This window comes from Oncorhynchus kisutch, linkage group LG14, assembly GCF_002021735.2.
Source record: "Oncorhynchus kisutch isolate 150728-3 linkage group LG14, Okis_V2, whole genome shotgun sequence".
Lineage (NCBI taxonomy): Eukaryota > Metazoa > Chordata > Actinopteri > Salmoniformes > Salmonidae > Oncorhynchus > Oncorhynchus kisutch.
In genome coordinates this window covers 119,854-242,326 of record NC_034187.2, presented here as the reverse complement: position 1 = coordinate 242,326, position 122,473 = coordinate 119,854, and the positions used below count along the sequence as shown (strand labels likewise).

General features: G+C 44.1%; 3 protein-coding genes across 7 annotated transcripts in view; 2 read left to right on the top strand and 1 right to left on the bottom strand.

The window, feature by feature from the left end:
* The first annotated feature begins 5,602 nt into the window (after positions 1–5,602).
* Positions 5,603–54,122, top strand: nsd2 (nuclear receptor binding SET domain protein 2). Of its 3 annotated transcripts, XM_031787615.1 has the most exons (21): positions 5,656–5,783; positions 9,998–10,646; positions 10,889–11,135; positions 11,230–11,399; positions 14,905–15,285; positions 15,442–15,589; positions 22,279–22,337; positions 22,383–22,532; positions 22,632–22,946; positions 24,564–24,690; positions 24,817–25,005; positions 30,581–30,760; positions 30,875–31,031; positions 31,748–31,950; positions 33,107–33,210; positions 34,009–34,278; positions 37,039–37,155; positions 42,392–42,533; positions 42,811–42,917; positions 44,591–44,792; positions 53,035–54,122. In XM_031787615.1, exons 2-21 carry the CDS (start codon positions 10,017–10,019, stop codon positions 53,196–53,198), a joined length of 4,062 nt encoding a protein of 1,353 aa, XP_031643475.1. In that variant the 5' UTR covers positions 5,656–5,783; positions 9,998–10,016; the 3' UTR covers positions 53,199–54,122. The 3 variants fall into 3 exon arrangements, with proteins under 3 accessions (XP_031643474.1, XP_031643473.1, XP_031643475.1); XM_031787614.1 differs by lacking the exon at positions 5,656–5,783 and adding an exon at positions 5,603–5,649 and having other exon boundaries at positions 22,279–22,532; XM_031787613.1 differs by having other exon boundaries at positions 5,639–5,783; positions 22,279–22,532.
* A 5,364-nt stretch (positions 54,123–59,486) lies between these two features.
* On the bottom strand, positions 59,487–69,195 carry LOC109880779 (protein Jade-1-like; the record flags this gene model as incomplete). Its single annotated transcript, XM_031787578.1, has 7 exons — positions 59,487–60,508; positions 61,251–61,363; positions 61,429–61,596; positions 61,784–61,995; positions 67,122–67,306; positions 68,842–68,999; positions 69,121–69,195. Coding segments are annotated over 7 exons (1,458 nt in total), but the record flags the coding sequence as incomplete, so codon positions are not given.
* A 7,579-nt stretch (positions 69,196–76,774) lies between these two features.
* Positions 76,775–122,473, top strand: part of asmt2 (acetylserotonin O-methyltransferase 2) — a 75,861-nt gene continuing 30,162 nt past the window's right edge. For 2 of the 3 annotated variants that reach the window (XM_031787611.1, XM_031787612.1), the window contains exons 1-5: positions 76,776–77,092; positions 103,308–103,399; positions 103,599–103,773; positions 114,882–115,011; positions 115,252–115,320. In XM_031787611.1, the coding sequence (XP_031643471.1) occupies positions 103,319–103,399; positions 103,599–103,773; positions 114,882–115,011; positions 115,252–115,320 (455 nt within the window). In that variant the 5' untranslated portion in view covers positions 76,776–77,092; positions 103,308–103,318. Of the gene's footprint in view, positions 77,093–103,307; positions 103,400–103,598; positions 103,774–114,881; positions 115,012–115,251; positions 115,321–122,473 lie in introns of all 3 variants that reach the window. The other variant, XM_031787610.1, reaches the window with a different exon arrangement.

The window sequence follows — 122,473 nt, the reverse complement described above, 5'->3', positions numbered from 1 at the left end:
TCACTAAAAGTGGCAGTAATAACGCCTCTCTTGAAAAAGCCAAACTATTTAAAAAACTATCGGCCTATATCGAATCTCCCATTCCTTTCAAATTTTTTGGAAAAAGCTGTTGCACAGCAACTCACTGCCTTCCTGAAGACAAACAATGTATACGAAATGCTTCAGTCTGGTTTTAGACCCCATCATAGCACTGAGACTGCACTTGTGAAGGCAGTAAATGACCTTTTAATGGTGTCAGACCGAGGCTCTGCATCTGTCCTCGTGCTCGTAGACCTTAGTGCTGCTTTTGATAACATCAATCACCACATTCTTTTGGAGAGTTTGGAAACACAAATTGGTCTACACGGACAAGTTCTGGCCTGGTTTAGATCTTATTTGTTGGAAAGATATCAATTTGTCTCTGTGAATGGTTTGTCCTCTGACAAATCAACTGTACATTTTGGTGTTCCTCAAGGTTCGGTTTTAGGACCACTATTGTTTTCACTATATATTTTACCTTTTGGGGATGTCAATCGAAAACATAATGTTAACTTTCACTGCTATGCGGATGACACACAGCTGTACATTTGATTGAAACATAAATATATATAAAGCACTAAATAAACTTCAGTTAGTGCTAAATACGGCTGCTAGAATCCTGACTAGAACCAAAACATTGATCATATTACTCCAGGGCTAGCCTCCCTACACTGGCTTCCTTTTAAGACAAGGGCTGAATTAAAGGTTTTACTGCTAACCTACAAAGCATTACATGGGCTTGCTCCTGCCTATCTTTCCGATTTGGTCCTACCATACATACCTACACGTACACTACGGTCACAAGACGCAGGCCTCCTAATTGTCCCTAGAATTTCTAAGCAAAAAGCTGGAAGCAGGGCTTTCTCCGATAGAGCTCAATTTTTATGGAATGGTCTGCCTACCCATGTGAGAGACCAGACTCGGTCTCAACCTTTAAGTCTTTACTGAAGACTCATCTCTTCAGTAGGTCAAATGATTGAGTGTAGTCTGGCCCAGGAGTGTGAAGGTGAACGGAAAGGCTCTGGAGCAACTAACCGCCCTTGCTGTCTCTGCCTTCCCCTCTCTCCACTGGGATTTTCTGCCTCTAACCCTATTTACAGGGGCTGAGTCACTGGCTTACTGGTGCTCTTCCATGCCGTCCCTAGGATGTGAGCGTCACTTGAGTGGGTTCAGTCGCTGACATTGTCTTCCTGTCTGGGTTGGTGCTCCCCCTTGGGTTGTGCCGTGGCGGAGATCTTTGTGGGCTATACTCGGCCTTGTCTTAGGATGGTAAGTTGGTGGTTGGAGATATCCCTCTAGTGGTGTGGGGGCTGTGCTTCGGCAAAGTGGGTGGGGTTATATCCTGCCTGTTTGGCCCTGTCCGGGGGATCATCGGATGGGGCCACAGTGTCTCCTGACCCCTCCTGTCTCAGCCTCCAGTATTTAAGCTGCAGTAGTTTATGTGTCGGGGGGCTAGGGTCAGTCTGTTATATCTGTAGTATTTCTCCTGTCTTATCCGGTGTCCTGTCTAAATTTAAGTATGCTCTCTCCAATTCTCTCTTTCTCTCTTTCTTTCTTTCTCTCTCTCAGAGGACCTGAACCCTAGGACCATCCCTCAGGACTATCTGGCATGATGACTCTTTGCTGTCCCCAGTCCACCTGGCCGTGCTGATGCTCCAGTTACAACTGTTCTGCCTGCGGCTATGGAACCCTGACCTGTTCACCAGACGTGCTACCTGTCCCAGACCTGCTGTTTTCAACTCTCTAGAGACAGCAGGAGAGTCAGAGATACTCTCAATGATCGGCTATGAAAAGCCAACTGACATTTACTCCTGAGGTGCTGACTTGTTGCACCCTCGACAACCACTGTGATTATTATTATTTGACCATGCTTGTCATTTATGAACATTTGATTATCTTGGCCATGTTCTGTTATAATCTCCACCTGGCACAGCCAGAAGAGGACTGGCCACCCCTCATAGCCTGGTTCCTCTCTAGGTTTCTTCCTAGGTTTTGGCCTTTCTATGGAGTTTTTCCTAGCCACCATGCTTCTACACCTGCATTGCTTGCTGTTTGGGGTTTTAGGCTGGGTTTCTGTACAGCACTTTGAGATATCAGCTGATGTAAGAAGGGCTATATAAATACATTTGATTTTATATTGACATTAGGGAGAGGCATGCGTAGCCGAGTGATTATTGGGTCCAGTGAGTAGCTGGGCGAGCTGGAGACACGGCAATTCAGACAGCTAGCGGGGCGGGGCTAGCAAGCTAGCAGAAGGGCCTTAGAGGGACGCTGCGACGGAAGAAGTCAGTTGTAGCCCCTTCGTGCGGTTACGTTGGCAGACCAGTCGTGATGGATCAGCAGGGCTCCATGTAGTAAAAGGGTCCAGGCCAATTGGCAAAATAGGTATAGTAGCCCCGCAAAATTTGCCTGATGAACCTCTTCCGTTAACAGCTGAAAGAGAGAAGGGTGGGCTGGATGTTGATCCTGCTGCTCTGATTGGATAGAGCAAAGCTGTATTTCTCCATCCACACGCTTCACTTCACAATTCCACTTGATCACTTCTCGCATGTTTCGGTCTGTTCATTTAGATTGCTTCTGCTTCCTGTTAGCTGATACTATGATAAATCAAATGGCGAGGACGTTTGCTAGTATCGCAAGTTATCAATGTGCATAATCTCTAACAAGCGGGGTGAGGGTAGTGAAAATACATGCACCAATGCGCATTCTGACTGAGTGACAGCCAACTTGTCTGCCCCTTGCAATTTGAGGACACAGAAACACACACCCTTGTTGCTCCTTATCTTCAACCTGTTTTCTCTACCAAGGTGCAGGGAGAAAGATCCCGATCACAAGTATCATCCGATCCGACTATCAACTGTCAATTTACCGATATGATTACGAATACGAGTATGGCCAAGTCGCCACACCCCTAGTATTTACAACTGGTCATTACCACCATTGTAAAAGCTGATGTTAGGATCGGCGGGAGAGATGAACAGAGGCGGTAGGAGTGAGTTGGTAATGGTGGTGAGTAGTGAGGACAAAATGGAGGAAATTGAGAACATTTTGGTGAAGCAAAAGCTGTGCTGGAATGCGAACAATATGGGTGTCAGTTCTGATGGTATGGAGCGGGAGGATGAGGGTCAAGGACCGGAATGGTCTGTAGATGAAAGACATAGGAAGAAGAGAGATCATGATACTGAAAGCAGTGGAGCATCTAGTAAAGAAAGCATAAAGAGGGTCAAGGTAGGAAGCAAGAGTAGTGATGTGTTGGAGTGGAAAGCGGTGATGGTGTTTGATGAGACCACAGGTCCTCATTTAGACACTATCAGATGAACGAATGCCGTAGAGAAAGAGCTAGGTGAAGTCAAATTAGCTTGGTTAATTGGAAATGGTAGATTGTTAATTTTTTTGTGTTAGACAGGCTCAGCAAGAGAAGATTCTGAAAATGGAAAATGGGAAGAAGATTAAAAGCCATATCCCTGGTGCTTATGCTAGATAAAGGGGAGTCATCACGGACCTATTTCTCTCCATATCCCCAGATTCCTACCGCAAACTCGGAACATTTTCATCTGGATCTTCGCAACTAGCTAACCACAATCCCGGGTGACCACTCCTGGCTAGCGTTTCCATCCCGGAGCAAGCACCAATTAGCCTGAAGCTAGCCCGGCCAGGGCTCCTATGCTACCACCGAAGCCCACTCCTGGGCTACAATATCTGGACCCCCTCTACTGCCGGTACGGGGTACGGAACCCTGCCGATCCTCTACGACTGGAATACTGACATAATCTGCCCAAGGACTCCAACAGGCGCGACGTCCGCTGAAGGCCCATTCTGCTAACCTGCTAGGCCTACTAGCTACCTAGAGCTACTTGGAACCCTACTAATTCCACGACTGGTCTATCGACATCACCGCACGAAGAGGCAAAAACAGACTTTCCCCCATCGCGACATCCCCCAAAGGCTAACTTGCTAGCCCCGGTCTGCTAACTGTTAGCTTGCCTGCCCCAGTCTGCTAACTATTAGCTTGCCTGCCCAGGTCTGCTAATTGCTAGCTCCTGCTAACTGCTTGCTTGCTAACCCGGTCTGCTAACTGCTAGCTTGCCAGCCCCGGTCTGCTAACTGCTAGTTTGCCAGCCCCGGGCTGCTAACTGCTAGCTTGCCAGCCCCGGCCTACTAACTGTCTGAGTCGCCGTGTCCCCAGCCAGCCCAACCACTCACTGGACCCATATGTTCACCCGGCTTCGCATGCCTCTTTCTAATATCAATATGCCTCATCCATTACTGTCCTGGTTAGTGATTACTGTCTTATTTCACTGTAGAGCCTCTAGCCCTACTCAATATGCCCTAACCAACCATGTTGTCCCACCTCCTTGCAAATCTACGATTCCAGTGTTTAATTACTATATTGTAATTACTTTGCCGCCATGGCCTATTTATTGCCTTACCTCCCTTATCCCTTATCTTACCTCATTTGCACTCACTGTATATAGACTTTTTGTTTTCTTTTGTTCTACTGTATTATTGACTATGTTTTGTTTATTTCATGTGTAACTCTGTGTTGTTGTATGTGTCAAATTGCTTTGCTTTATCTTGGCTACCTGGTTAAATAAAGGTGAAATTAAAATAAAATAAAAATCACTGGTATCCCAAAACCTATGTCTACCGATGATATTAAAGAACATGTGAAGGGAGGAAAAGGCCTAAAGGTTGATCAGTATGAAAGATGGTCAAAGTAGTGAAAGCCTATCAGTGCTGCTGAAGTTAGAGAAGCTTATGCCTGGGAAAGTACAGGTAGGATTCCTTAGTTTCAATGTTAGAGTATGTGTCCCATATGCACTGCAGTGTTTTCATTGCCAAATAATGGGACATGTAGCTGCTCAGTGTAAAGGAATGAAAAGATGATGGTGAAGGTAGGAGCAATGTGAAGGTTAAGTGTTGTAATTGTGGGAGGGAACATAGTGCAAAATTAGTTGGATGCCAGGTGAAGAGAGAGGCTAGAGAGGCTCAGAGATATAGAATTAGTCATGATGTATTTTATGCAGACTCCAGAGGCTGTAAGACAGATTTGTGGAACTACAGTGCGGAATGATGAAGCTCACATGGATGTACCCGTAGTAAGTGGACCTACTGTCGGGCAGGTGCTTCTGATGGTCTTGGAATGGTTTGGAGGCCTGTTCATGAATGTGCGACGTCAAAAGACACTTTGATAATGAATAAAGTTGACTTCATAGCTTTTATTGGTAAGGTTATCAATACGACTCAGGTTGTGGAAAGCAGAAATGCCAGGATAGAAGGGCATTGTGGAGACGGCAAAAGATATTGAGGGTAGTAGATGTTAGGGTTGAAATGGTTGTTGACATGCTGAACAATCCTAAGGCTGGAGTGTTCCTGCATGATATAGATAAAGTTTAATGGGGTTGGGGAGGGGTTTTGGGGGGAGGTTGTGGTTTAAGCTAGAGATTTATTTGGTTTTGGATTTTATTTTCATGGCCGATCATGATTGATCGTACATTCCAACACAGTAGGATGCGGCATGAACATAAACGATTGTTTTGCGGACCGCCATGATATTGTAGAAGAAGAAGCAGCAGCAGCAGCAGCAGCAGAAGAAGAAGAAGCGTTACAGTTGCTCTCAACCAATCGGAAGTGAGTATTTTTCGCGCTGATTGGGACTCGAACTGAGTTTCCCCGCAAAGCTTTAAATTGAACGGAGTCGGCGTTTTCAAGATGATTCAAACTGACTATTTTCCAATTTGATAACTATTCGAGAAATTCAGCAGGTAATTTAACCAATTACTATGCGTATGAGAGGAGAACGCAATTGTGATCATCTTTCAATAAACGTGTCTGTAATTTAGCATGTCATAGGCACGTAGCTAGCTAACGTTAGCTGAATGTCCAGCAGTAATCTCGCTAACTTGAACTCAGAAACTAGCTAGTGTCACTGAGCGCCGGTTAATTCCGATCGTTTTCTGATTCGTTTCACTAGCTATGTGAAGTAACAGAACATTGTCATTCTATATTTGTCATGGTTTAGTTGATTTAGCCAATAGCCAGGGACCCTAACTACATAGCTAGCTACGTTAGCTAGCTGTAACTCACGCCAGTTTTTAGTTGTCGCGTCACTATCTCTACATTTCTAATATTTTACCAGAGTGAGAATGTGGCGTCTGATGTGCTTGGTAATGCCTACTACTACTACTACTACTGCTGTTGAAGTCTGTTAACTAGCTAGGCTTTCTCAAGTTTCCGCGGCTTTTCTCGGTGGATGATGCTGGCAGTTAGCGGTGGCTAATCAGTGAGTTATAACCATCTGGACCTTGCCTCTACTGATCATTAATTATTGGGACATGGCAGTAGCAAGCGAGCCAACCAGAGTGCTTAGACAAATGTGTTTATAACTAACCCTCTCATTGTTCTGTGGCTTAGTGAGAACTTAACACGTTTTCTCGTTGCTAGTTAACGTTAGCTGCTACATTTTCAATCATGTGTGGGCGCCCACTAAGGCGCTTATCAGATCAGTTTGCTTTGGTTGATAAGTTTGGTAGCTAGTCAGCAAGTTGAGTTAAGCTACTCATTTAAACTGTTCTGATTTGAATGTCGATCCATTTTATTGAGTTAACGATGTGGTTTAGCTCTTACTTTATCAGACTGATGTATCGTCTAGCTAGTTGTTTGCTGCGTCGCTGAAGTCGACAGCAGACTAGAATTCTGCCAGCAGCTCACACGATGACGTCACCTTTCGTATGGTAATGCAGAAACCTTCAAAATAAAAGGCCACGTTTCATGACATTATAATATGGATAACTCGTTGAAATCATATTGAATTTTAATCAATGGGCACTTTTATTGTGCCAAAAAGAAAATGCAGTAAGTCATTTGTGAAAACAAACAAAAAATACATGTTTTTAAAAATATAACTTTCGGCCGTGATTGGGACGTTTCATGACATTGTAATTGGTCCAGCGTTGGCCAGTGTAACCGGTGTGAAATGGCTAGTCAGCAGGGTGCGCGCTAATAGCGTTTCAATCTGTGACGTCACCCTTGGGCTGCCGTGGCTAAGGGTGACTGTTGTTTGTGCAGTGGGTCCCTGATTTGAACCCAGAGGGACGGAAGCTATACTGTTACACCGGGGTAGGGCGTTATTGTAAATAAGATTTTGTTCTTAACTGACTTGCCTAGTTCAATAAAGGTTACACACCACACTGACCAAAAAGTTATTTTGTTGGCATTTACACATGTCCCCATTACCAGTAAAACATAATCAAAACCTATTTATTTCACTTGCTGTGGTGTTTCGTTGTTTAGTCTTTCATTCTCAACCAGGATTTCATCATACATGTCAAGCAGTGAAGTTTCAGCTCTGTCTGTCCGTGGCCTCTCATCCTCGGTGCGCACTGTCACTGTGTCCGTTTCCATCTTGTCCAGCCATGTCTGTCCGTGGCCTCTCATCCTCGGTACACACTGTCACTGTGTCCGTTTCCATCTTGTCCAGCCATGTCTGTCCGTGTCCTCTTCCTCGGTACACACTGTCACTGTGTCTGTTTCCATCTTGTCCAGCTGTGTATGTAACATTTCACGTAAAACCTGTTTCTTGTCTGCATCGAAGTAGCAGTCCTTGTACCTAGCATCGAGCATGGTGGCGACACTGTAAAGAGAGAATGCCTGTTAAAGAAGTAGCAGTCCTTGTACCTAGCATCGAGCATGGTGGCGACACGGTAAAGAGAGAATGCCTGTTAAAGAAGTAGCAGTCCTTGTACCTAGCATCGAGCATGGTGGCGACACGGTAAAGAGAGAATGCCACCGAATCGCTTGTTCACCGCCTGTTGGCAGTTTTGTTGAGCAGGTGTGTCAATGCCATGACAGAGGGTATCACGTCTGCTGCAGACACAGTTGATGAATGTTCGAATGGCGTTAGCTAGTGTGTTCATGTGCCATTGAAATGGCATCAGCGGTATGACAACCAGCACATTCATGAGCATGCAATACTACTTTCCTCAGTACGACTTCCTTGACGACCCACTGTGCTGTCAGACTCGGCATGCTCATGGGGCTGTTATCCCTGGTCCAAATGTCTGTTTTGAAGCTAATAGCAGTGATGCTATTACTGTTTAACTCCGGTAGGGCAACATCTGGTACACACACTTTGTAGTGTGTACCAATGCTCGACCAGTCAGCGAAAGCCAACATCACCCACGACAGAACGGTTTATTGTCAAGGGCAATGAATTCCATTATTTTGTCGTTAATGGATTTCGCCTTTGAGTTGTCGCGCTGAAATGTTCTTACTCTTTCAAATGACTGCTGGACTTGTTGACTGCTCGATCCACACAGCAGACATTGGGCTATGTTAGGAAGGCTGTGTTATATAGGTATCAGCTTTGACATCTGTGTTGCACATCGGCGTTAAACTAGACATCGGGCCGATGTCTGCATTTTTAGCTAATATCGGCTGATTCCAATATCCCTAACTGGTATAAATAATACTTATTTGTAATATTGTATGTCAAATTATCCATTCATATTTCCAAACACTTGTACTGCACTAGAGTTTAAAAAAAAGATCTGTATTTACAAAGTTGAATGCCTTTTCAGGAGTGCTCTTAATAAAATGTAAATCCTATTGTGCTGCAGGAAGAAGGCTAATCTAGAACAGCTGTAGTTGTGAATGTTTTCACCTGTTGATCAAGCTTGTTGCCAATTGTTTTGACTTTCTCGGTATTGTCATTCTGGAGTCTTTGTTTGAAAATTCCTATTTCGAGTCGATTAACAATGCCCCCTGGCTTTTCAAAATATTGTGCTACTACACAGTGTATGAACCAAATAAAACAGGTTCATCAACATTTTAATGTCGACAATGTGAAATCTTCTAGACCAGTGGTTCCCAACTTTTTCTGAACCGTGGAACACCTTGATGTGATTTACAATTCTGCGGCACACCTACAATTTCTCAGTGTATTTATTGATAATGACCTCCATCTCTCATGTATTTATTGATAATCATCTATTTTCTCAAAAAAATGTTTTTTATTGCTTATCTTGGGCTCCAAGTGGTGCATTGCCTTAGACCGCTGCATCTCATTGCAAGAGGCGTCACTATAGTACCTGGTTCGAATCCAGGCGGCGTAACAATTGGCCCAGCGTCGTCTGGATTTGGCCAGAGTAGGCCGTCATTGAAAATAAGAATTTGTTCATAACTGTCTTGTCTAGTTAAAAAGGATTTATTTGAAATATTTTCTTAGTTCCTTACCCATGATGGTTCATTTGTGTGTACACCTTTTAAAAGCGAATCTAAAAAATAAATAAAAATGTAGCTCTGGTAAAATGTTTTAGTTTTGAACAGTTTGGGCTACAGAGGAGTGGTTTTCTGTATTGTAAAGGTGCAACCATGGACACGAAGCCACTCTGTTTGTTTCTAGAGCAGAGGCTGTGGTATAGCTAAGCCCAGAGCCATATATTAAGAAATAAATGACTAAACCCTATCAGACTTAGTTGTGCTAACTGTTTTTATAGACAAAAGTAAAATGATACAAATGACTTTGCTGGTGATGCGCACCCCTCAGGTGATACATGTAACAACAGCCTGAGCACACTGGACTGGAACCAACTATACAGATGGAACTATGTGTAACCATTTGAATGTGTTATCTGACCAACTCTAGTGCTCCCAAGTCAACTTTACATGTTTATAAGTGAGGGTTCAAAAAATTAGTCAAGATTAGGAAAAGTTTTGCAGCACACCTGAGAGTTCCTCAAGCTGCACACTGGTTGGAGCCATTGGTATAAATTCAGACACACACCTGTGTGTATTTCCATTTCGCAGAGTAGATGTAAATATTATTTTGATAGTCTAGTTAATAGAACGACAACATTAAGTTTAATTTAATAATTAGACAGATTGAAACTGACTTAGTGGAAGTTTTTATTTAAGGTCCTTGTGCTTTGGACCATAAGGAGTAATTCATTATTTCTCTCCTTCCCCCTCTGTGCTGTAGCTGAGTGAGGTTGGATGGGATGGACAGTAAGGGACGGTCTGGGATGGACAGTACCAGTAAGGGGCGGTCTCTGCCCTCTATGCCAGAGGCCCTCAACCCAGTCAGCATGAATCAGCTGTCTGAACCCCTGGGGGGGAGGATGGGTGGGGGTGATCTGGGGGTGGACCCGGCCCTGCTGATGGACAAGGCAGCTGCCCAGTTGGCCGTGACACTCCAGGACAGTGTTCTAAACAACATGGCTGCCCATGGTCATAACCATAACAACCACAGGCATGAGAGGCTGAAGGACCTGACGTCCCTCATGCTGAACGGCGACCAGGACAAGCTGTGCCACCCTGAGCCCCCCACCCTGAAGGGTGCTGAGGCCCCCCCCTCCCACCCCAGCCCCCAGAGGAAGGCCACCTCCCCCGAGATTAAACTGAAGATCACCAAGATGGTGTCCAAGGGGAAACCGCCACACTTCGAGCCGTGCTGTGGAGAGGGGCCCAACCTGCCTGCGGATACTGAGGGCCTCGTGGCTCTTGCCAGCAAGGAGGGGAGGAGAAAGAGAAGACCCATTAAACTCAAACACAGCTCTGCCTCTAACCCTGTTCCTATGGAGGTGTCTGCTGCCAGTCAGCCAGAGGAGGGCACTGCTGCCCCACAACAGGTGGGGGAGCTCCACTTCTCTAGTTCAATACAATGTTATTCTGTAGTAGACCATAAAAGAGAACATGAACTGTATCTTTATCTGCCTTAACAAACACTTTGGATTATAGAAAGTCTTGTTGCTCTATCAAGATGAACAGTAGATCAACTTCATCTTACACTCCTTGTGAGTCCTTGTTTCTGAGAGTCCTCCTGATTTCCAGCGTTGTTTTGGTTCTGACCGCGTGTTGTGGTTTCTCTCAGATCCAGCAGGCCAGTACTCTGGTGGAGGAGGAGGAGAGTCTGGAGGAGGAGGAGAGTCTGGAGGAGGAGGAGAGCCTGGAGGAGGAGGAGAGCCTGGAGGAGGAGGAGAGCCTGGAGGAGCAGTCTATCCCTGTCCATGCAGGGTTCTCCGTGGGTGATGTGGTGTGGACCAAGGTGCCAGGTTCTCCCTGGTGGCCCTGCATGGTGTCCACTGATCCAGAACTCAACACACACCTCAAACACAAAGGTACTACACACCTCAAACACAATGCAGTGTTGTACTACAGACACACACTGATCTTCCAGGTTCTGATATGGTTTTGCTCCTTTTATCTCCTCAGCAATTAACAGCCGGACAGCTGGAGTCATGTACCACGTCCAGTATTTTGGAGACACCCTGGAGAGAGGCTACATCTTTGAGAAGAACATGGTGTCATTCAGGGGGGAGGAGCAATATGTCGAGCTCTGCCATGGCGACAAACAACCTGCCTCCCGGGTCGTCCACAGGAAGGTCAGATGTGATTTATTTGGATCTCCATTAGTCAACACCAATGGGGACAGCTAGTCTCACTGGGATCTCCATTAGTCAACACCAATGGGGACAGCTAGTCTCACTGGGGTCTCCATTAGTCAACACCAATGGGGACAGCTAGTCTCACTGGGGTCTCCATTAGTCCACACCAATGGGGACAGCTAGACTCACTGGGGTCTCCATTAGTCCACACCAATGGGGACAACTAGACTCACTGGGGTCTCCATTAGTCCACACCAATGGGGACAGCTAGACTCACTGGGGTCTGACACATAACGAAAAATACATGTCAGACAAAAGACTTTACCATTTCCATTTAAAAACAGGACCATGTAGGGTGCGTGTGCATCTATCAGTTCCACATACATGTCTGGTGGGGTCAGTGCTGTGTGTAAGTTGACTATGCAAACAATTAGGTATTTCCAACATAATGTTTCTTATAAAAACAAGAAGTGACGTGGTCAGTATTTCCTCAACTCTTAGCCAAGACAGACTGACATGCATAGTATTAATATCATCCCTCTGATTACAATGAAGAGCAAGACGTGCCGCTCTGTTCTGGGCCAGCTGCAGCTTAACTAGGTCTTTCCTTCAGAACTGGACCACACGACTAGACAATAGTCAAGATGAGATAAAACTAGAGACTGCAGGACTTTGGAGTGTGGTATCAAAAAAAGCAGAGCATCTCTTTATTACGGCCAGACCACTTCCCATATTTACAACCATTGAATCTATATGTTTTGACCATGACAGTTTACAATCTAAGGCAACACCGAGTAATTTAGTCTCCTCAACTTGTTCAACAGCCACAGAATTCATGACCAGATTCAGCTGTGGTCTAGAACTTAGGGAACGATTTCTACCAAATATATTGCTGTTAGTTTTCGATGTTCAGGACCAGTTTATTACTGGCCACCCATTCCAAAACGGACTGCAACTCTTTGTTAAAGGGTTTCAGTGACATTATTAGCTGTTGCTGCTGATGTGTATATGGTTGAATCATCAGCATACATGTACACACATGCTTTGTTTAATGCCAGTGGCAGGTCATCTGTAACAATAGAAAAGAGTAGAGGGCCTTGAGAGCTGCCCTGCGGTACACCACGCATTACATGTTTGACATTAGAGAAGCTTCCATTAAAGAAAACCCTCTTTCTATTAGATAGCTCTGAATCCACGATATGGCAGAGGTTGAAAAGCCATAACACACACACTTTTTCAACAACAGTTTATGGTCAATAATATCAAAGGCTGCAATTAAATCTAACAGTACAGCTCCCGCAATCTTCTTATTATCAATTTCTTTCAACCAATCTTCAGTCATTTGTGTTGGTGCAGTACATATTGACTGACCTTCTCTAGAAGCATGCTGAATGTCTGTTGTTAATCTGTTTACAGAGAAATAGCATTATATTTGATAAAACACTATTTCTTTCCCAACAGTTAGCTAAGAGTTGACAGCAAGCTGATTGGTCTGCTGTTAGAACCAGTAAAGGCTGCTTTACCACGCATGGGTAGCGGAATGACTTTGGCTTCCCTCCACGCCTGAGTGCAATGTTTTCCAAATTCAAATAAATATATATATATATATATATATTTTTTTCCCTTATCTGCGTAAGTATTCAGACCCTTTGCTATGAGACTCGAAATTGAGCTCAGGTGCATCCTGATTCCATTGGTCATCCTTGAGATGTTTCTACAACTTGTTTGGAGTCCACCTGTGGTAAATTCAATTGATTGGATATGATTTGGGAAGGCACACACCTGTCTATATAATGTTCCACAGTTGACAGTGCATGTCCAAGCAAAAACCAAGCCATGAAGGCCTCCCGAGTGGTCCAGGCTCTGTCGCAGCTGGCCTCAACCGGGAGACCCATGGTGCGGCGCACAATTGGCCCAATGTCGTCGTTCGGGTTAGGGGAGGGTTTGGCCGGCAGGGATGTTCTTGTTCCATCGCACGCTAGCGACTCCTGTGGCGGGCCGGGTGCAATGCACGCTGACACGGTCGCCAGGTGTACTGTGTTTCCTCCCACACATTGGTGCGGCTGGCTTCGGGGTTAAGTGGGCATTGTGTTAAGAAGCAGTGCGGCTTGATTGGGTTGTGTTTCGGGGGACGCACGGCTCTCAAACGTCTCGCTCTCTAGTCGTCCGTATGGGAATTGGAGCGATGAGACAAGACTGGAAGACAAGACTGGAACTAACAATTGGATACCACGGAATTGGGGAGAAAAAGGGGTAAACACAGTGAAGAAGTTTGGAACCACCAAGACTTCCTGGAGCTGGCCGCCCGGCCAAACGGAACAATCGGGGGAGAAGGGCCTTGGTCAGGGAGGTGACCAACAACCCGATGGTCTCTGACAGAGATCTAGAGTTCCTCTGTGGAGATGGAAGAACATTCAAAAGGACAACCATCTCTGCAGCCCTCAACCAATCATAATTATTTTAGTGGCCAGACAGAAGTCTCTTCTCAGTAAAAAGCACATGACAGCCTGCTTGGAGTTTGCCAAAAGGCACCTAAAGGACTCAGACCATGAGAAACAAGATTCTCTAGTTTGATGAAACTAAGATTGATTATTTGGCCTGAATGCCAAGCGTCACTTCTGGAGGAAACCTGGCACCATCCTTACGGCGAAGCATGGTGCAGGCAGCATCATGCTGTGGGGATGTTTTTCAGCGGCAGGGACTGGGAGACTAGTCAGGATCGAGGGAAAGATGAACAGAGTAAATTACAGAGAGAACCTGCTCAGGACTTCATAAAAGGATATCAGACCGGGGCGCAGGTTCACCTTCCAACAGGACAACAACCCTACACACACATCCAAGACAATGCAGGCTTGGCTTTGGGACAAGTCTCTGAATGTTCTTGAGTGGCCCAGCCCCTAACCCAGAGCCCGGACTTATGGACAATTCCATCGACCTCATGGCTTGTATTTTGCTCTGACATGCACTGTCAACTGTGGGACCTTTTATATAGACAGGTGTGTGGCTTTCTAAATGTCCCATCCATTGAATTTACCACAGGTGGACTCCAATCAAGTCACAGAAGCATCTCAAGGATGACCAATGGAAACAGGAAGCACCTGAGCTCAATATTGAGTCGCATAGCAAAGGGAATACTTATGTAAATAAGGTATTTCTGTTTTATTTTTAATACATTCGCAAACATTTCTAAAAATCTGTTTTTGCGTTGTCATTTTGTGGTATTGTGTCTAGATTTCTGCCGGAAAACATGTATTTAATCCATGTTAGTATAAGGCTGTAACTAGATGTGGAAAAAGTCAAGGGTCAATTCTTTCTGATGGTAATACATTTGCTTGATAACGAAGTAGAATACTTGATTCTTATGATACAGGTGTTTGGAACATTGCGCTAAAACATTAATTCAAATTATTTAGATATTTTGTCCAGCCCTAACATTAACTATCTTCCACTAGTAATTCTGAGCTCTACTGTCAATCTGAGCTCTACTGTCCTCTATCCCCAGAGTACCACTCTGTCTGTTCCTCGTAAGCTCCATGCCCAGTGGGTGGTGGGCATCACTCAGGCCAAGGAGGCTGCCAGCCTGGCCCTGGAGGAACGCCTGGTCAAGTACACCTTTACCCACGATAGTGGCGGACCACACCTCAACCCCCACGTGCTGGCTAAGCTTTACCCTGCTGAGCCTGGCCAATATCCTGTACCATCCAGTCGGAGCCCCCTGCCCCCCAGCCCTGCCAGCCCCCAGGCAGACAGCAGCACTTCCCTCGGGAAGAAGAGAGGAGGCCCCAGAAAAACCGATGGGAAGCGGAAGCAGACTACTTTTACACAGAAAAAGAAAGCTAACATGGTGGTCTCTCCTAAAGGACCAACACAGATGCCGTTTCAGGTCTGGAATAACTAGCATATACTGCTTCTTACCTCAATGTTTATGGTCTATGTAGTATGTTATTTACAGACCAATGTATTGACAGGTATAAAATTGTGTTTTCTGGTGTTTCTGCTGATCTTTGTTGTCCTAAGTTTTGAAGTAACGTGTTTGTAGGATGGCCTCTCCACCACCTCAGAGACTGAACTACTTGAATCTCAGAGCCAGAAGAGGTCCACACTGAGAACTGAGAGGAAGAGATCCAAAGTGGTTATTGTGACTACAGACATTCCAGAAACCCTGTCACCTGCACCCACAGCGATAGGTAAGTTAGGGTCATATCAACATGTCCTCTGTTTCTCTGTGGTCAGTTTATAGGTATTATTTAGCTTATTGAAACTAGAGTTGTCAGCGAATGTGTGTTTTCTTCCTCTAGCTAAGAAGGTTCCAATACTAAAACACTTCCTATTTTTTGTTGTTCAGGTTTTGTCATTCTTTTTGTTTACATCTGTTTGGTGTGTAATAAATATTTCAGATTGTATTTTTTATTTTTTCCTGTGAAGCACATTGCATTGCATTCCATGTCTGAAATGTGCTGTTTATATAAAAATGGATTTGATTAAAGAACAGCTAAAGGAAGGTGGGCTGTTGTTGATATCACCTCGGTCCATTATTTCCATAGGGCCTCTTGTTGGGTTCTCAACAAACAGAGTAAAAACTCAAACAGATGACTAGGAAAAGCTCAAACCAAGTTGATTCACCCACTGGGTCAAACAGCTTTAAAGACATGTTTACACTTGCACATATCTTTATACCCTCATACTAGGAGGAGTCAACTCCCTGCACATCAAGACAGGCAATACATCTCTGCTAGGCAGGAACTTAATTGGTTCCTCTCACTGGTGTAGTCATGGCCCCGCCTCCTGCTAGAACCTTTGGGTGTGGAAGTATATGTGTGTGTCATAGGACTGTTCCTTCAAACTTCATCTCACCTGACCTCGGGACGAATTCGTCACTCCTCCCTAATCCACAGCTGTCCTACCTTATCAGTGACTGAAACCAGACTGTTGCCTTTGCCTCTCTCAGGAGCTATGAGATTTAACAATAACATGTTTTGGCAAATGGGTCTTCCAAATGGACAATGGCCCCAAGCATACTTCCAAAGTTGTGGCAAAATGGCTTAAGGACAACAAAGTCAAGGTATTGGAGTGGCCATCACAAAGGCCTGATATCAATCTTATAGAAAATGTGTGGGCATAACTGAAAAAGCCTACAAACCTGACTCAGTTACACCAGCTCTGTCATGAGGAATGGGCCACAATTCACCCAACTTATTGTGGAAAGCTTGTGGAATGCTACCCGAAATGTTTAACCCAAGTTAAACAATTTTAATGCTACCAAATACAAATTGAGTTTATGTAAACCTCTGACGCACTGGGAATGTGATGAAAGCTCAAATAAATCATTCTCTCAACTATTATTCTGACATTTCACATTCTTGAAATAAAGTGGTGATCCTAACTGACCTAATACAGGGAATTTTTACTAAGATTAAATGTCAGGAATTGTGAAAAACTGAGTTTAAATGTATTTGGCTAAAGTGTATGTAAACTTCCGACTTCAACTGTATGTATGTATGTATTACATGACAATTACAACAATACTGAGTGAACAATGAACACTTATTTTAACTTAATATAATACATAAAATCAATTTAATCTCAAATAAATAATGAAACATGTTCAATTTGGTTTAAATAATGCAAAAACAAAGTGTTGGAGAAGAAAGTAAAAGTGCAATATGTGCCATGTAAGAAAGCTAACGTTTCAGTTCCTTGCTCAGAACATGAGAACATATGAAAGCTGGTGTTTCCTTTTAACATGAGTCTTCAATATTCCCAGGTAAGAAGTTTTAGGTTGTAGTTATTATAGGACTACAGGCTAGTTAGGTTAACTAACAGAACAAGCTACTTAACTACACATGTATGATGAAATTACTAGGTTAACATGTGAAGGTTGATTGTTTTTTATAAGATAAGTTTAATGCTAGCTAGCAACTTACCTTGGCTTACTGCAGCCACAAGGTCTGTTTGATGCTGCACTCGCGTAACAGGTGGTCAGCCTGCCACGCTGTCTCCTCGTGGATTGCAATGTAATCGGTGTCCAGAAAAGCAGATTACCGATTGATATGAAAACTTGAAATCTACCCTAATTAATCGGCCATGCTGATTAATCAATCGACCTCTACTCTGGTGGCATGTCTTGTGGGGTATGTATGGGTGTCCAAGCTGTGTGCTAGTAATTTAAACAGACATATCGGTACATTCAGCTTGTCAACACTTCTTACAAAAACAAGTAGTGATGATGTCAATATCTCTTCCACTTTGAGCCATGAGAGATTGACATTCACATCATTAATGCTAGCTCCCTGTATACTTTTAAGGGCCAGCTGTGCTGCCCTGTTCTGAGCCAACTGCAATTTTCCTAAGTCCCTCTTTGTGACACCTGACCACACGACTGAACAGTAGTCAAGGTGCGTCAAAACCAGGGCCTGTAGTACCTGCCTTGTTAATAATGCTGTTAAGAAGGTAGAAACTAGGGCCTAGTACCTGCCTTGTTTATAATGCTGTTAAGAAGGTAGAAACTAGGGCCTAGTACCTGCCTTGTTTATAGTGCTGTTAAGAAGGTAGAAACTAGGGCCTAGTACCTGCCTTGTTGATAGTGTTGTTAAGAAGGCAGAGCAGCACTTTATTATGGACAGACTTCTCCCCATCTTAGCTACGATTGTATCAATATGTTTTGACAATGACCGTTTAAATTCCAGGGTTACTTCAAGAAGTTAATTTACCTCAACTTGTTAAATTTCAACATTATTCATTACCGGATGTAGTTGAGGTTTAGGGTTTAGTGAATGATTTGTCCAAAATACAATGCTTTTAGATGTGGAAATCATCAGTTATTTGTGTAAGTGCTGTGCTTGTTGAATGTCCTTCCCGTGTGCTGACATTCTGTTGTCAATTAGTTTACTGTAAAATAGCATTGTATCTGGTCAAACAACCATTTTTTCCAGAAGTTTACTAAGGGTTGGTTACGGGCTGATTGGTCGGCTATTTGAGCCAGTAAAGGGGGCTTTACTATTCTTAGGTAGCGGAATTTTTATTTATTTTATTTAACCAGGTAGGCCAGTTGAGAACAAGTTCTCATTTACAACTGCGACCTGGCCAAGATAAAGCAAAGCAGTGCGACAAAAACAACAGAGTTACACATGGAATAAACAAACGTACAGTCAATAACACAATAGAAGATCTGTATACAGTGTATGCAAATGGAGTAAGGAGGTAAGGCAATAAATAGGCCATAGTGACGAAGTAATTACAATTCAGAAATTAACACTGGAGTGATAGATGAGCAGATGTGGATGTGCAAGAATAAATACTGGTGGGCAAAAGAGCAGAAAAAATCAAACAAATATAGGGATGAGGTGGGTAGTTGGTTGGATGGGCTATTTACAGATGGGCTGTGTACAGCTGCTCTGACGTCTGATGATTGAAGTTAGGGGATTTGGGGATGACCAGTGAAATATACCTGCTGGAGCGCGTGCTACGGGTGGGTGTTGTTATGGTGACCAAGGGGCTGAGAAGTTTTACGAGGGTATGTTTGGCAGCATGAGTGAAGGATGCTTTGTTGCGAAATAGCAAGCCGGTTCTAGATTTAATTTTGGATTGGAGATGCTTAATGTGAGTCTGGAAGGAGAGTTTACAGTCTAACCAGGCGCCTAGGTATTTGTCCACATATTCTAAGTCAGAACCGTCCAGAGTAGTGATGCAAAGACTTATAGATGACCTGGACTTTTTCTTCCCTCCAAGCCTGAGGGCTTAACAAGTTAACAAGTTGAGGTGATACTTTCCAGTAGTCTTAAATTGAAGATGTGGCTATATCGTCCACTATTATCCTCATGATTTTTCCATCCAGATTGTCAGACCCCATTGGCTTGTTAGTATTGTGGCGTAACTTCAATGTTGTTGATCCATCCTCAGTTTTCTCCCTATCACATCCATTCAACTGTAACTCTGAAATCCCTCATCCTTTTCCTTTCTCTCCGGCAACGGTGTTAGGAAGGACGCCTGTATCTTTGTATTGACTGGGTTTGTTGATACACCATCCAAAGTGAAATGAACTCTTCCATTCTCAAAGGGATATTCAATGTCCGCTTAGGTGCCCTTCTTTGTGAACCTTTGGAAAACCACCCAGGTCTTTGTGGTTGAATCTGTGCTTAAAATGTGTAGCTTGACTGAGGGACCTTACAATTATCTGTATGTGTGGGGTACAGAGATGAGGTAGTCATAAAAAAAAAATCATGTTAAACACTATTATTGCACACCGAGTAAGTCCATGCAACTTTTATGTCGCTTGTTAAGCATACGCCGCTAAGGCCCTATCCTGGTCCGCACACGCCGCTAAGGCCCTATCCTGGTCTTTGGCACCGGCTCTATGCACACACACACTTTTACACTCTTGACATACGCTGCTGTGACTTGTTATATTATCTATCCTGATTGCCTGGTCACTTTTACCCCTACCTACATGTACATAAACTCAGAAAAAAAGAAACCACCTCTCACTGTCAACTGCGTTTATTTTCAACAAACTTAACATGTGTAAATATTTGTATGAACATAAGATTCAAGAACTGAGACATAAACTGAACAAGTTCCACAGACATGTGACTAACAGAAATGGGATAATGTGTCCCTGAACAAAGGGGGGTCAAAATCAAAGTAACAGTCAGTATCTGGTGTGGCCACCAGCTGCATTAAGTACTGCAGTGCATCTCCACCTCACGGACTGCACCAGATCTGCCAGTTCTTGCTGTGAGATGTTACCCCACTCTTCCACCAAGGTTCCTGGACATTTCTGGGGGGAATGGCCCTAGCCCTCACCCTCTGATCCAACAGGTCCCAGACGTGCTCAATGGGATTGAGATCTGGGTTCTTCGCTGGCCATGACAGGACACTGATATTACTGTCTTGCAGGAAATCACCCGCAGAACGAGCAGTATGGCTGGTGGCATTGTCATGCTGGAGGGTCATCATGTCAGGATGATCCTGCAGGAAGGATACCACATGAGGGAGGAGGATGTCTTCCCTGTAATGCATAGCGATGAGATTGCCTGCAATGACAACAAGCTCAGTCCGATGATGCTGTGACACAGCTCCCCAGACCATGATGGACTCTCCACCTCCAAATCGATCCCGCTCCAGAGTACAGGCCTCGGTGTAACGCTCATTCCTTCGACGATAAACACGAATCCGACCATCACCCCTGGTGAGACAAAACCACAACTCGTCAGTGAAGAGCACTTTTTGCCAGTCCTGTCTGGTCCAGCGACGGTGGGTTTGTGCCCATAGGCGATGTTGTTGCCGGTGATGTCTGGTGTGGACCTCTGTCCGCAATAGGCTGAGAGTCTGAGCACTAATGGAGGGGTTGTGTGTTCCTGGTGTAACTCAGGCAGTTGTTGTTGCCATCCTGTTGCTGTCCCGCAGATGTGATGTACTGATCGGGGGTAGGTCTTGTTATACGTGGTCTGCCACTGCTAGGACGATCAGCTGTCCATCCTGTCTCCCTGTAGCGCTGTCTTAGGCATCTCACAGTACGGACATTGCAATTTATTGCCCAGGTCACATCTGCAGTCCTCATGCCTCCTTGCAGCATGCCCACGCAGATGGGCAGGGACCCTGGGCCCCTTTCTTTTGGTGTTTTTCCAGAGTCAGTAGAAAGGCCTCTTTAGTGTCCTAAGTTTTCATAACTGACTTTAATTGCCTAAGCTGTTAGTGTCTTAACGATCGTTCCACATGTGCATGTTCATTAATTGTTTATGGTTCATTGAACAAGCATGGAAACAGTGTTTAAACCCTTTACAATGAAGATCTGTGAAGTTTTATTTGGATTTTTACAAATGATCTTTGAAAGACTGGGTCCTGAAAAAGGGACGTTTCTTTTTTAACTGAGTTTATTACCTCTGCTACCTGGTAACCCTGACTATTGACTCTGTACCGGTACTCCTTCTATATAGTCTCATTATTGCTATTTTATTGTTACTATTTCCTTTTTTTATTTAGCTAATTTTCTTACTTTTTACTCTGCTTTGTTGAAAAAGGGCTCGTCAGTAACCATGTCACGGCTTGTCAGTAAAAGCATGTCACGGTAAGGTCTGTGTGACACCATTTGATTTGGAAGTTGATGAAATATGGATTATGACTGAGGTCCTTAATATATCTTCTTAGTCTTTCTTCGACACGCAGTGCTGTAAATATCCTGGAGGGCAGTTAGCGTGCCCACATTGATGCGTTGGGCACCACCCTCTGAAGAGCCATGTGGTTGCTGTACCAGGCAGCGATGCACCATTGAGAGCATTCTGTTGGGCTTTATCTGTAGAAGTTTATGGGTCTTATGGGCCAATAGCTAATTTCTTCAGGAGTTGGGATATGCAAAAAACGTCTTTCCAATTCACGTGTGAAATAAGACATATAAGCACCCATCAAATGATTATTATTATTATTTGTAGTCAACTTCATTCTGAAGAAGTCGGTGGTCGTTAACCATCTTGATTCTATGTTTAGCAGAGATCTGTGTATAAATGTCAAAAAGCATCATTGCTGTTTTCTTTGCTTTAATAAATAATGAGCTTTTTGAAGTGCAACATAAGTAATGCTGGTTTTGGGAAACCCGCTCGGGGAGATTTAACGATGCTCCTACCAAAGTGCTAACGATGAATTTATCCCTAAATCAATTGTGGTTTCATAACCTCCTCCTAGGGGAATGCCGACATGGCCATACTCGTAATCGTATCTGTAAATTGGCAGTTGATAATCGGATGATACTTGTGATTGGGAAGAAGTGTTTTTGCTTAAGTATATGTTCGCACAATACCTCCCTGCAAAAAAATGTAGATGTAGATACTCATTTTGTCCAACTACTTGGCACACCCCTATCATCTCCTGTCTCTGTTTGCAGGTAGGAAGGAACGTCAGAAGCAGCAGCCTGGTCAACAGCCCGGTAAACGAGCTCTAAAGGAGACCGAGGAGAAGGACCAACAGCCCGGTAAACGAGCTTTAAAGGAGACCGAGGAGAAGGACCAACAGCCCGGTAAACGAGCTTTAAAGGAGACCGAGGAGAAGGACCAACAGCCTGGCAGACGAGCTCTAAAGGAGACCGAGGAGAAGGACCAACAACCGAAAAAGAAACCTAGAGTAGGTGACAAACAGAAGGTGAGTTAATAATTAGTGGCACTGTTTATTCCTGGTATGTTGCCTTTAGATGTCCCTGTGAGGATGAGTCTGATATTCCTATCCTAACTCGAACCCCAGGCTGTGGCAGCAGAGTCCTCCGCCCCCACGAAGAAGAGAAACAGAAAGAAAACGGAGACACACGTTAAAGGATTCACTAGGTCTAAATCACCAGAGAAAGAACCAGAGATGATTAAGCCAATCAGGAAGAGGCAGGACTTGGCCATCCAATCAGCAGCTTCCCAGGCCAAGAAGAGGAAGCGAGCAGCAGCCAGTCCTGAGCCAGAGGGCTCTGGCGGTGAGGATCGTCCAGAGTCCCCCAGTGACAGCATAGACCAGGCCAGCGGGGCCAAGAAGGCAAACGGAGGAGGCCCCAAGAAGGAATCTGTCTGTCAGGTGAGACTCTAGAATGTCTCCACTCATCTCCTGCGGCTGAGTTGGGGGGAGTTTCAATGGGACTGGGTTGGGGGGGGGGGTTTCAATGGGACTGGGTTGGGGGGGGGGAGTTTCAATGGGACTGGGTTGGGGGGGGGGTTTCAATGGGGCTGGGTTGGTGGGGAGTTTCAATGGGGCTGGGTTGGTGGGGAGTTTCAATGGGGCTGGGTTGGTGGGGAGTTTCAATGGGGCTGGGTTGGGGGGGGGGGGGGGTTCAATGGGGCTGGGTTGGGGGGGGGGGGTTTCAATGGGGCTGGGTTGGGGGGGGGGGGGGTTTCAATGGGGCTGGGTTGGGGGGGGGGGGGGGGGGTTTCAATGGGGCTGGGGTTGGGGGGGGGGGGGGTTTCAATGGGGCTGGGTTGGGGGGGGGGGGGGGGGGGGTTTTCAATGGGGCTGGGTTGGGGGGGGGACGGGCGGGGGGGGGGGCGGTTTCAAATGGGGCTGGGTGGGGGGGGGTTGGGGTGGGGGGGGGGGTAGGGGGGGGGTTTCAATGGGCTGGGTTGGGGGGGGGGGTTTCAATGGGGGCTGGGTTGGGGGGGGGGGGGGGGTGGTTTCATGGGCATTGGGTTATGGGGGGGGGGGTGGGTTTCAATGGGGGCTGGGTTTGGGGAGGGGGGGGTTCATGGGGCCTGGGTTGGGGGGGGGGAGGGGGGGGTTTTCAATGGGGCTGGGTTGGGGGGGGGGAGTTTCAATGGGGCTGGGTTGGGGGGGGTTTCAATGGGACTGGGTTGGGGGGGGGGAGAGTTTCAATGGGACTGGGTTGGGGGGGGGGGGGAGAGTTTCAATGGGACTGGGTTGGGGGGGGGGGGGAGAGTTTCAATGGGACTGGGTTGGGGGGGGGGGGAGAGTTTCAATGGGACTGGGTTGGGGGGGGGGGGAGAGTTTCAATGGACTGGGTTGGGGGGGGGGGGGGAGAGTTTTCAATGGGACTGGGTTGGGGGGGGGGGGGGAGAGTTTCAATGGGACTGGGTTGGGGGGGGGGAGAGTTTCAATGGGACTGGGTTGGGGGGGGGGAGAGTTTCAATGGGACGGGTTGGGGGGGGGAGAGTTTCAATGGGACTGGGTTGGGGGGGGGGAGAGTTTCAATGGGACTGGGTTGGGGGGGGGAGAGTTTCAATGGGACTGGGGTTGGGGGGGGGGGAGAGTTTCAATGGGACTGGGTTGGGGGGGGGGAGAGTTTCAATGGGACTGGGTTGGGGGGGGGGGGAGAGTTCAATGGACTGGGTTGGGGGGGGGGGGAGAGTTTCAATGGGACTGGTTGGGGGGGGGGGGGGGAGAGTTTCAATGGGACTGGGTTGGGGGGGGGGGGAGAGTTTCAATGGGACTGGGTTGGGGGGGGGGGGGAGAGTTTCAATGGGACTGGTTGGGGGGGGGGGGAGAGTTTCAATGGGACTGGGTGGGGGGGGGGGGAGAGTTTCAATGGGACTGGGTTGGGGGGGGGGGAGAGTTTCAATGGGACTGGGTTGGGGGGGGGGGGGAGTTTCAATGGGACTGGGTTGGGGGGGGGGGGGGAGTTTCAATGGGACTGGGTTGGGGGGGGGAGAGTTTCAATGTGTTGCTGACAGTGTGTGTTTGTAGGTGTGTGAGCAGGCTGGAGAGGACGTGGTGCCATGTGAGGGTCAGTGCTGTGGGTCCTTTCACCTCTCCTGTCTAGGATCCACCCTGAAACCACAGGACAAGCTGCTCTGTCCAGACTGCACCTCAGGTAAGATCAGGGTCATCCTGTCTGTAGCACCTCTGGTAAGAGCTGGGTCATGCTGTCTGTAGCAGCTCAGTGTTCACCCTGACTCAGTCTCTCTCCAGTGTTCACCCTGACTCCGTCTCTCTCCAGGGGTGCACCAGTGTTTCAGCTGTAAGCTGTCGGAGGGGGAGGTGCATCGCTGTAACGTGCTGCACTGTGGGATGTTCTACCATGACGCCTGCGTCCGCAACAATACCCTCACTGTGTTTGACAACAAGGGCTTCCACTGCCCGCTTCACACCTGCATCAGCTGCCACTCCAAACCCAAGGCTACCAAGGGTAAGAGTACCCTATATTTGCCCCCTAAACCCCAACTCCAAACCCTACCCAGGGTGAGGCAGACTGGGACCCTAAACGCTAACCCTTCCCCTGAGTTTATTTCTAAGTAGAAACTGGTTGGTTCAAGCCCTGAATGCTGATTGGCTGACAGCAGTGGTATATCAGACCGTATACCACGGGTATGACAGAACATTTATTTTTACTGCTCTAATGTTGGTTACCAGTTTATAATAGCAATAATAATAGCAATAAGGCACCTCCGTGTTACGTCGTGCATAAGAACAGCCCTTAGCCGTGGTATTTTAGCCATATACCACACCCCTTCGGGCCTTGTTGCTTAAAGATACCACATGAACATTTGACTAGTTGTCTGAGGTTTGTCTCCCGGTGTATTTTAGGTCAGGTGTGTTAATATAATGTTGTATTTTAGGTCAGGTGTGTTAATATAATGTTGTATTATAGGTCAGGTGTGTTAATATAATGGTGTATTATCTGTCAGGTGTGTTAATATAATGGTGTATTATCGGTCAGGTGTGTTAATATAATGTTGTATTATAGGTCAGGTGTGTTAATATAATGGTGTATTATCTGTCAGGTGTGTTAATATAATGGTGTATTATCGGTCAGGTGTGTTAATATAATGGTGTATTGTAGGTCAGGTGTGTTAATGTTGTATTGTAGGTCAGGTGTGTTAATATAATGGTGTATTGTAGGTCAGGTGTGTTAATATAATGGTGTATTATCGGTCAAGTGTGTTAATATAATGGTGTTATAGGTCAGGTGTGTTAAAATCGTGTTGTATTGTAGGTCAGGTGTGGTATTATAGGACAGGTGTGCTAATATAATGTTGTATTGTAGGTCAGGTGTGGTATTATAGGTCTGGTGTGTTAATATAATGGTGTAATATCGGTCAGGTGTGTTAATATAATGGTGTGTTAATATAATGGTGTATTATCGGTCAAGTGTGTTAATATAATGGTGTATTGTAGGTCAGGTGTGGTATTATAGGTCAGGTGTGTTAATATAATGGTGTATTGTAGGTCAGGTGTGTTAATATAATGGTGTATTGTAGGTCAGGTGTGTTAATATAATGTTGCATTGTAGGTCAGGTGTGTTAATATAATGGTGTATTGTAGGTCAGGTGTGGTATTATAGGACAGGTGTGCTAATATAATGTTGTATTGTAGGTCAGGTGTGGTATTATAGGTCTGGTGTGTTAATATAATGGTGTAATATCTGTCAGGTGTGTTAATATAATGGTGTATTATCGGTCAGGTGTGTTAATATAATGGTGTGTTAATATAATGGTGTATTATCGGTCAAGTGTGTTAATATAATGGTGTATTGTAGGTCAGGTGTGGTATTATAGGTCAGGTGTGTTAAAATCGTGTTATATTGTAAGTCAGGTGTGTTAATATAATGGCGTATTATTGGTCAGGTGTGTTAATATAATGGTGTATTGTAGGTCAGGTGTGTTAATATAATGTTGCATTGTAGGTCAGGTGTGTTAATATAATGGTGTATTGTAGGCGAGGTGTGTTAATATAATGGTGTATTGTAGGTCAGGTATGTTAATATAATGGTGTATTGTAGGTCAGGTGTGTTAATATAATGGTGTATTATCGGTCAGGTGTGTTAATATAATGTTGCATTGTAGGTCAGGTGTGGTAATATAATGGTGTATTGTAGGCGAGGTGTGTTAATATAATGGTGTATTGTAGGTCAGGTATGTTAATATAATGGTGTATTGTAGGTCAGGTGTGTTAATATAATGGTGTATTATCGGTCAGGTGTGTTAATATAATGTTGCATTGTAGGTCAGGTGTGGTAATATAATGTATTGTAGGACAGTGTTTTAATATTGCGGTGTATTGTTGGACAGGTGTGTTAATGTCGTGGTGTATTGTTGGACAGGTGTGTTAATGTCGTGGTGTATTGTTGGACAGGTGTGTTAATGTCGTGGTGTATTGTTGGACAGGTGTGTTAATGTCGTGGTGTATTGTTGGACAGGTGTGTTAATATCGTGGTGTATTGTTGGACAGGTGTGTTAATATCGTGGTGTATTGTTGGACAGGTGTGTTAATATCGTGGTGTATTGTTGGACAGGTGTGTTAATATCGTGGTGTATTGTTGGACAGGTGTGTTAATATAATATAATGGTGTATTGTAAGTCAGGTGTGGTATTATAGGTCAGGTGTGTTTATATAATGGTGTATTGTAGGTCAGTTGTGTTAATATAATGGTGCATTGTTGGACAGGTGTGTTAATATATTGTTGTAGTATAGGTCAGGTGTATTAATATAATGGTGTATTATAGGACAGGTGTGTTAATATAATGTTGTATTGTAAGTCAGGTGTGTTAATGTTGTATTGTAAGTCAGGTGTGTTAATATAATGTTGTATTGTAAGTCAGGTGTGTTAATATAATGGTGTATTATCGGTCAGGTGTGTTAATATAATGTTGTATTGTAGGTCAGATGTGTTAATATAATGGTGTATTATCAGACAGGTGTGTTAATATAATGGTGTGTTAATATAATGGTGTATTGTAGGTCAGGTGTGTTAATATAATGGTGTATTGTAGGTCAGATGTGTTAATATAATGGTGTATTATCGGACAGGTGTGTTAATATAATGGTGTATTGTAGGTCAGGTGTGTTAATGTTGTATTGTAGGTCAGGTGTGTTAATATAATGGTGTATTATAGGTCAGGTGTGTTAATATAATGGTGTAATATCTGTCAGGTGTGTTAATATAATCGTGTATTGTAGGTCAGGTGTGGTATTGTAGGTCAGGTGTGTTAATATAATGGTGTATTATTGGTCAGGTGTGTTAATATAATCATGTATTGTAGGTCAGGTGTGTTAATATAATGGTGTATTATCGGTCAGGTGTGGTATTATAGGTCAGTTGTGTTAATATAATGGTGTATTGTAGGTCAGGTGTGGTATTATAGGTCAGGTGTGTAAATATAATGGTGTATTGTAGGTCAGGTGTGGTAATATAATGTATTATAGGTCAGGTGTGTTAATATCGTGGTGTATTGTTGGACAGGTGTGTTAATATCGTGGTGTATTGTTGGACAGGTGTGTTAATATCGTGGTGTATTGTTGGACAGGTGTGTTAATATCGTGGTGTATTGTTGGACAGGTGTGTTAATATCGTGGTGTATTGTTGGACAGGTGTGTTAATATCGTGGTGTATTGTAGGTCAGGTGTGTTAATATAATGGTGTATTATAGGTCAGGTGTGTTAATATAATGGTGTATTGTAAGTCAGGTGTGGTATTATAGGTCAGGTGTGTTAATATAATGGTGTATTGTAGGTCAGGTGTGTTAAAATAATTGTGTATTGTAGGTCAGGTGAGTTAATATAATGGTGTATTGTAGGTCAGGTGTGTTAAAATAATTGTGTATTGTAGGTCAGGTGAGTTAATATAATGGTGTATTATTGGTCAGGTGTGTTAATATAATCGTGTATTGTAGGTCAGGTGTGGTATTATAGGTCAGGTGAGTTAATATAATGGTGTATTGTAGGTCAGGTGTGTTAAAATAATTGTGTATTGTAGGTCAGGTGAGTTAATATAATGTTGCATTATAGGTCAGGTGTGTTCATATTATGGTGTATTGTAGGTCAGGTGTGTTAATATAATGGTGTATTTTGGGTCAGGTGTGTTAATATAATGCTGTATTGTAGGTCAGGTGTGTTAATATAATGGTGTAGTGTAGGTCAGGTGTGTATTATAGGTCAGGTATGTTAAAATAATGGTGTATTGTAGGTCAGGTGTGTTAATATAATGGTGTATTGTAGGTCAGGTGTGTTAATATAATGGTGTATTGTAGGTCAGGTGTGTTAATAAAATGGTGTATTATAGGTCAGGTGTGTTAATATAATGGTGTATTGTAGGTCAGGTGTGGTATTATAGGTCAGGTGTGTTAATATAATGGTGTATTATAGGTCAGGTGTGTTAATATAATGGTGTATTGTAGGTCAGGTGTGGTATTATAGGTCAGGTGTGTTAATATAATGGTGTATTATAGGTCAGGTGTGTTAATATAATGGTGTATTATAGGACAGGTGTGTTAATATAATGGTGTATTATCGGTCAGGTGTGTTAATATAATGGTGTATTGTAGGTCAGGTGTGTTAATGTTGTATTGTAGGTCCGGTGTGTTAATATAATGTTAGGTCAGGTGTGTTAATATAATGGTGTATTATCGGTCAGGTGTGTTGATATATTGGTGTATTATAGGTCAGGTGTGTTAATATAATCATGTATTGTAGGTCAGGTGTGGTATTTTAGGTCAGGTGTGTTAATATAATGGTGTATTGTAGGTCAGGTGTGGTAATATAGGTCAGGTGTGTTTATATAATGGTGTATTGTAGGTCAGGTGTGGTAATATAATGGTCTATTATAGGTCAGTTGTGTTAATATAATGGTGTGTTATAGGTCAGGTGTGTTAATATAATGGTGTATTATCGGACAAGTGTGTTGATATATTGGTGTGTTATAGGTCAGGTGTGTTAATATAATGTTGTGTTGTAAGTCAGGTGTGTTAATATAATGTTGTGTTGTAAGTCAGGTGTGTTAATATAATGGTGTATTATCGGTCAGGTGTGTTAATATAATCATGTATTGTAGGTCAGGTGTGTTAATATAATTGTGTATTGTAGGACATGTGTTTTAATATCGTGGTGTATTGGACAGGTGTGTTAATGTCGTGGTGTATTGTTGGACAGGTGAGTTAATATCGTGGTGTATTGTTGCACAGGTGTGTTAATATAATGGTGTATTATAGGTCAGGTGTGTTAATATAATGGTGTATTATTGGTCAGGTGTGTTAATATAATGGTGTATTATAGGTCAGGTGTGTTAATATAATGGTGTATTATAGGTCAGGTGTGTTAATATAATGTTGTATTGTAGGTCAGGTGTGGTATTATAGGTCAGGTGTGTTAATATAATGGTGTAATATCTGTCAGGTGTGTTAATATAATCGTGTGTTATAGGTCAGGTGTGTTAATATAATCATGTATTGTAGATCAGGTGTGGTATTATAATGGTCTATTATCGGACAAGTGTGTTGATATATTGGTGTATTATAGGTCAAGTGTGTTAAAATAATGGTGTGTTATACGTCAGGTGTGTTAATATAATGGTGTATTACAGGTCAGGTGTGTTAATATAATGGTGTATTATAGGTCAGGTGTGGTATTATAGGTCAGGTGTGTTAATATAATTGTGTATTGTAGGACAGGTGTTTTAATATCGTGGTGTATTATAGGACAGGTGTGTTATCGGTCAGGTGTGTTAATATAATGTTGTATTATCAGTCAGGTGTGTTAATATAACCTTGTATTATCGGTCAGGTGTGTTAAAATAATGGTGTATTGTAGGTCAGGTGTGTTGTAGGTCAGGTGAGTTAATATCATGGTGTATTATAGGTCAGGTGTGTTAATATAATGGTGTATTGTATGTGTTAATATAATGGTGTATTGTAGGTCAGGTGTGTTGTAGGTCAGGTGTGTCGTGGTATATTGTTGGACGGGTGTGTTAATATCGTGGTGTATTGTAGGTAAGCTGATGCGTTGCCTGCGCTGCCCGGTGGCGTACCATACAGGAGAGGTGTGTGTTGCGGCTGGCAGTGAGATGTTGACCCCCACCACCATCATCTGCACCAACCATTTCTCACCCAAGAAGGGCTACAGCCACCACTCGCATGTCAACGTCAGCTGGTGCTTCGTCTGCTCCAAAGGTCAGTATCTACTCCTCTGTAGAACGACAGTAATATTGAAGACTGCTGCTGGAGTCCAAGCAGGAGAACATGTTGCCTTGTGCACTAAGTCAGATACTGTCTGTCGTCCTGTAGGTGGCCAGCTCCTGTGCTGTGAGTCGTGTCCAGCAGCGTTCCATCCAGACTGTCTGAACATCGCCATGCCGGATGGCAGCTGGTTCTGTAACGACTGCCGGGCCGGAAAGAAACCCAAATATAGAGACATCATCTGGGTCAAACTGGGCAACTACAGGTCAGTACAGGGACCATGGCCAACTACGGGTCAGTACAGGGACCATGGCCAACTACGGGTCAGTCTTTCCAGCTTTATGCAAGTCAACAATTCTTAATCTTCTGATATCTCTTTTGTTCGAAGCATGGTTCACATCAGGCAATGCTTCGTGTGAATAGCAAACTCATATTTTGTGAGTTTTTTATATTGCAGGACAGCTCTAACTAACATCTCCAATCTCGTCTCATTGATTCCAGGCTAGCTGGGTCCTGACGCCAATTATCTTTTGAAAAAGTCATTAGCCTAGGGGTTCACAAACTACACTGTGAATGTTTAAAATAAGTATTCAATATAGGCCAGAAAAATACTATTGTTGTGACTTAGAGGAAGATCAGATCACATTTTTTGACCAATTTATGGAGAAATCCAGGTAATTCCAAAGGGTTCTCATACTTTTTCTTGCAACTATATGTAGAACTTGAAGCTGGAGTGCCTGCAACAAAAAAAATATTATTTTCTGGTTGTTAGCATATTTAACTAACAGCCTCCATGGATATTTGCTATTATTTATGCTTATTTGGTTAGCATACTGGTAATAGATTCCCAATGGCCTTTTTTTGCCTTTTTTTTTTTACCATAAATCCTGGAGTGAGAGAAGGACGATATGAACATCTGGATACCACCCAACCCTGTGTGTGTGTGTTAGAACACTGTTTCATTTCCCTTGTTATGTCCAGGTGGTGGCCTGCAGAGATCCAGCACCCCCGGAACATCCCCACCAACATCCAGCACCTTCGCCACAAAATCGGAGAGTTCCCAGTCTTCTTCTTTGGTTCTAAGGACTACTTCTGGACGCACCAGGGTCGAGTTTTCCCCTACATGGAGGGAGACAGGGGCAGCAGGGTCCAGAAGACTGGGATAGGGAAGGTCTTCAAGAACGGTAAACTCACCTATGGAATATTAAGCAGCCCACTGTCCTTTCTTGGACAAAAGAGTCTTCTAAGAACTTAAGTTGCTGACACTAACTCTCTAAGGCTACAATTAGAATAATAATAATCAATTGGAGTTATTTCCAAGAATAACAAGACGAACACAATTGATCAACATTTAATAACACTCATCAAACATAATGAGAATAATCATGAGATAAGATAAGAAGTGAAGACATGCAGATCCTGAACATTAAATGTAATAGTCAGTCTGTGATCAAAGTCTGTTGTAGCTTGTCCTGAGTTGGTGTCCTTATGCTTGTTGCCCTTATCTGTTAGCTCCTTGCTTGAGTTTGAGGCTAAACTCTTAATTTTCTGTAATTTTCTCCTTCTGTCCTTGAAGGTGATCTGTAGTGTACCGTTCAGGTTACACTAGGTCTTTGTCCTTGAAGAAGGTGGTCTCTAGTGTACCGTTCAGGTTACACTAGCTCTTTGTCCTTGAAAGGGGGTCTGTAGTGAACTGTTCAGGTTACACTAGCTCTTTGTCCTTGAAGAAGGTGATCTGTAGTGTACCGTTCAGGTTACACTAGGTCTTTGTCCTTGAAGAAGGTGATCTGTAGTGTACCGTTCAGGTTACACTAGGTCTTTGTCCTTGAAGAAGGTGGTCTCTAGTGTACCGTTCAGGTTACACTAGCTCTTTTAAGGTCTTATGCTTCTGAGATTTTTTTTTTGTGTTTAGTGCATGGACACTTCCGTCCCAATTTCTCTACTCGATTACAGGTACTATTCCCTAAAAGGAACTTTTTCCATAATTGATCAAATTACCATTTCTGGACATTTAAAGGGAAAGATCCAGGCCCTGTAGACGGGTTGCTGGATATGGAGATGCTTATGTTGAGTTGAGAGGTCCAGCAGGATAAGAGGCTAAGATAGTGTGGGGGAGACAGCAGTCCTTTTGCCCCTAGGTGTGAACGGACACTTTTATGACCCTTTGTCTTGGAGAAAAAGGAACTCAGTAGTCCATAACAGTTCAGTGTTTTAGACAGTAAAATAATGCACCTCATATTACATTAAAACGACACGTCGCTGCACTACCGATCATTGTCTTTTGTGCCTGTTTATAGTATCACTAAGACAACTGAAGATAACAGTAGTCTGTCTCTCCAGCGCTTTTGGAGGCAGAGAATCGCTTCAAGGAGATCAAGATGGAACGGGAGGCCAAGGAGACGCAGGAGAACAACAGGAAACCACCTCCGTACAAATACATCAAGGTCTGAACTCTAAACCTAACCCTTTGTAACAACTGTGCTCTTACTTCTATCCTTCAAACTCGGTCCATCTTAGTCCTTCAAACTCGGTCCATCTTAGTCCTTCAAACTCGGTCCATCTTAGTCCTTCAAACTCGGTCCACCTTAGTCCTTTAAAAGCGGGCCACCTTAGTCCTTTAAACGCGGTCCACCTTAGTCCTTTAAACGCGGTCCATCTTAGTCCTTTAAACTCGGTCCATCTTAGTCCTTTAAACTCGGTCCATCTTAGTCCTTTAAACGCTGTCCACCTTAGTCCTTTAAACGCGGTCCACCTTAGTCAGCCCATTAGGAGGAGTTCTTCATTTCACCTGTCACAATGTTTGTTATGAAGCTTACCTGTATTACTCAGTCACAAAGTGTTTGTTTACAAGCACACAACGATGAGACTGGAGACTTGTGAATCACTCAGGGTTGTGCAGCACACGCCAGGTGATCTAGTTACAGTATGGAATTCACAACTAGATGTTTGCCAGCTAGATATCTGATAACTTTTAAGTCAACTGTCTAAAATGTGCTAAATGCTCTGCAATTGTGCATTTGGTTTGCTAATTAGTAGCTAATTAGCTAAATGGGTAGCTTCTTCCAAATCAAGCTGCACTTCGTAACAGAGAATCCCCTGGATCAAGTGCTGTCTAATATTTGTTTTGTGCGTGCAGCAAACTGTGAGTAGTCCTTCAAATGCGTTTCAACTTATTCCTTCAAACTCAGCCCTTTGTCCAGTTGGATATTTGTAATGTATGTTCTCCCCTGTATGTTCTGCAGATCAACAAGCCCTGTGGCCGGGTGCAAGTCTACACAGCCGACGTATCAGAGATCCCCAAGTGTAACTGTAAGCCCACGGATGAGAAGCCGTGTGGGTTTGAGTCAGAATGCCTGAACAGGATGTTGATGTACGAGTGCCACCCTCAGGTCTGTCCCAATGCAGAGCGATGCTGCAACCAGGACTTCACCAAGAGACACTACCCAGAGACTAAGATCATCAAGACTGCTGGCAAGGGCTGGGGTCTGGTGGCACTACGGGATATTAAGAAGGTGTGTGTGTGTACATACAGTTTACATACACCTTAGCAAATACATTTAAACTCAGTTTTTCACAATTCCTGACATCTAATCCTAGTAAAAATTCCCTGTCTTAGGTCAATTAGGATCACCACTTTATTTTAAGAATGTGAAATGTCAGAATAATAGTTGAGAGAATGATTTATTTCAGCTTTTATTTCTTTCATCACATTCCCAGTGGGTCAGAAGTTTACATGCACTCAATTAGTATTTGGTAGCATTGCCTTTAAATTGTTTAACTTGGGTCAAACGTTTCGGATAGCCTTCCACAAACTTCCCACAATAAGTTGGGTGAATTGTGGCCCATTCCTCCTGACAGAGCTGGTGTAACTGAGTCAGGTTTGTAGGCCTCCTTGCTCGCACAAGCTTTTTCAGATCTGCCCACAAATTGAGGTCAGGGCTTTGTGATGGCCACTCCAATACCTTGACTCTGTTGTCCTTAAGCCATTTTGCCACAACTTTGGAAGTATGCTTGGGGTCATTGTCCATTTGGAAGACCCTTTTGCGACCAAGCTTTAACTTCCTGACTGATGTCTTGAGATGTTGCTTCAATATATCCAAATAATTTTCCGTCCTCATGATGCCATCTATTTTGTGAAGTGCACCAGTCCCTCCTGCAGCAAAGCACCCCCACAACATGATGCTGCCACCCCCTGCTTCACGGTCGGGATGGTGTTCTTGAGCTTGCAAGCCTCCCCCTTTTTCCTCCTAACATAATGATGGTCATTATGGCCAAACAGTTCTATTTTTGTTTCATCAGACCAGAGGACATTTCTCCAAAAAGTACAATCTTTGTCCCCATGTGCAGTTGCAAACCGTAGTCTGGCTTTTTCAATGGCGGTTTTGGAGCAGTGGCCTTTCAGGTTATGTCGATATATAGGACTCGTTTTACTGTGGATATTGATACTGTTGTACCTGTTTCCTCCAGCATCTTCACAAGGTCCTTTACTGTTGTTCTGGGATTGATTTGCACTTTTTGCACCAAAGCACGTTAATCTCTAGGAGACAGAACGCATCTCCTTCCTGAGCGGTATGACAGCTGCGTGGTCCCATGGTGTTTATAATTGCGTACTATTGTTTGTACAGATGAACGTGATACATTCAGGCATTTGGAAATTGCTCCCAAGGATGAACCAGACTTGTGAAGGTCTACAATTTTTTTTCTGAGTTCTTGCCTGATTTCTTTTGATTTCCCATGATGTCAAGCAAATAGGCACTGAGTTCGAAGGTAGGCCTTGAAATACATCCACAGGTACACCTCCAATTGACTCAAATTATATCAATTAGCAGAAGCTTTTAAAGCCATTACATTTTCTGGAATTTTCCAAGCTGTTTAAAGGCACAGTCAACTTAGTGTATGTAAATTTCTGACCCACTGGAATTGTGATACAGTGAATTATAAGTGAAATAATATGTCTGTAAACAATTGTTGGAAAAATTACTTGTGTCATGCACAAAGTAGATGTCCTAACCGACTTGCCAAAACTATAGTTTGTTAACAAGACATTTGTGGAGTGGTTGAAAAACGAGTTTTAATGACTCCAACCTAAGTGTATGTAAACTTCCGACTTCAACTGTACATCTTGTGTCTTTATGCAAACTGGAAACCACACATACTGAGGCTGCATTTATTGTAGCTGGGGATTTTAACAAAGCAAATTTGAGGAAAACGCTACCGAAGTTCTATCAACACTGACTGCTCGGGTAAAACACTGGACCACTGCTACTACCCCTTTCGAAATGCCGACAAGGCCCTCCCCCGCCCTACCTTCGGCAAATCAGAACACGACTCCATTTTACTGCTCCCTTCCTATAGGCAGAATCAGGAAGCGCCCATTTTAATGTCTTTTCAACATTAAACAATGTAACTGGGAATCGAAATGGCCTGCCCGTACTGGGAATCGAAATGGCCTGCCCGTACTGGGAATCGAAATGGCCTGCCCGTACTCCAATATTTGACAATAATGACTTGCCTTTTGCATCCCCCCCAATGATCTGAATGTGGAATCTGTACCGTTTCCGATTTATCATGGACAGTAATGGTTTTGAGATTTGAAAAGTCCAAGATTTGAAAGATACACATTACCAGACTACTCCTTTTCTCTATATTTACAACTTAGGTCAGCTATGCTGTCCTCTGGAGTCCCTTGGGAAACCCAACTACCAAACCATCCAATGATGGGATTTAGAAATCTGGGCTCCGAAAAGGTTGACTAATTTCATACCCATACTTGACATAGTTCAGTTAAAGCCCAACACATATAAACAATAAATACACTGATTGTATAAAACTTGATTTTTAATTATTAAGAAAATTGAAACATGGATTGTGTATTTGTGCCATTGAGGGTTAATGGGCAAGACGAACGATTCAAGTGCCTTTGAACAGGGTACGGTAGTAAGTGCCAGATGCAGCGGTTTGTGTCAAGAACTGCAAATTTGCTGGGTTTTTCACGCTCAACAGTTTCCTGTGAGTATCAAGAATGGTCCACCCAGGGGTGGTATAGGGAGGGTTTTTATGGGGGTGCCTGGAGGGTCAGGATGGTGAATTGTCTGTCTGATTTGAACCCTTCACATAAGAAAACGTTTTATCTGTGATCTGATTGGTTCATGGTGTTTCAGTGATCTGATTGGTTGAAGGTTAATCGGTGATCTGATTGGGTGATGAGGGTCTATCAGTAGTCTGACTGGGTGATGCTGTATCCCTGATTTGATTGGTTGCCTCTCCTGCAGGGTGAGTTTGTGAATGAGTACATCGGAGAGCTGATCGATGAAGAGGAATGTCGCTCCAGGATCAAGTACTACCAGGAGAATGACATCACTCACTTCTACATGCTCACCATCGACAAGGTAAACTATGACATCACTCACTTCTACATGCTCACCATCGACGAGGTAAACTATGACATCACTCACTTCTACATGCTCTGGACACTGACCTGTTATAATGTTACTGCTGGCCTGGACACTGACCTGTTATAATGTTACTGCTGGCCTGGACACTGGACTGACCTGTTATAATGTTACTGCTGGCCTGGACACTGGACTGACCTGTTATAATGTTACTGCTGGCCTGGACACTGGACTGACCTGTTAAAATGTTACTGCTGGCCTGGACACTGGACTGACCTGTTACTGCTGGCCTGTTATAATGTTACTGCTGGCCTGGACACTGACCTGTTATAATGTTACTGCTGGCCTGTTATAATGTTACTGCTGGCCTGGACACTGACCTGTTATAATGTTACTGCTGGCCTGTTATAATGTTACTGCTGGCCTGGACACTGGACTGTTAAAATGTTACTGCTGGCCTGGGCACTGGACTGGACTGTTAAAATGTTACTGCTGGCCTGGACACTGGACTGACCTGTTAAAATGTTACTGCTGGCCTGGACACTGGACTGACCTGTTAAAATGTTACTGCTGGCCAGGACACTGGACTGACCTGTTAAAATGTTACTGCTGGCCTGGACACTGGACTGACCTGTTATAATGTTACTGCTGGCCTGGACACTGGACTGACCTGTTAAAATGTTACTGCTGGCCTGGACACTGGACTGACCTGTTACTGCTGGCCTGTTATAATGTTACTGCTGGCCTGGACACTGACCTGTTATAATGTTACTGCTGGCCTGTTATAATGTTACTGCTGGCCTGGACACTGACCTGTTATAATGTTACTGCTGGCCTGTTATAATGTTACTGCTGGCCTGGACACTGGACTGTTAAAATGTTACTGCTGGCCTGGGCACTGGACTGGACTGTTAAAATGTTACTGCTGGCCTAGACACTGGACTGGACTGTTAAAATGTTACTGCTGGCCTAGACACTGGACTGACCTGTTAAAATGTTACTGCTGGCCTGGACACTGGACTGACCTGTTAAAATGTTACTGCTGGCCTGGACACTGGACTGACCTGTTAAAATGTTACTGCTGGCCAGGACACTGGACTGACCTGTTAAAATGTTACTGCTGGCCTGGACACTGGACTGACCTGTTAAAATGTTACTGCTGGCCTGGACACTGACCTGTTATAAAGTTACTGCTGGCCTGTTATAATGTTACTGCTGGCCTGGACACTGACCTGTTATAATGTTACTGCTGGCCTGGACACTGACCTGTTATAATGTTACTGCTGGCCTGGACACTGGACTGACCTGTTAAAATGTTACTGCTGGCCTGGACACTGGACTGACCTGTTACTGCTGGCCTGTTATAATGTTACTGCTGGCCTGGACACTGACCTGTTATAATGTTACTGCTGGCCTGTTATAATGTTACTGCTGGCCTGGACACTGACCTGTTATAATGTTACTGCTGGCCTGTTATAATGTTACTGCTGGCCTGGACACTGACCTGTTATAATGTTACTGCTGGCCTGGACACTGGACTGTTAAAATGTTACTGCTGGCCTGGGCACTGGACTGGACTGTTAAAATGTTACTGCTGGCCTGGACACTGGACTGACCTGTTAAAATGTTACTGCTGGCCAGGACACTGGACTGACCTGTTAAAATGTTACTGCTGGCCTGGAAACTGGACTGACCTGTTAAAATGTTACTGCTGGCCTGGACACTGGACTGACCTGTTAAAATGTTACTGCTGGCCTGGACACTGGACTGACCTGTTAAAATGTTACTGCTGGCCTGGACACTGACCTGTTATAATGTTACTGCTGGCCTGGACACTGACCTGTTATAAAGTTACTGCTGGCCTGTTATAATGTTACTGCTGGCCTGGACACTGACCTGTTATAATGTTACTGCTGGCCTGGACACTGACCTGTTAAAATGTTACTGCTGGCCTGGACACTGGACTCACCTGTTAAAATGTTACTGCTGGCCTGGACACTGGACTCACCTGTTAAAATGTTACTGCTGGCCTGGACACTGGACTCACCTGTTAAAATGTTACTGCTGGCCTGGACACTGACCTGTTATAATGTTACTGCTGGCCTGGACACTGGACTGTTAAATGTTACTGCTGGCCTGGACACTGGACTGACCTGTTAAAATGTTACTGCTGGCCTGGACACTGGACTGACCTGTTAAAATGTTACTGCTGGCCTGGACACTGGACTGACCTGTTAAAATGTTACTGCTGGCCTGGACACTGGACTGACCTGTTAAAATGTTACTGCTGGCCTGGACACTGGACTGACCTGTTAAAATGTTACTGCTGGCCTGGACACTGACCTGTTATAATGTTACTGCTGGCCTGGACACTGACCTGTTAAAATGTTACTGCTGGCCTGGACACTGGACTGTTAAAATGTTACTGCTGGCCTGGACACTGGACTGACCTGTTAAAATGTTACTGCTGGCCTGGACACTGGACTGACCTGTTAAAATGTTACTGCTGGCCTGGACACTGGACTGACCTGTTAAAATGTTACTGCTGGCCTGGACACTGGACTGACCTGTTAAAATGTTACTGCTGGCCTGGACACTGGACTGACCTGTTAAAATGTTACTGCTGGCCTGGACACTGGACTGACCTCTTAAAATGTTACTGCTGGCCTGGACACTGGACTGACCTCTTAAAATGTTACTGCTGGCCTGGACACTGGACTGACCTGTTAAAATGTTACTGCTGGCCTGGACACTGGACTGACCTGTTAAAATGTTACTGCTGGCCTGGACACTGGACTGACCTGTTATAAAGTTACTGCTGGCCTGTTATAATGTTACTGCTGGCCTGGACACTGACCTGTTAAAATGTTACTGCTGGCCTGGACACTGACCTGTTAAAATGTTACTGCTGGCCTGGACACTGGACTGGACTGTTAAAATGTTACTGCTGGCCTGGACACTGGACTGGACTGTTAAAATGTTACTGCTGGCCTGGACACTGGACTCACCTGTTAAAATGTTACTGCTGGCCTGGACACTGGACTCACCTGTTAAAATGTTACTGCTGGCCTGGACACTGGACTGACCTGTTAAAATGTTACTGCTGGCCTGGACACTGGACTGACCTGTTAAAATGTTACTGCTGGCCTGGACACTGGACTGACCTGTTAAAATGTTACTGCTGGCCTGGACACTGGACTGGACTGTTAAAATGTTACTGCTGGCCTGGACACTGGACTGGACTGTTAAAATGTTACTGCTGGCCTGGACACTGGACTGGACTGTTAAAATGTTACTGCTGGCCTGGACACTGGACTGACCTGTTAAAATGTTACTGCTGGCCTGGACACTGGACTGGACTGTTAAAATGTTACTGCTGGCCTGGACACTGGACTGACCTGTTAAAATGTTACTGCTGGCCTGGACACTGGACTGACCTGTTAAAATGTTACTGCTGGCCTGGACACTGGACTGACCTGTTAAAATGTTACTGCTGGCCTGGACACTGGACTGACCTGTTAAAATGTTACTGCTGGCCTGGACACTGGACTGACCTGTTAAAATGTTACTGCTGGACTGGACTGTTAAAATGTTACTGCTGGCCTGGACACTGGACTGACCTGTTAAAATGTTACTGCTGGCCTGGACACTGACCTGTTATAATGTTACTGCTGGCCTGGACACTGACCTGTTAAAATGTTACTGCTGGCCTGGACACTGGACTGTTAAAATGTTACTGCTGGCCTGGACACTGGACTGACCTGTTAAAATGTTACTGCTGGCCTGGACACTGGACTGACCTGTTAAAATGTTACTGCTGGCCTGGACACTGGACTGACCTGTTAAAATGTTACTGCTGGCCTGGACACTGGACTGACCTGTTAAAATGTTACTGCTGGCCTGGACACTGGACTGACCTCTTAAAATGTTACTGCTGGCCTGGACACTGGACTGACCTGTTAAAATGTTACTGCTGGCCTGGACACTGGACTGACCTGTTAAAATGTTACTGCTGGCCTGGACACTGGACTGACCTGTTAAAATGTTACTGCTGGCCTGGACACTGGACTGACCTGTTATAAAGTTACTGCTGGCCTGTTATAATGTTACTGCTGGCCTGGACACTGACCTGTTAAAATGTTACTGCTGGCCTGGACACTGACCTGTTAAAATGTTACTGCTGGCCTGGACACTGGACTGGACTGTTAAAATGTTACTGCTGGCCTGGACACTGGACTGGACTGTTAAAATGTTACTGCTGGCCTGGACACTGGACTGACCTGTTAAAATGTTACTGCTGGCCTGGACACTGGACTGACCTGTTAAAATGTTACTGCTGGCCTGGACACTGGACTGACCTGTTAAAATGTTACTGCTGGACTGGACTGTTAAAATGTTACTGCTGGCCTGGACACTGGACTCACCTGTTAAAATGTTACTGCTGGCCTGGACACTGGACTCACCTGTTAAAATGTTACTGCTGGCCTGGACACTGGACTGACCTGTTAAAATGTTACTGCTGGCCTGGACACTGGACTGACCTGTTAAAATGTTACTGCTGGCCTGGACACTGGACTGACCTGTTAAAATGTTACTGCTGGCCTGGACACTGGACTGGACTGTTAAAATGTTACTGCTGGCCTGGACACTGGACTGGACTGTTAAAATGTTACTGCTGGCCTGGACACTGGACTGGACTGTTAAAATGTTACTGCTGGCCTGGACACTGGACTGACCTGTTAAAATGTTACTGCTGGCCTGGACACTGGACTGGACTGTTAAAATGTTACTGCTGGCCTGGACACTGGACTGACCTGTTAAAATGTTACTGCTGGCCTGGACACTGGACTGACCTGTTAAAATGTTACTGCTGGCCTGGACACTGGACTGACCTGTTAAAATGTTACTGCTGGCCTGGACACTGGACTGACCTGTTAAAATGTTACTGCTGGCCTGGACACTGGACTGACCTGTTAAAATGTTACTGCTGGCCTGGACACTGGACTGACCTGTTAAAATGTTACTGCTGGCCTGGACACTGACCTGTTAAAATGTTACTGCTGGCCTGGACACTGGACTGACCTGTTAAAATGTTACTGCTGGCCTGGACACTGACCTGTTATAATGTTACTGCCGGCCTGGACACTGACCTGTTATAATGTTACTGCTGGCCTGGACACTGACCTGTTATAATGTTACTGCTGGCCTGGACACTGGCCTGTTGGGTTTCCAGGACCGGATCATAGACGCTGGCCCCAAAGGAAACTACTCCCGCTTCATGAACCACAGCTGCCAGCCCAACTGTGACACGCAGAAGTGGACGGTGAACGGAGACACGAGAGTCGGGCTGTTCGCTGTCTGTGACATCCCTGCTGGTGAGAACCCAGACATGTCCACTGTTCTCTTGTTTTATGGTTGTGTTGACTTAGTTATTTGGAGTTTTGTGGTTTAATAAAGGGACAGTGTGTTAATGTACCAAACATGAGTCAGGCTAATGGTCTCGTGAGGAGGTAGCCCTACCTGCGACTTCAAAATCAGTGTCACCCTCGGCTCAAAAGGGAATTTCCTCTCGGTCTGACGTTGGTTTCTCCCGTGGGAGACATGGGTTCAGATCCCAACCATGACATTAACATGGTGTTTTGTGGTTTCCAGGGACAGAGCTCACCTTCAACTACAACCTGGATTGCCTTGGTAATGAAAAGACGGCGTGTCGCTGTGGGGCTTCCAACTGTAGCGGTTTCCTTGGAGATCGGCCCAAGGTGAGTTTGCTCCTCTCGGAACAATCAGAAATGATCGAAAGATTTAGAATGGGGACACTTTATAAAAAACTCAAACACATGACAGTCTTGAGGTCCACCTGACGATTGTCTCCTGTTCCAGACCTCTGGTGGCCAGGCCCCTATCTGACTGTTTCCTGTCAGACCTCTGGTGGCCAGGCCCCTATCTGAAATCCAATTTTATTTGTTACATTTGGAAAATACAACAGGTGTAGACTGAAATGTATACTTACAAGTACTTAACAGTGCAGTTCAAGAAATAGAGTTAAGAAAATATCTTCACGACGGTCTTTGTGTGTTTGGACCATAATGGTTTGTTGGTGACGTGGACACCAAGGAACTTGAAACTCTTGACCCGCTCCACTGTTCGGCCCTCCTTTTCCAGTAGTTCACCATCAGCTCCTTTGTCTTGATCACATTGAGGGAGAGGTTGTTGTCCTGGTACTACACAGCCAGGACTCTGACCTCCTCCCTATAGGCTGTCTCATCGTTGTCGGTGATCAGGCCTACTGTTGTGTCGTCTGCAAACTTAATGATGGTGTTGGAGTCGTGCTTGGCCACGCAGTCGTGGGTGAACAGGGAGTAAAGGAGGGGTCTAAGTACACACCCCTGTGGGGCCCCTGTGTTAATTATACTTACCCAATACATTGTTTGGTTTCAAGTTGTGTGTCTCTGTATTAGCATATGCCAACAGCTTCAGCTGAAATGCACCCAAAATGACTTCTGGTCCCGCACTCTTGCGCATCAAAACTTCAAAATTACATATTATATGTCGACTAAACTGGTCAAACTAAGTGCAGAATCGAGCTTTAGGATGATTTAATCATGTAAAACAAAGATCAGCGCGAACAGACAAACCAAAGTCAATTGGTGCTTCATGGAAAAAGAGGCCGACGCGCGCAATAGAGTGCATGTATTTTCGCGTGACCCGAATGTTTTAGCCCGCCAAAGGACGGGGGCGCGCTAGATTCTCACAAAGAACGCGTCATTTGAAAGCAGACATCGCGCTGAACACATAGAAACTGTTCCTGGATCCGTAGCTGGTTGGGAAGGGTGGGGGCGATGACGTCAAAGTTGTCCCAACTTTTCTGTTGCCAAGAGGGAGTTTGGAAGAAAGGCTGCCCTGGGAGTTCTGCTTTACATACAGACATAATTTAAACGGTTTTAGAAACTTTAGTGTTTTCTATTCAATAATTATTATATGCATATATTAGCAATTTTGGAAAAAAATATTTTCAGTTTACTATGGGCACGCACTTCCTCCAAAGGGGGCAGTATTCAGCCCTAAGCTCAAGAGGTTTTTAAGGGTCAGCGTTGTGGAGGTGATGTTGCCTACCCTCACCACCTAGAGGTGGCCTGTCAGGAAGTCCAGTTCCAGAGGGAGGTGTTTAGTCCCAGGGTCCTTAGCTTAGTGATGAGCTTTGAGGGTACTATGGTGTTGAACGCTGTGCTGTAGTCAATGAACAGCATTCTCACATAAGTGTTCCTTCTGTCCAGGTGGGAAAGTATGGAGTACGATTGAGATTGCGTCATATGTGGATCTGTTGGGCTTATGCAAATTGGAGTGGGTCTAGGGTTTCTGGGATGATGGGGTTGACTGTTTCCTGTCAGACCTCTGGTGGCAAGGCTCCTATCTGACTGTTGTTTCCTGTCAGACGTCTGGTTTCCAGGCCGCGGAGCCCAAGGCGAAGAAAGCCAAGAAGAAAGTGAAGAAGCGCCGGGCGCGTAACGAGGGGAAGGAGTCTGAGGATGAGTGTTTCCGCTGTGGAGACGGAGGTCAGCTGGTTCTGTGTGACAGGAAGAGCTGCACCAAGGCCTTCCACCTCTCCTGCCTGGACCGCACCAAGAGACCCTTCGGTAAGACCCTAACCCCCTAACCCCTGATCCTTCCACCTCTCCTGCCTGGACCACACCAAGAGACCCTTCGGTAAGACCCTAACACTAATTAAGAATAAAAAGCTGAAATATCTCATCAATAATACTGAACTCCTTTGTTTATGGCAAGGAGCCTAAATAAGTTCAGGAGTAAAAATGTGCTTAACAAGTCTCATAATAAGTTGCATGGACTCACTCTGTGTGCAATAATAGTGTTTAACATTCTTTTTGAATGGCTACCTCATATCTGTACCCCGCACATACAATTATCTGTAAGGTCCCTCAGTCCAACAGTGAATTTCAAACAGATTCAACCACAAAGACCAGGGAGGTTTTCCAATGCCTCGCAAAGAAGGGTAGATGGTTAAAACATTCCATTAAAAAGGCAGACATTGAATATCCCTTTTGAGCATGGTTAAGTTATTAATTACACTTTGGTTGGTATATCAATAGAGCCCCATAGTGTAGGTGTTATAATACCCTAGCGGTCAAACAGGGAAATGGTACCAATCGTTTTTCCACCATTCATTCCTCCCATAGGGGATTTAACAATTAATTAAAATAAGGTCTGTTTCGTGTAGGCTTACCCTGGCGTGACGTTTTGATAGCCATGTAAATCTCTCTAGGGCAAGGTGACTTTTATCAATATATTCAGCTCTATTCTCTCTGATTCTAAAATGCTAATTAGAATGAAAGTGACATCATGCAAGACTACAAATCCCTGGCAGCACCTGCACGTCATCTCTGACACCTTTGCTAACGGGTATTATTTCAAACTTGCACAGTTCACAGGATTGTCCATTGAAAGAAATGTAGCCAATTATTCATTGCTACATTTAGCTAACATTAGATCGTTAATCCAGAGATTCTTTGCCTCGATTCGTCAGTCTCTCATCCAGATCATCATGGGTATTATGACTCATACCGTGGTACTCTATACACCCAGTCACTACACAGGTACAGGCATCCTTCCTAACTCAGTTTCCGGAGAGGGAAACCGCACAGGGATTTCACCATGAGACCAATAGGGACTTTAAAGCATAGTTTTAATGCCTATGAAAGGAGACAACTGAAGATGGAGCAACAACATTGTAGTTACTCCATAATACTAACCTAAATGACAGTGAAAATATGGAAACCTGTACCGAATACAAATATTCAAAAATATATTATATATCTGACCCCAACACATGATGATATTATATATCTGACCCCAACACATGATGATATTATATATCTGACCCCAACACATGATGATATTATATATCTGACCCAAACACATGATGATATTATATATCTGACCCCAACACATGATGATATTATATATCTGACCCCAACACATTACGATATTATATATCTGACCCCAACACATGATGATATTATATATCTGACCCCAACACATGATGATATTATATATCTGACCCCAACACATGATGATATTATATATCTGACCCCAACACATGATGATATTATATATCTGACCCCAACACATGATGATATTATTTATCTACCCCAACACATGATGATATTATATATCTGACCCCAACACATGATGATATTATATATCTGACCCCAACACATGATGATATTATATATCTGACCCCAACACATGATGATATTATATATCTGACCCCAACACATGATGATATTATATATCTGACCCCAACACATGATGATATTATATATCTGACCCCAACACATGATGATATTATATATCTGACCCCAACACATGATGATATTATATATCTGACCCCAACACATGATGATATTATATATCTGACCCCAACACATGATGATATTATATATCTGACCCCAACACATGATGATATTATATATCTGACCCCAACACATGATGATATTATATATCTGACCCCAGCACATGATGATATTATATATCTGACCCCAGCACATGATGATATTATATATCTGACCCCAACACATGATGATATTATATATCTGACCCCAACACATTACAATATTATATATTTGACCCCAACACATGATGATATTATATATCTGACCCCAACACATTGCGATATTATATCTGACCAACACATTATGATATTATATATCTGACCCCAACACATTACGATATTATATATCTGACCCCAACACATGATGATATTATATATCTGACCCCAACACATGATGATATTATATATCTGACCCCAACACATGATGATATTATATATCTGACCCCAACACATGATGATATTATATATTTATTTAATTTATTTATTTTACCTTTATTTAACCAGGTAGGCAAGTTGAGAACAAGTTCTCATTTACAATTGCGACCTGGCCAAGATAAAGCAAAGCAGTTCGACAGATAAAACGACAGAGTTACACATGGAGTAAAAACAAACATACAGTCAATAATGCAGTATAAACAAGTCTATATACAATGTGAGCAAATGAGGTGAGAAGGGAGGTAAAGGCAAAAAAGGCCAAGATGGCAAAGTAAATACAATATAGCAAGTAAAATACTGGAATGGTAGTTTTGCAATGGAAGAATGTGCAAAGTAGAAATAAAAAAATAATGGGGTGCAAAGGAGCAAAATAAATAAATAAATTAAAATTAAATACAGTTGGGAAAGAGGTAGTTGTTTGGGCTAAATTATAGGTGGGCTATGTACAGGTGCAGTAATCTGTGAGCTGCTCTGACAGTTGGTGCTTAAAGCTAGTGAGGGAGATAAGTGTTTCCAGTTTCAGAGATTTTTGTAGTTCGTTCCAGTCATTGGCAGCAGAGAACTGGAAGGAGAGGCGGCCAAAGAAAGAATTGGTTTTGGGGGTGACTAGAGAGATATACCTGCTGGAGCGTGTGCTACAGGTGGGAGATGCTATGGTGACCAGCGAGCTGAGATAAGGGGGGACTTTACCTAGCAGGGTCTTGTAGATGACATGGAGCCAGTGGGTTTGGCGACGAGTATGAAGCGAGGGCCAGCCAACGAGAGCGTACAGGTCGCAATGGTGGGTAGTATATGGGGCTTTGGTGATAAAACGGATTGCACTGTGATAGACTGCATCCAATTTGTTGAGTAGGGTATTGGAGGCTATTTTGTAAATGACATCGCCAAAGTCGAGGATTGGTAGGATGGTCAGTTTTACAAGGGTATGTTTGGCAGCATGAGTGAAGGATGCTTTGTTGCGAAATAGGAAGCCAATTCTAGATTTAACTTTGGATTGGAGATGTTTGATATGGGTCTGGAAGGAGAGTTTACAATCTAACCAGACACCTAAGTATTTGTAGTTGTCCACGTATTCTAAGTCAGAGCCGTCCAGAGTAGTGATGTTGGACAGGCGGGTAGGTGCAGGCAGCGATCGGTTGAAGAGCATGCATTTAGTTTTACTTGCATTCAAGAGCAATTGGAGGCCACGGAAGGAGAGTTGTATGGCATTGAAGCTTGCCTGGAGGGTTGTTAACACAGTGTCCAGAGAAGGGCCGGAAGTATACAGAATGGTGTCGTCTGCGTAGAGGTGGATCAGGGACTCACCAGCAGCAAGAGCGACCTCATTGATGTATACAGAGAAGAGAGTCGGTCCAAGAATTGAACCCTGTGGCACCCCCATAGAGACTGCCAGAGGTCCGGACAGCAGACCCTCCGATTTGACACACTGAACTCTATCAGAGAAGTAGTTGGTGAACCAGGCGAGGCAATCATTTGAGAAACCAAGGCTGTCGAGTCTGCCGATGAGGATATGGTGATTGATAGAGTCGAAAGCCTTGGCCAGATCAATGAATACGGCTGCACAGTAATGTTTCTTATCGATGGCGGTTAAGATATCGTTTAGGACCTTGAGCGTGGCTGAGGTGCACCCATGACCAGCTCTGAAACCAGATTGCATAGCAGAGAAGGTATGGTGAGATTCGAAATGGTCGGTAATCTGTTTGTTGACTTGGCTTTCGAAGACCTTAGAAAGGCACGGTAGGATAGATATAGGTCTGTAGCAGTTTGGGTCAAGAGTGTCCCCCCCTTTGAAGAGGGGGATGACCGCAGCTGCTTTCCAATCTTTGGGAATCTCAGACGACACGAAAGAGAGGTTGAACAGGCTAGTAATAGGGGTGGCAACAATTTCGGCAGATAATTTTAGAAAGAAAGGGTCCAGATTGTCTAGCCCGGCTGATTTGTAGGGGTCCAGATTTTGCAGCTCTTTCAGAACATCAGCTGAATGGATTTGGGAGAAGGAGAAATGGGGAAGGCTTGGGCGAGTTGCTGTTGGGGGTGCAGTGCTGTTGTCCGGGGTAGGAGTAGCCAGGTGGAAAGCATGGCCAGCCGTAGAAAAATGCTTATTGAAATTCTCAATTATGGTGGATTTATCAGTGGTGACAGTGTTTCCTATCTTCAGTGCAGTGGGCAGCTGGGAGGAGGTGTTCTTATTCTCCATGGACTTTACAGTGTCCCAGAACTTTTTTGAGTTAGTGTTGCAGGAAGCAAATTTCTGCTTGAAAAAGCTAGCCTTGGCTTTTCTAACTGCCTGTGTATAATGATTTCTAGCTTCCCTGAACAGCTGCATATCACGGGGGCTGTTCGATGCTAATGCAGAACGCCATAGGATGTTTTTGTGTTGGTTAAGGGCAGTCAGGTCTGGGGAGAACCAAGGGCTATATCTGTTCCTGGTTCTAAATTTCTTGAATGGGGCATGTTTATTTAGGATGGTTAGGAAGGCATTTTTTTAAAATATCCAGGCATCCTCTACTGACGGGATGAGATCAATATCCTTCCAGGATACCCCGGCCAGGTCGATTAGAAAGGCCTGCTCGCAGAAGTGTTTCAGGGAGCGTTTTACAGTGATGAGTGGCGGTCGTTTGACCGCTGACCCATTACGGATGCAGGCAATGAGGCAGTGATCGCTGAGATCTTGGTTGAAGACAGCAGAGGTGTATTTAGAGGGGAAGTTGGTTAGGATGATATCTATGAGGGTGCCCGTGTTTAAGGTTTTGGGGAGGTACCTGGTAGGTTCATTGATAATTTGTGTGAGATTGAGGGCATCAAGTTTAGATTGTAGGATGGCTGGGGTGTTAAGCATGTTCCAGTTTAGGTCGCCTAGCAGCACGAACTCTGAAGATAGATGGGGGGCAATCAGTTCACATATGGTGTCCAGAGCACAGCTGGGGGCAGAGGGTGGTCTATAGCAGGCGGCAACAGTGAGAGACTTGTTTTTAGAGAGGTGGATTTTTAAAAGTAGAAGTTCAAATTGTTTGGGTACAGACCTGGATAGTAGGACAGAACTCTGCAGGCTATCTTTGCAGTAGATTGCAACACCGCCCCCTTTGGCAGTTCTATCTTGTCTGAAAATGTTGTAGTTTGGAATTAAAATGTCTGAGTTTTTGGTGGTCTTCCTAAGCCAGGATTCAGACACAGCTAGAACATCCGGGTTGGCAGAGTGTGCTAAAGCAGTGAATAGAACAAACTTAGGGAGGAGGCTTCTAATGTTAACATGCATGAAACCAAGGCTATTACGGTTACAGAAGTCGTCAAAAGAGAGCGCCTGGGGAATAGGAGTGGAGCTAGGCACTGCAGGGCCTGGATTCACCTCTACATCGCCAGAGGAACATAGGAGGAGTAGAATAAGGGTACGGCTAAAAGCTATGAGAATTGGTCGTCTAGAACGTCTGGAACATAGAGTAAAAGGAGGTTTCTGGGGGCGATAAAATAGCATCAAGGTATAATGTACAGACAAATGTATGGTAGGATGTGAATACAGTGGAGGTAAACCTAGGTATTGAGTGATGAAGAGAGAGATATTGTCTCTAGAAACATCGTTGAAACCAGGAGATGTCATTGCATGTGTGGGTGGTGGAACTAATAGGTTGGATAAGGTATAGTGAGCAGGACTAGAGGCTCTACAGTGAAATAAGCCAATAAACACTAACCAGAACAGAAATGGACAAGACATATTGACATTAAGGAGAGGCATGCTTAGTCGAGTGATCAAAAGGGTCCGGTGAGTGGAGAGGTTTGTTGGTGATTTAGACAGCTAGCCAGGGCATCGGTAGCAAGCTAGCATAGGATGGAGGTCTGTTGTTAGCTACCTCTTGCGTTCCGTCAGTAGATTAGTGGGGTTCCGTGTGGTAGAGGGGATTAATCCAAATCACACAACAACAACAAAAATAAAAACAATAGATCTATATATCTGACCCCAACACATGATGATATTATATATCTGACCCCAACACATGATGATATTATATATCTGACCCCAACACATGATGATATTATATATCTGACCCCAACACATGATGATATTATATATCTGACCCCAGCACATGATGATATTATATATCTGACCCCAACACATGATGATATTATATATCTGACCCCAACACATTACAATATTATATATTTGACCCCAACACATGATGATATTATATATCTGACCCCAACACATTGCGATATTATATCTGACCAACACATTATGATATTATATATCTGACCCCAACACATTACGATATTATATATCTGACCCCAACACATGATGATATTATATATCTGACCCCAACACATTACGATATTATATATCTGACCCCAACACATTGCGATATTATATATCTGACCCCAACACATTACGATATTATATATCTGACCCCAACACATTGCGATATTATATATCTGACCCCAACACATGATGATATTATATATCTGACCTCAACACATGATGATATTAGATACAGTGGGGCAAAAAAGTATTTAGCCAGCCACCAATTGTGCAAGTTCTCCCACTTAAAAAGATGAGAGGCCTGTAATTTTCATCATACATTCCAACTATGACAGACAAAATGAGGGGAAAAAATCCAGGAAATCACATTGTAGAATTTTTCATGAATTTATTTGCAAATTATGGTGGAAAATAAGTATTTGGTCAATAACAAAAGTTTATCGGCAATGACAGAGGTCAAACGTTTTCTGTAAGTCTTCACAAGGTTTTCACACACTGTTGCTAGTATTTTGGCCCATTCCTCCATGCAGATCTCCTCTAGAGCAGTGATGTTTTGGGGCTGTTGCTGGCAACACGGACTTTCAACTCCTTCCAAAGATTTTCTATGGGGTTGAGATCTGGAGACTGGCTAGGCCACTCCAGGACCTTGAAATGCTTCTTGTGTTTGGGATCATTGTCATGCTGAAAGACCCAGCCACGTTTCATCTTCAATGCCCTTGCTGATGGAAGGAGGTTTTCACTCAAAATCTCACGATACATGGCCCCATTCATTCTTTCCTTTACACGGATCAGTCGTCCTGGTCCCTTTGCAGAAAAACCGCCCCAAAGCATGATGTTTCCACCCCCATGCTTCACAGTAGGTATGGTGTTCTTTGGATGCAACTCAGCATTCGTTGTTCTCCAAACATGATGAGTTGAGTTTTTACCAAAAAGTTATATTTTGATTTCATCTGACCATATGACATTCTCCCAATCTTCTTCTGGATCATCCAAATGCTCTCTAGCAAACTTCAGACGGGCCTGGACATGTACTGGCTTAAGCAGGGGGACACGTCTGGCACTGCAGGATTTGAGTCCCTGGCGGCGTAGTGTGTTAATGATGGTAGGCTTTGTTACTTTGGTCCCAGCTCTCTGCAGGTCATTCACTAGGTCCCCCCGTGTGGTTCTGGGGTTTTTGCTCACCGGGGTGAGATCTTGCATGGAGCCCCAGATCGAGGGAGATTATCAGTGGTCTTGTATGTCTTCCATTTCCTAATAATTGCTCCCACAGTTGATTTCTTCAAACCAAGCTGTTTACCTATTGCAGATTCAGTCTTCCCAGCCTGGTGCAGGTCTACAATTTTGTTTCTGGTGTCCTTTGACAGCTCTTTGGTCTTGGCCATAGTAGAGTGTGACTGTTTGAGGTTGTGGACAGGTGTCTTTTATACTGATAACAAGTTCAAACAGGTGCCAGTAATACAGGTAATGAGTGGAGGACAGAGGAGCCTCTTAAAGAAGAAGTTACAGGTCTATGAGAGCCAGAAATCTTGCTTGTTTGTAGGTGACCAAAAACGTATTTTCCACCATAATTTGCAAATAAATTCATTAAAAATCCTACAATGTGATTTTCATTTTGTCTGTCATAGTTGAAGTGTACCTATGATGAAAATACAGGCCTCTCTCATCTTTTTAAGTGGAAGAACTTGCACAATTGGTGGCTGACTAAATACTCTTTTGCCCCACTGTATATAACATAATGTGTTAGTTATATAATAGATATTATATTGGTTGTTATGTTATGTTTCAGGGCGCTGGGACTGCCCGTGGCACCACTGTGACGTCTGTGGGAAGCCATCTGAGGCCTTCTGCCAGCTGTGCCCCAACTCATTCTGCAAGAACCACCAGGAGGGGGCGCTACGGCCCTTGCCCCCCAAGGGACAGCTCTGCTGCCAGGAGCACGACCACCTCTAACCCAACACCCAGAGTGGACTGAGGCCTAGGCTGACCCGGACCCCGACACACCCCCTCGGACCCCCTAAAGGCTTCAGGAGAGGCCTTGACCACAGTCTGGGAGACGCTGACCTGCAGCAGAACTGGGCCCAACTCCATAATGTCTTCAAGATGACAGACGGACAGAAATCCCTTTATCAATGTATGTTGTCTCTCTCCTCATCAGGGATCTGCTGTACTAATCTACAACTCGAACCAACCAGGTCCTTTTACACTCAGATAGCCAGCTAATCAGGTCCTTCCACCTGTTAGTTGTTTGTCTGTAACTCGTCTGCACTGAGAGAACTAAACACACACCTGTCTGTGGTACAAACACACAAGACAGTCAGAGTACAGTACACCTCCCAGCTACAGTCAGAGTACAGTACACCTCCCAGCTACAGTCAGAGTACAGTACACCTCCCAGCTACAGTCAGAGTACAGTACACCTCCCAGCTACAGTCAGAGTACAGTACACCTCCCAGCTACAGTCAGAGTACAGTACACCTCCCAGCTACAGTCAGCAGAGTACAGTACACCTCCCAGCTACAGTCAGCAGAGTACAGTACACCTCCCAGCTACAGCCGGCTACAGCATTTGTCTCATCTCTTGAAGCGCCACTGCTCTCCTCTCATAGATGACTTTAAACAGTAGAGGTTTCTATTATTTATGTGTGTATATGAAAGAGCAACGTTCTAGTAATACTGGAATATTGTTAGTTCCAGGTGGTTTTATATCTGATAAGTAATATCTATGGATAGGCCTTGAATTAGGTTTGTTTCCTGTAATAGCCATAGGATACATTTCATTTTAAGTACATGATATTGTTTTAATTGTTTTCTTCATTTGAGTGATGCTAGTATACCTGGTCAGATAGTGTTATTAAAGCACAGAGCTGAAACCTTATTGTGGACTTTTACTCTGAAACCTTATTGATGTTATTTCAGGTTTTCTACTTGAGTCTTTTAGGTGAGCTCAGGAGTTCTTGGCTTGAGCATGCATTGTTTTCTTTTTGTGAGATGAGGCGTCCATGTGGTTTAAAGCACAGTGAGTTACACTACATTTATTTATTGATTTTTACCTTTATTTAACTAGGCAAGTCAGTTAAGAACAAATTCTTATTTTCAATGATGGCCTAGGAACAGTGGGTTAACTGCCTGTTCAGGGGCAGAACGACAGATGTCTGCTCGGGATTCAAACTTGCAACCTTTTGGTTACTAGTCCAATGCTCTAACCACTAGGCTACCCTGCCGCCCCAACATGACCAAAAGTATGTATGAAAAAGTAGTGAAGACATCAAAACTGAAATAACACGTATGGTATCATGTAGTAACCCCAAAAAAATTAACAAATCGAAATAAATGCATTCCAGGTGACTACCTCATGAAGCTGGTTGAGAGAATGCCAAGAGACAGCAATGCTGTCATCAAGGCAAAGGGTGGCTCTACCCCGGTAGAGTTCACCGTAACTAAACCTCTACCCTGGCAGTGGTTGATGGATGTCGTTAAACCCGTTGTTATTCAGCACTGTCATTTACTGTTGAGCTGCATTGTGCTATTAGGAGTATTGGAACTGCTGTTGTCATAGTACCCAGAGACTAATATGTAAATGATGAGGGAAAAGTGATGCATTTATTGTAAATATCATACAACTAATAATTTTGATGCAGTGCTGATGATTCTCTTTTTGTGCCAGACTTCAAAACGTATGAATCATGCAATAATAGCGTTAAAAAACATCACATGCATTTTAGCCTCCGTTCTGTGGCTTCAGGTTCTAAGGACTTGTAGGGCTGGTTTCCCTGACACAGATGGAGGAGAATCTCTAGGGCTGGTTTCCCTGACACAGATGAAGGAGAATCTCTAGGGCTGGTTTCCCTGATACAGATGAAGGAGAATCTGTAGGGCTGGTTTCCCTGACACAGATGAAGGAGAATCTCTAGGGCCGGTTACCCTGACACATATGGAGGAGAATCTCTAGGGCTGATTTCCCTGACACAGATGAAGGAGAATCTCTAGGGCTGGTTTCCCTGACACAGATGGAGGAGAATCTCTAGGGCTGGTTTCCCTGACACAGATGGAGGAGAATCTCTAGGGCCGGTTTCCCTGACACAGATGAAGGAGAATCTCTAGGGCTGTTTTCCCTGACACAGATGGAGAATCTCTAGGGCTGGTTTCCCTGACACAGATGGAGAATCTCTAGGGCTGGTTTCCCTGACACAGATGAAGGAGAATCTCTAGGGCTGGTTTCCCTGATACAGATGAAGGAGAATCTCTAGGGCTGGTTTCCCTGACACAGATGAAGGAGAATCTGTAGGGCTGGTTTCCCTGACACAGATGAAGGAGAATCTCTAGGGCCGGTTTCCCTGACACATATGGAGGAGAATCTCTAGGGCTGATTTCCCTGACACAGATGGAGAATCTCTAGGGCCGGTTTCCCTGACACAGATGGAGGAGAATCTCTAGGGCTGGTTTCCCTGACACAGATGGAGGAGAATCTCTAGGGCCGGTTTCCCTGACACATATGGAGGAGAATCTCTAGGGCTGATTTCCCTGACACAGATGGAGAATCTCTAGGGCCGGTTTCCCTGACACAGATGGAGGAGAATCTCTAGGGCTGGTTTCCCTGACACAGATGGAGGAGAATCTCTAGGGCTGGTTTCCCTGACACAGATGGAGGAGAATCTCTAGGGCTGGTTTCCCTGACACAGATGAAGGAAAATCTCTGAGAATGATATTAGTCCAGGACTAGGCTTTGGGCTGGATTTAATCCGTATTAAAATGGAAAGTCATGTGAAATCCTTAGATTAGGGCCTAATGAATTTATTGAAATTGATCATTCCTCTTTCAGGTAATTTTCTCAATCATACCTCTTTCAGGTAATAAATTCAAGGAAATCACTAATGAATGATGGGCTATGCATAAGCTTCTAATTTATAGCCTCTGTCTCTTTCACAATATGAGCCATGCTCTCCATTGGCCTCACTCCTTAAACGCTCTTGGAGTCCCAGGAAAAACTAGACTAGAATAGCTTGCTGGAAGAATGTAGTTTTATCATTTCTTATACTAATAAGACTATTGGAAGAGGGATGCAAGCTCTTGTTTGTTAAGTACAGCAGCCAATAGAAATGGCCATGTGCTGGGGAGTTTGAAAGGAGGAGGAGGGTAGGCTATATCAGTTATTTGTTCAGACCCGTAACCATTCAATCTTGGTGACGCAAAAAGAAAACCATCTGCATCTTGTAGTCCTTTTATTATTGAAGCATGTCATTACAGTGATTTAAGATCAGGACAACTAAACATTAATTTAGGCTAACTGTTGAAAGGGAAGGAATTAATGAAGCAACAACAAAAAGGGGAGGCTAATACGCATGTCGCACAACATGCTAGCCTAGGATAAAATGCTCACTAACAGGGATGTAAACAATTGTGGGAAATATTCTTTTTTAGCATGTGGAACACTTCTGGGATCTTTTATTTCAGTTCATGAAACATGGGACTTACATTTATATTTTTGTTCAGTGTAGATATAGCCTGTCCCCAGAGAGAGAGATACTGGCAACATGCTACGACACCCACATGCATTTCTTTATGGCAGATGTTTACTGCATCTGCTACACAGTTATAACATTTACAAGTTAACCTTATGTAAATCTATCAGAATATGTTATAGAAAGATAAGCATTAGATTATAGGAGTAACTTTGGACGGGTAATATCACAAGTGAAGCCATTGTTTATAGGGAATTCAGACCCCTTGACTTTTTCCACATTACAGCATTATTCTAAAAAGGGTTTTAAAAAATAAAATAAATAATACTCAATCTACACACTACCCCATAATGACAAAGTGAAAACAGGTTTTTAGAAATTTGAAATTGAGTTCAGGTGCATCCTGTTTCGATTGATCATCCTTGATGTTTCTACAACTTGGAGTCCACCTGTGGTGAATTCAATTGATTGGACATGATTTGGAAAGGCACACACCTGTCTATATAAAGGTCCCACAGTTGACAGCAGTACATGTCAGAGCAAAAAATGATGTCGAAGGAAATGTCCGTAGAGCTCAGAGACAGGATTGTGTCGAGGCGCAGATCTGGGGAAGGGTACCAAAACATTTCTACAGCATTGAAGGTCCCCAAGAACACAGTGGCCTCCATCATTCTTAAATGGAAGAAGTTTAGAACCACCAAGACTCATCCTAGAGCTGCCCGCCTGGCCAAATCTGAGCAATGGGGAAGAAGGGCCTTGGTCAGGGAGGTGACCCAGAACCCTATGGTCACTCTGACAGAGCTACAGATTCCCTCTGCAGAGATGGGAGAACCTTCCAGAAGATAAACCATCTCTACAGTACCCCACCAATCAAGCCTTCATGGTAGAGTGGCCAGACGGAAGCCACTCCAAACCATGAGAAACAAGATTCACTGGTCAGATGAAACCATTATGGGGCATTGTGTGTAGATTGGCGGGAAATGTAATCAATTTTAGAACGCACTGTATATGAGCAGGCTATTAAATTGTGGCAAACACAGCATTAGTTTAAACTTAATTTGGCTAAAGAAAATGTCTCAACAGAATTAAATAAAACAATTGCAAACTGGTTTAAACCTTGACAAAAGTTTTGAACAGACTATATTGCAGCAATACCCAACAAAGGCGAGTGCCTACAATACCCAACAAAGGCGAGTGCCTACAATACCCAACAAAGGCGAGTGCCTACAATACCCAAGAAATGACAGAAATAGGCTGTTATGGGGATCGCGTGACCCTTGAACGAGATGGCCGCATGAACTAAGCTCCGCACAAGTAGTTTCCAACTCATCTTACCTCCACTTCAAGTTTAAACTCCTTTAGCTTTAGTCAAAAAGTCATGGCAGGCTACAAAAGGCGGCATTACAGGTGACATTGTTATCCGGACTCGAGCATTAGTGGCGGAAAAGGCCTCCAAGAAGCAACTAGCTTCAGAAAAAGCTAGCGCCATTAGCCAGGAGCATTAATGCTATTACTAAAGGAGGTAAGACAACATATAGCCGACATCCAAAGACCCACCCGCCCTGCTAAATGTCATTACAGCCGTCTAAACTATATTTATTTTCAGTTAGACTGTATGGGGGGTTAGAGTCAGCTTCAGTGAGACAGTGTCGGTTAGACAGCGGGCTGGGTTAGAGTCAATTAGACTATGCTGGGTTAGAGTCGGGGTCAGTAAGACAGCTCAGCATTTAACACCATAGTACCCTCCAAGCTCGAGACCCTGGGTCTCGACTCCGCCCTGTGCAACTGGGTACTGGACTTCCTGACGGGCTGCCCCCAGGTGGTGAGGGTAGGTAACAACATCTCCACCCCGCTGATCCTCAACACTGGGGCCCCACAAGGGTGTGTTCTGAGCCCTCTCCTGTACTCCCTGTTCACCCACGACTGCGTGGCCATGCACGCCTCCAACTCAATCATCAAGTTTGCGGACAACACTAGAGTGGTAGGCTTGCTTACCAACAACGATGAGACGGCCTACAGGGAGGAGGTGAGGTCCCTCTGAGTGAGTGTAGTGTCAGGAAAATAACCTCACACTCAACGTCAACAAAACTAAGGAGATGATTGTGGACTTCAGGAAACAGCAGAGGGAGCACCCCCCTATCCACATTGATGGAACAGTAGTGGAGAGGGTAGTAAGTTTTAAGTTCCTCTGCGTACACATCACGGACAAACTGAATTGGTCCACCCACACAGACAGCGTCGTGAAGAAGGCGCAGCAGCGCCTCAACCATAGGAGGCTGAAGAAATTCGACTTGTCACCAAAAGCACTCACAAACTTCTACAGATGCACAATCGAGAGCATCCTGTCGGGCTGTATCACCGCCTGGTACGGCAACTGCTCCGCCCACAACCGTAAGGCTCTCCAGAGGGTAGTGAGGTCTGCACAACGCATCACCGGGGGCAAACTACCTGCCCTCCAGGACACGTACACCACCTGATGTCACAGGAAGGCCATAAAGATCATCAAGGACAACAACCACCCGAGCCACTGCCTGTTCACCCCGCTATCATCCAGAAGGCGAGGTCAGTACAGGTGCATCAAAGCTGGGACCGAGAAACTGAAAAACAGCTTCTATCTCAAGGCCATCACCACTAACACTGAGTGGCTGCTGCCAACATACTGACTCAACTCCAGCCACTTTAATAATGGGAATTGATGGGAAATGATGTAAAATATATCACTAGCCACTTTAAACAATGCTACTTGATATGTTTACATACCCTACATTACTCATCTCATATGTATATACTGTACTCTATACCATCTACTGCCTCTTTATGTAATACATGTATCACTAGCCACTTTAAACAAGAGTCCGGGTCAGTTACACTGTATGGTGGGTTATAGTCGGGGTCAGTAAAACAGTATTGTGGATTAGAGTCAGGTTAAATTTGACTGTGGATTAGAGTCAGGGTCAATTTGACTGTGGGTTAGAGTCTAAGGAGTACAGTAGTTCTGTCTGTCTGGTTCCGAGGAGTACAGTAGTTCTGTCTGTCTGGTTCTGAGGAGTACAGTAGTTGTCTGTCTGTCTGGTTCATAGCACACCGGTCTCATATTCTTGTGATGTTTCTCCCAGTCATTAGACAAGCACACAGGCAACAGCCAACGCTGCACTCTGGATTTATTTCAATGGTTCGAGATACACCTGCTGGTATTGGGTTAGGAGTTAGTCATCCACCTCTTTGGTGGCTCCTCCCCTCTGCAGCTGGAGACAATCAGCCAATAGCCAGCTGCCTGGGTGTGGCCGGCCTGGGAGGCGTAGGCGCAGCACCCTGAACCATCCCCCGGGGAAACAGGTGGTGGAGGACGAAATCATGCTCTCTCCTTGCCAGACTCTCCTCCTCCATCTGGGGGGTCAGCAATGGCTGGCTGTGATTGGCTTGGCATTTCAGCTTCCAGTACTGATACATGAAGTGGACTGTCTCCTGGTTCAGTTGCAGGGCCTGGGACACCTCCTTCACATCAACTAACTGGTGTGACGACGACTCCAGCTGCTGTAGTCTGATGTGACGGAGGCTCAGGGCCTCCACTGGGTTGGGGACTGGATGAGGGACAGGGGGGTTAGGAACTTTATCTCCTCTCAGTCTCCCTCCCCTCCTCCCCTCCTCCTTGCCGTCCTCTCCTCCCACCAGATCAGAGTGTTTGGGGCAGAAAGAGTTGAACTTGACCTCATCCTGCTCTTTGATGGTGTTCATCTCCAGACTGCTGTCTAAGGCACAGCTCACATGGAACGCTGTCCGACAGCTTTCAGCTGAACACTGAGGGAACAGAGAGGAATGCTAAGGTAGCTGACAGGTAACTGACAGAAAACGGACTGCTAACGTGACAGAAATCCACACTAACAGTCATTAAAGCCTTCTCCATGCTAGCTTCATAGATCCAGTCTGGTCTTTACAGAGACAGCAGATCAGTGTGTACAGAATCCAGTCTGGTCTTTACAGAGACAACAGGTCAGTGTGTATCTGTATACAGGATCCAGTCTGGTCTTTACAGAGACAGCAGGTCAGTGTGTACCTGTGTACAGGATCCAGTCTGGTTTTTACAGAGACAGCAGGTCAGTGTGTACAGGATCCAGTCTGGTCTTTACAGAGACAGCAGGTCAGTGTGTACAGGATCCAGTCTGGTCTTTACAGAGACAGCAGGTCAGTGTGTATCTGTGTACAGGATCCAGTCTGGTCTTTACAGAGACAACAGGTCAGTGTGTATCTGTATACAGGATCCAGTCTGGTCTTTACAGAGAGCAGGTCAGTGTGTACAGGATCCAGTCTGGTCTTTACAGAGACAGCAGGTCAGTGTGTATCTGTGTACAGGATCCTGTCTGGTCTTTACAGAGACAACAGGTCAGTGTGTATCTGTATACAGGATCCAGTCTGGTCTTTACAGAGACAGCAGGTCAGTGTGTACAGGATCCAGTCTGGTCTTTACAGAGACAGCAGGTCAGTGTGTATCTGTGTACAGGATCCAGTCTGGTCTTTACAGAGACAACAGGTCAGTGTGTATCTGTATACAGGATCCAGTCTGGTCTTTACAGAGACAGCAGGTTAGTGCCCATCTGTTACTGGGGATGTGGGACATGTTGGTGATGGGCTCCATCTTCTCTGGGTTCCCAATGCTCACCTAGAAGTAAATTAACTTACAATAAGCAGGATTAAGGGTCAAGGTTAAGGGTCAGGGGTCGTCACCTCGGGGATCCACAGAGCACAGCTGACGTGGACCCACTTGGTTCCGCTGCGGGTGGGCTTCATGGCCCCGCCCTTCTTGGGGCAGACTTGGCATTTGGGCGAGATGCCGAGAGCACAGGTCTGACACAGCCAGCTCCCTTTTGGTACCTTCAGAATCCCATAACACACCTGGAACATACAGACCCAGACAGGGTTAGGGTTAGGGGTCGTCACCTCGGGATCCACAGAGCACAGGTCTGACACAGCCTGCTCCCTTTTGGTACCTTCAGAATCCCATAACACACCTGGAACATACAGACCCAGACAGGCCATTGAAGAGCAGAATTACAAGCGGTATTAAAAACTAAAGCCGTACCTGGTGAACACAGATGTTGCACTTGTCACAGAACACCATCTCATTGTTGTCCTCGCCGTCAGGTGACAGACACACGTCACACACGACGTCTTCGTCGTACTCCATGCCAAACCCCTCCTCCGTTGCCATGGGATGTCTCATTCTGTCATAGCAACGCCGCTCGAACTCCTCCATCGCTCTCTCCATGGTGGTCTCATCCAGCACAGCCATGCCTGAAGAACAGGAAACAGTATTATAGTGCAGTCTAGACCAGCGTGGGTCAAATGGAGGGTCGCGGGTATCTGAGTGTAAAACATCCTCCAGTCTGAATTTAGTAAACCAGGTAGAAAGGGTGTAGAAATTATAATGAATTTACATGTGTAAATAAATGTTAACTCTTTTTGTGGTCTCTAACCAGTGAGTTTAGAAAATGAAGAATATGGGCAACAAAACACAATAAGAGGTGGGGATGTTCTTAGACATACAAATGCTGCATTGCCAATATAGTATTACACATATTTTCACAGATTGTATTTGGGATTGTTTTTTGCGATGTGAATATTGGATCGCTCTAGAGACAAAACCAGTAGAGAACCACTGGTCTAGACTAACCCTAACCCTCCAGTAGAGAACCACTGGTCTAGACTAACCCTAACCCTCCAGTAGAGAACCACTGGTCTAGACTAACCCTAACCCTCCAGTAGAGAACCACCGGTCTAGACTAACCCTAACCCTCCAGTAGAGAACCACCGGTCTAGACTAACCCTAACCCTCCAGTAGAGAACCACTGGTCTAGACTAACCCCTAACCCTCCAGTAGAGAACCACCGGTCTAGACTAACCCCTAACCCTCCAGTAGAGTACCACTGGTCTAGACTAACCCCTAACCCTCCAGTAGAGAACCACCGGTCTAGACTAACCCCTAACCCCCCAGTAGAGAACCACTGGTCTAGACTAACCCTCCAGTAGAGAACCACTGGTCTAGACTAACCCTAACCCTCCAGTAGAGAACCACCGGTCTAGACTAACCCTAACCCTCCAGTAGAGAACCACCGGTCTAGACTAACCCTAACCCTCCAGTAGAGAACCACTGGTCTAGACTAACCCCTAACCCTCCAGTAGAGAACCACCGGTCTAGACTAACCCCTAACCCCCCAGTAGAGTACCACTGGTCTAGACTAACCCCTAACCCTCCAGTAGAGAACCACCGGTCTAGACTAACCCCTAACCCCCCAGTAGAGAACCACTGGTCTAGACTAACCCTCCTGTAGAGAACCACTGGTCTAGACTAACCCCTAACCCTCCAGTAGAGAACCACCGGTCTAGACTAACCCCTAACCCCCCAGTAGAGTACCACTGGTCTAGACTAACCCCTAACCCTCCAGTAGAGAACCACCGGTCTAGACTAACCCTAACCCTCCAGTAGAGAACCACCGGTCTAAACTAACCCTAACCCTCCAGTAGAGAACCACCGGTCTAGACTAACCCCTAACCCTCCAGTAGAGAACTACCGGTCTAGACTAACCCCTAACCCTCCAGTAGAGAACCACCGGTCTAGACTAACCCTAACCCTCCAGTAGAGAACCACTGGTCTAGACTAACCCTCCAGTAGAGAACCACTGATCTAGACTAACCCCTAACCCTCCAGTAGAGAAACACTGGTCTAGACTAACCCTAACCCTCCAGTAGAGAACCACCGGTCTAGACTAACCCTAACCCTCCAGTAGAGAACCACTGGTCTAGACTAACCCTCCAGTAGAGAACCACCGGTCTAGACTAACCCCTAACCCCCCAGTAGAGAACCACTGGTCTAGACTAACCCCTAACCCTCCAGTAGAGAACCACTGGTCTAGACTAACCCCTAACCCTCCAGTAGAGTACCACTGGTCTAGACTAACCCCTAACCCTCCAGTAGAGTACCACTGGTCTAGACTAACCCCTAACCCTCCAGTAGAGAACCACTGGTCTAGACTAACCCCTAACCCTCCAGTAGAGAACCACTGGTCTAGACTAACCCCTAACCCTCCAGTAGAGAACCACTGGTCTAGACTAACCCCTAACCCTCCAGTAGAGAACCACTGGTCTAGACTAACCCTCCAGTAGAGAACCACTGATCTAGACTAACCCCTAACCCTCCAGTAGAGAAACACTGGTCTAGACTAACCCTAACCCTCCAGTAGAGAACCACCGGTCTAGACTAACCCTAACCCTCCAGTAGAGAACCACTGGTCTAGACTAACCCTAACCCTCCAGTAGAGAACCACTGGTCTAGACTAACCCCTAACCCTCCAGTAGAGAACCACTGGTCTAGACTAACCCTAACCCTCCAGTAGAGAACCACTGGTCTAGACTAACCCCTAACCCTCCAGTAGAGAACCACTGGTCTAGACTAACCCCTAACCCTCCAGTAGAGTACCACTGGTCTAGACTAACCCCTAACCCTCCAGTAGAGAACCACTGGTCTAGACTAACCCCTAACCCTCCAGTAGAGAACCACTGGTCTAGACTAACCCCTAACCCTCCAGTAGAGAACCACTGGTCTAGACTAACCCCTAACCCTCCAGTAGAGAACCACCGGTCTAGACTAACCCTAACCCTCCAGTAGAGAACCACCGGTCTAGACTAACCCTAACCCTCCAGTAGAGAACCACTGGTCTAGACTAACCCTAACCCTCCAGTAGAGAACCACCGGTCTAGACTAACCCTAACCCTCCAGTAGAGAACCACTGGTCTAGACTAACCCTAACCCTCCAGTAGAGAACCACTGGTCTAGACTAACCCTCCAGTAGAGAACCACTGGTCTAGACTAAACCCTAACCCTCCAGTAGAGAACCACTGGTCTAGACTAACCCCTAACCTCCCAGTAGAGAACCACTGGTCGAGACTAAACCCTAACCCTCCAGTAGAGAACCACCGGTCTAGACTAACCCCTAACCCTCCAGTAGAGAACCACCGGTCTAGACTAACCCCTAACCCTCCAGTAGAGAACCACCGGTCTAGACTAACCCTCCAGTAGAGAACCACCGGTCTAGACTAACCCCTAACCCTCCAGTAGAGAACCACTGGTCTAGACTAACCCTCCAGTAGAGAACCACTGGTCTAGACTAACCCTCCAGTAGAGAACCACTGGTCTAGACTAACCCTCCAGTAGAGAACCACTGGTCTAGACTAACCCTCCAGTAGAGAACCACTGGTCTAGACTAACCCTCCAGTAGAGAACCACTGGTCTAGACTAACCCTCCAGTAGAGAACCACTGGTCTAGACTAACCCTCCAGTAGAGAACCACTGGTCTAGACTAACCCTCCAGTAGAGAACCACTGGTCTAGACTAACCCTCCAGTAGAGAACCACTGGTTTAGACTAACCCTCCAGTAGAGAACCACTGGTCTAGACTAACCCTCCAGTAGAGAACCACTGGTCTAGACTAACCCCTAACCCTCCAGTAGAGAACCACCAGTCTAAACTAACCCCTAAACCCTAAGCCCCCAGTAGAGAACCACTGGTCTAGACTAACCCCCCAGTAGAGAACCACTGGTCTAGACTAACCCCTAACCCTCCAGTAGAGAACCACCAGTCTAAACTAACCCCTAAACCCTAAGCCCCCAGTAGAGAACCACCGGTCTAGACTAACCCCTAACCCTCCAGTAGAGAACAACCAGTCTAAACTAACCCCTAAACCCTAAGCCCCCAGTAGAGAACCACTGGTCTAGACTAACCCCCCAGTAGAGAACCACTGGTCTAGACTAACCCCTAACCCCTTAGTAGAGAACCACTGGTCTAGACTAAACCCCAACCCCCCCAGTAGAGAACCACTGGTCTAGACTAACCCCTAACCCCCCAGTAGAGAACCACTGGTCTAGACTAAACCCTAACCCCCCAGTAGAGAACCACTGGTCTAGACTAACCCCTAACACTCCAGCAGAGAACCACTGGTCTAGGCTAACCCCTAAACCCCCAGTAGAGAACCACTGGTCTAGACTAACCCTCCAGTAGAGAACCACCGGTCTAGACTAACCCCTAACCCTCCATAGTCGTCTCATCCAACACAGCCATGCCTGGGGAACAGATAATATTAAAGGGATAGTGCGTCATGCTAGTTGTTCCTGTAGACTTCCAGTCATTGCACTAACGCTAGTTGGCAATGACTCCAGAAATAACCTTAAAACAGTCAACACTAGGTAGCGCTGAACCGCGACACAGTCAACACTAGGTAGCGCTGAACCGCGACACAGTCAACACTAGGTAGCGCTGAACCGCGACAGTCAACACTACGCAGCGCTGAACCGCGACACAGTCGACACTACGTAGCGCTGAACCGCGACACAGTCGACACTACGTAGCGCTGAACCGCGCCAGTCAACACTACGTAGCGCTGAACCGCGCCACAGTCAACACTACGTAGCGCTGAACCGCGCCACAGTCAACACTACGTAGCGCTGAACCGCCACAGTCAGCACAACGCAGCGCTGAACCGTGACACAGTCAACACTACGCAGCGCTGAACCGCGACACAGTCAACACTACGTAGCGCTGAACCGCGACACAGTCAACACTACGTAGCTCTGAACCGCGACACAGTCAACACTAGGTAGCGCTGAACCGCGACACAGTCAACACTAGGTAGCGCTGAACCGCGACACAGTCAACAATAGGTAGCGCTGAACCGCGACAGTCAACACTACGTAGCGCTGAACCGCGCCACAGTTAACACTAGGTAGCGCTGAACCGCGACACAGTCAACAATAGGTAGCGCTGAACCGCGACAGTCAACACTACGCAGCGCTGAACCGCGCCACAGTCAACACTACGTAGCGCTGAACCGCGCCACAGTCAACACTACGTAGCGCTGAACCGCGCCACAGTCAACACTACGTAGTGCTGAACCGCGCCACAGTCAACACTACGTAGCGCTGAACCGCGCCACAGTCAACACTACGTAGCGCTGAACCGCGCCACAGTCAACACTACGTAGCGCTGGACCGCGCCACAGTCAACACTAGGTAGCGCTGAACCGCGACACAGTCAACACTACGTAGCGCTGGACCGCGACACAGTCAACACTACGTAGCGCTGAACCGCCACAGTCAGCACAACGCAGCGCTGAACCGTGACACAGTCAACACTACGCAGCGCTGAACCGCGACACAGTCAACACTACGTAGCGCTGAACCGCGACACAGTCAACACTACGTAGCTCTGAACCGCGACAGTCAACACTACGTAGCTCTGAACCACGACACAGTCAACACTACGTAGCGCCGAACTCCAAAACAGTCAGCACTATGTAGCGCCGAACCACGACACAGTCAACACTACATAGTAAGCTGTACAACCTTAGTTGAGGGGGTAAATCTACTGACCCATCAGAGTGAACTGGTGGTTGATGAGCTCCAGCCAGGCCACGTCAGTGTCGTTGAGGTCGTATCGACACGTCCCCTCAGCCAGGGTCTGGATGTCCGCGTACCCCAGTGCCTCTGAACCCCCAGAACGGATCCACTTCTTGGGGTTCAAGAAGATCACCTCCGTCCCCTTTTCAGCCACCACCCTAAGGAGCAGAGAGTTAGATATTAGGCCCGGGGCGATACCAGTTTCCCGATACTCGTTGGTATTGTGGCAAGGAAACAAAACTCAGATTTATCATCACAGCCCTATTGGATATTAGAAACAACAAGTAGGCGTTGGTCTGAAATTTACGAGCCCCACAATGCCTACTCCACCAAGGTTTTACAGCTCACAGCTTTGACCTACTACAGTAGCTATGTTGGTATTGTACTTCAGACTGTGCAGACAGGTTGCTCATGATTCAAACCTTCTCAAACAGCCTGATTCATACTGTTAGAGGAGGTATTTCACAATAATGTGATTTTATACTGCACATACACAGAGAGACCGACACATGTAGGCTACATGTCCTACCAGGCTACAAGCTGGGATATGGTGTTTAGGCTACATGTCCTACCAGGCTACAAGCTGGGATATGGTGTTTAGGCTATATGTCCTACCGGGCTACAGGCTGAGGGATGGTGTTTAGGCTACATGTCCTACAGGCTGAGGGATGGTGTTTAGGCTACATGTCCTACCGGGCTACAGGCTGAGGGATGGTGTTTAGGCTACATGTCCTACTGGGCTACAGGCTGAGGGATGGTGTTTAGGCTACATGTCCTACCAGGCTACAAGCTGGGATATGGTGTTTAGGCTATATGTCCCACCGGGCTACAGGCTGAGGGATGGTGTTTAGGCTACATGTCCTACTGGGCTACTGGCTGAGGGATGGTGTTTAGGCTACATGTCCTACTGGGCTACAGGCTGAGGGATGGTGTTTAGGCTATATGTCCTACCGGGCTACAGGCTGAGGGATGGTGTTTAGGCTACATGTCCTACTGGGCTACTGGCTGAGGGATGGTGTTTAGGCTACATGTCCTACTGGGCTACAGGCTGAGGGATGGTGTTTAGGCTATATGTCCTACCGGGCTACAGGCTGAGGGATGGTGTTTAGGCTACATGTCCTACAGGCTGAGGGATGGTGTTTAGGCTACATGTCCTACCGGGCTACAGGCTGAGGGATGGTGTTTAGGCTACATGTCCTACAGGCTGAGGGATGGTGTTTAGGCTACATGTCCTACCGGGCTACAGGCTGAGGGATGGTGTTTAGGCTACATGTCCTACAGGCTGAGGGATGGTGTTTAGGCTACATGTCCTACCGGGCTACAGGCTGAGGGATGGTGTTTAGGCTACATGTCCTACAGGCTGAGGGATGGTGTTTAGGCTACATGTCCTACCGGGCTACAGGCTGAGGGATGGTGTTTAGGCTACATGTCCTACCGGGCTACAGGCTGAGGGATGGTGTTTAGGCTACATGTCCTACCGGGCTACAGGCTGAGGGATGGTGTTTAGGCTACATGTCCTACCGGGCTACAGGCTGAGGGATGGTGTTTAGGCTACATGTCCTACCGGGCTACAGGCTGAGGGATGGTGTTTAGGCTACATGTCCTACCGGGCTACAGGCTGAGGGATGGTGTTTAGGCTATATGTCCTACCGGGCTACAGGCTGAGGGATGGTGTTTAGGCTATATGTCCTACCGGGCTACAGTCTGGGGAATGATGTGAGGGCTGACAGGGACCTGGACTCCCTTCTCCCACTCCTGTCTCCAGGGATCGGCCAGGATGAAGTAATCATCAGGGTTCAGTTGGTACTTGTCATGGAGCTTCATGGCCGTGATGAAGTCTGTCCTGAACACCTGCACAACACAGGGACAAAGACAGACAGATTATACACTAAATACCTGGGACATGTATACTTCCTTCAGCAGCACACAGCAATAGGCCAAAAAAAGGGGTTAGGTTAGTGGGGTGACATACCTCTGCGGGCTTCATCCCATTGGTTCTCCTGAGTTTAGAATGTTGCGACCAAGAAGTGGAGTTACCTTCGAGAAGACAGAGGAATTAATAAAATCAGACTTCAGCCATCTCAATTCTCCTTGGAGCTTATCTTAAACCGACATTTAGGCCGAATCATTTCGATCAAACTTGATGGGTATCTGACTGTAACCTGAAGTCTTTCTAGGCCACTAGCGTATAGGCCTATCTATGATCCTGTAAGACACTAGAATATATAGTCCTTTATGTAGTCCTGTGAAATGTATGGAACAACGGCTGGTGTTCAGTTTCTTCCTTCTTTCCTGCCTGACCTGCCAAGACATCTTTAAATGTCCAGTAGCGCTGTCTGGCACTACTCTCTCTCTGCCTGGTCTGGAGATCCTCTGCCTCTCTGCTCTCTGTCCGTGTCTCTCTGGTCAATCTCCTGAGCCTTCCTGAACACCAAGTACAGCAGAGAATCAACAGGCCAATGAAATGACTTGTTTTCAAGTCTGAATTAGAGGTAATTGGACAGCTCTAGACATGATCTTGGAGAAATCACTGGTGCAACAATATTTTTCATAGAAATATAGTCCGTGTGAAGAGTGGTTTTGGGTTGAGGTTAGTTTAGTGCTCCAAAACCCTTCTCCATATATAGGGTTTCAGCGGTTACATTTGGCGTCGCTGTGTTAACATTTAGGAAGTCAATAATCATTACTTTCAAAACATATGCTGATATGCCTCTTATCTTTCATATCAGCCAGTAATAATCTTCCAAATAAAAAAGATAGACTTACTGAAGGAGATAATGTACAGATCCATAAGCTGCGTGTGCCTCCGGTTGAAAAACTACACCTCCTTCCCAGTTAGCTGACACACAGGTGTTCGGGGCACGCTAGATAGCTAATTAGCACAGGTGGAGGCCTATGTCTTCGTAAAACAAGCAAGGTGTGTAGTAATTTAACCTTTTGGAAAATATATTATTTATCGCTGATATGCAAGCGATGCGTGTGATGTTAAGACTGTCTCGGGCTCTTAATAACCAAACTATCCCTATCATCATAGACCTAAAGCAGCCCACATCTATGAATGGGGAAGGGTTACTCGAACCCTAACTAACCCTATCATCATAGACCTAAAGCAGTCCATATCTATGAATGGGGAAGGGTTACTCTAACCCTATCATCATAGACCTAAAGCAGTCCACATCTATGAATGGGCTAGGGTTACTCTAACCCTAACTAACCCTATCATCATAGACCTAAAGCAGTCCACATCTATGAATGGGGTAGTGTTACTCTAACCCTAACTAACCCTATCATCATAGACCTAAAGCAGTCCACATCTATGAATGGGGTAGTGTTACTCTAACCCTATCATCATAGACCTAAAGCAGTCCACATCTATGAATGGGGAAGGGTTACTCGAACCCTAACTAACCCTATCATCATAGACCTAAAGCAGTCCATATCTATGAATGGGGAAGGGTTACTCTAACCCTAACTAACCCTATCATCATAGACCTAAAGCAGTCCATATCTATGAATGGGGAAGGGTTACTCTAACCCTAACTAACCCTATCATCATAGACCTAAAGCAGTCCATATCTATGAATGGGGAAGGGTTACTCTAACCCTATCATCATAGACCTAAAGCAGTCCATATCTATGAATGGGGAAGGGTTACTCTAACCCTATCATCATAGACCTAAAGCAGTCCACATCTATGAATGGGGAAGGGTTACTCTAACCCTAACTAACCCTATCATCATAGACCTAAAGCAGTCCACATCTATGAATGGGGTAAGGTTACTCTAACCCTATCATCATAGACCTAAAGCAGTCCACATCTATGAATGGGGTAGGGTTACTCTAACCCTAACTAACCCTATCATCATAGACCTAAAGCAGTCCACATCTATGAATGGGCTAGGGTTACTCTAACCCTAACTAACCCTATCATCATAGACCTAAAGCAGTCCACATCTATGAATGGGGTAGGGTTACTCTAACCCTATCATCATAGACCTAAAGCAGTCCACATCTATGAATGGGGTAGGGTTACTCTAACCCTAACTAACCCTATCATCATAGACCTAAAGCAGTCCACATCTATGAATGGGCTAGGGTTACTCTAACCCTAACTAACCCTATCATCATAGACCTAAAGCAGTCCACATCTATGAATGGGGTAGTGTTACTCTAACCCTAACTAACCCTATCATCATAGACCTAAAGCAGTCCACATCTATGAATGGGGTAGTGTTACTCTAACCCTATCATCATAGACCTAAAGCAGTCCACATCTATGAATGGGGAAGGGTTACTCTAACCCTATCATCATAGACCTAAAGCAGTCCACATCTATGAATGGGGTAGGGTTACTCTAACCCTAACTAACCCTATCATCATAGACCTAAAGCAGTCCACATCTATGAATGGGATAGGGTTACTCTAACCCTAACTAACCCTATCATCATAGACCTAAAGCAGTCCACATCTATGAATGGGATAGGGTTACTCTAACCCTAACTAACCCTAACATCATAGACCTAAAGCAGTCCATATCTATGAATGGGGAAGGGTTACTCTAACCCTATCATCATAGACCTAAAGCAGTCCACATCTATGAATGGGCTAGGGTTACTCTAACCCTAACTAACCCTATCATCATAGACCTAAAGCAGTCCACATCTATGAATGGGGTAGTGTTACTCTAACCCTAACTAACCCTATCATCATAGACCTAAAGCAGTCCACATCTATGAATGGGGTAGTGTTACTCTAACCCTATCATCATAGACCTAAAGCAGTCCACATCTATGAATGGGGAAGGGTTACTCGAACCCTAACTAACCCTATCATCATAGACCTAAAGCAGTCCATATCTATGAATGGGGAAGGGTTACTCTAACCCTAACTAACCCTATCATCATAGACCTAAAGCAGTCCATATCTATGAATGGGGAAGGGTTACTCTAACCCTAACTAACCCTATCATCATAGACCTAAAGCAGTCCATATCTATGAATGGGGAAGGGTTACTCTAACCCTATCATCATAGACCTAAAGCAGTCCATATCTATGAATGGGGAAGGGTTACTCTAACCCTATCATCATAGACCTAAAGCAGTCCACATCTATGAATGGGGAAGGGTTACTCTAACCCTATCATCATAGACCTAAAGCAGTCCACATCTATGAATGGGGTAGGGTTACTCTAACCCTATCATCATAGACCTAAAGCAGTCCACATCTATGAATGGGGTAGGGTTACTCTAACCCTAACTAACCCTATCATCATAGACCTAAAGCAGTCCACATCTATGAATGGGCTAGGGTTACTCTAACCCTAACTAACCCTATCATCATAGACCTAAAGCAGTCCACATCTATGAATGGGGTAGGGTTACTCTAACCCTATCATCATAGACCTAAAGCAGTCCACATCTATGAATGGGGTAGGGTTACTCTAACCCTAACTAACCCTATCATCATAGACCTAAAGCAGTCCACATCTATGAATGGGCTAGGGTTACTCTAACCCTAACTAACCCTATCATCATAGACGTAAAGCAGTCCACATCTATGAATGGGGTAGTGTTACTCTAACCCTAACTAACCCTATCATCATAGACCTAAAGCAGTCCACATCTATGAATGGGGTAGTGTTACTCTAACCCTATCATCATAGACCTAAAGCAGTCCACATCTATGAATGGGGTAGTGTTACTCTAACCCTATCATCATAGACCTAAAGCAGTCCACATCTATGAATGGGGTAGGGTTACTCTAACCCTAACTAACCCTATCACCATAGACCTAAAGCAGTCCACATCTATGAATGGGATAGGGTTACTCTAACCCTAACTAACCCTATCATCATAGACCTAAAGCAGTCCACATCTATGAATGGGATAGGGTTACTCTAACCCTAACTAACCCTAACATCATAGACCTAAAGCAGTCCATATCTATGAATGGGGTAGGGTTACTCTAACCCTATCATCATAGACCTAAAGCAGTCCACATCTATGAATGGGCTAGGGTTACTCTAACCCTAACTAACCCTATCATCATAGACCTAAAGCAGTCCACATCTATGAATGGGATAGGGTTACTCTAACCCTAACTAACCCTAACATCATAGACCTAAAGCAGTCCATATCTATGAATGGGGTAGGGTTACTCTAACCCTATCATCATAGACCTAAAGCAGTCCACATCTATGAATGGGCTAGGGTTACTCTAACCCTAACTAACCCTATCATCATAGACCTAAAGCAGTCCATATCTATGAATGGGGTAGTGTTACTCTAACCCTATCATCATAGACCTGAAGCAGTCCACATCTATGAATGGGCTAGGGTTACTCTAACCCTAACTAACCCTATCATCATAGACCTAAAGCAGTCCACATCTATGAATGGGGTAGGGTTACTCTAACCCTATCATCATAGACCTAAAGCAGTCCACATCTATGAATGGGCTAGGGTTACTCTAACCCTAACTAACCCTATCATCATAGACCTAAAGCAGTCCATATCTATGAATGGGGTAGGGTTACTCTAACCCTAACTAACCCTATCATCATAGACCTACAGCAGTCCATATCTATGAATGGGGTAGGGTTACTCTAACCCTAACTATCCCTATCATCATAGACCTAAAGCAGTCCACATCTATGAATGGGCTAGGGTTACTCTAACCCTAACTAACCCTATCATCATAGACTTAAAGCAGTCCATATCTATGAATGGGGTAGGGTTACTCTAACCCTAACTAACCCTATCATCATAGACCTAAAGCAGTCCATATCTATGAATGGGGTAGGGTTACTCTAACCCTATCATCATAGACCTAAAGCAGTCCACATCTATGAATGGGCTAGGGTTACTCTAACCCTAACTAACCCCATCATCATAGACCTAAAGCAGTCCATATCTATGAATGGGGTAGGGTTACTCTAACCCTAACTAACCCTATCATCATAGACCTAAAGCAGTCCACATCTATGAATGGGGTAGGGTTACTCTAGTTGAAGCGGGTGCTTACTTCCATTGTCAGAGTCTTCGCTGCTGCTTGGATGTCGACTTCTCTTCATGACCAGTCTTGGCGAGGTTAAGGTCTAATTGTGTAATCTGAAAAGAGGAGATTCATAACCAACTGCACAGTCCAGACAGATTCCTCTGCTGCCAAGTACCCAACTTTCACTAGACCAAACCCGGCTGCCATCTGCCTGACTGATGATCAATGACTTCTCATCTATCATCTCAACCAGAGTTTTTGGACTGACGATTAGTATGATAGATAATGTGGTGGCAAATTGTAAGATTTTTTTAAATGTAACCTTTAACTAGGCAAGTCAGTTAATTCCGGACGACGCTGGGCCAATTGTGCGCCGCCCTATGTATCTAGTACTGCTCAATTATAAGATGGTCACCTCACCCACCATCACACAAAAGTGCTAATCACTAACGTTATTCATGCACCAGTGTCAAGGCTCCTAGCTAGCTAGGAACAAGCGAAACACCCGTCTACGACTGACAGGGTTTATTCCCATCTGAGACATCAAGCAACAACAACAAAATGGTACTAAAAATCATTGTTTACGTCACAATGACCCCACGGCTGTGTATGTCTGAACGTTCCACAACGTTGTGCCCTGCTGAACACGCCCCAACAACTACTTAGGCAGTAACACATTCATATCAGAACAAAATGCTAGTAGCGAATCTACTAACTCACCGGGGCGGCAGGTAGCCTAGTGGTTAGAGCGTTGGCCCAGTTACCGAAAGGTTGCTAGATCGAATCCCCGAGCTGACAGGCAGTTAACCCACTGTTCCTAGGCCTTAATTGTACATAACTGACTTGCCTAGTTAAATAAAAACATGTTGACCAAACACAACCATGTATGTATGACGTGTAAACAAACACATGTGCTTAACTAGCTAACGTTACACGAACAACTGTTTGTTTGTCAGTAAAAGGTTAGCCTACCTGACGTGCCATTTTAGCTCGCAAACCGTAACCAATCATACCGATAACTGACCCTGTACCCTAGCTGGTAATCTTCTTTGATTAGGTTTAACGGCGGTTGACATCCAATACATGTCATATTACCGCCACCAACTAGATTGGAGTATAACTCCCTTTGCTTGAAAATCAACAAATACCCTACACTCACTAAAACCCATCACCACTATTTCAATGTAATTAGTCCTACCTCAGGCCAACAGCCTTAACATAATACAATTTGATTTGATTTAACAAGAAGGGACACAAACTGTAACACCCAAATACCTCTCTGCAGCTGCCACCACAGCCTCAAATTTCTGCCACTTACATTCCATCCTGCAGTACAGTTGATAACCATAACTATAACTTGTTGGCCCCTCCCCTTGTACAGATCTACTAGTCACACCACTCCCCTCACCACCCATCCCTCCCTCCTAGCCCATCTTCCTCTACTTTCTTCACTGCCTCAGCACATGACAAGTCAGTTAACAGTCCAGATAGATTCCTCTGCTCCCAAGTACCCAACTTTCACTAAAATATAAACAGGATATAGGCGTATGCATTAAAATATAAACAGTAGGCTATAGGCTTATGCATTACAATATAAACAGTGTGCTATAGGCCTATGCATTAAAATATAAACAGTAGGATATAGGCTTATGCATTAAAATAAACAGTAGGCTATAGGCCTATGCATTACAATATAAACAGTGGGCTATAGGCCTATGCATTACAATATAAACAGTGGCTATAGGCCTATGCATTACACTATAAACAGTGTGCTATCGGCCTATGCATTAAAATATAAACAGTAGGATATAGGCCTATGCATTAAAATATAAACAATAGGATATAGGCATATTCATGACAATATAAACAGTAGGCTATAGGCCTATGCATTACAATATAAACAGTGGGCTATAGGCCTTTGCATTACAATATAAACAGTGGGCTATAGGCCTATGCATTACACTATAAACAGTGTGCTATCGGCCTATGCATTAAAATATAAACAGTGGGCTATAGGCCTATGCATTACAATATAAACAGTGGGCTATAGGCCTATGCATTACAATATAAACAGTGGGCTATAGGCCTATGCATTACAATATAAACAGTGGGCTATAGGCCTATGCATTACAATATAAACAGTGTGCTATAGGCCTATGCATTAAAATATAAACAGTAGGATATAGGCCTATGCATTAAAATATAAACAATAGGATATAGGCATATTCATGACAATATAAACAGTAGGCTATAGGCCTATGCATTACAATATAAACAGTAATTAGGTTTCTACTTGAAGGTTACTGTCTAATTAGGCTCTTACTTGTAGACTACTATCTGTAATTAGTCTTCTACTTGTAGACTACTGTCTGTAATTAGCCTCCTACTTGAAGGCTACTGTCTAATTAGGCTCTTACTTGTAGACTACTGTCTGTAATTAGGCTCCTACTTGTAGACTACTGTCTGTAATTAGCCTCCTACTTGAAGGCTACTGTCTGTAATTAGGCTCCTACTTGTAGACTATTGTCTGTAATTAGTCTTAATTTACTCCCACTGTAAAACGACACTTTAACTATCTTGGGTTAGTTATACTTATCTTTGACCGAGCCATGGTCATTGGATTAGACGGACATGCTCAGTAGCGCCCGGGCGGGACAGGCGCAGAGTAGAATTACACTGTTCATGTTGTGTTTATGTATTTTAAACATCGATATATAAATCGCGAGGCGACTTTTTCTTTTACGGTTAGATCTGAATCTTTGAAGTGACTTGTAGAAGAGAACCGCAGTGAACTAGCGGGTCTTCTACACGGATAATTTTGGATCTTTCTCCCAGTTGCTCCGAAAGCTTCCATACATCCAACACTAAACCATTCTAAAGGAATCTGTCTATCCGACCTGAAGTGAACATCAGACGGTCGTCAATAGGTGACAGCATCGAACTATTGGGTGAGTCAGGTTTTAATGTCATCAAGACGATAATGTTGTAGACTCACACCGCATATTGTATATAAGACAGGTGGGACTATAAAACAGTAGGCAGCTGCTGCACGTTTCGGAACATTGTTTTTACCACTGTATTATGTCATCAAGTGCCAGTCTGTCTCCCTGGTCAATATTATAGCATATCTCATGGTGGCGATGCTTTCTGGAGCGAGAGAGTCAAACAGACAGCTAGTGGCCTGAATGTAGCCTACTAAACACTTATCCTCTTGTTAAGCCCACACATTTTGCAGGGAAAAGAATGGGTTATGCAACGGAGTTCCTTTGTGTTGCACAGCTCTGCATATAGCTACCTCCATGGGCCTCAAACTATGGCTCTAACCCTGACCCTACACCACAACCAGCCAGGTCACATAGGCTAGATGTAACATAATTAATTCAAATCCGGGACATTCAAATTAGTATGATATGTTGTGTTTGGTATGGTTACATAAAACAGGTTACTTCCCAGTCAACATGGCGGGCTCGGGTCTATTCCGTTTGAGACTCGGGGACCTTCATACAGGCTGAGTTCTTCCCGAGTCCGCAGAATCATATTACTCTGGGTTCCAGCTAATGGTACTCGGCCGAGTCTACTTCAGCATATCTGTCCCGATTAACTCTTTCAGAAGTATGGCCATATTAGGTTTTTATTCGGCAGGTGATGGAAGAATAAAAAATACCAAAAAGTAATAATTTCACCTGCAAATAATTTCACCTGCAAATTTGTGAGGTCATTTGCGAGCAAAAAAATCAGTCCACTAGGATAGTAGATAGAGAAGGACCCTAATGAGGGCATTTTAAAACCCCGATGATGTGCAATTATTTTGGTTGATGTAATAACTTGTTTATGATGGCTGTGATGTTAGTGATGTTGTATTGCACCTGTTATTGTAAATTGTTTCTGTAAAAAAATATATATATATCTTACTTTACGGTCTCAGGGTACCATTGAAAATGAGACCCTGGTCTCAATTGGGATCCCCTTATTAAATAAACGTTCATAATAAAAACATCTGTGTTAGTAACCACGTGTCCATCCACAGTTTTAATCGTGACAGCTGTGATGGAAACAGGAAGTTTCGGTGTAATTTGATAAATGCCGACATAATTTGTTCGTTCGACATGGTGGGATTTTTTTGTGTCGGTTAAATGTGTTGTGGAAATGACAGTGGAAACGTCTTTATACGCAAATATTGACATAATAACCGTCATACCGACTCCGGAAAGCATGCAGTTTATTGGGCTACAGGTGAAATACGTTATGATGAACTTCACAGGGTGGTGAAAGTGCACGGTGATCTTGATGCTCCTTTCCAATAAATATTGAGGGTCTTATTATGGTGACATGATGATCGATGCTTGACTGCCGTTTGACAAATAAATATATTCTCTCTTTTATCCATAATAATCTCATCATGTAGACTGGCCGACCCGCATTGTGTCTGCGAGCTGTTGGGGAGAGCGCACGTGCCAAGACCAGAGTTGGCACATGTATTTTTAATTAAACAGTTATGACAGTCGCAGCCTGGAGGAACACATATCAGCCATTTCCTAACCTGAAACCTTTTTTTCCTGTATTTTAACAGATACATATGTATAGCCCTAATATTTAGCTAATGTACTGTCTAATAGTATTTTATTTATCTTTTTACTTCGGCTAAACATTTCTACAGCCTCCCTCTTCCAGCTGTTCCTGTGCGTAATAGGCTGTGCAATGCATCTCCGCTATTCTCTTCTGGTGAAATCCCAGTAAATGCTATAGGAGAGAAGCAGGCTTGCTCTTTTTTTAGATATATTTTTATTTCATTTGAACATATCAACCAAAAAGGAGGAATAGTCACATGCAAACAAACTATTTACATGGCCAGGAATCCTAAACAAACAAATCATATTCATTAATAATACAACAAGTTTTAATTGCCTTTTTGTTTTTCATTTTAGTTAAAGTGATGCCATATTGTTTGAACTCATTTATAAAGTGAAAAATTTGCATTTGTGAATATGAAATTTACCTAGTATTATTAGCAGGTGAATTAAATATACTACATCTTTAATTATCAGAATTTCTGAAATAAATCATATCAAAACCATTAAATAGTACAACCGGTCCTATTTTTTTTTCGTAACAAAATTCTGTTTGTCAATCTAGAACATTCTACTCTAAATACAGGCAATAAACAAATGCAAAATGATCTCCTTCTCCATTCCACAGAAATCACAGATATATTCAATATTCAGCTTGAATCTTTCCAAAACATGTTTCACAGGATAAATTCTATGTAACATTTTAATGAAACTTCCTTCACTTTGTTACTGATATAATATTTGTTAGCAATTTTCCATGCTCTCCCCCATTGTATATCACCATAGATATTTGACCAAAATAATCTTGCTGGGGGAATTGCAATATCACAAATAATATTCCTAATCTGTTAATTACTATTTTTTATCTTTGATGTTAATTTTGCCAATTAAATATATTTTCATGTAAATCTATGTTACTTACATCAACCACAGAGGAATTTAAAAGAGATACAACCCCCCTTGGAATCGCATCAAAAACAATTGCAAATTCTTTCAGGGTTATTGGAATTTTAAACTTATCAAGAAATTCCCCATATGAGAGTAGATATCCATCCTTATTCAGTAACTGACCAACCAAAACCAGTTCTCAAATCAGTTACGAAAAAAATATACTTATTTTTAAATCGTATATCTTTGTTGTTCCATAAAAAGTATCTGAGAGGGGAAAATTGTGCTTCGACGCTAATATCTAAGCTAAAATTGCCTGCTTATGGAAATTGGCCAACTTTACTGGGATTTCATTAATATCAAAATTACATCGAAGCAAAAAATTCTAAACCACCAACAGAGTCAAATACATACTTAGGGAAGACATTCCAAATACTGTTCTGGTTCTTAACATACTCTAAAGTATTATTTAGAGTATTGAAATCTAGAACCTCAAGACCTTCTTGTTCTTGGGTATTAGTGAGAATATCTTTTCGTAGATAGTGAGGCTTGTTCCTCCAAATAAAATGATAAAGAATCTTATCAAAGTCCCTTACAATTTTAAGGGGTAAGTCAAGTGATAGCGAGACATAAAGCGATCTGGATAACCCTTCAGCTTTGGATAATAAAACCTGACCATGTAACGAAATACCTCTCATCAACCAGAGGTTCAATTTCTTCTTTGTTTTCTCAATAAAGTTCAATTCACTTGTCGTGGAAATTTCCTCTATTTACCAAATCATGGGAGCAAACCACACACACACGTCAGAGTTGGTTATAAAAGTCCATCTTTAATTATATGAGCTCTATCACAATCCTGTGACTCTCAGATAAATTCAGTCTCTCTCAGTGAATTCTCTGAGAGCCCCCCACACATTGCAGCTGAGTTCCTTTAATAGCAAAGAACACACATAGTCAGACAGCATAGACATAATTCATCGTTCAGCTTTGTCTCCTTTCCCAAACCCCAGAACCATAAACCAATCCTCCATATCAACAGGCATATATCAAATTGTCATTTAGATACAACCCACTCTAAATACAAACTCACGGAGAGGAGAATGAGGCTATAGGTTAAGATAGAAACAACATTAGAGGGAGCATAGAATGATTCCAGATACTGCCACCCTCCTTTCTCCACTGGGAAAAAGGTAGGGAGTGAAAGATATGTTTACACATGATGACACTTTGACCTCTCCCCTCTCAGCGGCCCATGCAACTTAGTTTTGACATAGAACAGATAACTGCAACCTCGCCACAGTATTATACATTAACTTACACACATTAGATGAATATAAAACATCTTACAAATGTTACCAACAAATTCTGAATCTTCCACGACACACTTCTTTGTTTTTCATCCTTGCATATAACAATTCCAAGATAAGTAACCTTATCTTTAATTGGGATACCATATACTTCCTGTAAAACACAATCCTTGAGTGGAAATAAGACTGACTTATTGATATTAATTTTCCAACCCGATACAATATAGGAAACTGCTTTAGAAACCTCATAACTGTCTCCTAAAAATATGGTGGTATCAGCCAGTTGACATAGTTTAAATTCTTTGCCAGGTGCTGAAACACCTTAAAATTACCTTTCTTAATATGACGGGCCATAATTTGAGTAACCAATAAAAATACAAATGGACTAATTGGGCAACCCTGCCTAATGCCACAGCCAATATCAAATCTTTGGGATGTCCCGTGAGCTAATTTTACAGAGCTAGTACCACCACTATATAAACTTCAGACTGCTTTAAAAAAAAAGTCACCAAACCCCCAAAAACATATTGCTTTGAACATAAACTCATGTTCTACAGTGTCAAAAGCTTTATAAAAATCAAACACAAGAAAACTATCATCAAGGATGAGGTCATTAGTCAATCATATCTAAGATCAACCTGATGTTATTACTAATGTGTCAACCATGCATAAAACTAGATTGTTCTTCATCAATTATATGATGCAAGCCTTGTTTCAACCTCTTAGCAAATACAAGGGCAAATCATTTCCCATCATTATTCAACAGTCTCCGGTTGTCTATATAAAGAGTATCCTCATTAGGTTTGGGAATCAAAGTAATTACACCCTCCTTGAAGGAAGCCGGTAACTCCCCTTTTTCTATTGATTCTTGAAAGATAGCAAGAATGAAAGGAATCAATTTATCATTGAATGCTTTATAAAACTTGTTTATTAAACCATCATTTCCATGGTACATATTGTCCTTAAGGCTTTTAATACAGCCTTTTTTAAATCTCAATTTCAGATAACTCATCATCACAAAAATTCCTAAAATCATTATCTATCTTCTTAGCAATGTTTGCTACATTGTCTAAGGAAAGATCCATATTGGAAGTTGGCTGGGCTGATGTATACAGATTCTGATAAAACTGGGCAACATGCTGAGAGATTTCTTTTGGATTTTCATTGGGAGTATTATTAATATATTATTAATAATTTGTAAATTAAGTATTTTCGCCTCCCCTTTTTTCTAAATTAAATAAATATTTTGTATTTTTCTCTCCCTTTTCCATCCATTTTCGTCTTGATCTTACAAATGCTCCCCGGGCCTTTTCCTCGTAGATACAGTCTAACTGCATTTGTAATGATGATAGCTCCAGTAATTCCTGATTAGTTAGTTCACTTTTTTTTAGTATAATCCATTATTCCCTTTATGATGTCATATTCTCTCTCTCTTGGAATGAGCAATTTCTTTCCCCATTGAAATAGCCAAAAGCCTTATATCAAATTTCATTAGCTCCTAGTAACTTCCAAACGTATTCATAACACAGGCACATTTCCAGTATTTATCAATAATTCCTATTACTTCCTTCTTAAATACCTCATTCTAGAGTAGTCTTGTTCATTTTCCAGTAACCTTTGCAAACTTTTTTTTGTTAAAAAACCATGCATATTTATCTTTATTGAGATCCCTTTGTGGTCTGTTAAAATTGATGGTACAATCAAGACTGTATCAACCTTGTCTTCAGATATCAGCCAGAAATCAATACATGGTACTCCATGTAAACATAATCTGGGTTCTTATGTCTCCAAATATCTAGAACACCTAACCTTAGACATATATTCCTTATTTCACAAACAGAATTGTTATCCTTAGGAGGCCATCTATCTAGATTATCATGTAATACTGTGTTAAAATCTCCACCCCATATGACTTTGGCCAATGGATATTTATCCATCATTTGACTTATTTTCCTCTCAATGGCTCCAAATAAAATAGTTACTTGACTTGTTATTGGAAGCATAAGTATTTACACCAATGAATTGAACGTGGTTGACATCTACCAATGGTATAATCCATCTCCCTGTATTATCTGCTTCATGACTCAACATATGACCCTTAAAGTTGCCTTTTAAAATAGCGATACCTGCTGACCGATTAGTACCAAATGAAAACCAAATATCATTCCCCCATTGACTCTCCCAAAACGCAGTATCTGTGGAACAGGCATGAGTTTCTTGAATGAAATAAAAGTCAGCACTCTTACCCTTCCAATACAAAAATAAAGATTTCCTTTTCAAAACATTATGGATTCCAATGGCATTAATAGAAAAAACAGAAATGGACATTTACTATCACAGTGACTATATGAAGAATATTAAACTTGTATACTTTCACATGAATCAGGGTCTCACAAAAAGAAGAGAGAGAAGAGAAGAATGTAAAAGTGCAATATGTGCCAAGTAAGAAAGATAACGTTTCAGTTCCTTGCTCAGAACATGAGAACATATGAAAGCTGGTGGTTCCTTTTAACATGAGTCTTCAATATTCCCAGGTAAGAAGTTTTAGGTTGTAGTTATTATAGGAATTATTTCACTCTATACCGTTTGTATTTCATTAACCTTTGACTATTGGATGTTCTTATAGGCACTTTAGTATTGCCAGTGTAACAGTATAGCTTCCGTCCCTCCAGTTAGCGAGCGCTAACTAGCCAGCCATTTCACTTCGGTTACACCAGCCTCATCTCGGGAGTTGATAGGCTTGAAGTCATAAACAGCGCAATGCTTGGCGCAAAACGAAGAGCTGCTGGCAAAATGCACGAAAGTGCTGTTTGAATGAATGTTTACGAGCCTGCTTCTGCCTACCACCGCTCAGTCAGATACTTAGATACTTGTATGCTTGTATGCTCAGTCAGATTATATGCAATGCAGGACACGCTAGATAATATCTAGTAATATCTAGTAATATCATGTGTAGTTAACTAGTGATTATGATTGATTGTTTTTTATAAGACAAGTTTAATGCTAGCTAGCAACTTACCTTGGCTTACTGCATTCGCGTAACAGGCAGTCTCCTTGTGGAGTGCAACGAGAGAGAGGCAGGTCGTTATTTTGTTGGACTAGTTACCTGTAAGGTTGCAAGATTGGATCCCCGAGCTGACAAGGTGAAAATCTGTCGTTCTGCCCCTGAACGAGGCAGTTAACCCACCGTTCCAAGGCCGTCATTGAAAATAAGAATGTGTTCTTAACTGACTTGCCTAGTAAAATAAAAAGGTATAAAAAATATATATATATTAAAAAAAATATAGCAAAAAAATGATTTCCAATTGTTATAAAAAATATATATATATATTTAAAAAAATATAGCAAAAAAATGATTTCCGATTGTTATGAAAACTTGAAATCGGCCTTAATTAAATCGGCCATTCCGATTAATCGGTCGACCTCTAGTCCTGATGCAGGTTTATAATGTCTGGGAGCAGCTTATTGATGTCCTGATGCAGGTTTATAATGTCTGGGAGCAGCTTATTGATGTCCTGATGCAGGTTTATAATGTTTGGGAGCAGCTTATTAATGTCCTGATGCAGGTTTATAATGTTAGGGAGCAGCTTGTTGATGTTCTGTACTCGTGCTCCTGGATAGCACAAGGGAATGGAGAAATCCACCCATTCCTACCCCTCACACAATTTGTTGAACCGTTCACACGTCCACGAGAAGCAGGATAGCGTATACCCGCTGCTCCCGGCGATATGTCCAGACATCCCATAGCAGGCAGTGCCCTGTAAGATCCAGAGAGAGGGAAAGGAGCTGAACTCGACGACGAAGTCACTGTTGGAGTCAGCGTAGTTGCAGTCAGCACTGCCATCGCAGACACAGGAAATCCCAGCGATGAAGGCGCAGGTAGATCAGGCACCTGTGCAGCAAAGCTATTCCTTATGTCAATCTGCTCTGAACCTCTCGCAGTCACTCCCGTCCACTTAGCGGTATGCTGCTTCCTTCGGTTTCCACAGCTTGTGACATGGGACCAGAGCTGTTTGGAACAATCTTCTTGATGTTCTCCGTCTACTTCACTACAGGATGGAAGATGAGAAGCAGATGGTGACAACTTCCTTGGCTGGCAAGTTCCAGGTAGCACACGCCATTCAGCTAGGGACAGATGACAAGGCGGAGTAACATCCATTAGCGGGCGGCGTCCAGCCACAGGAGTTGAGAACAAGAAAGTTACAATCTGCGTTTTCCCCATAAATCTGTGCAGAATTGAGATTTGCTTGCTAAGCATAGCCACTTCATTCCTTATAATCCTCCGCTAGCAAACAATTGCCGCATTGGATCTCCGGACTGTCAATATTGTCCCGGACAATAATAAACGCAGCTTCTACAGTGCTGGAAACGTTCTTTAGCTATTTCAGGCGAAGCGGGCTCCATTGCAACCTACTGTTGTGTCTCTGACTGATTAAATTATACGACATGCTATTTTCTTTAAATCAATTTCCTAACTTTTGATTGATTACGTGATTGAATTAAAGCATGCAACAATTAACTCGTTAATAACCTGGAGCACCACGGAAGAGTGTTTATAGAGCTGCTGTCTTCCGAATAAACTGTCTTCCGAATAAACTCTCAAAAGCAGTCAATTATTAATTGTCTCCTTATTCAGTCTCATTCTTATTGTCGTAAGTACTTGGTTATCTTCATAAACCCTGGCTAACAAGTTGAATCAGAAATACAAAAATTGGTTTAATTATTTATTTAATAAATACCTAAATAATCACACAGGATAGATCACACATTGATTACTAATCATGTCATAAAATAAATAGTCCCTAGCGGACGAAACCGATATGACTGCTGGTTACACAAAGAAAGGGGGTTAGGTTTGAATGAAAGAGTGGGAAGACTGAGGGACGAAGGGGATTGGGTCTCTATCAAACCTTGAGAAGCTATGCAACCATAAATACAGAATCTTATGCATTCTAATTCCCGCCCATTCGGCAAAGGAAAATGCAAGATATACAGTTGAAGTCGGAAGTTAACATACACCTTAGGCAAATACATTTAAACTCAGTTTTTCACCATTTCTGACATTTAATCTTAGTAAAAATTCCCTGTCTTAGGTCAGTCAGAATCACCACTTTATTTTAAGAATGTTAAATGTCAGAATAACAGTAGAGTGATTTATTTTAGCTTTTATTTCTTTCATCACATTCCCAGTAGGTCAGAAGTTTACATACACTCAATTAGTATTTGGTAGCATTGCCTTTAAATTTTTTAACTTGGGTCAAACTTTTAGGTAGCCTTCCACAAGGTTCCCACAATAAGTTGATTTAATTTTGGCCTGTTCCTCCTGACAGAGCTGGTGCAACTGAGTCAGGTTTGTAGGCCTCCTTGCTCGCACACACTTTTTCAGTTCTGCCCACAAATCTTCTATAGGCTTGAGGTCAGGGCTTTGTGATGGCCACTCCAATACCTTGACTTTGTTGTCCTTAAGCCAATTTGCCACAACTTTGGAAGTATGCTTGGGGTCAGTGTACATTCGGAAGACCCATTTGCGGCCAAGCTTTAACTGATGGCTTGAGATGTTGCTTCAATTTATCCACATAATTTCCATCCTCATGATGCCATCTATTTTGTGAAGTGCACCAGTCCCTCCTGCAGCAAAGCACCCCCACAACATGATGCTGCCACCCCTGTGCTTCACGGTTGGGATGGTGTTCTTCAGCTTGCAAGCTTCCCCCATTTTCCTCCAAACATAACTCTATGGTCATTATGGCCAAACAGTTCTATTTTTGTTTCATCAGGACATTTCTCCAAAAAGTACGATCTTTGTCCCCAAAGTGCAGTTGCAAACCGTAGTCTGGCTTTTTATGGCGGTTTTGGAGCAGTGGCTTCTTCCTTGCTGAGCTGCCTTTCAAGTTATGTCGATTATAGGACTCGTTGTACTGTGGATATAGATACTTTTGTGCCTTTTTACTCCAGCATCTTCACAAGGTCCTTTGCTGTTATTCCGCACCAAAGTACATTCATCTCTAGGAGACAGAACGTGTCTTCTTCCTGAGCGGTATGACGGCTGCATGGTCCCATGGTGTTTATACTTGCGTACTATTGTTTGTACAGATGAACGTGGTACCATCAGGCATTTGGAAATTGCTCACAAGGATGAACCAGACTTGTAGAGGTCTACAATTCTTTTTCTGAGGTCTTGGCTGATTTATTTTGATTTTCCCATGATGTCATGCGAAGAGCCACTGAGTTGGAAGGTAGGCCTTGAAATACATCCACAGGTACACTTTCAATTGACTCAAATTATGTCAATTAGCCTATCAGAAGCTTCTAAAGCCATGACATAATTTTCTGGAATTTTCCAAGCTGTTTAAAGGCACAGTCAACTTAGTGTATGTAAACTTCTTACCCACTGGAATTGTGATACAGTGAATAATAAGTGAAATAATCTGTCTGTAAACAATTGTTGGAAAAATTACTTGTGTCATGCACAAAGTAGATGTCCTAACCGACTTGCCAAAACTATAGTTTGTTAACAAGAAATTTGTGAAGTGGTTGAAAAATTAGTTTTAATGACTCCAACCTAACACGGAACCCAAACCGGCTGCACGCGTGCGCCATCGTGTGCCATCGTGCATAAATATATTTTGTCCCCCCACACCAAATATGATCACAACACGCAGGTTAAAATATCAAAGGAAACTCTGGGGACAGGTCGAAAAGCATTAAACATTTATGGCAATTTAGCTAGCTAGCTTGCACTTGCAAGCTAATTTGTCCTATTTAGCTAGCTTACTGTTGCTAGCTATTTTGTCCTGGGATATAAACATTGAGTTGTTATTTTACCTGAAATGCACAAGGTCCTATACTCCGACAATTAATCCACACATAAAACGGTCAACTGAATCGTTTCTAGTCATCTCTCCTCCTTCCAGGCTTTTTCTTCTCTGGACTTTATATTGCGATTGGCAACTTTCATAAATTAGGTGCATTACCGCCACCAACCTCATCGTCTTTCAGTCACCCACGTGTCACCCCTGCTTCTATAAATCAGGAGATGGGAGAGGCAGGACTTGCTGTGCAATCCGAGTCACAAATAGAACTGACTTCTATTTTAGCCCTTGGCAACGCAGACGCTCGTTGGCGCAATAATTGAATAACATAGGTTTCAAATTTTATTTTGCGACGCGCACGCGACGCGAGCGGTGTAGTCAGCTTTTAAGTGTATGTTAACTTCTGACTTCAACTGTATATTTACACTGAGGTGCGCTTTGATAGATGGGTCGAGGATGGAAGACTGGTTTGCCCAGCAGAGATCGCCCTTGTCCTTTGTAGAATCTTTCTGGTCGTAGTGTTGTAGAGGGGATAAGTTGAATTACCTTCTTCTTAGGAGATTGCCTGTCCTTTCCTAGGCTACGTACTTTAAAAGCTGCAGCTGATAACTCGACGTCTAGGATGTATCACTTCTTTAGTGAATACAGGTTCAAAGTTCATACCAGGTTGCCATACTCAGCTCGTGCTGTATTCTGGCTGGTCTAGTTGAAATTCATCTTCCCAGCATGGTGATCGTCACCTCCACATTGAAATTAGCCCTTTTAAAAGCATGGACACCAGTCCTCACGTTGTCGGGAACTGAGGTTGATTTCCGTCAATGGGCTTTTGTATTGGTGGAGAGAAGGGTGTGTTTCATAGTTCTCAACCAATGTCTGTTTACTTGGGCGTGGCCACTGACTGAGCATAGTTTACTTATGAAAACAATTCTCTCATTTAGAAGCTAAAATGACATTTCATCTTTTCGCAAATAGTTTTATATTCAAACATTTAAATTGCGCAAAAATTTCATGTGAATCTGATAACTAGAGTCTGTAGACTTTCCAAGACACAATTCATATTGTCCTGTCATCAGTAATAATGTCCCAGACAACAACTGATCTGACATCATATACCAACGGATACTTTCAACTGGTTGGATTACAGAAATATTGTTCCATTCCCAACCTTTTGATGTTACTGTATTGCAAAGTCTCTGTGGTAACAACGGATTTTCAAAAGTACATTTTTGTAGAGTGGAGAGGGAAGGGGGAAAGGTATCTATGGGGGTCATAAACTGGTGTTGGGGAGAGGGAAAGGGGGTTTTATGACCCTCACCCAACAGGGCAAAGTCATGACACTAGCTAACTGGCTAGTTGATAGCAGGTGTTGACACAAACACTTAAAATAAAACAAAGGAAATCTTTGGAAACAGCAAGCCGAAGAAACAGGCCGAGGTGCATGAGGTATTTTCTATTTTTATTTATTTCACCTTTATTTAACCAGGTAGGCTAGTTGAGAACAAGTTCTCATTTGCAACTGCGACCTGGCCAAGATAAAGCATAGCAGTGTGAACAGACAACAGAGTTACACATGGACTAAACAATTAACAAGTCAATAACACATTAGAAAAAAAAGGGAGTCTATATACATTGTGTGCAAAAGGCATGAGGTAGGCGAATAATTACAATTTTGCAGATTAACACTGGAGTGATAAATGATCAGATGGTCATGTGCAGGTAGAGATATTGGTGTGCAAAAGAGCAGAAAAGTAAATGAATAAAAACAGTATGGGGATGAGGTAGGTAAAAATGGGTGGGCTATTTACCGATAGACTATGGGGCGGCAGCGTAGCCTAGTGGTTAGAGCGTTGGACTAGTAACCGGAAGGTTGCGAGTTCAAACCTCCGAGCTGACAAGTTACAAATCTGTCGTTCTGCCCCTGAACAGGCAGTTAACCCACTGTTCCCAGGCCGTCATTGAAAATAAGAATGTGTTCTTAACTGACTTGCCTGGTTAAAAGCTTAAAAACATTTTTTTTTAAACAGCTGCAGCGATCGGTTAGCTGCTCAGATAGCAGATGTTTGAAGTTGGTGAGGGAGATAAAAGTCTCCAACTTCAGCGATTTTTGCAATTCGTTCCAGTCACAGGCAGCAGAGAACTGGAACGAAAGGCGGCCAAATGAGGTGTCAGTGAGACCTGCTGGAGCGCGTGCTACGGGTGGGTGTTGCCATCGTGACCAGTGAACTGAGATAAGGTGGAGCTTTACCTAGCATGGACTTGTAGATGACCTGGAGCCAGTGGGTCTGGCAACGAATATGTAGCGAGGGCCAGCCGACTAGAGCATACAGGTCGCAGTGGTGGGTGGAATAAGGTGCTTTAGTGACAAAACGGATGGCACTGTGATAAACTGCATCCAGTTTGCTGAGTAGAGTGTTGGAAGCAATTTTGTAGATGACATCGCCAAAGTCGAGGATCGGTAGGATAGTCAGTTTTACTAGGGTAAGCTTGGCGGCGTGAGTGAAGGAGGCTTTGTTGCGGAATAGAAAGCCGACTCTAGATTGGATTTTCGATTGGAGATGTTTGATATGAGTCTGGAAGGAGAGTTTACAGTCTAGCCAGACACCTAGGTACTTATAGATGTCCACATATTCAAGGTCGGAACCATCCAGGGTGGTGATGCTAGTCAGGCGTGCGGGTGCAGGCAGCGAACGGTTGAAAAGCATGCATTTGGTTTTACTAGCATTTAAGAGCAGTTGGAGGCCACGGAAGGAGTGTTGTATGGCCTTGAAGCTCGTTTGGAGGTTAGATAGCACAGTGTCCAAGGACGGGCCGGAAGTATATAGAATGGTGTCGTCTGCGTAGATGTGGATCAGGGAATCGCCCGCAGCAAGAGCAACATCATTGATATATACAGAGAAAAGAGTCGGCCCGAGAATTGAACCCTGTGGCACCCCCATAGAGACTGCCAGAGGACCGGACAGCATGCCCTCCGATTTGACACACTGAACTCTGTCTGCAAAGTAGTTGGTGAACCAGGCAAGGCAGTCATCAGAAAAAGTGAGGCTACTGAGTCTGCCGATAAGAATATGGTGATTGACAGAGTCGAAAGCCTTGGCAAGGTCGATGAAGACGGCTGCACAGTACTGTCTTTTATCGATGGCAGTTATGATATCGTTTAGTACCTTGAGCGTGGCTGAGGTGCACCCGTGACCGGCTCGGAAACCACAGCGGAGAAAGTACGGTGGGATTCGAGATGGTCAGTGACCTGTTTGTTGACTTGGCTTTCGAAGACCTTAGATAGGCAAGGCAGGATGGATATAGGTCTGTAACAGTTTGGGTCCAGGGTGTTCCCCCTTTGAAGAGGGGGATGACTGCGGCAGCTTTCCAATCCTTGGGGATCTCAGACGATATGAAAGAGAGGTTGAACAGGCTGGTAATAGGGGTTGCGACAATGGCGGCGGATAGTTTCAGAAATAGAGGGTCCAGATTGTCAAGCCCAGCTGATTTGTACGGGTCCAGGTTTTGCAGCTCTTTCAGAACATCTGCTATCTGGATTTGGGTAAAGGAGAACCTGGAGAGGCTTGGGCGAGTAGCTGCGGGGGGGCAGAGCTGTTGGCCGAGGTTGGAGTAGCCAGGCGGAAGGCATGGCCAGCCGTTGAGAAATGCTTGTTGAAGTTTTCGATAATCATGGATTTATCGGTGGTGAACCAGTGTTACCTAGCCTCAGTGTAGTGGGGAGGAGGTGCTCTTGTTCTCCATGGACTTCACAGTGTCCCAGAACGCTGAGATCCTGGTTGAAGACAGCGGAGGTGTATTTGGAGGGCCAGTTGGTCAGGATGACGTCTATGAGGGTGCCCTTGTTTACAGATTTAGGGTTGTACCTGGTGGGTTCCTTGATGATTTGTGTGAGATTGAGGGCATCTAGCTTAGATTGTAGGACTGCCGGGGTGTTAAGCATATCCCAGTTTAGGTCACCTAACAGAACAAACTCTGAAGCTAGATGGGGGGCGATCAATTCACAAATGGTGTCCAGGGCACAGCTGGGAGCTGAGGGGGGTCGGTAGCAGGCGGCAACAGTGAGAGACTTATTTCTGGAGAGAGTTATTTTCAAAATTAGTAGTTCGAACTGTTTGGGTATGGACCTGGAAAGTATGACATTACTTTGCAGGCTCTCTCTGCAGTAGACTGCAACTCCTCCCCCTTTGGCAGTTCTATCTTGACGGAGAATGTTATAGTTGGGTATGGAAATCTCAGAATTTTTGGTGGCCTTCCTGAGCCAGGATTCAGACACGGCAAGGACATCAGGGTTAGCAGAGTGTGCTAAAGCAGTGAGTAAAACAAACTTAGGGAGGAGGCTTCTGATGTTGACATGCATGAAACCAAGGCTTTTTCGATCACAGAAGTCAACAAATGAGGGTGCCTGGGGACATGCAGGGCCTGGGTTTACCTCCACATCACCCGCGGAACAGAGGAGGAGTAGTATGAGGGTGCGGCTAAAGGCTATCAAAACTGGTCGCCTAGAGCGTTGGGGACAGAATAAAAGGAGCAGATTTCTGGGCATGGTAGAATATATTCAGGGCATAATGCGCAGACAGGGGTATGGTGGGGTGCGGGTACAGCGGAGGTAAGCCCAGGCACTGGGTGATGATGAGAGAGGTTGTATCTCTGGACATGCTGGTTGTAATGGGTGAGGTCACCGCATGTGTGGGAGGTATCAGGGGTATGAAGAGTGGAACTAGGGGCTCCATTGTAAACTAAAACAATGATAACTAACCTGAACAACAGTATACAAGGCATATTGACATTTGAGAGAGACATACAGCGAAGCATACAGTAATCACAGGTGTTGAATTGGGAGAGCTAGCTAAAACAGTAGCTAAAACAGTAGGTGAGACAACAACAGCTAATCAGCTAGCACAACAATAGCAGGTAAAATGGCGTTGACTAGGCAGGGAGGGTCGGATTAACTACACACAGAGCCTGATTGCGGCTGGGGCCGACAGATAAAACATAAACAAGCAGAATAGAGTACCGTGATTAATGGACAGTCCAGCATGCATCAGCTATGTAGCCAAGTGATCAGTGTCCAGGGGGCAGCGGTAGATGGGGCAGGGAAGCTAGACTGGCGAGTATTATTCAGGTTAAAAAAGCTGTGCAGAAGGTAAAAGCTGCTAGCAGTGGCTAATGTTAGAAATTGGATATGTAGACGGGCGAGTCGGTCAAGGATCGATTCAGACAAGGTGGTAAATTGTATGACAAGCTACAGTTTATTCAGAGTGAAGATATCTAGAACAGCGTAATTACGGCTCTCCCGCTGGTTCGTACGGAACTGCTGACAAAGAGGCCGATACAATCAGTACACCACTTATATATAGAACAGAAAGTAGGTTGATTCTGGAAGATCGGATCTTTGGATTGGTTCAGCTGGGGTGTAGTCTGTAGTCTTCCGCCATTGGCTCAGTTGTCTGTCCGTCATCGTAGAATCCTCTTCGGGCATACAATGTTCAGCTACAACGGAGATTATGTGTGTGCGCGCTGGTTTTGGCAATTAGTGTAATGCGGGAGCTATCCTGTAGGGGACCCCAAAGGCTCTACTTTGAGTTGTAGCCCTTTATTAACAATAGTTTGGTCACCTGCATAAGAAATAGCATTTCTCTACAAAACCCTCTCTTCACGTCTCACCAGAGACGTGACACAACCTAACTGGATCCAGACACAAAGAGAAACTTCTCCCAAGGGGACTATGAAATAAGGCACGGTATTAAACAGAAATAGATATATATGTATTACATCATGTTCTCCATTCAATCCCACTATGTACTAAGTTGGCTACCAGCCACCTAGGAACTTACAACCCTCATTTAACAGAGCGGAGAACAACAGCTCAAAATAAAAGTAAAATGCTTGTCTACATAAGCCAACTTTTTCCCGCAGGAAAAAGTTGTGATTCCCTCTCTTCACATCTCCAAAGAGATGTGACTTAAACTAGGCAAGTCAGGCGGAATGATCCACTTGCATAACACATACATACATCCCCATAAGGCAACAGCAGATATAATGTAAACCTAATAGTCACTCTCCTCCTCATCCTCGAATTCAAGTAGGTCTTTATCCAGCAGAGGAAACATCTGGGAGGGGGAGGAAGGGTCAATAGCTCTAGAGATAACCCTAGTGGCAAGGGAACGGATGCATGGAATGCAACAGCATCCACAGAGAACTAAAATGGCAGCGAACACCGAAATGGATACCAAAATGGAGGACACCAGGGTTTTATATTTACCAAACGCACTCATCCAGGAGTCCCACATCGAGGTATCCATCCCAGAATGAGATTTCATTTTACCATTAAGCGTCCGCAGACCTTCCAGAGCTACGGTCAAGCTACCATCGGAGGCTGTGTTATTAGGGATGAAAGTACAACACTGGTCACCAAACATAGAGCAAACTCCACCTTTCTCCGCCAGTAGCATATCCACTGCAATGCGATTCTGGAATGTCATAAGTGAAGTTGCAGCCAGGCTCTCATGCTCCATACCGTTATCTCGCACCTGGCTCCTGTTATCTAACAAAAAAAACGCTTGTTCTCGCAGCCCCACGCTCTGAATGTGCCCTCCCTTCTGTATTTTTTCCAGCATGAGAAAGTCCCCTGGCCCTGACACTTTTAACAATGTTTCAAGTCAACTATGTTGCATAACACTTGCATACATCAACACAAGCCAACAGCAGATAATATTCAATCATATATATGGTAATGGCTATAATGTAAAACACAGGATCCAATAATCCCTCTTTTTCACACCCCCAAGGGTGTGAACAAAAATTCAGCAATGAATCATATAACAGTCACAGAGTTTAAAATACCTTCATGTCAAAAGAGAACAGCTCATTCAAAAACAGAACAAAAGAAAATGGTGTGAAATTTAAGTCCCCCTTTTGACACCCACAAGGGTGTCACTTAGCAAAAACAGGATAACACTTTATTGTTTATTGTCATGTAAGATACAGGATAAAACTTTGGTCATGGAAAACAGAGTAAAGCAAAGCAAAGCATTATTATAAACCATCTGGTCCTCTCAGCTACTCCTATCCTGCACCAGTTGGGCTTCATGCCACCCAGGGACTCGAAACCTTCACAACAGGGAGAACAAACATACTGGAAAGAAAACCCATCATAAAGATGTATAACAAGGAACTGTGGTGGTGTAAGATTTATTCTACTACCTCACCCACAGCATACCATGGGTCATCCTCAGTCAGTCTCATCCTCCCCTGAAAGCATGCTTCAGTATCAGCATCTCCAACTGGAGCATCACGCAAAGGCATCATCATGCCTGAAGCCTTCACCACATCTGTAACAGACTTCTTGAAACACGGTATGATGCAAGCAGCACACCACATCAAATAACAAAAATAGAAAAATTAGGGTCAGAAATCCAGTAACCACCATTCTAGTGTACAAAACCAGGCTCCCACTCAAGAGAACAGGCCAGACTCCTCCACCCCCGCCATGGTCCTCATCTCAGCAGATAGTGCATCAAGCCCACTAAGGGCCTTAGATATACTACCATCTGGACTGGTGTTATTAGGAATATACGTGCAACATTGTTCACCGAACATCTTGCATACGCCCCCCTGACTGGCAAGAAGCATATCCAAAGCAAGTCTATTCTGTCTGGCAACCCTAGATGTGGCCTCAAACTGTTCAGACATACCAGTGAGTGCATCACGGGGGTAATTAACAAAACGCTGTTGATCATAGTAGATGTAATGAATCCATGCAGTCTGTCTTGCATCCACTATGGCTGGACCTATAATCCATCATTCCTGCCCAAGGCCTGAAGCTCATGAGGAACCCCCACCGGCACTCCCAACAGGTTAGTGTGTATGTCAACTACATCCTCTGTCCATGGAGCACTACTTCTATGTGTCCCATGGGATGGAATGTTTTCAGGTCCCCTGGATACAGAACCCAACAGCTGTTCAGCAGTAACATCAACAATGGTCAGTGGAATTATCAAACTGGTCAGAGCACACGTACCTTGCCAGTCTCCTCTAAGAATGGGTCTCAGCACTCTTTTGGGTCCACAGATCCACCACACATCAGCCAGACCACTAGTTTGGTTTAGGCCTGTAACTGGCCAAGTGGAATTAATGGTTAGGTTACTACTGCAATCAGCTTCAGGCAATCTCCCATAATCAATGCCATTACCTGTACCCGTGATGCAACTGTAATTGCCCCCATATGCCTCAACACCCCAAGGGGCCCGATGAGGAGGTACTGTAGGAAACACAAGGCTCAAAGAGGAACAGAGAGTTGAATTGGCCTCAACCAGGTAAAAACCCCTCTTATTTATTTTTTAAACAGTATTACCCATGACCACAAATGTATTATTCAAATGGCACCCCCTTGTGGCTGATCAGACCACCCGAGAGAGCCATGAAATCCGGTCACGGGTTACACCATCCCCCCACATTCGTGTTCCATACCATATTAGACATATTAAAGAACCCTTTATCCTTAAAATAAAATAAAAATCACTTGTGTAATTAAAACTCATAAAATAAAAAACTCATAAAGGTTCCATATGTGAGCGTGCCTCTTTAAAATATCATGTCTCTGGGAACATGGAAATCCCCTTAACCTAAACATTTACTACAAAAACAAAACCTAATAATTATGATAATCCCCTCAAACTCAAATAATTTGTCTCGATGTTTCATGTCTTATTCGTGTTTCTCCAAATTGTCTCCCCAAAATACTTCTTAAATACGCAGCCATTAGACAGACACACACAACTGTGATAAATGTGCACTGTCCCTTTAACATAAAAACCTCAGCCTGCAATCCACTCTGCGGGCCTTTCATTGTTCTCCATAATGAAAACAGATTCTAATGTTAGTATACCTTGACCTCCTGTTTAATTTCAATGATGTTATCTGAACAATCAAACCAAAATCAATACCCGGGAAGTACTTGTGTAAATGAATTAAAATAACTAAATAAATCTACCTTATTTCTCAGCATTTGGTTAGAACACCACTCCCGTCTTACATCGACCACACCCTTCGCCCCGTACCTAGTGTACAGCTTATCTATTACTCAGTGGCTCAATCAATGTTTAACGTAAGTATGTTCAGATGTTGATTATGTAATTCTACAACATTAGTATAGTTCAAATCCGCAAAAAGAATTTTGCGTTAATAGAGTTTAACACTTTTTCCAACAGTCATGCACCCCCCTCAATATTCTATGATATAACTCTCATCAGCAAGCCTGCGACTTTTTCAACATTCTCACCGGTTCCAGCTCCAACTGAAATACCTAATGTACCACACTCGCTTTGTCCTCGACCTCATTCATATCGATATTAGTCCCCGACTGAATATCAAGCGTGTTTCATGCACAGGATTTGATTCTCACAAATCTTCATTTACGCCAGTAAGCAGACCAGTGGGAGATGCAATGGCCCCGCCTTCTGTTCATTCTCTGTTTGGTCCCTTGGTTCTTAAATACATGGCTTTTATTTCTTTCAACTTCTTTGTCTCTGGCCTCCTGCTACGTCCCTCTCAACTCACATTCCATTGTTTTCAGCTGGGCCCCTGTTGGCGCCCCCCCCCTAGATAACCTGCTTGTGTCCATCTTAACTTCAATCCCTCCCAAACTTTCTTTATAGGCGTCCATCGTTCCTTTCCCCCTGATCTATATTCAATTTTTTGTTCTAGGAACTCATTAAACCTCAGCTTTGGAGTATTGGGGGTCGCCATTGTGAATTTGCTTTAAACGTAATTTAATTTAATTCAATCGGAATTTAATCGTAGTTTTAATCGAAATTCTCTCCTTCTATCTGAATATAGTTAGCATATACTTCGCCCGACGTTGATTAATACCCACGATGTATTCGAAGAGACACTGCTGCTCGTACTCTGCCTTATCTCAGAGCTTCTCCTTCGTATATTCAGGTTGAGAAAAAACGCATGGGCTGGTATAGCATTTGTGGAGCGCACAACCAAGGGATCTATTCGACTATTTAGTCTCAATATTTAAATATTATTTCAATTATACATCAGTCATTTCGTTCCTGATTATACATTTATACATGTACCTATTAACATAGGTACATACAATATAGAAGTTTCGGATTTATCCAATATCCCTTATTATAATTCTATCTCTCTCCCTCTATCTAACCACCAACAATCTTAATGGAAACAATTACAACCACATTGCATTTTAACATAACATAAACAGTTACAAATAGACAAAACAAGACAAAACAACACGTTATATCCCTTACCCCTGAAAGCCGATCCTTATCAGTGAATTTATATCAGACTGAGCCGTACCGGGTCACGGGATAAAATTACAATTTATCCCCTCGGCGCCAGATTTAATGAATAGTAATTAACTACCCCCTTACTGATCTCTATTCCCGACCCCTATCGGAACTATCCAGACAAAACAGTGATCACTCATCATTGAAAGCTAGCAGACTGTGCTGACCGGGTCACGGGTCCCAAAATTACAATTTGTCCCCTCGGCGCCAGATTTAATGAATAGTAATTAGCTATCCCCTTACTGATATCTCATCAATGATTTATATCACACCGGCCGTCGCCGGTTCGTTACTACATATGTTCACATACACTGTTATTTCGACTCGTCAGCAAATTATTAATTTACACAAGAATTCATACTTACTCGGAAAAACTGATCAAAATTTGGACAGACTATACGACAATATGCAAAGTTTGATTTAACAGGCTTTTGCTTACCTTATTTTTTATGGTGCACCTTGAAATCAGTTTTCCGAGTTGAGCAGAATTGTTGTCCTCCCCCGAAAGTCTTCACCCGTCTTTTTTAATTTTTTTAAATTTTGAACCGTCCCCACACCCAAATCAACTCACTTCGACTGGATCGTTAGTAAACCATCCTCTGCTACCATTTCTGTTAGAAATTGGATATGTAGACGGGCGAGTCGGTCAAGGATCGATTCAGACAAGGTGGTAAATTGTACGACAAGCTGCAGTTTATTCAGAGTGAACATATCTAGAACAGCGTAATTACGGCTCTCCCGCTGGTTCGTACGGAACTGCTGACAAAGAGGCCGATACAATCAGTACACCACTTATATATAGAACAGAAAGTAGGTTGATTCTGGAAGATCGGATCTTTGGACTGGTTCAGCTGGGGTGTAGTCTGTAGTCTTCCGTCATTGGCTCAGTTGTCTGTCCGTCATCGTAGAATCCTCTTCGGGCATACAATGTTCAGCTACAACGGAGATTATGTGTGTGCGTGCTGGTTTTGGCAATTAGTGTAATGCGGGAGCTATCCTGTAGGGGACCCCACAGGCTCTACTTTGAGTTGTAGCCCTTTATTAACAATAGTTTGGTCACCTGCATAAGAAATAGCATTTCTCTACACTAACAATGACTAAATAGCTTGTAGCTAGTTAGCTGGTTAGCTTCTGGAGGTTCTTGAATGTGTTCTAAAAATTTAAAATAATAGCGATTCCGTATCACATTGGGTGAGGCAGGTATCTGAGTTTGTGACAGGAAATGATGTATCAGGACCTTACTGAGTAAAGTATTTGTCATCGTCACTACTTAACACAGTCAAAAAGTCATTATTTCTTAACCCTGTCCATTTCCATAATTCCTCTTTTTTAAATGTGATTTTAAACCTAACCCAAACTAATGAAGGCCAAGTTTGATGTGTTGGTCCACCAGACCTTCCACGCATTTGGGCGGAAGTGTCTGAGAACGTGATTACTTGTACAGTATATTCAGCAAGTTTTCAGACCCCTTGAATTTTTACAAATTTTGTTACGTTACAGCCTTTATTACAATACCCTATAATGACAAAGCGAAAACAGGTTTTTAGAATATTACGTACTTATTTACGTAAGTATTCAGACCGTTTGCTATGAGACTTGAAATTGAGCTCAGGTGCATCCTGTTTCCATTGGTCATCCTTGAGATGTTTCTACAACTTGATTGGAGTCCACCTGTGATAAATTACATTGATTGGACATGATTTGGAAAGGCACGCACCTGTCTATATAAGGTCCCACAGTTGAAAGTGCATGTCGGAGCAAAAACCAAGCCAAGACGTTGAAGGAATTGCCCGTCGAGCTCTGAGACAGGATTGCGTTGAGGCACAGATCTGGGGAAGGGTACTAAAAATCTTCTGCAGCATTGAAAGTCCACAAGAACACAGTGGCCTCCATCATTCTTAAATGGAGAAGTTTGGAACCACCAAGACTCTTCCTAGAGCTGGCTTCCCGGCCAAACTGAGCAATCGGGGGAGAAGGGCCTTGGTCAGGGAGGGGACCAAGAACCTGATGGTCACTCTGACAGAGTTCCAGAGTTCCTCTGTGGAGATGGAAGAAACTTCTAGAAGGACAACCATCTCTGCAGCACTCCACCAATCAGGCCTTTATAGTAGAGTGGCCAGACGGAAGCCACTCCTCAGTAAAATGCACATGACAGCCCGCTTGGAGTTTGCCAAAGACACCTAAAGCACTCTGACCATGAGAATCAAGACTCTCTTGTCTGATGAAACCAAGATTGAAAACCCAGACTTGAACCCGATTGAACATCTCAGGAGTGACCTGAAAATTGCTGAGCAGCAATGCTCCCCATCCAACCTGAAAGAGCTTGAGAGGATCTGCAGAGAAGAATGGGAGAAACTCCCCAAATACAGGTGTGCCAAGCTTATAGCGTCATACCCAAGAAGACTCAAGGCTGTAATCGCTGCCAAAGGTGCTTCAACAGAGTACTGAGTAAAGGGTCTGAATACTTAAGTAAATGTGATATTTAATATTTTTGAAATGTTTATACGTTTTTTTTCGTCATTATTGGATATTGTGTGTAGATTGATGAGGGAGAAAAACAATTTAATACATTTTAGAATAAGGCTGTAACGTAACAAAATATGGATAAAGTCAAGGGGTTTGAATACTTTCCAAATGCACTGTAAACAGTTTCAAACTCTTTTGACAAGAAGTAATGTCTTGGATGGTTGGTGGGCTGACTGTTGTGAGCTTGAACCGGTGGCCGAGAGGTCACTGGTTCGGGTCCCCGATTCGACTGGGTGGGGGATCTGTACTTGTGATGCCTTTCTCTCTCCTGTCCCCCACTGTGATGCCCTTCTCTCTCCTCTCCCCCACTGTGATGCCTTTCTCTCCCCCCCACTGTGATGCCTTTCTCTCTCCCCCACTGTGATGACTTTCTCTCTCCTCTCCCCCACTGTGATGCCTTTCTCTCTCCTGTCCCCCACTGTGATGCCTTTCTCTCTCCTGTCCTCCACTGTGATGCCTTTCTCTCTCCCCCACTGTGATGACTTTCTCTCTCCCCCACTGTGATGCCTTTCTCTCCCCCCCACTGTGATGCCTTTCTCTCTCCCCCACTGTGATGCCTTTCTCTCTCCCCCACTGTGATGACTTTCTCTCTCCTCTCCCCCACTGTGATGCCTTTCTCTTTCCTGTCCCCCACTGTGATGCCTTTCTCTCTCCTGTCCTCCACTGTGATGACTTTCTCTCTCCCCCACTGTGATGACTTTCTCTCTCCCCCACTGTGATGCCTTTCTCTCCCCCCCACTGTGATGCCTTTCTCTCTCCTCCCCCCCACTGTGATGCCTTTCTCCCCCCCCCCCCCCCCCACTGTGATGCCTTTCTCTCTCCTCCACTGTGATGCCTTTCTCTCTCCTCCACTGTGATGCCTTTCTCTCTCCTCCACTGTGATGCCTTTCTCTCTCCTCCACTGTGATGCCTTTCTCTCTCCTCCACTGTGATGCCTTTCTCTCTCCTCCACTGTGATGCCTTTCTCTCTCCTCCACTGTGATGCCTTTCTCTCTCCTCCACTGTGATGCCTTTCTCTCTCCTCCACTGTGATGCCTTTCTCTCTCCTCCACTGTGATGCCTTTCTCTCTCCTCCACTGTGATGCCTTTCTCTCTCCTCCACTGTGATGCCTTTCTCTCTCCTCCACTGTGATGCCTTTCTCTCTCCTATCTCCCACTGTAGCGGTATTTATTCGAGAGGGGTAAAGAATGATTTTATTCGGGCGCCAGGCAGGTATTAACCATGCCGAAAGGAAAAGAGTAGAATAGAGAGAATACCACTACCAGACCCACACACATCAGCAGAAGAGACTGCCTAGAGTGTATCCTGTTTACCAGATAGCCAGTGGAGAGAAAAAAAGAATACACACCATATAAAACCCACATCACAGCACAGGGGTAACCCCAACAAGAATACCTCATACAATAATAATAATACTAATAATGGCAGAGCAATTTAACAGCAACTTCATACAAGAAAGAACCCAGTCATCAACATAGGATTTGCAATAATATGTATTATCGTCCAGTGGAGGAGTGCAGAGGGTATGAATGTGCGGTGTTCATAGACACAACAAAGGCCTTAAAAATGTCCACAATCTTCTCGGCCACATGTCATTAGTACACCTCAATACAGTTCACATAACAATGCATAACTTGCAAGCAACCTCCCTTTTAACTAAAATGTCCACCCATTTTATAGTCCAGCTCTAATGAACTTCAATGGGAAGTGCATTGGAAAAATAGAGAGTCTGTTGCAGGGTAAAGCACTGGAACGATAGAGGGAAGAGAAAAAGAGAAAGAGAACAAGAGGGATCTTAGCTGTGGTCTTCAGGCGTGCCAGTGTACTGTCTGACTGTCCGATGGTTTGTTGGTTTGTATGTTAAAGCTTCGCAACAATGTTGCTACTAATCCATGCGATCCATAACAGGCGCGGTCCCAAACGAAAACAACCACGACCTAGAGCGATTACACCGATGATTGAGTTAAATACTTTATAAACTACACACGCTGAAAACAAACAAAACTTCCGCAGCACAGCCCACACAATCAAACTGTCGTGCCACCCAAGAGCTCCTCCACAAAGAGCTGAATGAGCTCTCTTTATTTCCTCCTCCCTTACTGCTCATGCGCTCTTAAAGTGGCAGTGCACAGTGAAGGCTCCGTGCAGATTTCGCCACATCACTATGATGCCTTTCTCTCTCCCCCACTATGATGTATTTCTCTCTCCTGTCCCCCACTATAATGCCCTTCTCTCTCCTGTCCCCCACTATGATGCCTTTCTCTTTCCTGTCCCCCACTGTGATGTCCTTCTCTTTCCTGTCCCCCACTGTGATGCCTTTCTCTCTCCTGTCTCCCACTGTGATGCCTTTCTCTCTCCTGTGCCCCACTGTGATGCCTTTCTCTCTCCTGTCCCCCACTGTAATGCCCTTCTCTCTCCTATCTCCCACTTATCTCCCACTGTGATGCCTTTCTCTCTCCTATCTCCCACTGTGATGCCTTTCTCTCTCATATCTCCCACTGTGATGCCTTTCTCTCTCCCCCACTGTGATGCCTTTCTCTCTCCCCCACTGTGATGTCTTTCTCTCTCCCCCACTGTGATGCCTTTCTCTCTCCTATCCCCCACTGTGATGCCTTTCTCTCTCCCCCACTGTGATGCCTTTCTCTCTCCTATCCCCCACTGTGATGCTTTTCTCTCTCCTATCCCCCACTGTGATGCCTGTCTCTCTCATGTCCCCCTCCATCCCACTCTCATCTCCTCCCCCATCAGGACTCAATATCATGGCAGAACGTCTGTCCCAGAGCGAACTGGACTACCCCTTTAAACTGCTGGAGTATTTCAATGGATTCAGAGTCTCAAAGGTTGGACTTTATAATATTTCTTTATCATGTAGATTGACATCCCCTGACCTATGGTACAAAACCACTGGAAATATTTACAACGTAATGTACAGATATGTAGTTTAGATCTGACAAAATGACATTATGTAAACACCAAAAGATGCTGTCAGACTGCAAGAGTCCTCTGAACCCTTACCCTGACTGTTGCCCCTCCTATCAGGTTATCTTCTCAGCCTGTGAGTTGGGGGTGTTTGACCTCCTGCTGTTGTCCCAGAAGCCTCTGTCTGCGGAGCTCGTGGCCCAGGAGCTGGGCGCCAGCGTGGACGGAATTGAACGCCTTCTGGACGTACTGGTGGGAGTCGACATCCTGGAGGTGGAGCAGATAGACGGGACAGGTGAACCGCTTACACTTTACCACTAACACAGACACGCATACATAACATTCACACTATACAATCACATTTAATCAATCAATCAATCAAATGTATTTTATGAAGCCCTTTTTACATCAGCAGATGTCACAAAGTGCTGTACAGAAACCCAGCCTAAAACCCCAAACAGCAAGCAATGCAGGTGTAGAAGCACTGCGGCTAGGAAAAACTCCCTAGAAAGGCAGGAACCTAGGAGCCAGGCTCTGAGGGGTGGCCAGCCATCTTGTAGCTCTGCTGGGTGGAGATTATAAGAGTACATGGCCATTAACCTGTCTCAGACTGGGGTACCGCTACCGCAACAGCCAGTGACAGTGCAGGGCGCCAAATTCAAAACAACAAAAATCTCATAATTAAAATTCCTCAAACATACAAGTATTTTACACCATTTTAAAGATAGAATTCTCGTTAATCCAGCCACACTGTCTTATTTCAAAAAGGATTTACAGCGAAAGCACCACAAACGATTATGTTAGGTCACCACCAAGCCACAGAAACACACAGCCATTTTTTCCAGCCAAAGAGAGGAGTCACAAAAAGCTGAAAAAAGAGATAAAATTAATCACTAACCTTTGATGATCTTCATCAGATGATAGAGAGCCACATCAATTTACAGAAATACTCATAATAAACATTGATAAAGATACGACTATTATACATGGAACTTTAGATAAACTTCTCCTTAATGCAACCGCTGTGTCAGATTTCAAAAAAACTTTGGAGAAAGCAAACCATGCAATAATCTGAGTACAGCCTTTAGACAACAAAGCAGCCAAAAAGATACCCACCATATTGGGTAGTCAACATTACTCAGAAATAGCATTTTAAATATTCACTTATCTTTGATGATCTTCATCAGAATGCACTCCCAGGAATCCCAGTTCCACCATAAATGTTTGATTTGTTCAATAATGTCCATCAGTTATGTCCAAATATCTTATTTTGTTAGGGCATTTGGTAAACAAATCCAAAAGCGCGTTCATGTTGCGCCGAACATCGGACGAAAAGTTCAAAAGGTTCCGTTACAGTCCGTAGAAACATGCCAAACTAAGTATGGAATCAATCTTTAGGATGTTTTTAACATAAAACTTAATTCATGTTCCAACCGGACAATTCCTTTGTCTGTACAAATGAAGTGGAACGTAGCTACCTTCCACGTGAGCGCGCCAGACTGAGGCTGTGGCACTCTGCCAGACGTTCACTCAAAGAGCTCTTATGAGCCCCTCCTTTAGAGTAGAATCCTCAAAACAGGTTCTAAATACTGTTGACATCTAGTGGAAGCCTTGGAAAGTGAAACATAACTAATGTCACCCTGTATCTTCAATCTTCAATGGGCTGAGTTGAAAAACTACAAACCTCAGATTTTGCCTTCCATATGAGTTCTGTTATACTCACAGACATCATTCAAACAGTTTTAGAAACTTCAGAGTGTATCCGAATTTACAAATTATATGCATATTATAGCTTTTACGGCTGAGTAGCAGGAGGCTTAATTTGGGCACGTTTTTCATACAAGCTACCCAATACTGCCCCCTACCCCAAAGAAGTTAACGCCAGATTTTCTTCAAGATGTTCAAACGTTCATTGATTACCTGCAGGGTTGTAGACGGTGCAACAGGTCAGTACCTCGGAGTAAATGTCAGCATTCAGAGGTTGAGACCGCAGGTGCGGTTGAGAGAGCGAGCGAGAGAGTCGAAAACAGCAGTTCCGGGACAAGGTAGCACATCCGGTGAACAGGTCAGAGTTCCATAGCCGCAGGCAGAACAGTTGAAACTGGAGCAGCAGCACGACCACAGGGACAGCTAGGAGTTATTAGGCCAAGTTGTCAAGAGGCATGGACCTCGGGCTCAGGTCCTCTGGGAGGGTGAGAGGAAGATATAGGATATAACCCCACCCACTTTGCCAAAGTACAGCCCCCACACCTCTAGAGGGATATCAACAGACCACCAACTTACTACCCTGAGACAAGGCTGAGTATAGTCCCCACACCACTAGAGGGATATCAACAGTCCAACCTACTACCCTGAGACAAGGCTGAGTATAGTCACCGCACCACTAGAGGGATATCAACAGTCAAACTTACTAACCTGAGACAAGCTGAGTATAGCCCACGAAAATCTCCACCGCACAAACCCGAGGGGGCGCAAAACTAAATTGGAGAGATAGGTAGCAGCGAGCCCATGTAATGCTTTGTAGGTTAGCTGTAAATCAGCCCTAGCCTTAACAGGAAGTCAGTGTAGAGAGGCTAGCACTGGAGTAATATGATCAAATTTTAGCAGCCGTATTTAGCACTAACTGAAGTGTATTTAGTACTTTATCCGGGTAGCCGGAGAGTAGAGCATTGCAGTAGTCTGATCTAGAAGTGACAAAAGCATGGATTAGTTTTTCTGCATCATTACACACATGTACACATGGATATTGTATTGTAAATATGTGGTTGTAGAGTAGTGACCTGAGGGCACACACTTAATTTGTTGTGAAATCTGTTGTGAATGTAATGTCATGTTTTTAATTGTTTAGAACTGCCTTAATTTTGAGGAGTAGCTGCTGCCTTGGCAGGAACTAATGGGGATCCATAATAAACCCCAGGAAGAGTAGCTGCTGCCTTGGCAGGAACTAATGGAGGTCCATAATAAACCCCAGGAAGATTAGCGTCTGCCTTGGCATGAACTAATGGGGATCCATAATAAATCCCAGGAAGAGTATCTGCTGCCTTGGCGTGATGTCACGACTTCCACCGAAGTCAGTCCCTCTCCTTGTTCGGGCGGCTTTCGGCGGTAGACGTCGCCGGCTTTCTAGTTGCCGCCGATCCATTTTTCATATTCCATTTGTTCTGTCTTTGTCTTACACACCTGGCTTCACTCAACAAATGACTTGTTTATTATGTAACCCTCTGTTCCCCATGATGTGTTTGTGAGTGATTGTTTGTTGTAATTCGGTCCGTCTTTGTGGGCTCATGATTTACTTTGTATATCTTTTTGAGTAAAGAAATGTGATTACGCATATCTGCTGTCCTGCGCCTGACTCTCTACACCTATGCTACACATAGGACCATTACACATTAACTAATTGAGATCCATAACTAATACATAGCGGAGAAGGTACGGTGGGATTCGAAATGGTCGGTGATCTGGTTGTTAACTTGGCTTTCGAAGAATTTAGAAAGGCAGGGTAGGATAGAAATAGGTCTATAACAGTTTGTGTCTAGAGTGTCTCCCCCTTTGAAGAGGGGGATGACCACGGCGGCTTTCCAATCTTTGGGAATCTCAGACGATACAAAAGAGATGTTGAACAGACTAGTTATAGGGGTTGCAACAATTTCGGCAGATAATTCTAGGAAGAGAGAGTCCAGATTGTCTAGTCCTGCTGATTTGTAGGGGTCCAGATTTTGCAGCTCTTTCAGAATATCAGCTATCTGGATTTGGGTCTTGGTTCTAGACTGTTACGTCAGTGCTGTTGTCTTTGTTCTATAGTGTTTCAGCAGTAATGTCCTGTTCTCTTGGTTCTAGTGTTACATTAGTGCTGTTCTCTTGGTTCTCGTTTTACAACAGTAATGTCCTCTTGGTTCTAGTCTTACAGCAGTAATGTTCTCTTGGTTTTAGCATGTTACAGCAGTAATGTCCTCTTGGTTCTAGTCTTACAGCAGTAATGTTCTCTTGGTTTTAGCATGTTACAGCAGTAATGTCCTCTTGGTTTTAGTCTTACAGCAGTATTTTTCACTTGGTTCTAGAGTATTACAGCAGTAATGTACTGTTCTCTTGGTTCTTGTGTTACAGCAGTACTGTTCTCTTGGTTCTTTACATTTTTTAAATTTTAATTTCACCTTTATTTAACCAGGTAGGCTAGTTGAGAACAAGTTCTCATTTACAACTGCGACCTGGCCAAGATAAAGCATAGCAGTGTGAACAGACAACAACACAGAGTTACACATGGAGTAAACAATAAACAAGTCAATAACACAGTAGAAAAAAAAGAGTCTATATGCATTGTGTGCAAAAGGCATGAGGAGGTAGGCAAATAATTACAATTTTGCAGATTAACACTGGAGTGATAAATGAACAGATGGTCATGTACAGGTAGAGATATTGGTGTACAAAAGAGCAGAAAAGTAAATAAATAAAAACAGTATGGGGATGAGGTAGGTGAAAATGGGTGGGCTATTTACCAATAGACTATGTACAGCTGCAGCGATCGGTTAGCTGCTCAGATAGCTGATGTTTGAAGTTGGTGAGGGAGATAAAAGTCTCCAACTTCAGCGATGTTTGCAATTCGTTCCAGTCACAGGCAGCAGAGAGCTGGAAGGAAAGGCGGCCAAATTAGGTGTTGGCTTTAGGGATGATCAGTGAGATACACCTGCTGGAGCGCGTGCTACGGATGGGTGTTGCCATCGTGACCAGTGAGCTGAGATAAGGCAGAGCTTTACCTAGCATGGACTTGTAGATGACCTGGAGCCAGTGGGTCTGGCGACGAATATGTAGCGAGGGCCAGCCGACTAGAGCATACAAGTCGCAGTGGTGGGTGGTACAAGGTGCTTTAGTAACAAAACGGATGGCACTGTGATAGACTGCATCCAGTTTGCTGAGTAGAGTGTTGGAAGCCATTTTGTAGATGACATCGCCGAAGTCGAGGATCGGTAGGATAGTCAGTTTTACTAGGGTAAGCTTGGCGGCGTGAGTGAAGGAGGCTTTGTTGCGGAATAGAAAGCCGACTCTTGATTTGATTTTCGATTGGAGATGTTTGATATGAGTCTGGAAGGAGAGTTTGCAGTCTAGCCAGACACCTAGGTACTTATAGACGTCCACATATTCTAGGTCAGAACCATCCAGGGTGGTGATGCTAGTCGGGCATGCGGGTGCAGGCAGCGACCGGTTGAAAAGCATGCATTTGGTTTTACTAGCGTTTAAGAGCAGTTGGAGGCCACGGAAGGAGTGTTGTATGGCATTGAAGCTTGTTTGGAGGTTAGATAGCACAGTGTCCAAAGACGGGCCGAAAGTATATAGAATGGTGTCGTCTGCGTAGAGGTGGATCAGGGAATCGCCCGCAGCAAGAGCAACATCATTGATATACACAGAGAAAAGAGTCGACCCGAGAATTGAACCCTGTGGCACCCCCATAGAGACTGCCAGAGGACCGGACAGCATGCCCTCCGATTTGACACACTGAACTCTGTCTGCAAAGTAATTGGTGAACCAGGCAAGGCAGTCATCTGAAAAACCGAGGCTACTGAGTCTGCCGATAAGAATATGGTGATTGACAGAGTCGAAAGCCTTGGCAAGGTCGATGAAGACGGCTGCACAGTACTGTCTTTTATCGATGGCGGTTATGATATCGTTTAGTACCTTGAGTGTGGCTGAGGTGCACCCATGACCGGCTCGGAAACCAGATTGCACAGCGGAGAAGGTACGGTGGGATTCGAGATGGTCAGTGACCTGTTTGTTGACTTGGCTTTCGAAGACCTTAGATAGGCAGGGCAGGATGGATATAGGTCTGTAACAGTTTGGGTCCAGGGTGTCTCCCCCTTTGAAGAGGGGGATGACTGCGGCAGCTTTCCAATCCTTGGGGATCTCAGACGATATGAAAGAGAGGTTGAACAGGCTGGTAATAGGGGTTGCGACAATGGTGGCAGAAAGTTTCAGAAATAGAGGGTCCAGATTGTCAAGCCCAGCTGATTTGTACGGGTCCAGGTTTTGCAGCTCTTTCAGAACATCTGCTATCTGGATTTGGGTAAAGGAGAACCTGGAGAGGCTTGGGCGAGGAGCTGCGGGGGGGGCGGTGCTGTTGGCCGAGGTTGAAGTAGCCAGGCGGAAGGCATGGCCAGCCGTTGAGAAATGCTTATTGAAGTTTTCGATAATCATGGATTTATCAGTGGTGACCGTGTTACCTAGCCTCAGTGCAGTGGGCAGCTGGGAGGAGGTGCTCTTGTTCTCCATGGACTTCACAGTGTCCCAGAACTTTTTGGAGTTGGAGCTACAGGATGCAAACTTCTGCCTGAAGAAGCTGGCCTTAGCTTTCCTGACTGACTGCGTGTATTGGTTCCGGACTTCCCTGAACAGTTGCATATCACAGGGACTATTCGATGCTATTGCAGTCCGCCACAGGATGTTTTTGTGCTGGTCGAGGGCAGTCAGGTCTGGGGTGAACCAAGGGCTGTGTCTGTTCTTAGTTCTGCATTTTTTGAACGGAGCATGCTTATCTAAAATGGTGAGGAAGTTACTTTTAAAGAATGACCAGGCATCCTCAACTGACGGGATGAGGTCAATGTCCTTCCAGGATACCCGGGCCAGGTCGATTAAAAAGGCCTGCTCACAGAAGTGTTTTAGGGAACGTTTGACAGTGATGAGGGGTGGTCGTTTGACTGCGGCTCCGTAGCGGATACAGGCAATGAGGCAGTGATTGCTGAGATCCTGGTTGAAGACAGCGGAGGTGTATTTGGAGGGCCAGTTGGTCAGGATGACGTCTATGAGGGTGCCCTTGTTTACAGAGTTAGGGTTGTACCTGGTGGGTTCCTTGATGATTTGTGTGAGATTGAGGGCATCTAGCTTAGATTGTAGGACTGGCGGGGTGTTAAGCATATCCCAGTTTAGGTCACCTAACAGAACAAACTCTGAAGCTAGATGGGGGGCGATCAATTCACAAATGGTGTCCAGGGCACAGCTGGGAGCTGAGGGGGGTCGGTAGCAGGCGGCAACCGTGAGAGACTTATTTCTGGAGAGAGTCATTTTCAAAATTAGTAGTTCGAACTGTTTGGGTATGGACCTGGAAAGTATGACATTACTTTGCAGGCTATCTCTGCAGTAAACTGCAACTCCTCCCCCTTTGGCAGTTCTATCTTGACGGAAGATGTTATAGTTGGGTATGGAAATCTCTGAATTTTTGGTGGCCTTCCTGAGCCAGGATTCAGACACAGCAAGGACATCAGGGTTAGCAAAGTGTGCTAAAGCAGTGAGTAAGACAAACTTAGGGAGGAACATAGCTTCCGATGTTGACATGCATGAAACCAAGGCTTTTTCGATCACAGAAGTCAACAAATGAGGGTGCCTGGGGACATGCAGGGCCTGGGTTTACCTCCACATCACCCGCGGAACAGAGAAGGAGTAGTATGAGGGTGCGGCTAAAGGCTATCAAAACTGGTCGCCTAGAGCGTTGGGGACAGAGAATAAGAGGAGCAGGTTTCTGGGCATGGTAGAATATATTCAGGGCATAATGCGCAGACAGGGGTATGGTGGGGTGCGGGTACAGCGGAGGTAAGCCCAGGCACTGGGTGATGATGAGAGAGGTTGTATCTCTGGACATGCTGGTAGTAATGGGTGAGGTCACCGCATGTGTGGGAGGTGGGACAAAGGAGTTATCAGGGGTATGAAGAGTGGAACTAGGGGCTCCATTGTGAACTAAAACAATGATAACTAACCTGAACAACAGTATACAAGGCATATTGACATTTGAGAGAGACATACAGCGAGGCATACAGTAATCACAGGTGTTGAATTGGGAAAGCTAGCTAAAACAGTAGGTGAGACAACAGCTAATCAGCTAGCACAACAACAGCAGGTAAAATGGCGTAGACTAGGCAACGGGGCCAACAGATAAAACAAACAAGCAGAATGGAGTACCGTGATTAATGGACAGTCCAGCGTGCATCAGCTATGTAGCCAAGAGATCAGTGTCCAGGGGGCAGCGGTGGATGGGGCAGGGAAGCTGGACTGGCGAGTGTTATCCAGGTAAAAAAAAACTAACAATGACTAAATAGCTTGTAGCTAGTTAGCTGGTTAGCTTCTGGAGGTTCTTGAGTGTGTTCTAAAAAATTAAAAAAATAATAGCGATTCCGTATCACATTGGGTGAGGCAGGTTTCCGGAAGGTATAAACAAATTAAAAGTCAAAAGAGATAGAAAGTAAATATGGGTCCGGTGAGCGTTTGGGACGCGGCGATTCAGGCGGTTAGCAGGCCTGTGCTAACAAGCTAACAGTTTGTAGGCCCGGGCTAGACAAGGTAGCAGTTAGCGGACTGGAGCTGGACAAGCTAGCAGTTAGCAGGCCGAATTAGCAAGCAGAGAGATAGCGAGGGCTAGAGAGTTAGCCTTTGGGGGACGTCGCGATGGGGTGAGTCTGTTTATTCCTCTTCATGCGGTGACATCGATAGACCGGTCGTGGGCCCGGGTATTGTAGCTCAGGAGTATGCTACGGTGGTAGCGCAGGCCGGGCTAGCTTCAAGCTAAGTGGGTGGAAACGCTAGCCAGGGGTAATCATCCGGGGTTGCGGTTTAGCTAGATAGCTAGTTGTGAAGATCCAGCTGAAAAATCCAGCAGAAAAATTTTCCGTTTGCGGTGGGAATCCGGGGATGAATCCGGGGATGAAAAATAAATAGGTCCGTTATGCTCTGGTTAGAGTCGCGTTGTTCGAACTGGCGAGAGCTTTCCGAACTACAGGTTAGCTGATGACCGGTTAGCTGAAGACCGCTAGCATAGCTGGTGGTTAGCTGGCTAGCTTCAGTTGAGGGGTTCCGAAGTAAATATAAATACTTTAGGAAAAATAGCTACATTGGGTGAGGCGGGTAGCAGGAGAGTATTTGGAAGCTTAGGTTTAGCAAAATGTTTTTAAAGGGATAGCTATGTAAAAAATGAAAAATATGTAAAAACTGAAAAATAAACGAAATATACAGGGACACGACACGACAGGACGACTTACTGCTACGCCATCTTGGAACACCATCTAGTGTTACAGCACTGCTGTTCTTTTGGTTCTACTTTTACAGCAGTTCTGTTCTCTTTGTTCTAGTGTTACAGCAGTACTGATCCATTTGTTCTAGTGTTAAACCACTTTGTTTTAGAATGTTAAAACAGTACTGTTGTCTTGGTTTTATCTTGTTACAGCAGTATTGTACTGTTATTTTGGTTATTGTGTTACAGCAGTTCTGTTCTCTTGGTTCTAGTGTTCCAGAAGTTATGTTCTCTTGGTTCTAGTGCTACAGCAGTATTGTACTGTTATCCTGGTTCTAGTGTTACAACAGCACTTTTCACTTTGTTTTAGAATGTTAAAACAGTACTGTTCTCTTGGTTCTAGTGTTCCAGAAGTTATGTTCTCTTGGTTCTAGTGCTACAGCAGTATTGTACTGTTATCCTGGTTCTAGTGTTACAACAGCACTTTTCACTTTGTTTTAGAATGTTAAAACAGTACTGTTCTCTTGGTTTTAGTGTTCCAGAAGTTATGTTCTCTTGGTTCTAATGCTACAGCAGTATTGTACTGTTATCCTGGTTCTAGTGTTACAACAGTACTTTCCACTTTGTTTTAGAATGTTAAAACAGTACTGTTCTCTTGGTTTTATCTTGTTTCAGCAGTAATGTACTGTTGTTTTGGTTATTGTGTTACAGCAGAACTGTTTTCTTGGTTTTATCTTGTTTCAGCAGTAATGTACTGTAATTTTGGTTATTGTGTTACAGCATAACTGTTTTCTTGGTTTTATCTTGTTTCAGCAGTAATGTACTGTTATCCTGGTTCTAGTGTTACAACAGTACTTTTCACTTTGTTTTAGAATGTTAAAACAGTACTGTTCTCTTGGTTTTATCTTGTTTCAGCAGTAATGTACTGTTGTTTTGGTTATTGTGTTCCAGCAGAACTGTTTTCTTGGTACTAGAGTGTTACAGCAGTACTGTTCTCTTGGTTTAACATTACAGCAGTACTGTACAGTTCTCTTGGTTCTAGTGTTACAGCAGTACAGTTCTCTTGGTTCTAGTGTTACAGCAGTAATGTTCTCTTGGTTCTAGTGTTACAGCAGTACAGTTCTCTCGGTTCTAGTGTTACAGCAGTACAGTTATCTTGGTTCTTGCGTGTTACAGCAGTAATGTTCTCTTGGTTCTAGTGTTACAGCAGTACAGTTCTCTTGGTTTAACATTACAGCAGTAATGTACAGTTCTCTTGGTTCTAGTGTTACAGCAGTACAGTTGTCCTGGTTCTAGACTGTTACAGCAGTACAGTTCTCTTGGTTCTAGTGTTACAGCAGTACAGTTGTCCTGGTTCTAGACTGTTATAGCAGTACAGATGTCCTGGTTCTAGACTGTTACAGCAGTACAGTTGTCCTGGTTCTAGACTGTTATAGCAGTACAGATGTCCTGGTTCTAGACTGTTACAGCAGTACAGTTCTCATGGTTCTAGTTTTACAGCACTACTGTACTCTTTGTACTCTCTGTAGTATTTTCGTCTTTGTTCTAGTGTTACAGCAGTACTGTTCTATTTGTTCTAGATTATTACAGCAGTTCTGTTCTCTTAGTTCTTGCTTGTTTCTGTTCTCTTGTTTCTAGTGTGTTACAGCAGTACTGTTCTCATGGTTCCATCGTGTTACAGTAGTACTTTTCTCTTGGTTCTAAAAAATTACAGTTACTTTACTTTTGGTTATTTTGTGTTCCTGTTCTCTTGGTTCTTTTGGTTCAGTACTTTTGTCTTGGTTCTAGTGTTACAGCAGTACTGTTATTTTAGTTCTAGCATGTTACAGCAGTAACGTTATCTTGGTTCTAGCATGTAACAGCAGTACTGTTCTCTTGGTTCTTGCATGTTACAGTAGTACTGTTCTCTTGATTCTAGCTTGTTACAGCAGTACTGCTATCTTGGTTATAGTTACCACAGTACTGTTCTCTTGGTTCTAGAGTGTTACTACAGTAATGTACTGTTATTTTGGTTATTGTGTTACAGCAGTACAGTTATTTTGGTTCTAGCATGTTACAGCAGTACTGTTCTCTTGGTTCTAGGGTGTTACAGCAGTACTGTTGTCTTGGTTCTAGATTATTACAGCAGTACTGTCCTTTTAGTTCTAGCATATTACAGCAGTAATGTTCTCTTGGTTCTAGAGTGTTACAGCAGTAATGTTTTCTTGGTTCTAGAGTGTTACAGCAGTAGTGTTCTTTTAGTTCTAGCATGTTACAGCAGTAATGTTCTCTTGGTTCTAGAGTGTTACAGCAGTAATGTTCTATTGGTTCTAGAGTGTTACAGCAGTAATGTTCTCTTGGTTCTAGAGTGTTCAAGCAGTAATGTTATCTTAGTTCAGTATGTTATAGCAGTAATGTTTTTACTTTTCTCTTGGTTCTAGCCTGTTACAGCGGTACTGATGTGGCCAACCTCTACCTGGCCAAGGGCAGCGCCAAGTCTCTTCATGACATGATCATCTACCAATCACAGACCATCTACCCTCTGTGGAACAACATGGTGCACGCTGTCAGGTGGCTAAACAACAATACAACACCAGATGCTGAATGAAGATGCACTCCCAACTGAATACTAATGTCATGTTCATCTACCTCACATAAACCATTACATTACAACAGTTTATCTGGGTTATGTTATAAGAGAAGAATTTCATGTTCATCTACCTCACATAAACCGTTACATTGCATCAGTTAAGCAGGGTTATGTTTTCATATGCTTCTCAGCTGACGGTCATTGTGTTTGATGTTTTACAGAGAGGGGAAGAACCAAAATGAAAAAACATTTGGCATCTCACCTGAAGACATCTTCCAAACCATCTACAGGTAGGTGGACTGTATCATCTTTATCAAGGAAGTAGAGGAATTATATAACTTCAAATATATCCTAGTATGGGTTAGGTTGGGTTAGAGTTAGTATGGGTTAGGGTTATCAAATCAAATGACATTTTATTTGTCACATACACATGGTTAGCAGATGTTAATGCGAGTGTAGCGAAATGCTTGTGCTGGAGGCGTGCATGGCCACGCGGGTGAACAGGGAGTACAGGAGAGGGCTGAGAACGCACCCTTGTGGGGCCCCAGTGTTGAGGATCAGCGGGGTGGAGATGTTGTTTTCTACCCTCACCACCTGGGGCGGCCTGTCAGGAAGTCCAGGACCCAGTTACACAGGGCGGGGTCGAGACCCAGGGTCTCATGCTTGATTACGAGTCTGGAGGGTACTATGGTGTTAAATGCTGAGCTGTAGTCGATGAACAGCATTCGTACATAGGTATCTATCTATCCATCTTGTCCAGATGGGTTGGGGCAGTGTGCAGTGTGATTTTATTGCGTCATCTGTGGACCTATTGGAGCGGTAAGCAAATTGGAGTGGGTCTAGTGTGTCAGGTAGGGTGGAGGTGATATGGTCCTTGACTAGTCTCTCAAAGCACTTCATGATGACAGAAGTGAGTGCTACAGGGCAATAGTCATTTAGCTCAGTTACCTTTGCTTCCTTGGGAACAGGAACAATGGTGGCCCTCTTGAAGCATGTGGGAACAGCAGACTGGGATAAGGATTGATTGAATATGTCCATAAACACACCAGCCAGATGGTCATGCTCTGACGATGCGGCTGGGGATGCAGTCTGGGCCGGCAGCTCTGCGAGGATTAACACGTTTAAATGTTTTACTCACGTTGGCTGCAGTGAAGGAGAGCCCGCAGGTTTTGGTAGCGGGCCGTGTCAGTGGCACTGTATTGTCCTCAAAGCGAGCAACGAAGTTGTTCAGTTTGTCTGGGAGCAAGACATAGTGGTCCGCGACGTGGCTGGTTTTCCTTTTGTAGTCCGTGATTGACTGTAGACCCTGTAGATACCTCTCGTGTCTGAGCCGTTGAATTGTGACTCTACTTTGTCTCTATATTGAACCTTAGCTTGTTTGATTGCCTTGCGGAGGGAATAGCTACACTGTTTGTATTCGGTCATGTTTCCGGTCACCTTGCCCTGACTAAAAGCAGTGGTTCACGCTTTCAGTTTTGCGCGAATGCTGCCATCAATCCACAGTTTCTGGTTGTGGAATGTTTTAATAGACGCTGTGGGTACAACATCACCGATGCACTTGCTAATAAACTCGCTCACCGAATCAGCGTATTCATCAATGTTATTGTTCGACGCTATGCGGAACATATCCCAGTCCACGTGTTTGACGCAATCTTGAAGCGTGGAATCCGATTGGTAGGACCATTGTTGAACAGACCATGGTAAGGAATTCTAGGTCAGGTGAACAAAAGGACTTGAATTCTAGGTCAGGTGAACAAAAGGACTTGAATTCTAGGTCAGGTGAACAAAAGGACTTGAGTTCCTGTATGTTGTTATGATCACACCACGTCTCATTAATCATAAGGCATGCACCCCCGCCCTTCTTCTTACCAGAGAGATGTTTGTTTCTGTCGGCGCGATGTGTGAAGAAACCAGGTGGCTGTACCGACTCTGATGACGTATCCCGAGTGAACCATGTTTCCGTGAAACAAAGAATGTTACAATCTCTGATGTCTCTGGAAGGCAGCCCTTGCTAGAATTTCATCTACCTTGTTGTCAAGAGACTGGACATTGGCGAGTAGTATACTCAGGAGCGGTGCACGATGTGCCCGTCTACGGAGACTGACCAGAAGGTTGGGTTAGGATGGGTTAAGGTTAGGATGGGTTAAGGTTAGGATGGGTTAGGGTTAGAATGGGTTAGGGTTAGTATGGGTTAGGGTTTGGATGGGTTAGAGTTAGTATGGGTTAGGGTTTGGATGGGTTGGGATGGGATGGGATGGGTTAGGATGGGTTAGAGTTAGTATGGGTTAGGGTTTGAATGGGTTAGGGTTAGTATGGGTTACAGTTAGTATGGGTTAGGCTTTGGATGGGTTAGGGTTAGGTTGGGTTAGGGTTAGTTTGGGTTGGGATGGTTTAAGGTTAGGATGGGTTAAAGTTAGTATGGGTTAGGATGGGTTAGGGTTTGGATGGGTTAGGGTTAGGTAGGGTTAGGTTGGGTTAGAGTTAGTATGGGTTAGAGTTAGTATGGGTTGGGATGGGTTAAGGTTAGGTTGGGTTAGAGTTAGTATGGGTTAGGGTTAGTATGGGCTGGGATGGGTTAGGGTTAGGTTGGGTTAGAGTTAGTATGGGTTAGTATGGGCTGGGATGGGTTAAGGTTCGGATGGGTTAGAGTTAGTATGGGTTAGGATGGGTTAAGGTTAGGTTGGGTTAGTTAGTATGGGTTAGAGTTAGTATGGGCTGGAATGGGTTACGGTTAGGATGGGTTAGAGTTAGTATGGGTTAGGATGGGTTAAGGTTAGGTTGGGTTAGGTTAGGTTAGTATGGGTTAGAGTTAGGTTGGGTTAGGGTTAGTATGGGTTAGGGTTAGTATGGGTTGGGATGGGTTAGGTTGGGTTAGTTAGTATGGGTTGGAGTTAGGTTGGGTTAGAGTTAGTATGGGTTAGGGTTTGGATGGGTGAGGGTTTGGATGGGTTAGAGTTAGTATGGGTTAGGGTTTGGATGGGTTAGAGTTACTATGGGTTAGAGTTAGTATGGGTTAGAGTTAGGTTGGGTTAGGGTTAGTATGGGTTAGGTTTAGGATGGGAGGCCAAGACATTCATCTCCTTTTTGTGCTTTAAATCAGCTAAAGCTCCATTGAACATTTTGCCTTGGGGGGTTTAGGGTTGGGGTAAGGGTAAGGGTTAACAATTTGTCGTGAGGGGTTTGGGGTTGGGGTAAGGGTAAGGGTTAACAATTTGCCGTGAGGGGTTTGGGGTTGGGCTTAGGGTTAACAATTTGCCTTGAGGGGTTGGGGGTTGGGCTTAGGGTTAACAATTTGCCTTGAGGGGTTTAGGGTTGGGTTTCGGGTTAACAATTTGCCTTGAGGGGTTTAGGGTTGGGTTAACAATTTGCCTTCAGGGGTTTAGGGTTGGGCTTAGGGTTAACAATTTGCCTTGAGGGGTTTAGGGTTGGGTTAACAATTTGCCTTGAGGGATTTGGGGTTGGGGTTAACAATTTGCCTTGAGGGGTTTAGGGTTGGGGTTAACAATTTACCTTGAGGGATTTGGGGTTAGGGTTAACAATTTACCTTGAAGGGTTTAGGGGTTTTATCTGAGGGTTCTGTGCTCTGAAAGTCTCCCTCACTGCCAGTTCATTCTGTGTTACAGATAGAAGGAGATTCAACATTCATTCACTGGACATAAACATTAGCACATAATACAATAGAATATTATGAATTCAGTTTTCCCCCTCAATAAATAATTGAATAGTTTGCATTAATTATAATTACATTTGGAAACATGTATTATATATTGCAACAGGTTCTAGTGAGAATAGTAGCATTGTAAATCAAATCAAATCAAATCAAATTTATTTATATAGCCCTTCGTACATCAGCTGATATCTCAAAGTGCTGTACAGAAACCCAGCCTAAAACCCCAAACAGCAAGCAATGCAGGTGTAGAAGCACGGTGGCTAGGAAAAACTCCCTAGAAAGGCCAATACCTAGGAAGAAACCTAGAGAGGAACCAGGCTATGTGGGGTGGCCAGTCCTCTTCTGGCTGTGCCGGGTGGAGATTATAACAGAACATGGCCAAGATGTTCAATGTTCATAAATGACCAGCATGGTCGAATAATAATAAGGCAGAACAGTTGAAACTAGAGCAGCAGCACAGTCAGGTGGAAGTTGAAACTGGAGCAGCAGCATGGCCAGGTAGACTGGGGACAGCAAGGAGTCATCATGTCAGGTAGTCCTGGGGCATGGTCCTAGGGCTCAGGTCAGTTGAAACTGGAACAGCAGCATGGCCAGGTGGACTGGGGACAGCAAGGAGTCATCATGTCAGGTAGTCCTGGGGCATGGTCCTAGGGCTCAGGTCCTCCGAGAGAGAGAAAGAAAGAGAGAAGGAGAGAATTAGAGAACGCACACTTAGATTCACACAGGACACCGAATAGGACAGGAGAAGTACTCCAGATATAACAAACTGACCCCAGCCCCCCGACACATAAACTACTGCAGCATAAATACTGGAGGCTGAGACAGGAGGGGTCAGGAGACACTGTGGCCCCATCCGAGGACACCCCCGGACAGGGCCAAACAGGAAGGAAAAACCATGCAAGTATAGACAGTATCTATATAGATCTATAGTAGAGGATCATTATGGTTCCAGACAGGGCCTCAGTCAGAGACAGTGTATATATAGATCTATAGGAGAGGATCATTATGGTTCCAGACAGGGCCTCAGTCAGAGACAGTGTATCTATAGATCTATAGGAGAGGATCATTATGGTTCCAGACTGGGCCTCAGTCAGAGACAGTGTATATATGGATCTATAGTAGAGGATCATTATGGTTCCAGACAGGGCCTCAGTCAGAGACAGTATCTATAGATCTATAGTATAGGATCATTATGGTTCCAGACAGGGCCTCAGTCAGAGACAGTATCTATAGATATATAGTAGAGGATCATTATGGTTCCAGACAGGGCCTCAGTCAGAGACAGTGTATATATAGATCTATAGTAGAGGATCATTATGGTTCCAGACAGGGCCTCAGTCAGAGACAGTGTATATATAGATCTATAGTAGAGGATCATTATGGTTCCAGACAGGGCCTCAGTCAGAGACAGTATCTATAGATCTATAGTAGAGGATCATTATGGTTCCAGACAGGGCCTCAGTCAGAGACAGTGTATATATAGATCTATAGTAGAGGATCATTATGGTTCCAGACAGGGCCTCAGTCAGAGACAGTATCTATAGATCTATAGTATAGGATCATTATGGTTCCAGACAGGGCCTCAGTCAGAGACAGTATCTATATAGATCTATAGTAGAGGATCATTATGGTTCCAGACAGGGCCTCAGTCAGAGACAGTATCTATAGATCTATAGTATAGGATCATTATGGTTCCAGACAGGGCCTCAGTCAGAGACAGTATCTATATAGATCTATAGTAGAGGATCATTATGGTTCCAGACAGGGCCTCAGTCAGAGACAGTATCTATAGATCTATAATATAAGATCATTATGGTTCCAGACAGGGCCTCAGTCAGAGACAGTGTATATATAGATCTATAATATAGGATCATTATGGTTCCAGACAGGGCCTCAGTCAGAGACAGTGTATATATAGATCTATAGTAGAGGATCATTATGGTTCCAGACTGAGCCTCAGTCAGAGACAGTGTATATATATATCTACAGTAGAAGATAATTGTGGTTTCAGACATAACACACAATGGAAGCTTTAGCTGTAGTCCAGACCACTGGTCCTCCTGGTAGTTTAACTACAATGTTAGCTGGAGGCCAGAACACTGGTCCTCCTGGTAGTTTAACTAGAATGTTAGCTGGAGGCCAGACCAATGGTCCTCCTGGTAGTTTAACTACAATGTTAGCTGTAGGCCAGAACACTGGTCCTCCTGGTAGTTTAACTACAATGGTAGCTGTAGTCTAGAACACTGGTCCTCCTGGTAGTTTAACTACAATGTTAGCTGGAGGCCAGACCACTGGTCCTCCTGGTAGTTTAACTACAATGTTAGCTGTAGTCCAGAACACTGGTCCTCCTGATAGTTTAACTACAATGTTAGCTGGAGGCCAGACCACTGGTCCTCCTGGTAGTTTAACTACAATGTTAGCTGTAGTCCAAAACACTGGTCCTCCTGGTAGATTAACCACAATGTTAGCTGTAGGTCAGAACACTGGTCCTCCTGGTAGTTTAACTACAATGTTAGCTGGAGGCCAGAACACTGGTCCTCCTGGTAGTTTAACTACAATGTTAGCTGTAGTACAGAACACTGGTCCTCCTGGTAGTTTAACTACAATGTTAGCTGTAGTCCAAAACACTGGTCCTCCTGGTAGATTAACCACAATGTTAGCTGTAGGTCAGAACACTGGTCCTCCTGGTAGTTTAACTACAATGTTAGCTGGAGGCCAGAACACTGGTCCTCCTGGTAGTTTAACTACAATGTTAGCTGTAGTACAGAACACTGGTCCTCCTGGTAGTTTAACTACAATGTTAGCTGGAGGCCAGAACACTGGTCCTCCTGATAGTTTAACTACAATGTTAGCTGGAGGCCAGACCACTGGTCCTCCTGGTAGTTTAACTACAATGTTAGCTGTAGTACAGAACACTGGTCATCCTGGTAGTTTAACTACAATGTTAGCTGTAGGCCAGAACACTGGTCCTCCTGGTAGTTTAACTACAATGTTAGCTGGAGGCCAGAACACTGGTCCTCCTGGTAGTTTAACTACAATGTTAGCTGGAGGCCAGAACACTGGTCCTCCTGGTAGTTTAACTACAATGTTAGCTGTAGTACAGAATACTGGTCCTCCTGGTAGTTTAACTACAATGTTAGCTGTAGTCCAGAACAGTGGTCCTCCTGGTAGTTTAACTACAATGTTAGCTGGAGGCCAGAACACTGGTCCTCCTGATAGTTTAACTACAATGTTAGCTGTAGTCCAGAACACTGGTCCTCCTGGTAGTTGAACTACAATGTTAGCTGTAGGTCTGAACACTGGTCCTCCTGGTAGTTTAACTACAATGTTAGCTGGAGGCCAGAACACTGGTCCTCCTGGTAGTTTAACTACAATGTTAGCTGGAGGCCAGAACACTGGTCCTCCTGATAGTTTAACTACAATGTTAGCTGGAGGCCAGACCACTGGTCCTCCTGGTAGTTTAACTACAATGTTAGCTGTAGTACAGAACACTGGTCATCCTGGTAGTTTAACTACAATGTTAGCTGTAGGCCAGAACACTGGTCCTCCTGGTAGTTTAACTACAATGTTAGCTGTAGGTCAGAACACTGGTCCTCCTGGTAGTTTAACTACAATGTTAGCTGGATGCCAGAACACTCGTCCTCCTGGTAGTTTAACTACAATGTTAGCTGTAGTACAGAACACTGGTCCTCCTGGTAGTTTAACTACAATGTTAGCTGTAGTCCAGAACACTGGTCCTCCTGGTAGTTGAACTACAATGTTAGCTGTAGGTC

Bases quoted from the DNA above. Each gene is read 5' to 3' on its own strand.
- nsd2 (XM_031787614.1), top strand. From the start codon at position 10,017: ATGGACAGTAAGGGACGGTCTGGGATGGACAGTACCAGTAAGGGGCGG. The intron at 22,533-22,631 runs GTGAGTTAATAA...CTCGAACCCCAG, and splicing joins GAGTAGGTGACAAACAGAAG to GCTGTGGCAGCAGAGTCCTC. The intron at 42,534-42,810 runs GTGAGAACCCAG...TGTGGTTTCCAG, and splicing joins TGTCTGTGACATCCCTGCTG to GGACAGAGCTCACCTTCAAC.